Source organism: Oryza glaberrima, chromosome 8 (genome assembly GCF_000147395.1).
Source record: "Oryza glaberrima chromosome 8, OglaRS2, whole genome shotgun sequence".
In the NCBI taxonomy this organism is placed as follows: Eukaryota; Viridiplantae; Streptophyta; class Magnoliopsida; order Poales; family Poaceae; genus Oryza; species Oryza glaberrima.
Genome location: NC_068333.1, coordinates 16,067,296 through 16,190,622, shown reverse-complemented (window position 1 = coordinate 16,190,622; position 123,327 = coordinate 16,067,296). Strand labels below are relative to the sequence as shown.

At 40.9% G+C, this 123,327-nt stretch overlaps 8 protein-coding genes and 2 non-coding genes across 15 annotated transcripts; 1 reads left to right on the top strand and 9 right to left on the bottom strand.

Annotated features, from left to right (window-relative positions):
* The first annotated feature begins 2,611 nt into the window (after nucleotides 1-2,611).
* LOC127781623 (protein unc-13 homolog) lies at nucleotides 2,612-8,456 on the top strand. Its single transcript, XM_052308608.1, has 5 exons — nucleotides 2,612-3,275; nucleotides 4,638-5,504; nucleotides 5,820-6,263; nucleotides 6,737-6,926; nucleotides 7,000-8,456. Exons 1-5 carry the CDS (start codon nucleotides 2,766-2,768, stop codon nucleotides 7,914-7,916), a joined length of 2,928 nt encoding a protein of 975 aa, XP_052164568.1. The 5' UTR covers nucleotides 2,612-2,765; the 3' UTR covers nucleotides 7,917-8,456.
* A 181-nt stretch (nucleotides 8,457-8,637) lies between these two features.
* Nucleotides 8,638-15,204, bottom strand: LOC127781624 (proton pump-interactor BIP131). Of its 2 annotated transcripts, none has more exons than XM_052308609.1 (8): nucleotides 15,060-15,204; nucleotides 11,474-11,850; nucleotides 11,048-11,242; nucleotides 10,781-10,960; nucleotides 10,487-10,681; nucleotides 9,964-10,062; nucleotides 9,363-9,872; nucleotides 8,638-9,249 (listed from the first exon to the last, which is right to left on the bottom strand). In XM_052308609.1, the coding sequence occupies exons 2-8, from the start codon at nucleotides 11,828-11,830 to the stop codon at nucleotides 8,911-8,913; spliced, it is 1,875 nt and encodes a 624-aa protein (XP_052164569.1). In that variant the 5' UTR covers nucleotides 11,831-11,850; nucleotides 15,060-15,204; the 3' UTR covers nucleotides 8,638-8,910. The 2 variants fall into 2 exon arrangements, with proteins under 2 accessions (XP_052164569.1, XP_052164571.1); XM_052308611.1 differs by having other exon boundaries at nucleotides 11,474-11,839; nucleotides 15,060-15,188.
* Nucleotides 15,205-16,824: 1,620 nt separating this feature from the next.
* Nucleotides 16,825-22,281, bottom strand: LOC127782573 (sulfite exporter TauE/SafE family protein 3-like). The gene is made up of 13 exons (XM_052309833.1): nucleotides 22,046-22,281; nucleotides 21,710-21,927; nucleotides 20,664-20,823; nucleotides 19,567-19,767; nucleotides 19,415-19,479; nucleotides 19,229-19,256; nucleotides 19,079-19,155; nucleotides 18,907-18,993; nucleotides 18,694-18,744; nucleotides 17,847-18,068; nucleotides 17,592-17,685; nucleotides 17,373-17,513; nucleotides 16,825-17,281 (listed from the first exon to the last, which is right to left on the bottom strand). Exons 2-13 carry the CDS (start codon nucleotides 21,893-21,895, stop codon nucleotides 17,196-17,198), a joined length of 1,398 nt encoding a protein of 465 aa, XP_052165793.1. The 5' UTR covers nucleotides 21,896-21,927; nucleotides 22,046-22,281; the 3' UTR covers nucleotides 16,825-17,195.
* Nucleotides 22,282-51,497: 29,216 nt separating this feature from the next.
* On the bottom strand, nucleotides 51,498-61,190 carry LOC127782896 (4-hydroxybenzoate polyprenyltransferase, mitochondrial-like). The gene is made up of 8 exons (XM_052310172.1): nucleotides 60,735-61,190; nucleotides 60,291-60,426; nucleotides 53,108-53,229; nucleotides 52,680-52,749; nucleotides 52,444-52,593; nucleotides 52,211-52,346; nucleotides 52,026-52,122; nucleotides 51,498-51,929 (listed from the first exon to the last, which is right to left on the bottom strand). Exons 1-8 carry the CDS (start codon nucleotides 61,178-61,180, stop codon nucleotides 51,860-51,862), a joined length of 1,227 nt encoding a protein of 408 aa, XP_052166132.1. The 5' UTR covers nucleotides 61,181-61,190; the 3' UTR covers nucleotides 51,498-51,859.
* Nucleotides 61,191-67,737: 6,547 nt separating this feature from the next.
* On the bottom strand, nucleotides 67,738-68,793 carry LOC127782777 (4-hydroxybenzoate polyprenyltransferase, mitochondrial-like). Its single transcript, XM_052310046.1, has 5 exons — nucleotides 68,667-68,793; nucleotides 68,431-68,580; nucleotides 68,211-68,346; nucleotides 68,025-68,121; nucleotides 67,738-67,927 (listed from the first exon to the last, which is right to left on the bottom strand). Exons 1-4 carry the CDS (start codon nucleotides 68,685-68,687, stop codon nucleotides 68,111-68,113), a joined length of 318 nt encoding a protein of 105 aa, XP_052166006.1. The 5' UTR covers nucleotides 68,688-68,793; the 3' UTR covers nucleotides 67,738-67,927; nucleotides 68,025-68,110.
* Nucleotides 68,794-79,200: 10,407 nt separating this feature from the next.
* On the bottom strand, nucleotides 79,201-79,273 carry TRNAA-AGC (transfer RNA alanine (anticodon AGC)). The gene has a single exon. It is a non-coding gene; the product is annotated as a tRNA-Ala (tRNA).
* Nucleotides 79,274-80,610: 1,337 nt separating this feature from the next.
* Nucleotides 80,611-82,573, bottom strand: LOC127782778 (4-hydroxybenzoate polyprenyltransferase, mitochondrial-like). Its single transcript, XM_052310047.1, has 3 exons — nucleotides 82,014-82,573; nucleotides 81,548-81,683; nucleotides 80,611-80,930 (listed from the first exon to the last, which is right to left on the bottom strand). The coding sequence occupies exons 1-3, from the start codon at nucleotides 82,070-82,072 to the stop codon at nucleotides 80,901-80,903; spliced, it is 225 nt and encodes a 74-aa protein (XP_052166007.1). The 5' UTR covers nucleotides 82,073-82,573; the 3' UTR covers nucleotides 80,611-80,900.
* Nucleotides 82,574-83,282: 709 nt separating this feature from the next.
* Nucleotides 83,283-83,355, bottom strand: TRNAA-AGC (transfer RNA alanine (anticodon AGC)). The gene has a single exon. It is a non-coding gene; the product is annotated as a tRNA-Ala (tRNA).
* Nucleotides 83,356-86,015: 2,660 nt separating this feature from the next.
* On the bottom strand, nucleotides 86,016-89,103 carry LOC127781170 (uncharacterized). 5 transcript variants are annotated; one of them, XR_008018936.1, is made up of 5 exons: nucleotides 88,698-89,103; nucleotides 88,211-88,298; nucleotides 88,085-88,121; nucleotides 87,928-88,002; nucleotides 86,016-87,190 (listed from the first exon to the last, which is right to left on the bottom strand). XR_008018936.1 is itself a non-coding variant. In XM_052308083.1 (4 exons), the coding sequence occupies exons 1-4, from the start codon at nucleotides 88,889-88,891 to the stop codon at nucleotides 87,972-87,974; spliced, it is 330 nt and encodes a 109-aa protein (XP_052164043.1). In that variant the 5' UTR covers nucleotides 88,892-89,103; the 3' UTR covers nucleotides 86,016-87,971. The 5 variants fall into 5 exon arrangements, 1 of the variants encoding a protein (XP_052164043.1); XR_008018938.1 differs by having other exon boundaries at nucleotides 86,016-88,009; XR_008018935.1 differs by having other exon boundaries at nucleotides 86,016-88,002.
* Nucleotides 89,104-89,691: 588 nt separating this feature from the next.
* Nucleotides 89,692-96,351, bottom strand: LOC127782865 (disease resistance protein PIK6-NP-like). The gene is made up of 4 exons (XM_052310142.1): nucleotides 95,519-96,351; nucleotides 91,202-93,247; nucleotides 91,031-91,104; nucleotides 89,692-90,074 (listed from the first exon to the last, which is right to left on the bottom strand). The coding sequence occupies exons 1-3, from the start codon at nucleotides 96,322-96,324 to the stop codon at nucleotides 91,032-91,034; spliced, it is 2,925 nt and encodes a 974-aa protein (XP_052166102.1). The 5' UTR covers nucleotides 96,325-96,351; the 3' UTR covers nucleotides 89,692-90,074; nucleotide 91,031.
* Between the last annotated feature and the right edge of the window lie 26,976 nt (nucleotides 96,352-123,327).

Here is a 123,327-nt window from a genome sequence, read left to right as displayed (position 1 = left end):
CGTATATAATAAAAGCAATTTCCAAATATAAATAATTTTTTATCGTAATATAATCATGTAAGATCTTGTTGTGAAGATTTAATTGTAACAAACACAAAGGTGTAATCGGATTGTAGATCGGATAAATAATTTGAGAGAAAACTTTATTTGAAGAGAAAAATGACATGGGAGAGAAAACTGTAGCCTTTTTCTTTGTGACTCTCTCTGAAGCAGGAATTGCGTGTGCGCGTGGTTGGAGATCGGACGGCTCTGCTAGCGTCGCGCGATAGCGCTAAAACGAGAGGGCTCTCGAATTAGATTTTACGTATCGTAAAAACAGTCATAGGCCGAGCGTACGCGTCCGGGATATCCATAATGGGAAAATGTGATAAGCCGAAATTGGGAAAAAGAAAATTGGGCTTTCTCCCAGTAGACTTTTCAGAATCCGAGTAGCAGCCCACAATGCAACAGGCAAGATGAACCTCGTGGCCCAAATGAAGTGTTTTGTCTTTTTTTTATTTGAATATCTCTACGTATAGAGTGTTCTTTTTTACGAAAAAACGTATAAAGTGTTACACCATATATTCTGTGTATATAAAGTTTCTGTTTACAAAGTTTTCAAACAGCACTGAGGTAAGTAGAATGGGGGAAACAAAAATGACCTCAAGATCGATATTGCCCTTGTTGACCCACCCATCGCCGTGCCACCAGCTGGGGCCACCGTCACCACGATGACTGTGGCGGTGATGTGTGGAGGCGACGGCGCTCGGTGCTAGGCGAGCTCGACCTGGCCGGCTCTCAGTAGAGATCCCGATGTTGAGCGAGCTCTAGAGTGTCATCTTAGCACTGGATCGTTGACATCCTCCGTCGCCTGCTGGTGCCTATCCACAACCAGCCATCCTCATTCCTTCATGCCGACTAAGCTAGGTCCCACCAGTTTCTACCTTGGTGCTATTCACCACATGTCCCTCGTATTGCCATGGGAGCATGCACATCTACGATGACCAGAGCTCGACGAGGCAACCACGCTCAACAAAAGAGACAGTGGATGCATGGGGGCTCGATCAGGGAGTTGGAGTGCGTGGAGACAACGAAGATGGGGAACACAACAGAGGCACTTCGCTGCTAGTAGCCGCTCACCAGGAGAAAGAGAGACAGTACTAGGGGGAGAGGTGGTGGAAGAAGGTGAGGGTGGCCATACATGTGGGTTCTTAAAATCTAAACCAAGAGCGCTCTCGGTTTAGTACTAAGCAGCGATGGTCCAGTTGCAGTGTGAGAGAAATCTAAACTATTATGTCAACGTGCATGTTTTTTATAGTACTAATCCATTAAGTAAGTAGAGAAAATATTCTTATCATCTATGCTTCAAATAAAATTTTCTCTTAAATTAGTCATCTGATTTACAATCCGATTACATTTTTTGTGTTCGTAACAATTAAATGAATTGGTGAAATTTTTTATATTTTTATTTTTTAAAAAAGATTTAAAAAATAAATTACCGTTTGAAAGTTTTGCAGAATTACACTCCTCCTGCCCTCTATTAGGGTGATTTTTATGTGACGCGGCAGCACGAGGTTCAAAAATATTTGCATTTAGTTCTTTCTCGCGCTCTAAATGTAAATTTTTTTGCAACACATAACACGCAGCGTTTGTACTATTTGTAAAATTTTCATATGATATCGGATGAAGTTAAAGTTTACATGAAAATTGTACAGTTCGACGAGATATACAACTTTGCAGTTGATAATTTTTGCATTAAAATAATTTATGGGTCCAAATATTCTTTAAAATGTCTTAGATTTATTTTTACAAATTCTCAGATCTATATTTTAAACGACCTCAGATGGAGTCAAGCCCTATATCAAAGTTATAGAGCTCGACGAGATCTATAATTTTGTACTTGGCCACTCATTAATTTAAAACTATTTAGAGTACCAAATAATCAATATTAGTTTTCATATTAGTGAAAACACACGGGAGAGGGCTAAATACAAATATAAATATAAATATTAGGACCCATAAATTATTTTAATGGAAAAGTTTTCAACTACAAAGTTGTAAATATCGTCGAGCTCTACAACTTTCGTATAAACTTTAACTTCATCTGACATCATATGAGAATTTTACAAATTATACAAATACTACGTGTTATGTGTTGCAGAAAATTTTACATTTAGGTCATTCTCGCCCTCTATTAGGGCAATTTTCTAAAATTGCCCTAATAGAGGGTGGGAGGAGTATATTTTTGCAAAACTTTAAAACGGTAATTTATTTTTATAAATATTTTAAAAAATAAATATAAATATAAAAAAATATAGTTGGACAAATTTTATGATGTGACTTGTGTGACTAAGTCCTCAAACCAATTTCTCGAAATTCGTACTGCTTGGAGTTTGCTCTCATGCTACATTTTGTTCTCTCCTTTTTGAGAAATATTAAATTTGTTTCCAAGGCTGAGGATTAGGTGCTTGGTCAAGTGACAGGTACAGTGTCATTGTAAGCCAAGCCATCTAAAAAAATGAAGATTTGCCCCCTCTGAATATCTAATAAAAAAATTGAAGACAATTTGTTTGGTGTACAACTAATAAGTGCAGTGCAGACAGCAAAAACTCCAGCAACGCAAAAACTCCAGCAACGCAAAAACTCCTCGCTCCCTCTTCCAAGATCCCAAAACCACAAACCGATCAAAACCCACACAAAAAACCGATCAAACGGAGATCAAAAAACGAAACCAAAAAAGAGAAAAATTCCCACCGAAAAAGGAGAAAAAAAAAACCGCCGCCATCATGGCGCGCTTCTTCCGCGACTCCACCTCCTCGTCCCGCTCTAGCAGTGACCTCGCCGCCGGCGCCGACGCCTCCGCCTCCGCCGCCACCACCGCCGCCTCGTCGCGCACGCCGCCGCTCCCTTCCCCGTTTCCCGACCTCGGGGTGCCCCTCTCCGCCGCGGAACTCCGCGCCACCGCCTACGAGGTCCTCGTCGCCGCCTCCCGCGCCACCGGCGCCAAGCCCCTCACCTACATCCCGCAGTCCGCAGCCTCCGCCGCCTCCGCCGCCGCACCCGCCCCCTCATTGTCGTCCTCCATCAACCGCTCGCTGGCGTCGTCGGCGGCGGCGAGCAGCAGCAAGGTGAAGAAGGCGCTCGGGCTGAGGAGGTCCTCGGCGTCGTCGTCCTCCAAGCGGCGCGGGGCGCGGCGGCCGGCGACGGTGGCGGAGCTGGTGCGGGTGCAGCTCGGGGTGACGGAGCAGGCCGACGCGAGGATCCGCCGCGCGCTGCTGCGCATCGCCGCCGGCCAGGTGGGCATATCCGTCACCTGTTTGTTGAAATGTAGCATCGTTTATTTTACCTTTTTCTTTAGGTTGCTTGTTTCGGTGGCCATTGCAGTGTCGGTGGGGTTGCACTGTACTGGATCTCAGTTTGTGTTCGTGTTAGTTCCAGACTTTGACTGACCAGTGGGGATGGGACTTCAGTTTTCTTGGTTTACAGATTAGTTTATGGTTGATGTTGCAGTTGACATGTTGCGAACATTCATATTTTATCACGGGAGGGAGCGATTTTTTCTAAGTATGTTTGTTCTATGCTGATATCATGCGGGTTTTTTTTACAGTGCGGTTGCATGGATTAGTGTGTACTGATGTTGCCATGATTGCTGCTTGCTTAGTAGATTAGTATGTGTGTCCTTTGTACTAATTGTTTGGTACTAGATTGCACTCTGTACTTTAATGTTTACTTTATACAATTATAATGTTCTATATTGCTTTAGTATGGGTTTTTCTATGCGCCAGTTATGTGTGGAATGAAGTACTGATGAGTTTTCATATTTATATGGGGTCTCAGTCATGTATATAAGGTAAATCACTTCAATTATTGTGTCTGTCTGTTCTGGTGCATTTTCTCTAATGCAATCAATATGAACATTCTTATGTTTTTTTACCTTCTGTTGGCATGCATCCTTTTGTCCGTAGTGCTTTTGTAGGATCCTAAGGCAATACTCTAATACCTAAAATTGGGCGATGATGTTTTACTTGATATGTGCAAAACCTGTGGTGACGGCTTTAAATTTAGGCACCGAGCTTTGTTCCTGATGGTTCTTATACATTTCTTCTGTAACTTGTGTTTTTGTTCTGTTGTGAACTTCAGATCAATGTCTACCTGCCAAATGTGAAATGCTTCTTTACTTTTTAAATGATAGGAAATTTTTAGGTATGTTTTTGTCTGTTCTGAAATTGGTATGCCACAAATATTCTATATAGGGGAGTGAATTACATTTATATCGAGAACGTGCTCATAGCGCGGCGGTGTCGTCCTCTGATGTAAGGCCACCGGCCAGGGCTCGAACCCTCGCTCTCACAAAAAAAAGGCCTCTTGCTGTGTACTCCCCAAAATATGTGAGTTAGAACCAGCCTTCGGGCTACGGATCCTCATGCGGGTATGAGCTGGCTGGGCCTTTTCTCGACCTTAGCGAAACGGCTTTGGAACGTCCCTCCTTTAGGGTCGAGTTTTTTTTATTACATTTATATCAGTATTAATGTGTACAGCTATTGGTAGCCATAGCACTGCCTTGTTCATACAAAACTTTTGACAACCATCTATTTTATTTATAAATGAAAATTTCCACTTTAGGTTTAATTTGATCCTTTTTTTAATCCATGAAACAGCTTGGTAAACATGCAGAATCTTTGGTTTTGCCCTTGGAGTTCCTGCAGCAGTTTAAAGCATCAGATTTCCTTGATCCGCATGAGTACGAGGCCTGGCAGTTGAGGTACCTGAAGCTTCTAGAGGCTGGTTTACTGTTCCACCCAGTTGTTCCCTTAAAAAAATCAGACATTTCTGCACTACGACTGCGCCAAGTAATACATGGAGCTTATGATAAACCAGTTGAAACTGAGAAGAACTCCAAACTCTTGGTGGAGCTGTGCAGTGCTGCCAGGGCGCTTGCTGGCAGATCCCTTATTGAAACTTTTGATGAATTCCACTGGGCCGATGGCTTTCCTTTGAATCTCCATATCTACCAAATGCTGATAGAAGCTTGCTTTGATAGTGAGGATGGTGCTGTGGTTGATGAGATTGATGAAGTGGTGGAGATGTTGATGAAGACTTGGCCTATTCTCGGAATTAATCAAATGTTTCACAATCTCTGCTTTGCGTGGGCACTGTTTAACCATTTTGTCATGTCAGGCCAAGCAGATATCGAGTTGCTGTCTGGTGCAGGAATTCAATTGACTGAAGTTGTAAAAGATGCAAAAACTACAAAAGATCCAGATTACTGTGATGTTTTAATCTCCACTATAAACTCAATAATGGGTTGGACAGAGAAAAGATTGCTTGCTTACCATGAAACATTCAGTGCTAGTAATATTGATTCAATGCAAGGTATTGTCTCAATAGGTGTCTCAACTGCAAAGATTCTTGCCGAAGATATATCTCATGAATACCACCGGAAAAGGAAGCAAGAGACTGACGTAGTAGTACACAGCAAGATAGAAACCTATATAAGGTCCTCACTCCGTACTGCTTTTGCTCAAGTAAGTTCCAGTTAGGAATCTGTCAAGATTGGTGGTTTCCATTAAGGAGGAATGGTGCAAAGTTACTGCAGTTTTGCTTTTATTCAGTTATTGTCGCTATTTTCCCTCACACACAATGAATGTAACTTGCGTCAACATGCCAGAAACTTGCACATGAAACACTGTTAAATAATTGCCTGATTTTTTTAATGCACATGCTTAGTTGTGGTTCTTTTAAAGTTCTATGAAACACAAGATCTTAATACTGACTGTTTGCCGCTTGTACAAATGCTTATAAGAGTTATTCTTGTCTTTTGTTTGTACTTATTTGTTCAGAAAATGGAAGAGGCTGATTCAAAGCGGTCATCAAGGCACCCTGTGCCAGTTTTGTCAATCCTTGCAAAGGCAATTGGTGACCTTGCTACCAAGGAAAAAACTGTTTACAGTCCAATACTCAAGAAATGGCACCCACTTGCTACAAGTGTTGCAGTTGCAACCCTTCATTCTTGTTTTGGGAATGAGATAAAGCAATTTATAGCTGGGCTAACAGATCTGACACCAGATGCAGCTCAAGTGCTTAAGGCAGCTGACAAGTTAGAGAAGGATCTGGTTAATATTGCTGTCGAAGATTCTGTGAATATTGATGATGATGGCAAATTATTTATCAGAGAAATGCTACCATATGAAGCTGAAAATGTAATGGCAAACCTGGTGAAAGCATGGGTAAAAGAACGCGTGGACAGACTAAAAGGATGGATTGACAAAATTTTGCAGCATGAGGTGAACTTTACACATGCCCAACCTTTTAAGTGCAGCAGTAACGATTACTATAATTTAGTACTTTTTAATCCTTTTATAGTGTTATCCATTATTGAATACTATATGGTAGCCTTCCACACTGCTTCATCATCAGCCATAATGGCTACTACATTTTCCGTTGATGAAAGATATAAAATGCATTTTCCATGGTAAATATTGCATGTTTCATCATGCTGATTTGGTGTATCAATTATCACCATGACTGATAACAAAATCCAACCATGTGATTTATTTCACCCAGAAGTTTTGGTATCTTCATTTTTAGATTGAGGCACTAATATCCGAAAAGCAATTAGATTTTCACCCATTCTCAAATCTGTTAGAAAGCTGATATCAGTTAAATCCCAAGCACTCTATCACAGTATTTTGTGCAATGGTTTTGTAGTCTTACTTCAAAATAGAACATTCCACTAAGTTGGTGAACTACTGTGCAGACTTGGAATCCAAAGGCTAATGGAGAGAACTTTGCTCCTTCCTCGATGAAGATGATGCAGATAATTGATGACACATTACAGGCGTTTTTTCAGTTTCCCTTAACTATGCACTCCACTCTTCATTCTGATCTAGCAACCGGACTGGACAGAAATATTCAGTATTATGTCTCTAAATCAAAAGCTGGCTGTGGTACGTATTAAGGAGAACACATTTTTTCACGTACAATATACCAATGGTGAATTCTCGTTGTGTTGATTCACAGGAACCCAGAGTACTCTTATTCCCCAACTACCTCATTTAACAAGATGTGATGTTGGATCCAAATTATTCAAGAAAAAGGAGAAGCCACAGGTACTTATGAAGCGTGGATCACAAGTTGGATCAACCACAAATGGTGCGTCAGTTATCCCTGAACTCTGCGTTCGAATTAATACACTCTATCATGTCCAATCTGAGTTGGAGAGCTTGGAGAAGAAGATTAAAACATACTTCCGAAATGTTGAATCAATTGACCGTAGCACAGATGAGCTGAATATCCACTTTAAGCTCTCTCAGTCAGCCTGCCAAGAAGGCATCCGACAGCTCTGTGAGACATTTGCATACAAGGTGATATACAATGATTTGAGCCATGTCCTTTTGGATTCACTGTATGCTGGTGATACTGCATCAAACAGGGTGGAGCCTTTGTTGAGAGAGCTTGATCCTATCCTTAGGATGGTATCTGGCATACTGCATAATGGTGTGTGGAACCGTGTTATAACATCATTGATGAAAGGTTCCTTCGATGGATTCCTGTTGGTGCTTCTGGCTGGTGGACCTACCCGTGCTTTCACCCTTCAGGACTCTCAGATGATTGAGAATGATTTCAGAGCCCTCCGGAGCTTGTATATAGCCAATGGCCGTGGCCTGCCAGAGGAAATAGTCGACAAGGCGTCCTCAGAGGTGAAGAACATTCTGCCACTCCTACGAACAGACACAGGAACGCTTATTGAGCGGTTCAAGCAAGCAATCTCTGAATCTTGTGGATCTACAGCCAAATCTGGGTTCCCAATGCCTCCAGTACCCGCCCACTGGAGCCCAAGCAACCCGAACACAATTTTGCGAGTTTTGTGCTACCGAAATGATGAGGCGGCTACAAAGTTCCTCAAGAAAGCATACAATCTACCAAAGAAACTTTGATTTGTCAGCAGTTTGGAAGCTTTGATCCTTTCATGTATATATTTGGTGCTTGCAAAAGATATGTTGGATTGAGTAGGGTTATGATGCTTATACATTTGAAGGATACCAACAGCAACATGCTCCGGGAGAGTTGTGCCTTCAACATGTGGCAGGCTCCATGGATGCAGACAGAGGATCTCATTTTTGAAGTGTCAAGTCCACGCTGGTCTAAAGATGCAAAGGTTACGACTTGTGAGTTTTACTGCTGGATCCGATGATTCCTGTTTCGTCTGGAGAGTTGTTTGTGCACGCGTGGGCTTGTTTTTCTGTCGCTCTATTCTTTTTAGAATTGAAGGGTTTTTTTTTAAAAGTACACACTCAAATCTGTGAATAAGCTATAGATACGCTTAAATTCTACACATACACGAGTGCTTACACTTGTTTTGTACAAATTGACTATAGAAAAAAAAAAAAAGGGCACACGAGGGCCTATAACAATTTACTGATAATACTAATATATACTGCATGTGATATTTGAGATCACTGTGATTTGTGTGCTTTAAATGTAATCAATTTTTTTGTCATGTAATTTGGATTATGAACCAACCATAGTAGACCATTAAATAGGCTATCTTCTAGTAAAGAAAAGGGAGGTTTCTCATAATTTCATGTGACATGTGCAACTCGCCGCGGCAGAATCCAATCAAAGCGAGCTATGAATTCATCAGCCGAAACATACATATGTATCAACAAAAGCATTATTTGTTTATTTCATACGGCAAGCCGTCCATCCATCTACAACAGATACCCAACATACAGTATAGTAAAGCGAAAACCATTCTCCAGCCAAAATTATAACGGTATAATCCTTCTCTAGAATTCACTTAGTAAAGGAACTACAAGAACAGGAACCATGTAGGGGATCCTCATTCAGAGATCATATGCCTCTAGTCATATGCAAAAAATTGATCAGGCAGGCACTTGTATCACAGCCAGAGCACTTGTGACATGTTCATCAGTTGCTGGTGCTAGCTGGAAGGTAGTAGTACTGGTAGTAGACCAGGGCTCCAAGAAGGGCCACGAGCGCAGCTGCCAATGCTGCCATGGGTGCACCCCATGACCAGAAAGCCTGAGATTTCTTCCTCTTCAGGATCGCCTTCGGAAGAGGGGTCTTCGTTTTCGTCACCGTACTTCTGTGCCGGGCATTCTTTTTAATTGTGACAGGAGCTGCTGGCTCTTCCTCCTGGGCTTCGGGCTCCGCTGCTTCATCAGACTTGGCATCGGATTCAGCTGCCTCCTCGGACTCGGCACCTCCAGCTGTTGCACTCCTCTTCCGGGCCTTCTTCTCCTTCTCCTGAAACAGTTAATTGCATGAATGACTGACAATATAGAACTGTAACAGAGATGAGGCTAAGATTGCATATAGAGACAGGAAAATAGTCACAGATAAGCATATAACGTATCTACCTTAAGCTTCTTCTCAGCTTCTTTTTCTGCTCGAGCGGCCGCTTTCATTGCTTGTTTCTCAGCCTGCTTCTTCTTCCTTTCCAGTGCCAGCTTGTTCTTTTCTATCTCTTCCTGTCTCTTCATCTCTTTCAATTTTGCTTCATCTACTTTAGGTTTTGTCTTCTCCTTTGGGGGCTCATCATCATGGACATCTGGAGTATCATCAATATCAAGGGGTTGTTTTGCCTTTGCAGCTTTGGCAGGTGCTTTGGCACGAATCTCATCCTTTGGAGTAACATCTGCACGTGGAGCAGGAGCCTCCTTCGCCTGCTTCGCCGGCTTTTTCAGTGGAGCAGGCTCCTGTTCAGCAGGTGGTGCCACTTGTGTTTCGAGAACGATAGGCTTCTCATCAGGATTCCTCATTCGTCCATCTCGACTCAGCTGTCTGCTGTTGAGGGAAACGAGTATCCTCTTCTCATAATCCTCTCTAAAGGACTTGCTGCTGCACCATTGTGCCATGAACTTCTCAACCTATGTAAGAGAAACAATCATTTTGCCATGGAAGGTCGGGAACAGGCCAAGATTCAAAAGGAAACAAGAGTAAGTTATATTGCAGGCAAACCTCATTCTGGCAGAGCTGCTGCACCGCTTCTACTTCACCCCTTGCTGAAAGGTCTCTAACACTGTTTGAGATTGTGCGGTATTGATGGAAGGATGTATTCTGAATCAGAAAAATTCAGCAGATACTATCAACAAAAGTCCCATGCTCTTGTAATTAAAATAATAGCAAATAATTTACAAATATAGACACAGAAGATAAAATAAAGTGAAAAGCAGTTAAAATATGACTCTTATGTTTTTTCAGCAAGAATTAAGCGGATCAACTAGCAAAAGCTATATCCTGAACAATGTTCAAGAACAGTCATATTTACACCAACTAATTGCTAGAATCAGATTATATAACCCTGTCAAACAAAAAATTGGTTTTACATTACAGTTCAACGATAGTCTGATATACACGTGATGCATATTTTGAGAAATTTACTATGGACACATGCAATTTAGCACAGATGTGTTCCCACTGCATGGAGAAAAAAAATGAATTGTAGATAACAGTCCACACAATAGAGATGTCAGTTACTTACATTAAGATCACGTGTTTTTCTCAATTCATTTAGAGCTTCAAATGCTTTATCTTTTCTAGCAGTAGCTGAAGTGAGGTCATCTTGAAGTGCAGCAATCTCACCATCAACAGCGTGGATTTGATCTTCAAGAACCTTAATCTTGTCTCTTACAGCTTGCCTATCCCTTTTAACTTCATCAATGCCCACCCCAATTTGCTGACACAATAGTTAAAATCAAATGGAACCATTACTGAGCTTTCAGTTTCCAGTAGAACATGAAGCTATAAACACAAGGTTATATTTGGACATACTTACTTTGACCTGATCATGTATTGTGCCTCTCTCAACAACTGTATCTTGCATTTTAGCTCTCTTAGCAGCATTCTCAATAACCTTTGACCTGGTTCCATTAAGTTGCTTTATTTCTTTGACCAACCTCTTTTCCTCATCTAAGGATATGCTTTCATGAGAAATTCGGTCATTCAAGCTCTTGATCTACAGGGTAGTAAAGCAGAAAATGAGACAGACGAAGTCAAATACTGCAAAAGTTGTAGAATGAGGCATTCCAACTTTTAAGCTTACCAACTGATCAAGCTCTTCAATTGATGAGCATAAACCTGCGCCTTGTGCGCGCATAGCATTATTTTCACTACGAAACTTTCCTAAACTCTTTTGAAGAGGTTCTATTTCCTTCAATTTTCCACTCACAACTTCATTATATTGTTTATTCTCTGCAGCCAATGGCTTCAGCTCTGATATAATATTGGATCGTTCACTCTGCAGAAAAAGAATGAAGTTACCTAATTTAGATACCCATTCTCAAAGGAAATTTGTTTTTCAGTTTCCCCTAGCAATTTTATCAGCTATTATGAGAAATATCTTCTCAACACTGGACAATAAAATCAACAAGTTTAAACTAGATATTCAATTGTATGGCACTCCTAGTTAGAATTAAGAATGGCAAAAAGGTTTATTTTATTCTGTGACGTAAGGACTCAGAAAGCATACCCTCTTGGTCCTCAAAGCCTCAAAAATATGGGACCGAGCTTGAATCTTCTTCTGGCACTCCTTGTCAGCTTGCTCAAGTTTTGCCTTCAGGCTAGGATCCTCATATGAACGGATTCTAACAAAGAAGAACGTGTGAGTTTGCTTAGGTTCAGGCCACTCATCCACAACATCTTTTGGGGGTGCAAGATCAGCAGCACTTGTGGCTCCATTTGCAGTAACACTGTTTTCCAAACCAAAAACAGCTGCCTCCCCACGCTCCTTGGCAGTAGCCCTACTTTCCTTATCTTGGAAAAGGTTATCTTCTCCATCAACTGCTGTAACCTGTGACAATGTAGCTTCAGCACCAGTGGCCTCCATTTCTTGATCCTGAAAAATAGCTACAAGAGTGCAGTCAATAGACAATACAGTTGCATGAGCATTACCAACATTTTTACTTCAGAGAGTTGACAGAATTGAGTGCACAGAAAGTGTTGATACTCAAGGAGTACCAGATGGTAAAATGCTAAGAGTAACTACTAGCTAAAATTAGGTGGTGATAAACACAAGGTAGTTATCAAAGGCACAAACCATTAGTGAGCTCATCTGCAGACAAAGTAAGGGTACCATGCATATTTTTACTTGCATCAAATTTTTGGTTTATTGAACGTGTATCCCCCATCCAAATTAATGAACACACAACTGAGGATGGATACAAAATTAAGTTTCAAGAAATTCCAGTTTTGAAGATACCAAGGAAGCACCCAAATTGCTTTGTTCTATGCCACTGTCATATTGGCCTAAGTGTTACAATTAAGTTAAGAGTGCAATAGTGCATCAAAGCCCAAAGCAAACTGTTATATGAACCCTGAAAGGAGGAAATGTTCGTGTAGTCTGTAGACATCACCATCCAAAGCCTAGGCCCTTTGGACTGAGTCGCTGATCCATTTGGACTGAATCCCTGATCCATTTCAAATACCAAGCTACAATTGAAGAGATCCCCAAGCAAACAACAGTGCCATCTAATCACTAAATCAATTGCCAGATTAGAGCAATAATCCACCCAATATTACGGGCTTAACAATTATTTTCAAAATTGAACACTGCTAATACACAAATCATACTGATCTCGCACAGATAGCATAGATCAGGGGAAAAGGAACAATAAAAGAAGGCATAAAAAGATAATATTGGTCACCACGTAAGCGAAGATGCTGATCTAGTGGTGGCTCACCTCACCAAAACATAGAACAGAAATATATCTGCTTGGATTTGGATGAAGCATTTACAAGTGAATTACTTTTGGTAATATTGGAGAAAAATACCACATGACAGTGCAACCGAATCTTATCTTCGAGAATGGTGGCCCAGAGGCAGACCAATAATTGGTTCAGTTCATAGTTCATATACTTCAGATACCATTGGCAAGTTGGTACAGGTAAACGCAGGAGGCTTCACGTATGCAACGCGAGTAGTATCTGTGGTTAGTTTGGAATGGGAACGAGTACACAAGAAAGTATACAACACCCCTGAATTCTACTTGTGTTCAGATCTAGTTCAGGGCCAAGTTGTTGTCTTCCCTTCTTTGGCCCCTGTGTGTTTTCAGTTGTCAATGTCATCCACCTAATTGACTTTACTTTCTGGTCATATTTGGATGGCCAATCCAGAAACAAGAATAACAATGCAAAAGATAACAGCATGTTAATTAGCTGCAATAATGCAACTTCTGGGCTGTACTAATCCTTACTTGAACTACTGCTTTCTAGTTCTACATCACATCAGGCAGACCATCACTAACCAAAAATCAAAAAGTACCACATGAAAATGAGGCGGTGGAAGATGCATAATAATTAGAGGCCCCTCAAAAGATGCAAGTGAAAGAAATAATGCCATAACACACTTCTCACCAAGTTGGACATGATTGTCCAGACTACAGAAAAGCAACTAAGATTCTGTTTCAATTCATTTAACCTACCATGAGCACACAATCCTAATTCCAAGCCTAACGCTTAGCCACAGGTGCATCAACCTTAGGCCCCTAAACACTGACCTACACCTAACAACTGCATAGTTGCAATCACACAAACAATCTACCCAGATATGTAATTCACGATCCGTAAGTTCATAACACCCTTAGCATCAACCAATTAGTGTTGAACATACCTAAAATGCACACAACATGCCAAATGAATAGCAAAAATCAGGAAAAAGAAAAAAGGACACATCACCAGAGAAAACGAAGCAAGACAGCATGATCTAATACTGGTGATGCTGCACAACACTATCTCACCAGCAATATGGATGAATTCCAAATTGAATTAAATGGGACAGGTAGATGTGTATTTATGGAAGTTTTCTTCCCTTGTTATTTATTGATATCTCCTCATGGCTGCTGCTGCTGCTGCTGCTTTAATTCTTCCACCGATTTCCTTTCTCAAGGTCAGAGAGGAAGGAAAATGGTGTGCATACAACATTGCTGGCAGCCTGGCACAGACTGCAGAGTGACAGGTCGGTGTTGTGGCACGTCTCGGGAGGAGACACCGAGGCACCATACAGCTCCTTTATGCGCAGGCTGATGTGATCATACGCTCATCCTGGGTGGCATCAACTTACTGCTATGTACATGTTTCCTTTTATGGGATTGTTTGGCCATATACAATGTGCGTGTCAAAAGAGTGCCAAATTGCAGCTCTTTCTGGATGAAGCATGGACATGGTATGTTCATCGCAGTTGCATTATTACTGGTTAAGAGATACTAGGGAAACTGTAGGATTTACCACTCCAAAGATTGACAATTCAGGATTCCCCACTTGATGTCTCACTGATGCGTGGGCCTAGATCAGCGTGGCATCAAGTAACATGTCCCACGATGTGCCTCAAATTGACATTGCTAGATTTTTTTTCCTAGATTGGGTGAAAAAAATCCTAGATTTTTCCCAAAATGACATTGCCTCAAATTGGCACGCGAGGCCATCAATTGAGTGACAAAAAAACCTAGATTCTTTTTCCCGAAATGGCATTGCTAACTCTATATATACTTGACCATCCAAACCGTAGGTCCTTCAGCATATCCATTCCACCTACCAGATGTTGTGTAATTCGGAACCTGAACCTGAACCTGGGTGGAATACAATCGCAATTACCGGACAACGCAGCAGAGATTATCGAGTCAAAGCTAACCAAACTATCTAGCTGCTAAAACCCATCATCTCCAATCCCAAATCATCGCCTTTCAAGGCTCCAACCTCCACAAGCTCATCCACTAGTACAACAAAAACCATATAATAAAAAAAATAAATTATGCATCTAAATCCCCCGAGTTGTTAACTGTATAGTAAGAAAAAAAAACATGAACACGGAGAGGGATACAAAGGCAAAAATATCCCTCACAAGAATTAAGCCAAGGCGCCGCGATCCAGCGGTGGCTGAGCTGAGCCCCCAAAAATTTTCCCTTTCCCTTTTCTGTGGAAACAAAAGAACTGATGCGTGTGGCAAAGAGAGAGAAAGTTCCAGATCTAAAAGAGAAGCTAAGACTAAGTCAAAGAAACCAAGTTGTAGGTCTAGAAAGAGAGAGAGAGAGAGGTGAGAGGATGTGCGTGCGGGTGCTCACCGGCGGCGGGAGGAGGGCGGCGGCGGCGGAGATGGAGAGCGGAGGCTGCTGGTGCTGGGCGCCGGCGTCGAGCAGAGTGAGGAGGAGATGGAGATCGAGAATGGTGAAGTTCGGGAAGGGAGCAACAAGTCAGAGAGAAGCGAAGCCAGCCGATTCACGCTGGATGGGCTGGGCTGGGCTGGTGGCCCATATGTTATTGACTCCTCTATCTTGGGCCGCCGCTGAGGTCGTCGCATCTCCTCGAGCCCAACAGGCGACGGGCCCCGGCCCAGCTTGATGACTCGCCGCCTCCCTCTGTGGCCGATGGCGGCGACCTGCCAATTTTGTTTTTCATTTTTATTTTTTTAATATTTACCGAAATATTATACCGGCAAAAATATTTACAGAAATAGACCCTGTCGCCCAAGTGGAGGGCGGCGAGGTGACGTAGCACACGGCGCCATGTACGCATTTTGCGCTGAGGCCCTTGGTCGTCCTCTGCAAGGGCGGCAAGGGGGTGAAATGGAATTTTCACCACATGCGATTTTCTGTAAATGTTTTCGCCGGTATAATATTTTTGTAAATGTTAAAAAAAATTAAAAATGAAAAAAAAATCGCGACCTGCCCTGTCTCGGTTGAATAGCTCGCCTCCCCTTATGAACTTTGGCACCGATCATTGCCTCCTTCTCCGAGGGTCCCGACAAGAAGAGGCGCAATCGACAATCATTGTTGTGTGCCCGTGAGTTCGAAAGGAGAGGGGAGAAAGGAATAGAGAAGTAATAGCGTGAGATGCTAACATACGGGCTCCACATACTAACTGAACAAGTCATACCAGGTCAACAAGCCACGTCAGAGAAAACCACCGAGTGAGCCATTTTTCATCGGTTTTAATAATTAGGTCAGGATATCTAGCATCGTAGTTGAGGGATACGAATCAGATTGCACATATAGTTGAAGAGTCGACTAATTCCATGGTCACTAGGGTGTGTTCTTTTCTCCCCCTTTCCCAACTTCTAAATTCTCATTTTTCTCGCGTACGCTTCCCAAATTGCTATTGGTGTATTTTTCACAATAAATTTCTATGGGAAAGTTTTTCAAAAAAACATATTAATCCTTTTTTAAGTTTTTTAAGGTAATACTTAATTAAGCATAAGCTAATTTATTGCTCCCGTTTGCATACTAGAGGTGCAAGGGTTTCCAACCTCTTTAGAAGAACACATCCTTTAAGAGTAGCATAGATACATGGCCATACTCCCTATGTTAAGAAAAAGCCAACTTTTAGACATAAGCTATGTTCAATTCGTAATTGAAGTTGTTTTTTTTTTCTGGGACGGGAGAGTATAGACGGTGCATTATACATGTATAAATCAACTGTGATAAGCTTTTAAAAGAGTTGCTGGCTGATGACTAGAACTACTTAAACACACGAGTATGGATATGACAAAATTGAGCAGGAATATGAGATAAGAAAAGGGTGAATAAATAATAAGAGTAAACAGCAATGCGGAAGCATCATACTGTAACCATGTATGACAGGTAAAGAACCGCATCAATTTACATAATGCAGTTTAGCACTTTGATAAATCGTTCTCAAATATTGGAAAAAGGATTTTGCCATAAGCCAAAGCACTACTTTCTTAAGATTATTTTTACTCAATCTCATAATATTAAAGACCAAAGCAAGAATGCAAGACATGGATATTCACAATATAAACAACTTAAGATAGTTTTGGCTCCATGGAAACGTATAAAAATTACATTTTAAAACGTCAACAGAAATTTGGGATGATCTTCAAGCCGCAGAAGTATTTGATATTTGAACACTGGAAAAAAAAATAACAGTAACACTGAGCTCCAAATCTGTTTAGCTTTTTCTTACAACATTTAAATATAAAACGATGACAATGAAACCAGTAAAAAGAATAATAAATGATCTGCTCTTGCTATTCTCTTCAGAGAATATCGACTGCTTGTGTTCGCAGTTTGCCTCTCCAGAGTTGTCGGGCAATAATAATTACTTAAATTACAGGCAAAAAAATTGATCGGCATGCCCCTATGCTTCAATCTGTACTTGCTACAATTTGACATCTGAAAAATCCACATCACAATGTTCTATTCACTGAACTGCACATATATTTCCCTTGTGAGCCTGAAGTCTCATACATCATAATTGCAGATGTTGTCGAAACCCATGTACTCGTGTCGCGCAATCTTGCCAATCATGTTGGAGATGCCGACTCCACCTAAAGATTACAAATGGTTGCATCAGTGGTACTGTGTTAAAGTCATGGTTTCCGAACTAATTACAGTGCAGTAAGGGGGAGGAAATGGTACCTAGTGAGATTGCGCTGATGAAGATCATGAAGGACAGAATGAAGATAATGAGTGATGCCCGCCCTAACCAATTGATCAGCTTCCTTACAATGTGCTGTCCAATAATCGCCGCAAAAAAGGCCACAACGGTGAAGAAAAGAGCTGCAAAGGGTTCAAAGATTAAATGTCAAATGCACGGCAACATTTGTGTTTTAGGTGTGTGCAGGGAAGAGAGAGTACCATATGGCACAGGGAACCGGTCCAAGAGGTAGTATTCAACAACAGACATGGAAGATGAGAACATCATTGCAAAGGTGGCTGTGGCACTTGAGACCTGTGATAGTTTCAGTTATGGAGGCGAAAAACAAACGTCAACAAAATCCGACAAAATTCAACAGGTATGAAACAAGTGCATAATGTATATAAACAAAAAGCATTCATGATTCAGAAATGCATATGAACAAAAGCATTCATGATTCAGAACCCAAAAGTTACCTGTGGAGGGATTCCAAGCTCCAAGAACAGAGGCCCCATGATGAAGCCGCCACCAAGACCAAGCAGGCCGCCAACAACACCAGCCATCATTCCAAAAAAGCAGTACACCAGCAGCTGATGAAATTTTAGATTGGTTTGTTCATCTCCTTTTGATGATATGACCCTCCTCCCCTGCATCAAGCCCAATCCTTCGTACATGGTCACCCCAACTGACACCGGGATCTGCATTTCTCATGAAAAGATTCACTGTAACAGTTAACTAGCTAGGTTATATTGGATATGATCATGCCAGTATAAAAAAGTAAGATGTACAATCTAGCAGGGATGCCATATGCAGTTCTAATCAATGACCAATTTGAGACAAAACTAAGAATGGACCACTATGATGGATTACAACCTCTGCAAAATAAAAGGGTTAATTTATAGCAATTAGTGATGATGTGTCCAGGCAGTTAACAGCCTGATGGCATGAAAAGCCTCTTAAATATCAAGTGATATACTCCCTCCGTCCCATAATATAAGAGATTTTGGGTCTGTCCAGATTCATTGTAATAGGATATGTCACATCCACCTAAAATCCCTTATATTATGGGACGGAGGGAGTATATCTTCTATTCTGGGTGTGTTGAGTTCACGCCAAAATTGGAAGTTTGATTGGAACTGGAACGATGTGACGGAAAAGTTAGAAGTTTGTGTGTGTAGGAAAGTTTTAATGTGATGGAAAAGTTGGAAGTTTGAAGAAAAAGTTGTGAACTAAACCAGGCCTCTGTACAACATTTGCATAAAACTACCTAAGCTATGAATCTATTATTCAAATTCGAGGTAAGCCAGTAGCCCAGTACAATACCTGGAGAAAGTTCAAAACCCAGTACCACGTGGAGCAAGTAGGCATGTAATTCTGCAAAAAAGAAAAATAATATAAGATGGTTGACTGGATGTTACTGTCAATGTTATAGTATTTTTGTTTCTTGGAATGCAATATATCCCTTCGCATTATAGTTGCAAAATAAAAATAAATAAATATATGCTCCTGGCATTCATGTTAAGTTGAGGAGCACACCTTAGTGACCTGAAGCACAAGGAATGCTATCCAAACAAAGGCAAGAAGTCCAAACTCCTTCCAGTAAACATTTTGCCATAAGGATGCCTGCAGTATCAGGTAAGTTATATTCTTAAGTCCTGATTGCTAACCAATGCCAGGGAATATAAAGATCATAATTTTTTTTTCTTACTGCTTCATCTGATGGGGCTTTTGACTCAGCTGTGGCATTCGGCCCTGTGGGCAGCGGACTATACTCCGGTTCTTCAGCTGATACATAAAGACTATATGAGCAACAATATCTACATTTCATGAAAATTGAGTAATTTTGTTTCATACTCACCTATTTGCTCCAATCGCTTTGCTGCCTCCTAAAATGAGTGGGACCACAAGAAGATCAATATTGGCAGATTAGTAGTATATTAATGAAGGAAAGGAATATTAATGATGCTTTGATTGTCAAGCTTGAATTCTGGAATGTTGGTTGAAAGCTGATAGATGCAAGATTGCAAGGGGAAGGAAATATTACCCTTTTGAGTATTGTCTCTTTCTTCCACGTCTCAACACCCTTCAGAAAAGCTTTAGTTGAAGTGCCTACAATTTTATTGGAAATTTAAACTGAAGTCAACAGAAGGCAATAGGTTAAGCCATTTTTTGCTGTTTCAGGACACAAGGGAGCACCTAGGAAAAGGATGATCAATAGAACTGTGATGAGCCAATCAGGGAATATGACATTGAAAAGAACACCGATGCTGATCCCTAGCATGAGCATCGGCTGGATAAGCAGGGCTAGATCATAGTCAATAACAGGCATATCCAAAGTTGGGTGCTTCAGCTTGAGGTTGTAGTAGACAGTTGACACAGCTGCCCCCATTATCATACCTGTTCCAAAATTTATAATGGCTTAATCAGATCATGAACCTAACAAACGTTTCGCGCATATATCTGTCACTGTTTTCTACTTTCCCTGTGTCATTATTTTTTGAAATGTTAGATGCTAAGAGTTTCATAATTGTTATGCTCTTATAAAGTTTGCATTGGATATATCTCCTGTTGCATTACAAATTGTAAAAATGGTTTATGTGAATAAGTATAAAGTACAGTACTGAACTCACTTTACAGTACAGTTTTAGAAACAGTGCAGTAACATTGCACAACAATCTCTTGAAGTGATATTTGACTATTCTCAAACACTTAAAGTTCTAAACATCCATTTTCAGATGTAGACCAGTATTCTAAAAAATAGATCACCAGCAATTTGGTGAATATTCCAAGTTATGTACGGTTCTTTGCTTCCTTTTTTCCCCTTTTTGTGAATGTCATATGTATGGTTCAATTGATGACTGTTAGACAAGTCTCAAAACCAAATTATGTGGAAGTGGGTCAAAGAAAATTATAGAATTCACTAAAAATGAAATAGAAACATGATTCGTAATGCATGGGTCGGACAGACTAAGCTGATCTTCTGTATAGTGTAGAAACAATAATCATTATCGGTCCACCACTGTAAACAATACTAATCATTATGGGTTCATTGTAAACATGAACACAAGGTTCTCGTTTTTTCAAAGCTTCAGTTATCTTTTTTTTTTTCTTTCTGAAGCAACAGTACTTATCTTTTATTTTGAAAGGCACGGTTCAATGGTACCAATAAGGATGATATTGATTGCACTGCTGAGTGCTGACAATGACTGCAAAGGACAAACATAATAGGCTCCTTCTTTCAGATAATCCATGAAAGAACAGATGAAATGCTGTTAAACGAACTAAACCCTCACATTTTGATATCGCCGTTGATGATTTCGCGTCGAAACCAATGATCAAGGTCAGCATCGGCACGAAAATCCCACCGCCACCTACTCCTCCTACACTTCCAAACGCTGCTCCAAAGAATCCAATTAATATTCCCAAAACAATTTTCCAACCAAATTCCATCGGCTGCAAAAACAAAGTGATTCATTTAAATCAACAAATTAACGGCATATTGACACAAAAACGAGAGGTATATATATACTCCCTTTGTTTCATATTATAAGTCGTTTGATTTTTTTTCTAGTCAAACTTTGTGAAATTTGACTAAATTTATAAAAAAATTTAGCAACATCTAAAATATAAAATCAGTTTCATTAAATTTAATAATGAATATATTTTTATAATATGTTTGGTTTGTGTTTAAAAAACTGCTATGCTTTTCTATAAACTTGGTCAAATTTAAAGAAGTTTGACTATAAAAAAGTCAAATGACTTATAATATAAAACAGAGGGAGTATAAAAGATGTTCGAAATATCCTACAAAAAATCGACAGCCTATAAATATGCTGTAAAAAATCAACATGTTATAAAAAATGGAGAGCAGTATATGAACTACTATTGACAGGATCATCACGAAAGATAAGTGCAGTGTTCTTCCACAAAACAAAACTGCAGTCTTTAGCAATTAAGCCAGCAAATTTATTCCCCTGAAAAAACTCAAGGTAGGAACACTCCATTCAGTTAGACATGTTTTTGACCAAATTTTAGGATAAACCGATAATAACTGAGAATCCTATATAAAGCCAGTAGTAAAGAAAGAGAAAGGTAATTCGTAGTTTTAAACCGTGAATCAAACAAAATACTACATCAGCACCACCAGAACTCTTAAACTCTTTTTTTAGATGATTGCACCAAAAATGACAAAACTAAAAAAAAACAAGATACTTACTAAAAATATATACATAAAAAAAAACATGTTCCAACACGGGAAAAAAGGACAAAAAAAATACAGCTCCAAGATTAATTAATTGTCAGAAACAGAAGAGAGTGTGCTTTGTAGTAGTAGTATTACCGGCCACACGTGGTGATAAGAGGCCTCGCCGCTCCACAGAAAGTTGACGACTTTCCTCATGTAGCCCACCTCCTCCGGCGCCGCCACCGCGTCGGCGAACGTGAACCCCCTGTCGCCGGCGGCGACTGCGGCGGCCGCGCAGGCGGCCACGCCGACGGCGGCGAGGGCGTGCCATCTCCTCCCCATTTTATACCCTTCTTTAATTTAGCCCCTCCCCCCTGCACGCGAAATCCAATTACAGAAGGAAGATGCAATTAAATCTTTGAGCTCTTCCAGGCCTCAGAGAAATAAGGCAGCGAGTTTGCTTCTTTGATCTGTGCCTCGCAATAAACTTACAAAGATAGATAGATAGATAGCGCGAAGAGTTCTTGGAAACCAACGCTGGCGTTCGCCGCAGGGAAGGATGGGAAACTGTGGAGGCGGCGGGGGGCTTCGACGGCGGCCGGTGATCGTCGGAGGCCGGCCGGGGCGGCGAGGTTGGCAGCGAATGCGAGGAGGATGGAGGTGAGCGGCGGCGGCGGTGGGTGAGGGAGAGAAGCGGAAGCGACGATATCCTTGTGGCAACTGGCAAACTGCCAATGGAGGGAGAGGGAGATCCTAGTAGTATCAATTTAGAGACTAGAAAGGGGGGAGTTTTACACTAAAGACCCTGTAAACATAGAAAAGTTGTACTTCTTCACTTCCATTTTCTTTGTTTGGATAGGCCCTTTTTTCATATTGGGAAACAATATGCGTACTAAATTATTGAGGATGTAAACAATTTCTCGCTGACGGATGTAGTTATAAAACAATCGTTATATAATTATAATACTGTAATTTGTGTGTAAATTTTATAAATCCCTCCATAGCATGCCTTTTTCGTGAAACGAACGTCGTAGGTCCGAATCCCCTCAAATGTGTGCACACGTTGTGATTTTTTTTCCTTACTCTCTTGCATGAATCTTGAAACAAATCTAACGATTTAAAATTATGTAAAAGTTACATGCATGTTAAATTGTAGTTGTATGTAAGTTATAGAGTAATTATATTAAGATTGTAATATATTTACATTAGGAAATATTTTTTTGATAAATATATGGGAAACTTGAATTGTTTCTACAAACTTTTTTAGGAACATTGATGTGTCACATTGTGGTTGAATCTTGCCTTCATGTAACTTCCAGTCGACTCAATCAAATGGTTGAAATTCTTGTTGGTGAGAAGTTTGTAAGAAATTTTTACTACATGTAGTATTACTCTTTTATATTTGTTGGTAGGATTTGCTAAACTACATTAGAATATAAATTGATCTGCTAACAATCTCCGATGACTTAGAAGAACTCCTACCAGTTAAGCTCGATAGCAGGGGTTGCGTGAATGGCCAAGAAAAGTGAGTTCCTGGTTTAGAGGGAGACTAGGGCACCGAAGATCTAGCAGTGGGTGGTGGCGATTTGAGGGAATGGAGGAGGTTGGTAGGTGAAGATGCTGGCAAGAGTGTCAAGAAAATAATGGTTAGGCAATGGGGGCATCAAACGAGGTAAGCGATGAAGGGGAAGATAGCGACAGTGTTGGACTGGACAAAGGACATGCCAGCATTGACCCGGCTAGATGGAGTGGCAGTGGCGCCTGGGATTAAATCACTCAGTTTTAAGCTCTTTTTTTTTCTCTAAGTTCATTTCTCATACTAATATTTAATCTATCCTTGTACTCAAATAGATAATCCACGAGAATAATATGCTCAATGCAATATTTTAAACTCTATAATTAACATTTGGAATAAAAAATTATGTAAACATGAAAAATATACAGTCTTGTTTAAAATACCTTTAATGATAAAATAAAATAAAATAAAAAATTATATTTTTAATAAGTTGATTGATCAGACATATGTCAAGTGAACTGCATCTTCGTATAAATAAGACGGCCCGGAGGAGTGGTTTAGTTGATTAGGCCACGGAATTTGAAGTTACAGAATCGTGTTCGACCAGGTATGCTTGAACTGTTTTGCAACGATCTAATGCGATGAATTGACACGCTATATATCACTTTACACTCTGTTTGACATCAGTGAAAGGGAACTAATTATGATAATTACGGATCTTTTGTATTAATAAATGCAAAAGCTTCCTTTGACAGAAAATTGATGGAGGTATATATATCTTACCCATTTCCTAACAGTTGATTTTCTCTGAGATTCGTGTTGACCGTCAGATATGCGCTGATATTCGTGTGATATGGAAAAAACGAAAAATAGTGCACGCACCAGGAAATAACCTGAAGTTTCCTAGTACGTATTTCTACCGGCTAAGTTACACTAGTTTTATTTAATGTTTGTCTTACACTATATTATATGCTACTCCAGTACTCCCCTGTTTTATATTATAAATCATTTTGACTTCTTTTTGTCAAACTTTTTAAGTTTGACTAAATTTATAAAAAAATATAACAAACTTTTCAACATAAAACATACATATTATGAAAATATATTTAATCTTACATTTAATAAAACTAATTTAATGTTATATATATATATATCAAGTCTTTCAATAAACTTGGTCAAATGTAAATGTATTTGACAAAGAAAAAAGTCAAAGTATAATATAGAACGAAGGGAGTAGCTATATTTGTAATTATATGCTAGGTATATTATAATTACACTCCTACATAAACCTTAATAGGGGATGCCTCATATGTGTCGGTTCATCTAAAACCGACACATATAAGACTTTTCCAGTCCTTCTAATGCTTCGTATGAATATAGAAATTAAAAACTGGCACCTATAACTTATTATAAGTGCCAACCTTTTTTTTAAGAAAAGGAACCATTATATTTATACCTTTTATAAAAACACACACACAAATATCTAGGATATAAGTCCGATTTTAAGGCAAACGACAGTTGATGACGGAGCCGAGCCGATGGCTAGGCCTGGAGTACAAGAATGAAAAGAAATTCCTTGCTCTTATCCCGTCACACTTCTCATCATGTGTTCTTATCCTCTTGCACGCCCTTCTTTTTCCCGTCGCTCCTTCTCTCCCATCTCTACCTTCGCTCCTCTCCCTACCATGGCCGACACCTCTCCCTCTACCCTGCGTGGTGGCCGGCGCCTCTCGATCTTCCTGGCCACTGGATGTCGATGGGAGGTTGACACGATGGCGACAAGGAGGTCCAGTGAGGTCTTCCTTTCTTGGGCCAGATATGGCAGCCCCTGAGTCACGACAGCGAGGAGGATGGCGAGGTTGGATGGCTCCACAGGAGGACTACTCCTTCAATTGGGAACTCCCCTGCTACGAGGATTCGTGGGTGAAAACGGCGGTGCCCACTTTTGTGCTTGGTTTTCTTGATTTTCGGGGAAAGGGAAATATGCTGGAGTTCGTGTTCTAGGGCATATGGGTTTGTGTTGGATTGAAACATGAACTTTGATGAATGTTCTGGATTTTGTTTTTGAGTGAAATGTAATGTATGTTCTTGATCTCTTCTTTCGTGGCCTTTGATGCGAATCTCAGGAGGTGTTGAACTTAAAGCATCATCTTGATCCATCGAGCCATTCTTTTTTCTTTCCTTGTTAAGTTCATATAGGGTTCCTAAACCGGCAAAAAAAACCGTAACTCATCAGTGTTACTTGTGGGGTGACGGTTGTAGAAACAGCACTTATATAGGCTTTTGAACCAGCACCAAACTGTGTTTTAGTAGTGATTATAGCTATATTTGATTTTATGTCGAATAATAGATAAGTAGTATCTTTAACTTCATTCCAAAAATTATGCAACAATTTAAAGAGCCATGACAATTGAGCAGCATATTTTATCTAACCTAATTTGATCAAATAAAACAGACCACAACGAGAATATATTTTCATTCCCGTACGCACGAGAATTAACAACAATATAGAAAGCCGATCGAAACCGAACGAGTGATATATATATATAGAAAAACTATTCTACACCCGGGGTATAGAATAGTTATTCTATACCCCCTCCTCCCTCCAACCCACCTCCCCTCCCTCCAGGGGGCAAAACCCACCCCACAGCTCGGTCAAAGCTCCCCCACCTCGGTCAAACCCGCCCTTCACTTTCCCCACCCCCTCCACTCTTCTCAGCTCTCGTCTCAGAACGACGTAGTAACGTAATGTTCATCGTACAGTAACACCATGTCTTACTTGCAGTAACAATATTGAAATGTAGTCATAATATAGTCATGACGGATCTACTTTTGATAAGCACTTTTTTTCTAACATCATGGTGCAAACGATTTTTAAAAGTAGTACATGATGTGAGAGATATTACCCTTCAAAGATTGGTTTTTTAAAAATTTGGCTCTCCACGAGCAGTAATACCATATCATAAGTATTACTGCTGATCTTCTGTGCGTTACTGCAATCACATAATATTGTTACTACAAGATGTAGATGTAGTAACTATTATAAGTTTCATAGTAACATAGTGTTTACTGTGATTACTTGATAACGTTATTGCAAGAATACATATAGTAAAAAAAAAGGTGCAGTAACATGGAGAGAGAAAGATGAATTGGCTCGGTTTACTCATGGGGCAAGGGTAGAAGAACCTTCCAAGATTGGTCTTTTGAAATTTAACTCTCCACAAGTAGTAATACTATATCATAAGCGTTATTACTATCTATTATACGGTACTACAATCCCATCGTAACGTTATTATGAAAGTGTGGTAGATATTATAAGTTTTGCAGTAACAAAGTGTCTTACTGCAATTCTTGAATAGTGTTACTGCATAAACTTGTGGTAACGTGTATGTGCCATGTAGTAACACTTACACTTTTGTGCAGTAACATATATATGGTTAGCATGTAGACTTTTAACTTTCCTAGTTTACTACAATTTCACCACGATGTTACTATCAAAAGTGTAGTAACATCCTATATGTTTTGTAGTAACGTGACGTGTTACTATACCTATACGATAATATCACCACTAAAACATAGTAACTTGTTATGAGTTTTGTAATAACATATATATTTCTCTTCTACTTAGCTTCCTACAACTATGGAACTTTGTGTGTCCTGTAGAGTTGTAACAGTTTATGTGTTTTTACAGTAATCGAGTGTGTTCCTACCATTTCTTCTCGAAGATTGGTCGTTTGAAATTTATCTCTCCATAAGTAGTAATACTAAATCATTATTGTTACTACTTTTTATTGTGAGTTACTACCATTCCATCATGACGTTACTGTATGTGTGCAGTAACAACTATAATTTTTACAGTAACAGTGCATGTTACTGCAATTTCTTAATAGCGTTACTGCAATAACATGTGGTAACAACCAAACACAGGTACAGGACCTACCACCCACTTTGAACTAGTAAATGTAAGTGCAAGTGATATCTTTTGAATTCTCATCTTTAAACAATAATATCTCTCACATCAGATATTATATTTTTGAACCGTTTGCACCGTAATGCTTTAAAAAAAGAGCTCTACAAAACTAGATCCGTTATGACTATATTTTAACTATATTTTATTAGTGTTACTGCAAGTAAGCTACATCGTTACTGCATGGTGGTCGTCCTGTTACTGCACCGTTCGTACGAGACGAGGACAACAAATAGGTGGACGTGGGAGGAAGTTAGCACACAGGTTTGACCAACATGGCAGCGATTTGACCATCCTTTGACCACGCTTTGACTGGGGTGGGAGGTGGGTTTTGAGCCCAATAAAAGAAGGGGGAGGTGGGTTAGGCTCTTGAGGGGGGAGGGGGTATAGAATAGTTATTCTATAGGGGGGTGTAGAATAGTCTCACCCTATATATATATATATATATATATATATATATATATATATATATATATATATATATATATATATATATATATATATATATTGAATCTATTCTACACCCCCACCCTCCCATGGGTCAAACCCACCTCCCCCATATATATATATATATATATATATATATATATATATATATATATATATATATATATATATATTGAATCTATTCTACACCCCTCCCCTAGAATAACTATTCTACACCCCCACCCTCCCATGGGTCAAACCCACCTCCCCCACCCTCCCTAGGGTCCAAAACCCCCCTCCCATCTCGGTCAAAGCGTCCTCCCGCCGGTCAAACCCGCCCACCACTTTGCTGCTCTCGTCTTGCAGGAATCGGCAGTAACAGGAAGGTCATCGTGCAGTAACAAGATAACATTATCGCAGTAACAACGTCAAAAAATAGTCATGATGGATCTAGTTTCGTTAAGCGTTTTTTTATGAACTTCATGGTGCAAACGGATTGGAAATATAAGATATGATGTGAGAGATATTGCTCTCTAAAGATTAAGATTTACCTCTTTTTTAGTCCTCGTCTCACTGGAACAGCGTAGTAACACGATGGCCAATATGTAGTAACATGTCTGTTTTTCACAGTAACAACGTTAAAAAGTAGTTATGACGGTTCTAGTTTCATTAAGCACTTTTTTTTTACAAACGTCATGATGCAAATGGGTTAGAAAAATAAGACATGACGTGTATGTTAGTACTCTCTAAAGATTGAGATTTAAAATACTCTAGATCTAAAAAAACATTACTACTATAGGGCAATTGTTACTATGCATGTTCTCTGTTACTGCAAGTTTCGTCATATTGTTACTGCCAAAACTGCAGTAACAGCCTATAAAGTTTGCAGTAACAACATATACATTTTTCAGTAACATATGATGTTACTACCCTTTTAGGATAATGTTACTACCGAATCATAGTAATAAGGTATGATTGTTACATGTACATAGCTAATTTGTTCACAAATCATCATATGGTGATTTGGTTAGAAGTGTTTGCCATGAACCATGAGATCATGGGTTCAAGTCTTGAATTCACCAATTTATTTTTAGTTTTTCTAAAAAAGAGAGAAGAAGGAGGGAGAGAAAAAAAGAAGAAAAGGAGAGATTGAGGGGGGAGGGAGAGGAGGGGGAAGGGAATCGAGGGGCGCGCAGGAGGGGAGGGAGCGCAGGAGGGGAGGGAGAGGAGGGGGCGCGCGGAGAGGAGGGGGAATCGAGGGGCGCGCAGGAGGGGAGGGAGAGGAGGAGGGCGCGGAGAGGAGAGGAGAGGAGGGGGAATCGAGGGGAGCGCGGGAGAGTGGGACGGATGGGAGCTCCCCTCGGGAGAGGAGGGAGGGAGGGAGGTGGGGACGGATGGGAGGTAGGAGGGGAGGGAGAGGAGGGGGCGCGCGGAGAGGAGAGGAGGGGGAATCGAGGGGCGCGCGGGAGAGGAGGGAGGGAGGGAGGTGGAGAGGAGGGAGGGAGGGAGGTGGGGAAGGAGGGGAGAGGAGAGGAGGGGGAATCGAGGGGCGCGCGGGAGAGGAGGGAGGGAGGGAGGTGGGGACGGATGGGAGGTAGGAGGGGAGGGAGAGGAGGGGGCGCGCGGAGAGGAGAGGAGGGGGAATCGAGGGGCGCACGGGAGAGGAGGGAGGGAGGGAGGTGGGAGGGGGGGTGTAGAATAGTTATTCTAAGGGAGGGGTGTATAATAGAGCTACTATATATGTGTATATATACATATATATATATATATATATATATATATATATATGTATATATATGTGTATATATACATATGTGTGTGTGTATATGAGAAAATTCGATCCATAGCACAGGAAATAAAGCGGTACCAAAAAATAGCACAAAAAGTTTCCACTTCTGATCCATAGCATAAGGCCACCGGTTTTTCTTCGCCCCGTAGCACTTCCGTCACATTTTAAAGTAACGGCGTTAGATCGGAGTGAAGAAAATTTTCGTTGGACTCATTTGCCCTTCGTTCCTCGCCAAGTCTCCTCTTCCGCTCTCTCGTGGACGGCGGCGTGGCAGCCATCGGTGTGCCGGGCGACCGCCTCATCTCCCCGCCGCCGCTGAGTGAGCTGCTGCGCGTGCTCTTCGACGGTGTGGATGTGTAGCTCACCGTCGCCGCCGACGGAGAGGTGGACACCGACAGCTAGCGCCACACCAGCCGAGTCAAGCCTCGCGGGCCCCTCGAACAGCCGCCTCAGCGCCGCGGTCCGCAGAATGCCCAGCTCTGCCATACAGGCATACACGCGTGGATGTGGTCGTCGCTGCCGTAGAGCGCCGGGTATCGGTCGATTTCACCCGTCCTGCCGTAGAACTCGTACACCGGCTTGTCTAGCCACACGAACCCACTCATTAGCGCCGGCGACCACCATGTTCTGATGTACTCCCTCCGGCTCTTCCAGAGCTCTGACGAGGCACCAATGCCGAACACAATGTGGCCCAGCCCGATCGGCGCGGCATCATCAGATGGCATCCGTTTCGGCCGTGCCACCGGCAACAACAAGGCTTTGAGCCTGTTGCCAGCATCGCCGGCGGCCGCGAGATGTGCAACGGTACCACTGCCAATTAAGGCTCTCCTCCAGGCATGAGCTACCCGAGTAGAACGGCGACACGGCGAGGGCAACTACGTACAGGGTGAGCACCGGGAGGAGAAAGTAGATGAGGCTGCAGTGGAAGAAGAAAGCCTTGCACTTGGGCGCCATGCTAGGGGCAAATTAGTATTTTGAACTCCTTAGTCACGGCTGAACACTCCATCACAACTCCAAACCTGACGGAAGTGTTACGGGGCGAAGAAAAACTGATGGCCTGTGCTATAGATCGAAAGTGAAAACTTTTTATGCTATTTTTTGGTACCGTTGTTTTTTCTGTGCTATGATTCGAATTTTCTTTCTCTCTATATATATATACATATATATATACACACACATACATATATATATATATATATACATATATATATATATAATGTCATTCTTATATAGTGGAGATATATACTCCCCGTTTTAGATCCAATCTAAAACTGGCGGAGTATTAATTATCATCGACAAGTAAGCAGTGAAGCGAAAAAAAAAGTCGATTGATTGGGGGTGTCGTGTTCTACCTGCCTGGCTGCCAATTGATAAGAAGATAAGACGAAGCATGGATCGACTGAGAAGAGTTCATTCTTATTTTTATTAACGCTGACGGCCGGCCAGGTTCCGTAGGTGATACGCGTATACAACAATCGTGTCGATCCAATCCGGTCGAGATCGTCGGCGATAATAAGCGCAGTACTCTTTCTTTCGATCGCCGACGACAAGTTTAATTAGGACAATAGCCCGTCGCGCTTATACACGTTCCCAAGCACACTTATTACACGTCCTAATCAAAAGATGCGCCAACACATATATATTCAGATCAGATCGACTCTCTCTCACTGGGTCACTCTGCTACTATTAATTTTTTTGCAAGTGGCCACCAATCATTGTACGTATGTCTCTTGCTCTTTTCTTTTCGTCATGTATATGCATGGAAAATACGTTTATATGATGCCGAAATTTTAACAGTTTAACCGTCGATAAAAACTTATTATAACAATAGATCGTACACTAGAAGAGATACCCTCATCTCAATCGGACAGTAAGCCCCATCTCAATCGGGCACAACGTCCGTCACAAGCTAGAAGTCACTGATGTGAAGAGTTATATCAATCGGGCAAACGGCCGTCACGAATGAATATATCTCAATCGGGCCCTATTTAAATAAAGCCCGTCACCGATAGCTTTGACCTAAACGACCAATCAAACTATAGCCCGTCACAGATGACCTATCTCTATCGGGCCACAACTAGCGCCCATAGATGAGTCATCTGTGACGGGCCGTCACAGATGAGTATAATCTAAAAATAAATAAATTTTATTTTTTGGCTAGCCCTGTCCTCACTTGTGTGCACCCATGCGGGAAATTCAAACTTCCTGGTCGGTCACCCATCTTGAAATTGCTCCGGACCAAGGACCAAGCACGCTTAACATCAAAGTTCTTTGGAGATGGCTTCCGGAAAAGTAGTTGTAACTTGTTGGTATGAGTATTCTATTAATCCTATTAAGCCCTAAGCCAGGATGTTAAATTGGGGTTATTAAATGATTTCAAATGGAAAAGTCACCAAAACCAAAGTTGTAGAACTCATCGAGGTGCAAAATTTTTATTTTGGTCATTTCTCCATCTGACTCTATTTAAACAATTTGAAATTTGAAATTCAAATTTTGAAAAGTTCAAATAGAATTTTAGATCAGTGAACGACTTCAACTGAAAAAGTCATCAACAACAAAGTTGTATAACTCATCAAGATCTACAGCTTTTATTTTGGTTATTTCTTCATACGATAAAGTGATAGTAACATTGTTCATAAAATTGACATATCTCTTATCTGGTTTTATAAACTATAACACATATATATAAAATTTGTGAATAATATTACTAACATTTCGTCGGATGAAGAAATAACAAAAATAAAAGTTTTAGATCTTGATGAGTTATTCAACTTTGTTGTTGATGACTTTTTCAATTGAAATCATTTAGTATTTGAAAATGTTGTTTGAAGTTGTCATATTTTCAAATTCAAATTCAAACTGTTCAAAAAAATGTTATATAGAAAAATGACCAAACTAAAAGTTGTAAATCTTGTAAAAGTTGTAAATCTTGATAAGTTATACAACTTTGTTGTTGACATTTTTTCCATTTGAAATCATTTACTACCCGTAAAATTGTTTTGACTCATAAAATGAATTATTATACTGCACATAATTATTTTGCTATAGTCAACTTACAAATATAAACATTTCATATGAAAAATGGAAAAATAGTCATCGGTGATGGGCTTTAGTTAATGCCCGATAGAGATTAAGTATATAGCCCGTCACTAATGAGTCATCTGTGACGGGCCTAGTTGTTATCTCAAACGGTCCTCAAGTTGTGGCCCGTCACGGATGATGGTCATCCGTGACGTGTCACAACTTGAGGCCCGTTTGAGATATGGAATGTTATCTCAATCGGGTCTAAAGTTGGTGCCCATCACAGATGATGGTCATCTGTGACGGGCCGCAGCTTTAGGCCCGTTTGAGATATGGAATGTTATCTCAATCGGGCCTAAACTACGGCCCAACACTGATAGGTGTCATCCTTGACGGGCTTAAGTTTTATGCCCATCTAACATGTCTGTGCGACCATATCTCAATCGGACACTTTTCGGCCCAATTGAGATGACTTTCTTATAACGGGCCGCTATTTCTAAGCATATTAGAGCCCATCACAGATAGGAGGATTTGTACTAGTGGTACCAGGAACCTCAACAAATAATTAAACAGCACTGTGTGAGATCCTCAACGCCATTGAGCATCGCACTAAGGTCCAACACATCAGCGTCGTGTCCTTTTGATGCAAATATTTTAGCACACTCAAACTAGAAATGATGGTGAGATTTAGCCATGCTGGAAGCAACAATTTATATGTTTTTCACCGAACATATACTCTTGTTAATGATAACAGCGTGTAGCCTGACTGGTAGAGAGCTCCCAGGGGTATGCTGTTGGCCTGAGTTCGTTCCCCCTCAAACCTGGGTTTTCTCACAATTTCTTCTCTATCAATACTGGATGTTAAGTTCCTTCTTAGAGCAGCTACAATAGCGGCTGCAACACGGATTCTAAGATGTTATGTATGTATGAGAGGTGGGACCAGATATTAATGGTGTAGTATATTTTTATAGTTAACTATTGTACAAATGGGCTATTTTTTTTTTGAACGAATCGGCAAGCTGCCAATTTCATTGAATAGAGAAGGAGTAAACTTTACAAGTAAGAAAAACCAGGCCCAGGACCTTCGGTCCTACTGAGCTAAAAATAAAAAGCAAGCCAGCTACCAAGATGCCTCGCCCCCGCCCGAGACCATGTTTTGGCCTTCTCTTTAATTTTGGCCAACAGACTTCCTGTAGATAGCTCTTTGTGCTGGAAAATTCTACGATTTCTCTCGTTCCAGATTTCCCAGTTGACCAGAAGTGTTAACGTGCGGAGTGCTTTCTTTGGGACTTCCTTCAAGTTGGCGGTGGCCTCCCACCACTCTGACACCGATTGAGCTGGTTGCCATTGTCCGGGATTCAGTTGACCACACCCAGTCCAATCAGATAACGCCGCCCAAATTTTCCTGGTGTATTTGCATTCTGCGAGGAGGTGGAGAGCAGTTTCTTGGGTGTGTCTGCATAAGGGGCAGAAAGAGTTGTTCTGCCAACCCCTGGTTGCCAGTCTGTCGGAGGTCCAAACTCTATTTTGGATGATCAACCAGGCAAAGGTCTTGCACTTGCGCGGTGCCCACGGCTTCCATATTAGGATGTTGAAGTTGGTGGCAGTAGTACCTAGGAGCTGCGCTTTGTAGGCCGACATCGCCGTATATTCACCGTGGCTAGTGAGCTTCCACACTATCCTGTCCTCCTCATTCTCTGTGAAATGTACGTTGTGCACCGCACTCCAGACATTGATTAGCTGGCTGACCAGCTTCGTTGTCCAGCCTGAGGCTGGAGGAAGGTCCAGATCGAGCAGCCACTGGTCTGTGGCTGAGGCCTATTGTAGCGTGCTGTTCTTTTTCTTGGAGGCCACGTAGATCAGGGGAGCTACATCCTTTAGTCTTCTCCCTTCCAGCCAAGCTGAATCCCAAAAGCTTGTTTTCGCTCCATCCCCTATAGTTATGGTTGTTGCTGCTGCAAAAAGTAACCTATCCGTGTCATCACAGGGTGTTCCCGACCCCACCCATGCTTTTTCCGGTGATCTCCACTCGTTCCAAAGCCACCGCAGTCGTAAAGCTCTTGCAAATTCCTCCAGGTTCAGGATGCCCAATCCTCCTGAGGCTGTAGGGAGGCAGGTCCGTGTCCAATTTATTTTGCACTTGCCCCCTGTCAGAGCTTCACCGCCTGCCCATAGGAATTTCCTTCTCTGCTTGTCGATGACCTCTAGGGACTCATTTGAAGCTTCCAGGCCCGTCAGAAGAAAAACAGGTTGTGAAGTGAGCACCGATTTAACCAGCGTTGATCGCCCTGCTAGGCTAATATGTCTTCCTCGCCAGCTTGCTACTCTACTCATCGATTTGTCGTAGAGAGGTTGAAGGTCTACTTTGCGCAGACGGCCAGTGGACAGAGGCAACCCCAGATACTTCATCGCGAAGCTTGCCCTAGTTGCAGGCGTGTCATGCAGGATGTCGTCGAGGTCCAGATTATCGCATCTGACCGGCGCCACTTGCGATTTTTGCAGGTTCGTGCATAATCCTGATACCTTCCCAAAACGATTTAGCAGATCGGCGAAGGCGCTCACGTCCTCTTTGGTCGGATTAATGAAGACGGCTGCATCATCTGCATACATAGATGTGCGGAAGCGCACAGCTCTGCCTCGCAGCTTACTTAGAACTCCTATGTCGGTAGCCTTGTCTAACAGGCGCGGGAGGGGGTCTATAGCCAAGATGAAGAGGAGGGGGGATAGGGGGTCACCCTGCCGCAAACCCTTCCCGTGTCTGATTGTTTCGCTCGGGATTCCATTCAGGGTGATCTTTGAGGTGGAAGTGGACAGCAGCCCGGATATCCAGTCGCGCCATTTTTGCGGGAAACCCCTATTTTGGAGGAGCGCAAGTAGGTAGTCCCATCTGACCGAGTCAAAAGCCTTGGAGATGTCCAAATTGAAGAGGAGGATCGGGCGCCGAGTCCTGTGATATCTTCTCACCATATTCCTCACATACATGAAGTTGTCGTGTATACTTCGCCCGCGAATGAAGGCACTTTGATTTGGTGAGATCAGTGACTACATTAGTGGCCTTAGTCTAATGGCGAGCACTTTGGAGAAGAGCTTGGCGAAGCCATGAATTAAACTTATTGGCCTAAAATCATTGATTCCTTCGGCGCCATCCTTTTTGGGGATGAGAACCACGTTGGCGGAATTTAGAAGGTTAAGGTGCACACTTCTCATGTTATGAAGAGCATTGAACGCCGCAATTACGTCAACTTTGATGATGTCCCAACATGACTTGAAGAATTTGCCGGTGAAGCCATCGGGGCCTGGAGCCTTGTCCCCTGGCATTTCATTCACCGCCTTGCGTATCTCTGCCTTGGAGAAAGGCTCCTCTAGCCGTGTCAAGTCTGTCGGGGCAAGGTCTAAGGAGGGCCAGTTCAGGTCACCGGTTCTAGGTTCTGGTCGCCCCATCACTTGTCGGAAATGGTCGGCAATGACCCCTTCCTTTTCTGCGTGTGTAACGGCCCATCCATTTTGCCTCCTTAAACGGAAAATGTGGTTTCTTCTTTCCCTTGCATTTACTTTGCGATGGAAGTACTTCGTGTTGGCGTCCCCCTCTTTAATGTTGGTTATGCGCGATGCCTGCTTCTTCCTTGCCCTTTCAATGACCGCATACCCGAGCAGCCTTCTTTTTAGGCCCAGCCGTAGCTTAAACTCTGCTTGTGTGAGATATCTATTTTCCTGAGCCGCGTCTAGGCGTTGAATCACATCCAATGCCAAGTGGAACTTGAGTTTAACTTCTGAGCAGATTCCTCGCGCCCATTTCTTTAGGGCCAGGGCAGTGTGACTCAGTTTGTCTGCCAGACGGTGGAGAGGCTCATGATGCGTCGATGTTCATTCCCAAGCCAATTGAACCTCAGTCCTGAATCCCGGAAGCTTTGTCCAGAAGTTTTCAAATTTGAAGGTCCTTGGGCATCGCGGCCCTTGGGGGTTTGAGAGAAGCAGTGGGCAGTGATCCTATGTTCCCGAAGAGAGAGCATGAAGGATGTGGTGACCAAAGGCGAGGTCCCAATTCTCGTTACAGAAGAATCTGTCTAGTCTGACCATGGTTGGATGGCGTCTCTCATTGGTCCAGGTGAATTTTCTGTTTTGGAGATGGATTTCCTTCAACTCACAATGATTAATGGCTGCACGGAACCGCCTCATACGCCTTAAGTTAATATTGCTGTTGCTCTTGTCACATGCCCTGTAGATCATGTTGAAGTCATCAATTAGGAGCCAAGGTTCGTTGTTAGCCGGCTTTAAGCGTCTGATTTGTTGAAGGAAAATCTCTTTTTCTCTATGTCTCGTTGGCCCGTAGACCGCGGAAATGGTGAAGGTGTCCGCCGTATGAAGGAGGCTGACTTTTGCCGTCATCGAGTAGTGACGCAGCCTCACTTCTGTGATGTTGATCGAGTTGGAGTTCCAAAGTAGGAGGATCCCCCCTCGAGTTCCCCTCGCCGGCTTGATGGCGTAACTATCCAATTTATATCCTCCTAGGTATCTCGCCAAAACATCGTCTATTGCTCTCAGTTTAGTTTCTTGAAAACAAGCGATACTACAGGCCGTGTCCACCATTAGTTCGTGTAGCGCCGTGCATTTGGCAGGGGAATTTAGGCCGCGGACGTTCCAGCTGAGGAGTTCGATATTTTGATTAATCATGAAGGGGTGGCTTGCACTCAGATGTTGCCCGGCTTGCAACACAATGCAACATAAATCCTAGAGGCAGTGGCGCTGAAGCAGTTGCATGAAGTCTCAAGTAAAGCAAGCAGAAAAGAAGTAAAACAATGCAGTCAATAGGGCTGTAGCCTGACGCATGCATATTGCCACGTAGAGGAAGCGAAGTAGTAGTCTTAGAAGTTCCCATTCCACAGTACAGACCAAACATCAGAAGATAGTCGACTTCCACCGAAGCTTGCCAACGGTTCTGGTTCATCCAGTGCATCACACGGCACCGCAAAAGAAGAGCAACAACGCAGTTCAACATACATGAAAACATAAGCAGAAGGCGACGACGGCCAATGACGCAGTTCAACTTAAAAGACGACATAAGCAGAAGACGACGACGACGACGATACATGCAAGCAATGCTTGCTCAGACCCTAGCCAGCAGTTAGGCCGCAGCTTCCTCGACCTCATCGGCGAGGTCCACAACGCCTTCTCCTACCACCGCGAGCAGGGCTTCCTCCGGTGGCTGCTCTTGATCTCCATCATCATCGATGTCGAGGTCGAAGATGGAGGTGAGAGCCGCAATGGTCTGTGGCGGCAACAGACCATCAAACATTGCAACGTACTCCGCGAGCACCTCGTCCAGGGAGGTGTCCGTGCGCAATAGTCCGAGCCGCTTCATCAACACACGGCTGCACTTCTGCATCGTCGGCATGGCCGGTTTCCCTGCAAGTCTGGAGCTACGACGAGGATTAGTGAGACTGAACTCACTCTCCTTGGTTTTGCGAGTCTTGCGGCCGAACTTGGATAGCGAGAGATGACACCTCACTTGCAGCAGGGACGTTGGGCGCGTCGGGGGCGTCGGCAAAGCCGGACGGGTCAGGAGCGGCGGCGTGACCTCCGTGAAGAGTGCATCCAGCTTGTTCGGTGTCAGCCGCGGTGGCAGCGGCGGCGTGACCTCCGTGAAGAGTGCATCCAGCTTGTTCGGTGTTGGCCGCGGTGGCAGCGGCGGTGGCGTTGGTGGCGACCGAGCCGCGACCTGCAGTAGTGATGGCGAATGCTCTGGCGCCGGCGATGAAGGCGGCAGCTCCAGCGCCGGCAACGAGGGCAACGTAGACAGGAGCGCCCTGCCTGATGGCGATGACACGACTGGCAGTGTTGGCGACGTCCCGCCGTCCTGGCCCGAGAGGATCGAGGCCCCCGATAGGCCGCCCGGGGCGGCTTCGCTTGCCAGGCCGGACACGAGCTCGCCAGGTCCTGGCTGGATCGCCACGGCCTGCGATCCAACCTGAAGCGGGTTCTTGTGGCCCGTCATGAAGTCCAGCTGGAGCTCGGATGGCGTGGTGTTGGCCAGCGGGGAGAGCGGAGATGGCAGCTCCGGCCAACGCTCGAGGGAGGTCGTCGCGGCCGCGAGCTCCAGCTTCTTGAACGCCTTGTCGATCTCGTCGACGACACTTGCCGGCGCGGTGACTTGTGTCTCTTGACGGATACGGTCGAATACCTAGTGGATTGGGACGACCTCGCCGCGCCTTGACGCGTCGACGAGCCGTTCCTTGCCACGGCGCCTCATCTCCTCCACGGACCAGGCTTCCATCCCTGTGCCGGCAGCGCTTGCTGCGAGGAGCACCGAAGGATGGTTGATCTGCAACACGTTGTCGAGGACATGCGCCTTGGACAGGAAGGTGGCGTCCAGCACCGGCAGCAGCTTGTCTTGAACAATCGGCATCGACTGTAGCCCATACATGTACTAGAGATTTTGGGCATCTGCCTGCACGCTCGAGCCATTTAAATCAACAAACAACTTTAAGTTAGCTACCTGTGGCGATGGTGATGTGAACGGCCGGAGAGGATGCAAACTCGAGGCCGGCGCCGCCGGGTCCTCGCGCCGGTCGTGGTTGTACGCGCCATGGCGCCGCCCAGTGCGGCTGCCTCCTTCTCCCCAGTCGCGCCGCCTTGGGGAGCGGTCGCGTTCTCGCTGGCCATTTAGGCCAGTTCTTTTGGCCGCGTTACGCTCGCGCCCGGAATCCCGGCCGCGACCGGCTCTGTCGTCACGCTCGTCGTCGTCGTTGTCTCGGCGACGCCAGCCGAGTCCCCGATCGAAGTCGGGGTGGTCGTCATTGTAATGACGCCGGCTATCCTTGTCGCGGCCGTCCCTCTCGCGGCCGAACCTGTCGCGTGTGTCGTCATCACGACCACGACGGTCGACGTCGCGCCGGTCGATGTTACGCCGATCTTCCCTGTTGCAGCTGCCACGGTCCTCCTCCATCTTGCCGCCCTCATCGCGACCAGCTCCGGGGCGGAAGAGGCCTTGTGGCGGCGGCGGGTGGTGAGGGAACTGCGGGAACACACGCTCCGGTGCCGGTTCACCATCGGCCACCCCAAGGTGCCACGGTGGAAGACGACGCTTCGCTGGGGTGACAGCCGCGTTCTCATCAAGAGTCACCATGGCCGAAGTGTAGTCGTGGATATTAGATTGGCTATTTATGTTTTGGAGTCAATAGTTGGCTATACTATTGACCTTGCTCTTATTAGTATCCCAACAATTTGATATACTCTTGTTACTGAATTGCTGCACCCTCCTTAATTCCCAATCCCCTTTCACCTAACCCTAACCTCAAAACCTAAGTGCATGATTGCTTGAAGTCACCAGAGTTTATGGCAAATGTTAGATATGAAAGATATGCCATCGCACGAATCACGGAGCTAATCGGAAGGTCAATAATTTGTAAGATCTAGCCACAAATTTCTTTCCAAGTTGTGTAGAAAATGGGTATAAAATATGATGATTGATGTCTTGCTATGGGTACAAGTGGATGGACCCGCGGATACCATGCATGGACCGACGCAATTAATTTGTTTATATAATTCTACTCAATATAATTAGCTAGCATGTGGAAAAGTTTGCACTTCTAGATGAATATATATATGTTGTAGGTGAATAGTTGGACACCCATAAGTGAGAAAATCTTGTATTTCTAGTTGCAAGAATATATAATAAAAATGGTTTATTGCATGTGATCTCTTTCGTTGGGCACAAAGTCACTGACGGTCAATCGAGTATATATATGATATATCACTTTGATAAATTTAAACTCAATTTGTGGGAGAAGCTATCAACGATTGGACGATATTGAGTAATAATTAATGCAATAAATTAATATCCATATCATATATGGCCCTCTAATTATAACTAGGTAGATAAAGTGACGTGAACATATATGAGCAACAAATATAATTGCAGGGTTTGTATCATTGTGTTAATTTGTGTGGATCATCAGCACTCTGGCTCTTGGACGTCCATTTGGCCGGCTATCTTTGGCCTGTGCCATTAATTAATTCTGCACCTCTCACAATTAATCTATCTGCACATGCATGCAAATGCATTTATGCATGTGTCCCACGCGAGCATTTCTACGTTGTCTGTGTCATTAATTAATAATCAGGGATAGGGATATCCAGCTGGTTTCGCTCTATTTGAATACTCTCTTCCTCAAAAAAAAAAAAAACTTAACCTATAAAAAAATGTGACCTCTCATAAAACAACGAATCTGGATAAATGGTAGTCCAAATTCATTGTACTAGAAGAGGTCACATTCTATTCTAGGTTGAGTTTTTTTTTAACAGAGGGAGTACATGTTAAGAGATACATTCGTGGGTTGTGTGTGACTGCGTCTGCTAGGTAATTAATTGAGAAGAAAAAAAAAAGAATGGACCGATCGAAGATGGATGTAAACGGTGATGCATATCTCTGCCCTGTCAGCACGGCTCCACGAGGTTTGAAAAACGCTGTGCAGCGACCGGGACCAGAGACAACGATACGGAGCGGTCGTAACTAAGATCATGGCATCAAATTTTGATCTGCAGATCAGATCGATCGATATATCGGTCGTGCTATATATACACACACATGTATAATACTATACATATTATTCTCAGCGACCAACCGATATGGATGGATACATAGATAGATGGTCGAACATGGCGGGCTAGCTAGTTGCTGTCTCATTTCGTACACAGCCAGCTCGGTTTGATGATGACTCTTGCATATATGTTCCCCTATGTTCTATAAAATACTTAATCATAGCTACGTATGAATCTGAATATATGCGTGTTAGATTTGTAGCTAGAATATTTTTTTAAGACAGAACAGTGTGTGTGTGTGTATATATATATATATATACATATATTTATATGTATGTATGTATGTATGTATGTATGTATGCAGTAGTGTGTGTACATTGGCACCATACATATACACATGCACGGTCTCCTACTGGTCCCTTGATCTGAGATCTGCAGCTGTGTACGATTGGACACTATTAATAAGTTGATGGAAACCATGTGTATGCTCGATTTATTTATATAATCGTTTCTTATTTGGTGGCAGATGTTTTTTTTATGTCTGAAAATGGATTTCCCATGTGGTTTTTGAGACCGGGGACCCCCCCGATGTATTTGCACCGGTGGCAATTTTTCTCACCTGTAAAAGTAAATATGTGTTGTCAAAAATGGTTTTTAAGGATCTACAACTTCTAAATCTAGCTTCAGGAGTTGGATTTATAGTGGAGTTGTGGAGCATCGTAAACCTAGCTTCACCTCTTTAGTTCATTTTGTGAGAGCGCGCTCCACCTAGCTCCGCTTCTATTTTAGGTGGAACTGGAACTTTTTTGTTGGACTCCAGCTCTAGTAAAAGTGGAGCTGGAGCTGTGCCAATAAGCAGTGTATGTTAAGCTTTTAGATGAACGGACACACGTGATCAATCAATAAATAAAACTGGTTTGTTTGCAAATCAAGGTATCCATAGAACAAAGCATTTTTGGAGGAATTTAGTCCTATGAAAAAAAATTCTTAGTTGATCATTTGGATCAAATTATAGTAATTTCAGAGGAATTTTAATAGGAGCTTCAATTTCCTAAAAAAAATATTCTGTCTCTTCATATGTTTCTTCTGTGTTCCATCCAAACAATTTAATCCCTGACATTTGAGGTGCGAGGACACTTTAATTCTGCATTTTCCTTTTTTCTTTTTTTTTGCGTTTTCCTTTTTTCTTTTTGAAAGCACAAAGACTAGTCTACTTCCAATTAATAAATAAAAACCAGGAAATAAAACCTTTCATGCAGCATGTAGCCTTTGAGCCTATCTAGAGAGATTGATGCCCGGGACCTCGATGTAAACACCTATACATGCCCCTCATCTCAAGATTGGAGTATATTATTGTTTGGTTGTCCATTTGCAATCATGCAGAACGAGTAGCCAAAATACCCTGGGTTTTCAATTCGGCCACGGGCCAACCGACAGCTACACACCGATGTGACAAAAAATTAAGCCATATCATTGAAATGTAGTTGGATATCAATCGCCGAACGACCACTGTGTTGGCCTAGTAGAAACCTATGAAATGGGATTCTCATTTCGCTGCAAGAATCCAATGGGATACAGTACTGATGAGTTATATTTCTTGTTATTGTCATACAAAAGCTATTTGTTTTAATTAGGACGTGGCGTTTTAATACTTTTAGGTTTTGCAGCGCTCGGCACGACTATATGTTTACACTTATAAGAGAGGCTAAACTATGATAGACACATTTAGCATTCATATACTGATATGCAGTTTAATTATAGTACTCCCTCTATCCCAAAATATTTGATACCGTTGACTTTTTTTAAAATGTTTGACCATTCGTCTTATTCTAAAAATTTAAATATTTATTAATTCTTTTCCTACCATTTGATTTAATGTTAAATATACTTTTATGTATACATATAGTTTTACACATTTTACAAAAGTTTTTGAATAAGACGAACAGTCAAATATGTTTAAAAAAATCAACGGCGTCAAACATTTAGGGAAGGAGGGAGTAGAATTTTTAATTAACTACACCATGGATTGCGTTCTCCTGTGTGTGTGTGTGTGTGAAGTATGGTAGTGTTTATATATACGTATATCTGGCTTCCATGTTTTATAAGAAGCAACTGCTGTGTGATCAGTAGCTGCTCAAATCAAAACCCACACAGTTGCTATATATGCGCGTATATAAGGCATTTTATTTATTGGATCTATAGTCTCCAATGCGCAATTCTTTAACCTTTGTATAAGGGTTCACTCCGATTAATACAGTGTCTCAATTATCACATAAGTACGAATAACCCCTTAATTATTTATCAGATATTTTACGCACCTCAACTTCTTAAACTAAACAAATTACCCCCAACCCAGTCAAGATACGAGTAGATCTAGCGTGGGTGTTTGAGGGACTCGACTCCCACCTACCCTAATGGATCACCATTGATAGAAGGAGATAAGGAAGGGAGAAGAAGAGAGAGAGAGGAGGAAGAGTAGGGGTCTCAAGGAGGAAAAAAGAGATAAGTCCCCCCTTGCCATCTCAAATCTTATTCTGGATCCATCCTTGGTCAAGACTCAAGAATGGTTGCCCTACATGACGCGCACGTGACAATATAGTCAGAAAAAAAGACCGGCAGATTCCTGTTCGATGTCGGTTTTGGGTTGTCTTGTCGGTTTTAGATATTTCATTTGGTGGTTTGACTTCTAGATGGTTTCTATGCGTATGGATACTGTTTGTTATGCTAATGTGAGTCAAGTTGGGATGAACTTGTGGTCGGAATATGGTTTATTGGTTGTTGCATGTGCAGGTGTTGCTTGAGGCCTTGGGATAGTGTTGCCAGTGATAGATCGGAATCGACTTGGGAGAAGTAGACGTCCAGGGATCAAGAGATCATGTTGGATACTAAAAGGTTACTCCCTCCGGTTCCATAATGATTGACGTTTTGGACAAGGTTGAGGTCAAACTTTTATAACTTTGACCATTAATAACTTTAAAAATATTGAGTTTAAAGAAACTAGAACAATATATATAGATTTGTCTTTCAAAGCAAAAGTAACACATGCATTTATTCATTGTATATATTATAATAAAAAAATAAGGTCAAAAATATATTTTGCAATCCGTGTCATTGTCCAAAACGTCAATTAAAATGAAACCAGAGGGAGTACAGAACAATTGTCGTGGTGATGAAGAATCCATATGGTATACCAGAGGGATTATGTACGTATGGAAAGAGGAGTCGAATATGGAAGGGAGTCCGAATTCGAGAAGATTGATAGAGATAAGGAAAAGGATAAGTTTTATATTTGCAAGAGAGGGTTTCCCACGTGGTTGGGAGTCCTAAGTTGCATTAGATTCGTGGGCTCTGCACAGCTTCTCATATATAAATAGAGAGGGAGGATGTGGCCTCCTGGTATCGATTTTAGAGAGACTAGAGTTGAGAGAAAGTTAGGGTTTCGCGTTTAGTTCGAGATTTTGGTGAGGAGTGCTGTTAGTGCACTTTGTAAACACTAGTTGATGCAATAAAGTCGAGATTCAATCTACATCTTCGAGTTTGTCATCTACCAGTATTTTTTTGGGCCCCGATGATCTAACCGCATGTAAGGCGGTGATATGACCGGTGGGAGTGCGGCGGTCTAATCGTAGGTGTGCAAGCGGCTTGACCGGCGGAGCAACGGCGGTCTGACTGGTGGTAGGTGGACGATTCGACCGACGGCGATAGAGCTTCGTCATCTATTTCGTTCAATGTAAATCTTTTATTCCACAGAAGATTTTGGATTTTTAGTTTTCCCCTGTAGTAGGTTTGTTTGATCTCGTTCGATCCTACGGCGTACCTCTCTCTCCATTCTTTCTTCCCAGGCATCCTCGATGAATTCTCCACAAACCCTTTCCATGCAAAGAAAAACAAGAACTGGATACTTGTAACGGACAATGAAGTAATAGCCACCGCTGCTGCCTCCTACATGAGCTTCATGTCCGCCTTGAACTTGGGACTATGGCTACAATCAGGAGTAGGCACAGGAGCGGCGGTAGATGACTCAATAAAGAAAGCCACACCCGACAGGTGGCTAGCTGGTCATGGGAGCTATAGCTGTGAGGTGTAAAATGTCTAATATAAAATGACTTGATGATGATAATCTGTACTTTTACGATTGGTTGAGAGGTGAATCGTACTTAACCCTTTCTATAATAATGATATCATCTTTGGAAAACTGGTATGGACTCTTAATTTTGGTGTTCGCAGGAATTTCATTTTTGCTGGCTATTACGGTTTTTCTTAATTTGGTTATAAAGACCAAATTAATGCATGAAATAAAATGCACCCAGATAATAATTCGCATGCAGTCGCCATCACGCCAGCTTGGGTACGTTTAGCTAGGTTTTGCAACACAAAGCTAGTCAAACCTTTAAATTGACCTCACATGCATGCGTATAGGTCAAGCGCAAGCTCAAATTAACGGATAGGCATGTGCTCCTATCTCTTTCTAGGTAGAGAGACGTGCTACGACACATCGAGGAGATCGAACATATCAATCAATTAATTAATTAATTAATCAATTGAGAAAGAAATCCTGATTAACAATTAGAGCAATATGGGTAATTATTAAGGCTATCTAAAAATGAGTCATTCTGGTCATTGTAACTTAAGAAAGACCCTAATTTTTTTTCAGCAGTCTCTTTAGTCTTCACCAAAAAATAATATTTTACACACGGAACTAATAATAAGAAACCACATGTCCTACCATATCTCATCATCTATGGAAGAGTAAATATGTTGATATATATGACAGGATATGATGGGCCCACTTGCATATGCTTCACAATGCCACGTGGATCATCTCGCTGATTGAAAACCATTGTGTGCTCCTCTGCCACACGGCCCACACCAAAGCATGTTGTAATGTGAGCGGATTTTAGCCTTGTAAAAGGGTTTTATTGAAAGATTGCTAAACTTAAACCTAACAAACTAAGCATAGCTTTAGTTTGTACTTAGGTTTAAAAAGGGTTAGACTCGAATTGGATCATCCACTCCATTCATTTAATCCGATCGATATAGATTTTAGAGAGAAGAGAGATGTGGGTGTACGGGTCAACAAGCCTAGCTATCTGAGCAAGTGAATATAGGAGCACTTGGCGCACGTGGCTGACTGTATCCTGTGGAAGAAGGTTGCCAGATTGGATTGCTAACAATGGATGTGTTTAGTTTCTTTCCAACTTTTAACTTTTCCGTCACATCAAATGTTTAGATACATGCATGGAGCATTAAATGTGGACGAAAAAAATAATTGCACAGTTTACATGTAAATTGCGAGACGAATCTTTTGAGCCTAATTATTACGCCATGATTTGATAATGTTGTGCTACAATAAACATTTTCTAATGACAGATTAATTAGGCTTAATAGATTCCCCTCACAGTTTACAGGTGGAATATGTAATTTATTTTGTTATTAGTATACGTTTAATACTTCAAATATGTATCCGTATATTTAAAAATAAATGAAAAGTAACTAAACACGGCCAATGTATACATTGATTGGTTGGCGTAGCTGACTGGCTTTGCTTCTGCTACTGTGGAAGATGAGGTAGCTGGAACAGAGAGGCACGCAGGCGGTAGTATAGCTAGCTAAGCTTGATTAATTGGTAAGACACAATTAAGGAGTTAGATCACTGCTTAATTGATTTCTTGCTGTGCTTGCCGAGTGGTGATGAACATTCACTGTCAATTGTTGTCACCCCTTCCAATTTCGTGTACCATATTCAAATTGGAAATTGCAGGACTACTCCAAGTCCAACTCTCTCTTTAAAATGGCATGCCGTACGCATGCAGTTGCAACTAGCTAGCTTGCTGAAGTAATCCCAGCTAGCTACTGGGAGTCTGGGACATATACTCCTACATTGCGTGCATTGCTTGATGACCTGGAAGAGATGGCGACCCATGCGACGATCGATCGATCGACCACAGCAAGCTTATTAATTTCTCGGCTTATCTCTGTGGATCAATGATCATGTATTCCTGTAGGAACGTGAGTCATCTTTTTGGTGAAACAGTGCTAGCTACTAGCTAGAAACTCATGAAGCCATCATGGACATGTTAATTAGAATAGTAGTATTATAGTAGTAGGGTACACCACAAGTTAATCCACCAATTAATTATACCACCATTATTGATTGCTTGAGAGCTATATTATATGGCAAAAATATATATACGATAACAAAAGCAATAAGAGAGGATCTCCAGAATGCTCCCTATTGGTCGTGCATTTACACAGAAAAATCGGATACCCCTTTTCTACCCACCCACGGTGGTTCCATATCACTCGTTCATCTTCTACCACTCACCGAACCACCCCGGCTAGGAGTGTTCAACTCCACCAATAAAAAAATATTGATCGTCTCCAACTTCAATTAACCTCCTGAGTATGTTAAAATTAGTTTACTAGAAAGTTCAGGCCACCCATCTAAAGTGTACGACACAGCCATCAACCCGATCATCATGTCTGGTCGTCTCCTTTTTGATTGCATCCCATCGAATAGTTCCGACCGCCACCTAAAGTGTCTGACTACACCAATCAAATTCCATTGATTGCTTTGCATCCATGCCCTCCAGAGATATTATGTATAGTAATCGCGGTGTGGGAAACCTTCATTGTACCTTTATCCATGGATCTCCCATAGACAACCAGCCCAAAATCAACATAAGCAACTGAATACGGAAGAATACCATAGAAGATGCAAACTGATGACAACACTGAGACACGATATTTATTAACGAGGTTCAGTCGAAATCTATATCCCTCGAGCATTGATTATGGGCCTTCTCCCCAATCCAACATATTACAGCGTATTAGGGTATCCAGAGCCATTGACTGGCTAGGCTACGGTAAGTCATCCCTCACCTATGCTACCACACCACCATATGGTTAATAGGGCGTGTCTTTCTAATAGAGAGCTTAGGATAGATGGCAACTTTAATTTTGTCCTAATACCTATTACAACTCTAAGTTGTATGCTGTAACCGGCTTTATATACAAATTTCATACAAATTTAAACATTTAGGTCCAACACATCAATAAAGAAAAATTGAGAATGTTGCAACCTAACGATCCAGAGAGATGTGCAAGTTCATTTGTTGTTGCCAGTATCCTATGGACTTTAAAAAATATATCCTGTGGACTAAATAATCATTATATGTGCCAATGTGGCATCTTAATCTGTATAATCAGTAAATAAAACATGGTGTACCGTTTTGATAGTGTTTAAAATGCACATTTGTGTTAACGACCAAATTTGGTAATATCAGCATTGGAGATGGAGATTAGATCGAAGAGGAATCGAAGATGAGGATTGTCGCAGAAACAGAGTAAGAATCGGCTGGAGTCTGGATCGGCTACGACTAGGATCAGCTAAGTTCGAGTCAGACTGGGTTGAGTGATACAGTCGATTCCGACAATACGACTTGTATACGACATCGGGTTGAGTTGATGTGCTTCAAGATGATTGCCGCGCATGGATAGAGTCCTGAGAAGGCAATTGTATCTATTAATTAGGATATTTTATATAAATTCCTTAGAGATAAATGTGGGCAAAAGTCTGCCGCAAAGACTTATGGTATCTTTAGAGTTTGTTAGAGATAAGAGTCGTGTCTGATATGGACATATCTTGTAATTCTCGGGTATAAATAGATCCCGAGCCCTATGTAATTATTAACACACATGTTCAATACAATTTCGGCGCATCGCCATCCTTTTTACTTTCGTTTTGTTTCGACGAGTTCTTACTTTCGGGTTGAGCTGCATCGATTTCGATCTTCAACAAGAGGTAAAACTTGTTATAGTGGCTTGCGTTCTCGGGATTGGTGCTTCCATCTTTATGATACTCTAATCTCGTCTATGTAATTCGTCGAGTTATCATATATCTTATGTAATTTCCGACAATAGCATCATCTAACCTATAATTGGCTAACATCTGCCAACAGAGGGCAGCCGATTAGGTTAAATAACAATGTTGGCTTAGATTATATAGGATATCTATCACTCTGTGACACATCCAACGGCTTGATTGTCTAGATATTGTTCTTTTTTTCATACTTAATGCTGCATCAGTTGAGTTTGATCTATTAAGTCGTGCTTAGAATTTCAATCTCTAGCCTGTTTTCTGGTTTCCGATTAGGGTAGTATCGGAGTTTTAGCCGATCTTACTTAATTTAACTACTTTTATCTTATATGCTTGATTGACATGTTAAATCTACCCTTTATATTAAGATCTTGTTGCGTTTAATTATATTAGGCTTCTGTTTGATATATTCTACTTTCTTTGATATCTTAATATAGAGTAGTATCGAAGTATTAGCCGATACATGCTAGATCTATCTGATCGGCTATGCTATGAACATAGATAATCTTGTTGTTAATATATATTTCGATCTAAGTGATTTATACTGTCTTGGCATGGTGACCGATCTATCCCAATTACTTGATTCAAGTATATATCGACATAAAGATTATATATCGTTAATATCTACAGCCGATCAAGTAGATTTAGTTTCCTTTAATTCATTTATGACTGCCGATCAATGTATATATGACATCGGCCCAAAGGTAAATGATATGTCATCGGCACCTAGCCGATCGACTATCATTTATGGATTTAACCACGATTTCTTTGTCTTTACTTCTTGTTGATTGCAGGATCAAATCAACTGGCACGCTCATACATCTGAATGCGAGTTTTGGACCTACACTGGAGTTAAGTAGATCTCCCAGGCCTCGTGTTTTCCATCAACAATTTGAAACCGAAATCGTGTGATGCAATCTACTCCAAAAGGTCCAAAAGGCCTTGTAATAGTATGCTTTGTTGGCATAATTGGGCCGGGCCATCCAGCCTTGTCTGCATAAGCCCAAACCCCAACAATCCGTTCCTCTAAAGTCTGCACCAAATCCACGAATATATCCAGGGCTTGGTTGAATCTCCAAACCTTAATGCTGTGAGACTTGACTCCTGCTTTGAGGTCATCTTCTTTATCCTATCGAATATTTGGATAAGAAATTACCACATCCACAAATATGACATTGGAGCAGGGTCGTCTTGGGCCGAGTTGAGTTGGGCCCAATTTGAAACAGCATCACTCCCACCGGGCCCACCTTCCGCTGTAGTCGTGGACTTCTGCTATAGCTATGGTAGGCCCAAAGCCCTGACTTGCCGCCATTGTGAGCTCAGTCGTGGCCGCTCGTATCAAGTTTTGTACCATACCGCTCGATTATGTTGCTTTTGACGACTTTATAACCTACTCCTCCGCGCGCTACTAAACAGTGAGCAATGAAGAGAAGCACTAGCGCTGGCGGGTCTGGCGCAATCTTTCCGATTATTATGAAAGTAAAGAAATGCGGCATGCCGAGCTCTCTGTCTTAATTTTCAATCCCTTTTTATGCCAACCTCTATGTTTTATTTTTTAATCCCTTTTTATCCCCCTTTTTTACGGGATTAAATTATTCCCCTAATTTACTCCAAGTATTTTTATCCCCTTTTTACCCCTAATTTACTGCAAGTATTTTTATCCCTTTTTACGGGTTTAAATTATTCCCCTAGTTTACTCCAAGTATAATTAGTATAATTATTTTTTAATCCCTTTTTATCCCTTTTTTACGGGTTTAAATTATTCCCCTAATTTACTCCAAGTATAAATAGTATAATTAAGTTGATCAGCTATCAAGTGAGTGAGGTGACATAACTTTCATGTCAAGGAGTCGCGCTTAATTACTAAATATCCATCATTCTTTTTCAAAAAAAAATACTTTCGAGGTGATAAAGAGATAGAGTATGGATGTCTTTATAGGGGTGAGTGTGCGCGTATGTGTTTGTACTTTGTTTCTAAAAAATATTTATGTGAAATAATTTTAATGAGTATAGTGTTCGTATGTAATAAATGCATTTATAAATTTTTTAAATCGAATTATGTCGATCTAGTTTTTTTTAAAGTTACTCACAGGATTCACAAGTAGGGTGTGCGGCTATAAGTATTTGCGCATTGCATTATAACTTTTCTAAAATCAAATTATGTCACTCTAGTATTTCGAAGTCCACAAACGGTTAGGTTGTGCGGCTATGCGTTAATAGGAATTAATATACGCGCATTGTGAGCGTCTACGTTCATTCTATATTTCTATAAAAAAGGACTTATTTTTTTAGATAATAGAATAACCAGCCTCGATCTACATCCAGAAACGGATGTACACAGAAAAAAAAAAAGCTTCTTATAGATCAAACTAATCTCCGTTGAAATATGTTCTGCCGGTTCTCTAATCTCAAACTCACCATGGTATTCACATTTTTCTCCTGATTAATTTTTGGGCAATAAGTACATGCACACGTCGGTAGGATTCAACATTTGTACTATATTTGGTTGAATTTCGTTGCTAAATTTTCAGAGCTTCCCCAAACACATTTGGTTTCTATCGAATTTATTTTAAGATTCATCATTTTTGTGAGATTTCACAAGGCATTTCATAATTTGCACTTGCTGTGAGGAAAAATATTTTTGCATGCGGTCAATAACCCAATTTATATGGACATTTAGTGAACCACCTTTGACTGGAAGATTCTACAACACGTACTCTTAAGGAACAACGTGTGAATATCATTTTTTTTTCTTCAAGGCAAAAGAACTAGAAAAATAATATTTCACATTTCATGAGGCGTAAGAAATCACGTGATTTATTAGATAATGAAAAAACCACAGTATCATGAGCACGGGCGTGGTCTCAGTGTACACATGGCCACAACTAGAGCGCATAGCGGCACAGTGTACGACCAGTGCGCAGCGTGGCCAACATGCATGTGTGTAAGTGCTATGTAGGAAAAAGACCACCTTATATTGATTTAGAAGGGTAATTCGCTTAGTTTGAAAAGTCCATGGTAAAAATGTTTGGTCTTCTAATTAGGGAGGTAAATCTAACGAGTCTTGATATGGTAATTCAGAAGTCACAAGGTCGTCTCCGTGCTATCAAAATTTTCAATGCTCCATAGGAAACAACACTGAAAAATCATGCATCCATGCGTGATATCTATCATGATACAAGTCGTCCACATAAAATTCCGCCAAATATCAAAGCTCCAAACCACTTATTGGACACAAATCTGCAGAGAACCATTTCAGCTAAGAAGGTTAATAATCTCATAGATAACAAGATAAACACATTTCTTTTGTTTCATGTAAATTAAGGAAAAACTTACCTCCTGTTGCAATCTAGGGGGTCAGATAAATCAACAGTTGAAATTTGCCATGCTAAGTGCGCAGATGCAGCTGCCAGAAAAGGATAGTAAGGCCATGCTGTCCAATGTGAGCAAAGTCCGCAGTCAATATCAGGCATAGCAACAAATATTTCATTAAACAAGATATTCTGATAATGTTCACTAACCAAGGTCAGCATTATAGCCACTGAGTGCTAAATTGGCAATGCATGCAGCACCAAATCCACTGATCCAGGGTTTGGTTGAATCTCCAAACCTTATTGCTGTGGACTTGACTCCTATTTTGAGGTCATCTTCTTTATCCTATCAAATAGTTGGAAAAGAAATTAGCACACATCCACAAAGATGACATCACTAAGATAAAATATGAAAAAAAAATTACATTAATTTGTAAGTCAACCTGATGTGCATATATGGTATCAATCACCAGTATCCAGCATGTACCAGCTGTGTACATTGGAAGGATGATGGCTGGATCTATGGTTCCTTTCATGGCAGCCCATCCTATCAAAGCTCCCCAGTTGGCTACCAAGCCAAGATATGCCTGAGCCTGTAACAAATGCATTGAAATTGTTGGATCACCCTCGGTAAATAAGTTCACATTATTAAGACACCACATGTTTAATTAGTGCATACCCAATATGTGAATCTCTTCATCAGGGGATAAGAGAAGACCAAAGGAAGTGAAAATACCACAAGTATTTGGCTGCACAAACAAATATCATCAAAGATAGAGGTGAGTAGTAATGTAAGGAACCTCTGAGTTTTGTGAATTGTTTTTTTTTCCCGAACAACACATGCATGAGAGCCGCGTCGAGCCGGGTGCCATTTTATTGAGGAGAAAACACAGCACAAAAGCTCAACAGCTTTGTGGAGTGAATGTGAAATTGACTTAAACATATTCAATTTTTGCATTCCAAACTTAAAAGGGAAAGAACTCTAGAATTCTACCAAAAAAACCGAATATCTCATTGTTCTTTTATGCACAAAACAGTGCAATGCTATATACATTTAAAACATGCAAATTAACTGCATCAATTTCAGTCACACAAGGCCAAATGTACCTTAAGTTATTTAGTTGGTGAAGAAATGGTAATCCCAGTAAAAGCTGGAATCCGAGGAAGCCCACTCCTTGCGTAGGTGTTAGAATACCTGAGGCTAGAGGCCTGCTTTTGGTACGCTCAATCTACAAGAAAAGAACAATACAAAAATGACCCTTATATCAAAGATCCAGGTGTTAAAATCCTATCAATGGGTAAATTTATTTTACGTTGCTGGTTGACCACTCCCCTACATTGTTCTTCAAGCAACTGGCGATATCATGATGGCATTTGATTGATCCGAGAAGGTTTCAGCCTCTCTGAGTACTCCAAATCAGAGGAGCAGATTTCCAGACTTGCAGTAGTGCCACTACTAGTAATGCAGTTTTGCTCGGAAAAATGGTCATGAAAATTCCCGACCGATCTATGCTTCTTTTTGTATTTTTACCATTCAAACAATATAAAAATGATTAACAAGAAATGAAAATAAAAATGGTAAAAAAAATGAAAATATATGTCAATATTTATGGTCCATCAACTCCTCAACCAACTCACTAACTTGAACACAAGGATAAAATGAAGATAATTTATAATTATTTATTTCATCAAATTATATAGTTAAGCAAAGTTAAATGTGATATTTATTAGTTAAATGTTTCTGACGTTTATTAGTACCAATTTCTGATCACCAACATTTTTCTGCCCGTATAGTTCTATTTTCGGTTTTCCAATATTTTTTATACTGTTTTCATTTCTAACTTTACTATTTACTATTCTATTTTGATACGTTTTCCCGACCGTTTTCATCCCTGCAGGCAGTGTAGTAGTAGAGAGGAGAATAAGTTATTTCAAAAAAAAAAAGAGAGGAGAATAAGTTCATTTGAGGTCCCTTAACTTTACACCGAATTCAATTTTTGTCCCTAAACCCAAAAATCAGATATAATCGGTCCTTGAACTGTCAAAACCGGTGCAAACGAGATCCCTCAATGGTTTGGAAGGCGGTTTTGGCTGACATGGCGCTTACGTGGCTGGTTTGACTAGGTCTTCGTCCCACATGGCATGGACATGACGCTTACATGGCAATTCGATCTGAAAAAATAATAAAAAATTACTTATGGGTCCCATGTTTTAATTATTATTTTTGGATCCAATTGCCACATAAGCGTCATGTCAATGGCACGTGGGATGAGGATCTAGTCAAAGGAACGACATAGGCGTCACGTCATCCAAAGCCGGACACGATACTACGAAGGGACCTCGTCTGTACAGTTTTGTAAGTTGGGGATATGCTGTATCTGGTTTTTTTGTACTGAGGATGAAAATCAGACTAGGCAACAAATTGAGACCTAAAGTGAACTTATTCCTAGGGAGGAGTAGTACCAGAAGCAGAGTTGGGCTCGTCGTGGGCCTATGGGTGGGCGTCGTCTTGGGCAGAGTTAGGTTCGATTTGAACCAGCGACGCAGCCACCAGGCCCCGTTGCGTTTGTAGTTATGGAGTACGGTAACGCTATGGTAGGCCCGATCCAGTCAATGGGCATAGACGCACAGTGGCCTCTCCTCTCAAGTTTTGTACCATACCGCTTGATTATATTGCTACAGACGTGTTTATATAGTTCCGTACGAGCTTGCGTCATCAGGAGGCGATGACGAGAAGCACCTGCGGTGGAGGGTCCTGCGCATTCTCTCCGATCATTACCATGAAAATATGGTGCTATGCTGAGCCAATACGAATAAATTATATATAGATTCCATTTTTTATACCAGTCACCCAAACGATGAGATGGGAAATAGTGAAAGGATGGTGTGGCGCAACAAGGAGTTCACAAGCAGTGCTCCCGTCTGCTCCCCGAAAGCCAAGGGTAGTGCTTGGATCAAGAATCTGGAAATCCAAAATCGCTGTCTCCAAAAAAATTCTTGCTCAAAATGCACGAGGATGGTTCTGCGCTTCATGGATTTACTTTTTCCACAGCCACTATAGTTGGACTGGCATGCGCGACCTAGGTGACCCCTCGAGGCTCGATTCAATTATCCGTACGGACATCGTGGCGGGGCTTGTGAACTTCTGCCTTATCTCGAAGTCAACGGTCGGAAATGGCTAGTCCACCTCCTGGCGTGACAACTGGATCGGCGGGGACTCCCTTGCCCACCTATTCCCTGACCTTTTTCCCCACGCAACACGCCTAAACATCTCGGTCACAGACTCTCTCACTACTCCCGAGCTGATCCTCCACCTTCGGCCTCGCCTGTCCTTGACGGCCACCAGTGAGCTGGACACTGTCCATGCTCTTCTCTCCACCCTTGCACTGGACAATGAGATGGCGGATCGACACACCTTGTCAACAAACCGCCCTTTCACTGCCAATGCAGTCTATGACCTAAACTTTTCCGAGTTATCGGATGACCCATTTGCTGGACCCGTCTAGGACAATCATGCTCAAACCAAATGCAAAATCTTGCTTTGGACGTCGCACAAGCGACGTATCTTCACCAACGACAGACAGGTGTGGCGTAGACTAGCGACCTCTGCATGGTGCCCCTTTTGCCCCCTCGACGATGATGTAGAACATCTCTTCCTTCGCAGCTCCGATGTGGCAGATATTTGGCACTCCTTTGGACTCGATGAACAGCAAGTCGTCTCCTTAACACAATTTGAAGACTTGTGCGGACAGTCCACCCATGACAATGCTCTCACTCCTCGGATCTGGTGCACTATCTTACTCGTTGCCATATGCAATCGGACCTGGTGCACTATCTTACTATCTGGAAACGCCGCAACAACAAGGTCTTCAACTCCATCGACGACACCAACATGCTAGTTCTCCGTCGTTGCGCTAACGACTTCGACTTGTGGTCACACCGATGTAACAATGCCGTAGGCAAACATCAGCTCCACTCTTGGGCACTAAATCTCTCTGTAATTAACCCCTAAGTTTAGTTTCTTCTCCCCATCCCTTTGTACATCCCCTCCTGTAAAGGTTTCACCATATGAATAAAGTTCAGGCTGGTGGTAACACCCGCCGTAGTTTCCGTAAAAAAAAGAGTTCACAAGCAGTATCTCTTTTTTATGGTAACGGTTGCTTTATCTAAAATTGCAAAGACGATGCGTGTGGGATTCGTGAAAGGAAAAGAAGAGGATGCATTGGACCATAAACCCCACACTTGTTTTAAAAGTATGTTGGACTAGCTATATAACTTTCGATAGCTTTTTCTAAGAAAACTTATGTACCTATAGTATAATTGTGGGGTAATTGTAACATTATAACTATAATATAACTGATATATAATCTACATTTAACTAACAAATAAGTAACATGTGATAGCGTAATGGGTAGCTATGCTCGAGCGCAACATGAGCATTGAGGTTCAATCCTCTGCAAAGCGTGGGACTATTTTTATCTCTTTCCCGTGCACGAATCTTACAGACCACCTAGCGTCCCAAAATTCAAAATTTGTTATACCAATTTTCTGTCGCAAGATATTTAGCAAACCCAAAATAGTGAAGATGCATTACATCTCTACTACTTAAAAAAGTGCAACATGTTTCCTTCGTCCGTAATAAAAAAAAAGCGAAAAAATCCAATTCCGATTAAAAAAACACCGCCCCTAAGAAAACGGCAAGAAAAAATTAAAAAAAAAAAGCCGTCTAAAAAAGGCATATGTAAAAAAGGCTCGCAAAAATATATAAAAAAACAAAACACCGTCAGCAAGAAAAAGGCAAAAAAAAAATCCGATTCCGATTTAGAAAAAAAAAACCGTCCCTAAGAAAGCGGCGAAGAAAAGGTTAAAAAACACCAACAGTAGAAAACCCAGCAAAAAAAAAAAAGAAAAAAAACCAAAGAAAAGACCAAAACACCGTCAGCAAGAAAAATGGTGGAAAAAACAAAAAAAAAACAAAATGAGATGTTTTTTTTTTTGAAATTTTCGAGGGGACGATATGCATGGTATTCTGAAAATGAAAGGGGAAGAGGCTTACGATAGATGGACCATGAATGACCACGGCACCACTAATTTTGTTTTATAATCAAGACAACAGATTACAAGCAAGTAAGGGCATGTACAATGGTGGCCACAGGCACATGTGGTCTCAAGTTGCCACATAAGATAACGCCACACAAAAACCATGATGTCTACAATGGAGACCACTGCTAAGTATATTTTGTGTTTCAGCCCCTATCTATTTATTTGTTAGTCCCTATAATATTTGTTATTGTAAAATTATCTATTTTAGACCTTCTAATAACAAAAAGAAATAGATAGATACCCCTAATCTCTATATGGACCCACTGTCAGCCCCTCCAATCCTCTCTCTCATTTATTTTCTCTATCTTATCCTCTTCCTCTCCAGCCGTTCGCATTCCTCAGTCTCGTCGCCTCCGCTTCCTCTCAAAAGCCGCCGCTCCTCCTCCCCTCACGCAGCCTCCACCTCCGGCCTCTCCCCCGCGGCGGAGCCCCATGGTGGCGGCGCTGGATTTGGCCGCCGGCTTCTTCCCTCCACCCCCCGCCCCGTCTTCTCGCGCGGCCGACGGACCACCTGCGGCGGCGGATGCCCTCCCATCCCCATGTCGCGACGGTGAGGGGCCACCGGCGGTGGGGAGGAGGAGTTCTCGATGGTGAGCCCGATGGCGGCTGCAGGGAGGAGGAGTTCTCGACGGCGGCGGGGAGGAAGAGTTTTTGACGGCGCGGGCTCGCCGGATCTGGGCACGGGCTCGCCGGATCCGGGCGCCGGCTCGCCGGATCTAGCGGCGGGAGCCACAACGGTGGCGGTTCCTCTCCTCCTCCCTTCTTCGCGAGCGTCGGCGGCGGGGAGCAGCGGTGGTGGCAGATCTGGCGATCGGACGAGGCGACGCACGGGGCTCCGGCTCCGTCAACGCGTGGCCTCGGACCGTGGCTTCGCCCTTCCCGAGCCCAGGCGCGGCGCTTCGGGCCGTTCTTCTGCAAGCGCGGAATCGGCCTGCGGAGCCACGGTCTCCACTACCACGGGTGCGCACGTCCGACGTGGAGGTTTGAGACCACAAGCCAGGGTCACGCATTGTACATAGCCTAAAAAGGCCAAACTAAATGGTTCTACACCGAGCTTTCTAGTTCCAATTTTTCCCCCTTTACACGCGCTAGTAAAAAGAGCAAAAGGAAACCAAAGATGAAGATGGCAAACGCGAAGTGTTGCTACATCGAGCTTTCTGGTTCATTTTTTTTACCTTTTTTGCACCAGTAAAAAAGAATGAAGAAAACTTTTCCCCTTTAGACGCGCAAGATAAAAGAGCAAAAATGGAAACCAAAGATCGATGGAGATGGCAAACGAAGTGTTGCGACAACCGAGCTTTCTGTTTCAGTTTTTACCTTCTATGCGCTAGTTAATTTTTTTTTCCTTCTATACGCTCTAGTTTAAAGAAATGAAATAGTTAAAATTTTTACCTTCTACGCACTAGTTTAAAGAAATGAAAAAAAAAAGGTTGGAGATGCACGCACTAGTTTAAAGAAATGAAAAAAACACGCACTAGTTTATCGATCCCCGTACCTCTCGCATGCTAAGCGAGCGCTCTACCATCTGAGCTACATCCCCAGCACGAGGCTTTAGCGGAAAGTTCCTCATGAACATTGACAGAGATCTGCACCAGATGTGCAGCAGTGCATATAGTCAAGGAGTTTGGCCAAAATTTATATAAAAGCAAGTTTGCAATTTCTTATCTTGTTAATGCAGTATATATGGGATACCCATACTTGTACACTCACCAGGAATATCTCACGCCCAAAACTATGAATACCCTGATATGGATAACTATACTGGTAAGTAAAAGATCTCATCCCAATAAGAACTTGCTCGATTATTTCTTATTGAAAAGGGAATAGAAGGGATTGGGGATTTGTGGGGGATAGGTGTGGAATTATTCCCCTCCAAATACTCTTTAATCCTCTTCGAGGTACGATTAATCAAACAAGACCTAAGGAAAAACTCCTTAGAGCAAGTTTAATAACGGCGCCGACTGATGGCTCAGAAAACTTGCCAACTCATTCAATAGATAAATAATCTACCTGACATACAATAGCAGGCTATTAGCTTTCAATTTTTTAATCGTGTTATTCTCTTGTTCCAATGCTGCATGTTGCTCTCCTATTTTTCTACTGGTTGCTGTGACATGCATAGGCCCCACGACATACAGATTTACATATTCGCGCTTGCTCAGCCGGCGACTATTTAGTCACATGTGCTAAAATCCTACGTAAACGGGCTATTAGCTCTCTGCCACATGTGCTAAAATCCTACGTAAACGGGCTATTAGCTCACTATTGTACCTGCTCTTAGGCTGTGTTCATTGCAAAGTGTTCCCAACCCTTCTCCCTCGTGTTTTGCGCGTACGCTTTTCAAACTGCAAAACGGTGTTTTTTAGCAAAATGTTTGTATACGAAAGTTGCTTTAAAAAATTATATTAATCTATTTTTTTAAAAATAAATAGTAAATATTTAATTAATCATAAGAAAATGCGTCGCTTCCTAAGTTCAATTTGGATAAAAAAAATCATAATTCGATACAAACACAATTTCTCCCATCGGAGGAGGACATCTCATCATTATCGGTGATAGTATCACTATCGGCCAGGGTTGCCGAAATTTTTGTAAATTTATTGAATTTCGGTGGTTTGTAAACCGAAATTATTTGAAATTTTAACATATCCTAGAATAAAATACCCGTGCGTTGTAACGGATGAAGGCTAATTTAATCTTATTATTGTTATATGGTTTAGTTAATGTGAAATTCACTGTGGGATTCATTTTGATATATATTTTTTATGAAAATTATGAGTTGTAGTTAGGAGTCCGATCGTCTCAAGTTAGTATGTAAGTTTTTTAAAAAAAGTGAACGAACTTAAAAACTGACTCAAATACGGATTTGCATTTCCAAAGCGAACAAAATTAAAAACCGATTCATACACGGATGACGTATCAAAGTACTGCCAAAAACATCTTCAAGTTTTATATAGGTTGATTGAATTTCAACAAAATTTGACTAAATTCACAAAAAAATGAAAATATTCTAAAAATTTTGGGGGAGATTTGTGCTTGTTGGTAGGGTCCGAAATTTCAAACCATGCTGTCGGCACATGTTTGGCATTTCAGCTTCACTCTTTGCAAGAACTTGAAAACCTTTTTTTCCTTCTTGAAAGACAGTGGAACAAAATCTAATGAACAGAGATCACCACAGATTAATCACCTTTCTATCAATATCTCGATCAAGAAGATCGTTGATTGTGCATCCGACGCCTCTGATGAGGACGGATCCATAGGCGAAGAGCGCCAGCATCCTCATGTCCGGCAGCTCCCCTGGCATCGCTGCCATCGTGATTGACCTACCAAGGAAACAGTTGCAGCCTCGCTTCAAATCCGATTCAAACTAGCGTACAATGCGATGGTGCCTAGCTGGTAGGAGTAGCAATAGTAGTACAGTTCATTCGATTTCATATTATAAGTCGTTTAAATTTCTTTTCAAAACTAAATTATTTTAAGTTTGACTAAATTTTCTAAAAAAACATAGCAACATTTTCATCAGAAAAACAAACATTACATAGAAATAAATACAATGGTATATTTAGTTAGACTAATTTACTGTACTTATCAAAATTTAGTCAAACGACTTAAGGAAGTATAGCAACAGTACCAGAAGCAGGGCCACGCGAGGAGCCAGGTGCCGTAGGGCTTGTCGATGCGGGCGAGCATGACATACGGACGCGCCGCCAGTGGGACCCACCTGTCCACCCACGACGTAGGAGGTGGCTTCGCCGGCGGCGACTGTTGCGGAGGAGGCGTGGAATCCCCATCGGCCGAGCCAGCGCCGGAGGGGTGCGAGTAAAGTCGGACCCCAGTACCGTCGACGGAAGAAGAGGAGGAGACGGGAATTAGCGGACGCGGCCACCGGCGCAGCGGGGCGGCGAAGAGGTCGCCGTGTCGTGTGATGGGGCGGGGAGTACTCGGATCGTCAGGGCAGGAGGACTCCGTGCTAAGTGGCGGTGGCAGCGAGCGAGCGGGGTGGAGGATCAGACTAGCAAGCGGGACGTGGCGGTGGCGGCGGAGGAGGTCGGCGGCGGCAGCGCGGAGGAGAGCCATGGCTGCAGGGTGGTGATCGACGATCGGTGTGGCTGTACCCGTACGTCCTGTGGGGCGCATTTATAACAGTGTGGGGCGATGACGACATGCACCAGTGCTGGAGGGTTCGGCGCGTACTTCCAATCTTAAGTGCTTCACCGAGCTCTCTGCTTTCTTTTCTTTTTTTTTCCCCTTTTACCGGCAAAAGCAAAAATTAAAATAAAAAGAGATGGAGATGCGGGCTATCGATCCCCGTACATGCTAAGCAAGCGCAACAATAATAGCTATCTTAATTAAAACATCATAACAGACAAATAAGTTTGTCCCAGCATTGACCAAGACATGAAGGGCTGGTTTGATACCAACTTATTACCCTATCAAATTCTTAGTAATTTCAACAGTAACAAATGCGTATTTGGTTTCCTACCAAATTTTTACCGTAAAGTTCAAATTCAATACTACTCAATTTGGTAGTGCAAGTTTTGGCACTACCAAAATATATTTTGGTAGGGTAAAAATTGGCTTCAAATCAATCAAGCCTTACATATGCAGTACCAAGTCAAGTCAAGGAGCTTGGCTAGGTTTTTGGTACTGAAGTACTGAACCAACTTGTTATGACAGTTTGTCGGCACAGTCAAGTGCCAATTATTCGTTGCAATTTACGTGATGGTTGCTTTCTAATCAAGGCAATAGTTCAAGTGCACATGGCATTTTTCAGCTTGAGGAACCAATATAAGATTCGCAAATAAGTTTAGCATACGTTAGTATATGCCCATTGATAGACCAGGCCAATATAATATCAGAGGTTCTAATATAGAATCTGTGTTCTAAATCAATATAAGATTTGCAAATAACTTTAGAATACGTTAGTATATGCCACCAGGCCAATATAATATCAGAGGTTCTAATATATAATATTAATGTTCTAGAATCAAATGTTCTTCGCGGTTTCATATGGTTCACGCAAGGTGGTTCTGGTGATTGGCTTAGCGATCTGACAGAGGAAAAGACTGACCCAAAGTTATCTGAAGTATTGATGAGGCTCCTCTTGCGGAAGTCACAGGATGTGTATCTCTGCCTTATCAAACCATCAGGGTGGGCCTCATAGAAGAGTTGCTTCCCTGAGGTACACATCATAATAAGGGGTTCTATTATTTCTATATTTTGTTTTACATATTTTTATCAGGAAGGACCAATGGAAACGAAAATTCAGAAATTTTGGAAATTTGAACAGATTATGGTTAAATTTTAATAAAAAAATTTAATTAAAAAATTGAATATTTCAGCCAACATGATATCCTATCAGTGACTGCTAGGCCTGCAATTTTGGAAGAGTAAACTGTATGGTTGGTCCCTAAACTTATCCACATGTGTTATCCATCTTCCGAAACTCTTAAAATGCATATCTAGGTTTCTGAACTTGTTAAATTGTGTCATTTCAGTTCTAGATTGTCACGACCCTTTTAGGATCCTACGTGACGCTGACGCAACATGTCTCATGGATGTTGAATTGTCTTCACCGATCCTACATCAACTAAAAGTAGATGTCGAAACTAGAATTCGGCAATATAAAGGGGTAGCGCACAGGACCTAAAAGTGGATGGATGCAGAGAGAAGGATTTAGACAGGTTCAGACCCTCTGGATGAGAGGTAATACCATACTCATGTTTGGAGATTTGAATCTGTCGGGTATAGTATTAATCTGACGAGATCTGATTGTGAATCTCTGTGCTCATCCCCGCAAAAGAAAAGAATCTCAGTGCTCATGCCCCTTAGAGGAGGCTCCCTGCTCACCTTATATAGGTTCGGAGGCAGGGTTATAAAGGAGAAACCTAGCCGAACATGGCATCAATTTCCTAATCTATTACATGGTAATACCTGGTCAGGGCTCTATACCCTGCTTTAAGATAAAAGGCAACATAACAACTGAGTCCTACTCTATTATATAATATATGTATCTAGCCCACCTCCTATCTCTAGTCGAATATGAAGGCCGTGTGGGTACCCAATACCCATATTCTCCACAGTAGCCCCTGAGATCTTCACAGTCGAAAAGATAATATTCTTCCGAGCTAAATCTTCAAAAGCCGAGTGCTTCAATCATCTTTGCCATGGTCTCCCGAATACTCTCACCAAATCATGAGGCTGTGAAGGGCTGAAAAATTTTAAGAATATATATACTTAGGTGCATCAACTAGATGCACCTAATTAGGTGTAGCCTCCGACTATGTGGTTAGTTGAACGAACTAAGTATATAGTCAAGGAATTAATAAATAAACCAGCCGAGTGGTTTTAAGCCACCTAAGTAGCATAATAATAGCATATGCGATATGAACTCCCGAGTAAACAAGACTCAAGTAATAAAACCGACTGCTTGTAAAATATGATGCGTGCAACCAAAAGTTGACTACATCTTTGAAAATTCACATAGCAAAACAAGCTTTTATGCTGTGAATAAAGAAATTTTCAAAGTGTCGGGCACACACCACGTGCACACTACTTTAACAAATATACTCAAGTCCCTAAAAGACACATGGTTTCACCACACCTGGAAATATATGGCATATGTGGTGTAAAATCTGAGTAAATAAACTCATAAAGGATTTACCAACCGTCTGGAAAATGACCAAAATATATAATCAGCCTAAGCCATAATATTGGTCCACAAAAATGCACACTTACGTGGTAAAGAGGTAACGATATTATATCCAATCAATTGATTTATAAACCCAAACAGTGCCTTGACTTATATTAAAAAAAAAGTGAGCGAGACAACTATGTAAAGCTTCACCGTTTGTCACCTTTTATAATGCACACCAACTCCGAAAAAGTTGAGTAAGAGCGGTATAAAAGGATTTTAAGGTATTGGGCACTTGATCATGCGCACTTTGGCCTAAGCAAAAAAATGCACAAGTCCCTAAAAGAATGTGACTAGCCACACATGAAAATATGGGCTACAGGGTGAAAACGTTCATGGAAATTCCCGATCGACCGAGCGGCGTTTCCGTATAAGGGGTACCGTTTCTGACCGTACCGTTTTTGGCTATTTTTAAATTTTGTTTTTTCTAATTTCTTTCTGCATCATATTAATGTTGACACTGAGTAGTTTAAATGATAAATATGGTCAATTATTGGCCATTCGGGCATCATTTTCGAAGAGATGCTATCGATTCCGATCGTTTCCAACTGTTTCCCTATAGACATATTAGGCCTAGGCCCAAAATATGCCCACCGATACCCTTATAATATGACGTGTATAACACGCCTATTAATATGCTCCCGAGTGACAAATCTCCCGGGTGATGTAGACCGAGTACATCTCATCTGAGCGGCTTCTCATCCGAGTGGATATACCTCATAGGGTGTACCAAAGTAGATGTAAAAATTGAATTCTGACTGGCGCAAGTAATGAGTCGATGGTCCTCGTAGGAAGTAATGATTGATCCAGTCCTTGAGCGTAGAAAATAGACCCATGACTATGAATTCATGTTGCTTGTTTCTAGAACAAGTCCAGATTGAAGGTATGATCCTTGTGCTCGAGCTGGTAAGCCCCTAAGCATATTGTTGTCCTTTTGTTGTAGTCGAAATTGTTCATTGACAGTAGTAGATGCGGTCGGCATGGAGGCAAGATGACCAACATGGAGACGTTATCGCCCATCCGAGGTGATGAAGATGTCAGTGGTGGAGACGAAGTTGCCATCAACGGTGATGGCGAACTCCACCAACTATGCAGATGAAGAAACCAGCTGGCGATAGTAGATGACCAGTGATAATGACGACTAGCGGTAGCAGAGATGGTCAACTATGCAGACGAAGTTGCCCATCAACGGCAGTAGAGTAGGCTAGGCAAAAGAGGCATGACAGGATGTTGATGAACATGACGATGTCAGTGATCCAGTCAGATTTTAGTGTTGACGAAGCCCAGCCTCCTGAAGTAAAGACCCTGGTTGACGGTAGTTGATCGAAGATGAAGATAATGCCGATGATGAAGGTGTCGATGGTGACGCCAATGGTAATAATCCATCAAACTGTTGATAAGATGTCAAAGCTTGAGTAGTTTCGTTGACACCATTGTGTGCATAACTAAAATTGATGCAACGTCTCTTGATTAATGACGATGGCTGTAGAACTTGGTGTTGGAGCTGTTGGCCAACTCGTTGAATCTGAGTTGATTGGTCGATAACTCCAAACTCTCAGACATGTAGATTAAATCTTGAACTTGATACTTGAGAAAAGAAAAGAAGATTATGGCAGCATCTAGAAGCCAAAATTGTCGGTGAAATAATTGGAGTTGCTAAACTAGAACACCTTCTCTAAAGTGAAGACGAAGATAATGACTCCCGGAGTTGACTCATTGGATGATTAATTGATTGATTCATATTGGCATAAGCTTGTCGAATTTTGAGCCTTGTACTTGTGTAGCCCCCGACTCTTTAGTTAGTTGGGAAACAAATGAACATAGAGTCAAGAACTGTAACTTCTTGTCATCGAGTAGTTATTGCTTGAGTGAAGATATATATTGAGGACGTCCGAGTAGAAATCTTGAAGACTGGAGCACCACTTGTTGTAGTAGAATACATAACACACGCGCATGATTTTTTTTGTGATATTTTTTAAACTAAATCTATCACCTTCAATATCAGTTGAGAGTTTAAATTTGAGTTGAAAGTTTCTTAAATTTAAGTTGAATGTTTTGAATTTTGAGATGGAAGTTTTTAAATTTAAGTCAAATATTTTGAATTTTGAGGTGAAAGTTTTTAAATTTGAGTTAAGTTTTCAAACTTGAGTTACGTTTTCAAATCTTGACTTGAATTTTTTTAAATTTGAGATGAAAGTTTCAAATTTTCAGTTAAAAATTTTCGAATCCAAGTTGAAAGTTTTCAAGTCTGAATTGAAAGTTTTCAAATCCGATTCGAAAGTTTTTAAATCCGAGTTGAAAGTTTTCAAGTTGGAATTGAAAATTTTCAAGTCTGAATTGAAAGTTTTCAAATTCGAGTTGAAATTTTTTAAATCCAAGTTGAAAGTTTTCAAGTCTGAATTGAAAGTTTTCAAATCCAAGTTGAAAGTTTTTAAATCTTGACTTGAAAGTTTTCAAATCTGAGTTGAAAATTTCAGAAAATCTCGAGTAAAGTTTCAAATCTTGACTCCTAGCCCTACAAGCGTGCAGTAGTCAACAGCGAAAAGAAAAAAAGAAAAAAAAAGAAATGTGACAGTTGCGCCAAAAAATAGAAAAAAAAAGCGCGCACACACGCCCTTTGGCGGTGTTTGCGCTGCCGGCGCGTATGCGCTAATTAGCTTTTTGCAACAAGTGATTTACAATTTGGTCCCTTGTGTCAATCACAAGTTACATACTCCAAGTATAATTAAGTTGATCAGCTGTCAAGCGAGTAAGGTGACATAACTTTCATGTCAAGGAGTCATGCTTAATTAGTAAACATCCATCATTCATTTTTCAAAAAATACTTTCGAGATGATCAAAGAGATTGAGTATGTGTGTGTCTTTTTAGGGGTGAGTGTGTGCGTCTGCGTTTGTACTGTGTTTCTAAAAAATATTTGTGTGAAATAATTTTAATATCAGTATAGCATTCGTACGTAATAAATGCATTTATAATTTTTTAAAATCAAATTATGTTGGTCTAGTTTTTCGAAGGTACTCACAAGATTCACACGATAGGTTGTGCGGCTTTAAGTATATGAGCATTGCATTTATAACTTTTTTTTAAAAATCAAATTATATCACTCTAGTATTTCGAGGTACTCATATGGATTGGTTATGCGGCTATGCGTTAATAGGGATCAATATACGCGCATTGTGAGCGTCTACGTTTATACTATGTTTCTTTAAAAAGAACTTCTTATAGATCAAACTAATCTTTGTTGAAATATTTTCTTCCGGTTCTCTAATCTCAAACTCACCATGGTATTCACATTATGCTCATGGTTAATTTTTGGGCAATAAGTACATGCACACGTTGGTAGGATTCAACATTTATACTATATTTGGTTGAATTTCGTTGCTTAATTTTTAGAGCTTCCCCAACACATTTGGTTTCTATTGAATTTATTTTAAGATTCATTATTTTTGTGAGATTTCACAAGGCATTGCATAATTTGCACTTGCGATCAGGAAAAATATTTTTACATGCAGTCAATAACCCAATTTATGTGGACATTTAGCGAACCACCTTTGACCTAATGCCCATAGAAATCAATGATTCGTACTAGCGGATTCTACAACACGGACTCTTAATGAACAACGTGTGAATACGATTCTTTTGTTCTTTTCTATGCAAAAGAACTAGAAAATAATATTTCATATTTCATGAGGCATAAGAAGTCACATGATTTATTAGATAAATGAAAAAACCACAGTGGCATGAGCATAGGCGTGGTCTCGGTGCACGCATGGCCACAACTAGAGTGCATTGCGGCACGGCTTATGGCCAGTGCGCAGTTGTGTGTGAGTGCTACGTAGGACAAAGACCACCCTTCTATTGATTTAGAAGGGTAATTCGCTTAGTTTGAAAAGTTCATAGTAAAAATGTTTCGTATTCTAATTGGGGGGGGGGGGGGTAAATCGAACGAGTCTTGATATTGGTAATTCAGAAGTCACGAGTTAATCTGTGTTATCAAAATTTTCAATGCTCCATAGGAAACAACACTCTGAAAAATCATGCATCGTCCATGCCTGGTATCTATCATGATACAAGTCGTCCACATAAAATTCCACCAAATATCAAAGCTCCAAACCACTTATTGGACACAAATCTGCAGAGAACCATTTCAGCTAAGAAAGTTAATAATCTCATAGATAAACAAGATTAACACATTTCTTTTGTTTCATGTAAATTAAGGAACAACTTACTTCCTGTTGCAATCTAGGCGGTCAGATAAATCAACAGTTGAAACTTGCCAAGCTAAGTGCGCAGATGCAGCTGCCAGAAAAGGATATTAAGGCCATGCTGTCCAATGTGAGCAAAGTCCGCAGTCAATATCATGCATACCAACAAAATATTTCATTAAACAAGATATTCTGATAATGTTCACTAACCAATCTCAGCATTATAGCCACTGAGTGCTAAATTGGCAATGCATGCAGCACCAAATCCACTGATCCAGGGCTTGGTTGAATCTCCAAACCTTAATGCTGTGGACTTGACTCCTACTTTGAGGTTATCTTCTTTATCCTGTGAAGTAATTGGATAAGAAATTAGCACAAAGATGACATCACTAAGATAAAATATGAAAAAATAATGGCATTAATAAGTCACCTGATGTGCATATATGGTATCATACACCAGTGTCCAGCATATACCTGCTGTATACAGTGGAAGGATGATGGCTGGATTAATGGTTCCTTTCATGGCAGCCCATCCTATCAAAGCTCCCCAGTTGAATACCAAGCCAAGATATGCCTGAGGCTGTAACAAATGCATTGAAATTATTGGATCACCCTCGGTAAATAAGTTCACATTATTAAGCCTCCACATGTTTAATTAGTGCATACCCAATATGTGAATCTCTTCATCAGGGGATAAGAGAAGACCAAAAGAAGTGAAAATACCCCAAGTATTTGGCTGCACAAACAAATATCATAAAAGATAGAGGTGAATAGTAATGTAACGACCCTTTGAGTTTTGTAAAGTGTTTTTTTCCCCAAACAACGCATGAGAGCTGTCGAGCCGAGTGTCATTTTATTAAGAAGGAGAAAACACAGCACAAAAGCTCAACAGCTTCGTGAAGTGAATGTGTAATTGACTTAAACATATTCAATTTTTGCATTCCAAACTTAAAAGGCAAAGAATTCTACCAAAATAACATAATATCTTATTGTTCTTTTCTGCACAAAACAGTGCAATGCTATATACATTTAAAACATGCAAATTAACTGCATCAATTTCAGTCAAACAAGGCCAAATGTACCTTAAGTCACTACTAGAGAAAAGGTCTTTGGAGGGTCGGCCGATTTCCACAATAGTCCTGGTTCCAAAACGAACTGGGACTAAAGTGGCTTATTAGTCCCGATTTATTACTTCAACGGGACGAAGGGATCTTTAGTCCCGGTTGGTAACACCAACCGGGACTAAAGATCATCTTTAGTCCCGGTTCATCTCCTGACAGGGCATGTCAGACCTCTGTCGGGGGGCTTGGGATCTTTAGTCCCGGTTCGTGTTATCAACCGGGACTAAAGTGATTTGAGATCTTTAGTCCCAGTTGGTGTTACCAACCGGGACTAAAGTTGCATAGCTTTATATACCCCTTCTTCCTCCTCCAGCCCAAGCCATTGCTTCAAAATTAAGCTTTGAGGGAGGGTGGTGCTGTCAAAATTTTAAGCAAATTTTTTTGGTGGTAATATACAAATTTGAGGTCTTCAAAAGGTTAGTAACTTCATCCTACTCTTCGTTTTGCTTAGCATCTACATTTGGAGCTATTTTTTTACATATTTTTCCCTCTAGAAAATGTGATGGAAGATGATGAGACAGAAAGTGTGTGTAGGGAATAAAGAAGATTATAAATACTTGTTTGAATAATTACATATAATTTTGTATGAAATTATAAAACTAAGCTAATTTAATATTAAAATAAGAAAAACATATTAAATATTTGTTTATAATGTAATTAAAACATGAAAAATATGTACAATGAATTTAATAATAATGATTAATTGTATGAATAATTATATTCAATTATTGTATTATTATGTAATTACCTTGTAAATCTTGGATTTTGTATAATTACGATTTATATGTATTTCATATAGATTGATCGGCAATGGATGTACGCGAATCGGCGGTCGAAAGAGTTTATTGACGGCGTGCATTATTTTTTGGGTGTGGCCAATGATAACAAGCGTAACGGTTTTATAAGCTGTCCATGCGACAAGTGCAAAAACCAGAAGGAGTATTCTACCACACGAACTATTCATGCCCACCTGTTTCAATGGGGGTTCATGCGTAGCTACAATTGTTGGACCTCGCACGGAGAGGTTGGGGTTGCAATGGAAGAAGATGAAGTAGAAGATGAGAACATTCCGGACTGGGCTCAGTATGGCGGATTTGAAGAAAACACAATGGGCGAGGCGGAGCTGGATGTTGAAGGGAATGACGGTGCTGATGAACTTAGTCAAATATTGCGGGACTTACAGGAGGACTGCGAAAGTGAAAAGGAGGTACAGAAACTGGAGCGCATGTTAGCGGACCACAGAACAGCATTGTACCCAGGTTGCGAGAAGGGCTACAAAAAGTTGAGTACCATCCTAGAATTCTTGCAATGGAAGGCTAAAAATGGTGTGAGTGACAAGGCATTCGGCGAGTTATTGAAACTCGTAAAGAACATTCTTCCGGAGGGGAACGAATTGCCCGAAAGTACATACGAAGCTAAGAAGACAGTCTGCCCTCTAGGTCTGGAAGTACAGAAGATTCACGCGTGTCTGAATGACTGTATCCTGTATCGCGGTGAGTACGAAAACCTGAAAGCATGCCCTGTTTGCAAAGCACTACGATACAAGATAAGACGAGATGATTCAGATGAAGTTGACGGACAGCCTTTGAAGAAGAGAATTCCTGCTAAGGTGATGTGGTATTTCCCTATAATACCAAGGCTGAAGCGGTTTTTCAGGAACAAATCACATGCTAGAATGATGCGGTGGCACGCAGAAGAACGTAAACAGGATGGGATGCTGAGACACCCCGCTGACGGGTCACAGTGGCGAAATATCGACAGAACATTTAAAGACTTCGGCGAGGATTCACAAAACATGAGGTTCAGTTTAAGCACGGATGGAATGAATCCGTTTGGAGAGATGAGCAGTGGCCATAGCACCTGGCCAGTCACCATGTGCATCTACAATCTTCCCCCTGGCTATGCATGAAGCGGAAGTACATCATGATGCCGATTATTATTCAAGGCCCGAAGCAACCTGGTAACGACATTGATGTGTACCTAAGACCATTGGTTGAAGATCTGAAAGTGCTGTGGAGGAAAGAGGGCGTCCCCGTGTGGGATGAGGAGCAATTTAACCTATGAGCGTTGCTATTCATTACAATTAACGATTGGCCTGCACTTAGTAACCTATCCGGACAATCAAACAAGGGGTACAATGCTTGCACTCACTGTTTGGATGAAACTGAAAGTACTTATCTGAAGCATTGCAGGAAGGTTGTGTACATGGGCCATCGTCGATTCCTTGCTGCAAACCACCCTGTACGAAAAAAAGGCAAGCACTTCGAACAGAAGGCAGACCATCGTACTAAGCCTAAACATCGGAACGGGAAAGCAGTGTTCGAAATGGTGAAGGATCTGAAAGTAGTATTTGGAAAGGGACCTGGCAGCCAACCTATAGAGAGCGAAGATGGTCACGCGGCGATGTGGAAGAAAAACTCTATTTTTTGGGAGCTACCCTATTGGGAGGTCTTGGACGTTCGCCACGCAATCGACATGATGCACCTCACTAAGAATCTTTGCGTAAACCTGCTGGGCTTCTTAGGTGTATATGAGAAGTTCAAAGATACACTCGAAGCACGCAATGATCTCAAGCATATGGAACAATGCGAGGGCCTTCATCCGGAACCGAACGAGAAAGGAAGCCATTAGTTAAGTCCAGCGAGCTACACCCTAAGCAAGGAAGAGAAGGAGAGTATGTTTCAATGCCTAGAGAGCATCAAGGTACCGTCCGGATACTCCTCGAATGTAAAGAGAATAATAAGCACGAAGGATAAGAAGTTCACAAACCTAAAGTCTCATGACTGTCACGTGCTTATGACACAGCTGCTTCCTGTTATAATTTGTGGTATCCTTCCTAATAATGTGCGGGCAACAATAACAAAGCTTTGTGCTTTCATGAATGCAATTTCACAGAAAGTCATCGATCCAGAAAGTTTAGCCGCCCTTCAGCATGACGTGGTGCAATGCCTTGTTAGCTTTGAGTTGATCTTTCCACCGTCATTCTTCAATATAATGACGCATCTTCTGTGCCACCTTGTAAAAGAGATCGGTATTCTCGGTCCTGTGTACCTACACAACATGTTTCCTTTCGAGAGGTACATGGGCGTTCTAAAGAAGTACATTCGTAACCGTTCTCATCCGGAAGCAAGCATCGCGAATGGGTATGGAACAGAGGAGGTCATTGAGTTCTGCGTAGATTTTATTGAAGACGTCGAGCCAATCGGGGTACCCGAATCAATCCATGAGGGGAGACTACGGGGAAAGGGCACACTTGGAAGGAGAGCAATTATGACTGTAGACAACGATTTATTCCGTAAAGCACATTTCACGGTTTTGCAACAATCTTCGTTGGTTGCTCCTTACATCGATGAGCACCTTGCGATTGTTCGCTCAGAAAACAGTGGCAAGTCCGATGCCTGGATTACACGCCATCATATTGATACTTTCCCCGCTTGGCTGCGAGAACACCTCCTGGGTAACGAGACGATTGACCGACAACTAGCCTTCTTGGTTAGGGGACCCTCTGACTCGGTAACTACATTCCAAGGTTATGAAATCAATGGATACACTTTTTACACGAGAGCCCAAGACAAAAAGAGTACGAACCAGAACAGTGGAGTTCGTATCGATGCCATAGGACACGATGGTCCAACTAGCACGTATTACGGTGTCATCGATAACATTTGGGAACTAGAGTATGGACCCCTGAAGATCCCTCTGTTTCGGTGCCAATGGGTTAGAGAGAGACTGGTGGAGGCGTAACGATTGATGACAGCGGGATGACAACGGTTGACCTAAACAAGGTTGGATACTCAGATGAACCATTCGTTCTAACCAATGATGTAACGCAAGTTTTTTACGTGAAGGACATGTATAGCAAACCAAAGAAGGGGAAAGGGCTTGATGAGCCAAGACGCCATGTTGTTCTCCCAGGCAAGAGGAAAATCGTTGGAGTCGAGGATAAGACTGACGAAAATTACGATCTGTTTGAGGGGCAATCTCCGTTTGCAGTGACGGTTGACCTGAGCATCATACTATCAAAGGAGGACACGCCGTACTCACGCAACGATCATAGCGAAGGAACAATAGTGAGGAGAAAGTACGTGAGGAAGACAGTGACCTAGGTTGTTTGATGGAAGATGTAAATTATTTGTATTGTATTGAAGGTCGAACAATTTGGATCAATATATTATTCTCAACTGCTTAATTTGTAATGTATTACTATTTTTGAACCATTTAAATAGGTCATATGATATTTATAAATGATTACTTCTATTTATTTACACTTTGAATACAACTAATTTGGCAATATGTTATTTATAAATGATTTTGGTATTTATTTACACTTTGAAAACAATTAAGTAGGCCATATATTAATTATAAATGATAATTTCTATTTATTTACAATTTGAATAGAATTAAATTGGCCTTATGTTAATTATAAAGGATTATTTCTATTTATTTATACCTTGAGACCATTTAAATAGGTCTTATGTTAATTACATATGTTTATTTCAATTTATTAAAATTTTGAAAACATTTAATTCGGCCATATGTTAATTACATACGATTTTTGGTATTTATTTGGACTTTGAAACCATTTAAATCGGCCATATGGTAATTACATTGGATTTATTGGTATTTATTTGGACTTGTAAACAATTTAAATAGGCCATAACTTGATTTTGTGTAGACATCTTTAGTCCCGGTTATTAACAGTAGCCGGGACCAATATAAATTTTGGATTAGCGGGAAAATATCTTTAGTCCTGGTTCGTGGCTCCAACCGGGACTAAAGATATCTTTAGTCCCGGTTGGAGCCACGAACCGAGACTAAAGATGGCCCGCTATAAATAGCCACTGCATCGGCTTCCCCGCACCACACTTAGCCACTTCTCCACGATCTTCTTCCTCGCGCGCCATCACCGCCGAGACGACACCTTCACTACCACCATCGTCGACGTCGTGCTCGCCGCGCTCAGCCGCCGTCGCCAACGCCACCGCCAGCGTCGCCTCCCTCAAGGTGAGGGGCGCAAATCTTGCGCCTCCGATCTCGCATTCTCTCTCTCTCTCTCGATCTTGTACACGCCAAGCTCGGCCGGACCTCGCCGCCATCGCCGTCGTCGGCACCGTCGTCCTTGGCCATCACCGTCGCCGCCACCTCCGCCGCCGCCTCGCACCGCCGACTCCACCGCCACCACCTCGCGCCGACTCCACCGCCGCTGCCGCCACCGCCGCCACTTCCACCGTCGACGCCGGCCTGCACAGCCCCCGCCGCGCGCCTTCGACACCGACAACACCGCCGCCGCCCGAACACACCGCCGCCGACACCGACGCCGCCCACTGCCGCCGCCGACACAGCTTGAGCGAAAACATTAACGGCCAAACGTTTGAATGAGAATGTTTTAGCGAACGAGAACGAGAACGTTTTAGCGAACGAGAACGTTTTAACGAGAACAACGACTTAACAAGATGGATGGATGACTTAGCGACTTAGCGACTTAACGAGATGGATGGATGACTTAGCGACTTTGACGAACGACGACTTAGTGACTTAGCGACTTAACGAGATGGACGACTTAGCGACTTAGCGACTTAGCGAGAACGACGACTTAACGAGAACAACGACTTAGCGACTTAGTGACTTAGCGACTTAACGAGAACGACGACTTAACGAGAACAACGACTTAGCGACTTAGCGAGAACAACGACTTAGCAACTTAGCGACTTAACGAGAACAGCGACTTAGCGACTTAGCGACTTTCATGAACGATGACTTAGCGACTTAGCGACTCAACCGAGACTAAAGATGGCTTTGCCGGCCACGTGGCTCAGCCATCTTTAGTCCCGGTTGGTGTATGAAGATTTACTCCTGGGTATTTGAACTGGGACTAAAGACCGCCATCTTTAGTCCCGGATTCTCCCTCCCGGTTCGCTACCCGGGAGTAAAGGGGGTTGCGAACCGGGAGAGATGAGCACTTCTCCAGTAGTGAGTTATTTAGTTGGAGAAGAATTGGAAATCCCAGGAAAAGCTGGAATCCAAGGAAGCCCACTCCTTGCGTAGGTGTTAGAACACCTGATGCAAGAGGCCTGCTTTTGGTACGCTCAACCTCCAAGAAAAAAACAATACAAGAAAGAGTCATATCAAAGATCCAGACGTTAAAATCTCATCAATCGGTAAATTTGTTTTACGTTGCTGGTTTACCACTACACTCTTATTCAAGCAACTGGTGATATCATGATGGCATTTCATCGATCCGAGCAGGTTTCAGGCTCTCTGAACTCCAAATCAGAGGGGCAGATTTGCGTACTTGCAGTAGTGCCACTACTAGTAATACAGTTTTGCTCAGATGAAAATGGTTATGGAAATTCCCGACCAATCGATGCTCGTTTTCAATTTTTACCACCCAACCAATATGAAAATGGTTAAAAAAAAAGGAAAATGAATATAGTATAGAATATGAAAATAGAATCAGAAACGATTATACTGACCATTTCCGAATATTACCATATTCTTATGGTAATTACGGTATTTCTAAATATGCCAATATTTATGGTCCAATTCTATATTTCATCCATAGTTTAGAGACCCATCAACTCCTCAACCAAATCACTAACTTGAACACAAGGTTAAAATGAAGATAATATGTAATTATTTATTTCATCATATTATATAGTTAAGCAAAGTTAAATGTGATATTTATTAGTTAAATTTTTCTGACATTTATAACTAATTTCTGATCACCAACATTCTTCCGTCCGTACAGTTCTATTTCTGGTTTTCCCATTTTTTTATACTATTTTTATTTCTGACTTTACTATTTTCAACTCTATTTCTAAGAAAAACATGATTATGAAATTGGTTGAGACGTTTTCCCGACCTTTTCATCCCTGCCAGCACTGTAGTAGTAGTAGGGAGGAGTAGTACCAGAAGCAGAGCTGGGCGTCGTCTGAATTTTTTTTCATTTTTAAATTTTTCTTTTTTAATATTTACAGAAATAATCTATCGGCGGAAAAATTTACAAAAATAGACCCTGCCGCCTTAGGGAAGGGCGGCAAGCCGACGTGGCACACGGCGGCTCGATGGGGCCGTGTGCGTAAGGGCGGCAAGGACCTAAGCGCAAAATGCGCCCAACGAAAGAAGCGTTTGGCTGGTTGTTTTGCATCTAAGCCCTTTGCCAAGGCCTAAATGCAAAACAACCGGCCAATCTCTTTTTTTTTTAATCAGAGTGGAGGTGAGGAAAAAGAGGAGATCTCTCTTTTTTTTAATCAGAGTGGAGGTGAGGAAAAAGAGGAGATCTCTCTTTTTTTTAATCAGAGTGGAGGTGAGGAAAAAGAGGATGGAGTGAAGGGCGGCACGCCTGCCGCCCTAGCAGAGGGCGGCAAGGGACCGCCTGCAAAATAGCAGTCACAGGCTGGCTTTTTTGCAGGGAGGCCCCTTGCCGCCCTGGTAGTAGGCGGCAAGGGTCTAAAGTGCAAAAAATCCAATTTTTTGAATCAGCCGTCACCGGCCGTCGAGCCGCCGTCTGCCATCTCAGCTTGCCGCCCTCCACTAGGGCGGCAGGGTCTATTTTTGTAAATTTTTTCGACGATGGATTATTTCTGTAAATATTTTTTAAAAAAAATTAAAAATGAAAAAAATTCGGCGTCGTCTTGGGCAGAGTTGGGCTCGATTTGAACTAGCGACGCAGCCACCAGGCCCCCATTGCGTTTGTAGTTACAGGACTGGGACTAGCTATCCATCACGCGACAGATTTTTGAGTCCAAATCATACAGATTTTAGATTAGTTGGATTAGGCTCATTTGATCACTTGATTAGAAGAGTCTATACATGTATCAACATATATTAATTATATATATTGCATATATTTTATTTGTTAAATCTTTACATTGAAAAATTATATCACCAACCCATCTACTAAAAGTTACAGTGTAACTATAGTGTAATTACAGTGCACTTGCATATCATATCAACTAAACTTACAAATATAATTATAGTTATATAGGATTGCAATTTTATATTTTAAAGGAAATAATAAGTACATATTTACTTACACAATATTTTTACCAAAATTACAGTGCACTTACATATCATATCAACTGAATTTACAAATGTAATTTTAGTTATATAATATCAACTGAATTTACGAATGTAATTTTAGTTATATAGAACTATAACTTTATATTTTATTTCTTCAATCTCTTCACTAGCCGCAACGACATGCAATGTGTGTACCCATCAATTATGTGCCAAGCTAGATGTTGCTGGCCTCATGCGTGCGTGGGAAGGAAACGCATCACAGCCGCTAATTAAATCATGTAGAGACTAATCCAAGGAAAGCAAATCCGAGTGATTGCGGGCCAAAAATTTATCGCCAGATGTTTAGCAAAATCGTACAGGACTAAGATAACGCTATGGTAGGCCCAATCCAGTCAATGGGGAGCTGGGCACAGACGCACAGTAGTCTCTCCTCTCAAGTTTTGTACCATACCGCTTGATTATATTGCTACAGACGTGTTTATATAGTCCTGTACGAGCTTGCATCTTCGGGAGGCGATGACGAGACGCACCTGCGCTGGAGGGTCCAGCGCAACTTTTCGGATTGATGATAGGATGAAAACATGGTGCCATACTGAGCCAATTTATATATTTTATTTTTCCTTTTTACTACCAGCGTCCATTTTTTAACAATCACTTCGTTAGTTATGGGGAAAAAGATAAAATCATTGTTCTAGTAATATAAAAAGTGTCTATGACATGCTATTAAACTCACATAAAGTACATGGGTGAGTCTTATAGTAGCATTCAGGGACAACAATTCGAAAGTCAATTTACTTGTCTTTGGCCCCACAAGAAAAAAAATTGACTTTATAGTAAATTAGTATTAGGCAAGAGAAATTTGGTTAATAATATCATTAGAGTACCTTTGTAAGTTTCTCGTTTTCTTTAATGAAAGGCAGGAGGGGTGTGGCCTCTCTTTATCAAAAAAAAAACAATATATCATTAGAGCAAAAGAAAAATTCCTTGAATATAGTCATTGCAAACGACGAGATGGGAAACATGGAAAAGTTCGCAAGCCGTATCTTTTTTCTGGTAGCAATTGTTTTATCTAAAACTGCGAAGATGATGCACGTGGAATTTGTGAAAGGAAAAGATGAGGGGGCATCAGACCATAAACTCCGCACATGTTTTAAAAGTTAGTGGGACTAGCTAGCTATATGACTTCCGATAGCTTTTCTTTTTATAAAATTTACAAAAGAAAGAGGGGGCCGCACTTGTTTTAAATGTAACTAGGACTAGATATATAACTTTCGATAGGTTTTTTTAGAAGATTTACAAAAGAAAGAGGGGGCATCAAACCATAAACCATGCACTTGTTTTAAAAGCAAGCGGGACTAGTTATATAACTTTCGATAACTTTTTTTAAGAAATCATATGTACCTATAATTGTGGGGTAATTACGATGTAACTTTGTAACTATAATATAACTGATATATAATCTACTTGTAACTAACAAATAACATGTGCTAGCATTGTGGGTAGCTCTGCTCGAGCGCAACATGAGCATTGAGGGTTCAATCCTCCACCAAGTCCGGGCCTAGTTTTCTCTCTCTTTCCTGTGCACAAATCTTAGAGACCACCTAGCGTTCTAAAATTCAAAAATTGCTATACCGATTTTCAATTGCAAGATATTTAGCAAACCCGAAGTAGCGAAGATGCATTACACATAAGAAAAAGGGAAAATGAGATGTTTTTTTGTTAATTTTTTGAGAGGACTATACGCATGGTATTCTGAGAATGAAAGGGGAAGAAGCTTACGAGAGATGGACCATCAACCATCACATTTTTTTTATAATCAAGACGACAGATTACAAGCAAGTAAACGGGCAAACGAAATGGTTCTACACCGAGCTTTCTAGTTCCAATTTTTTTTCCCCTTTACACGCACTAGTAAAAAGAGCAACAGGAAACAAAAGATGGAGATGGCAATCGAAGTGTTGCTACACGCCTACAACGAGCTTTCTGGTTTCATTATTTACCTTTTACGCAACAGTAAAAAAGAATGATGTAAAATTTTCCCCTTTACACGCGCAAAATGGAGATGCGGGGTGTCGATCCCCGTACCTCTCGCATGCTAAGCGAGCGCTCTACCATCTGAGCTACATCCCCAGGACGAGGTTCGAACGAAAAGTTATTGATGAACATTGGCAGAAACATGAACTTAGATGTGCAGCAGTACAAAGTCAAGGAGTTTGGCCAAAATTTATATAACAGGGTTGCAATTTCTTACATCCTCCGTTTCACAATGTAAAACTTTCTAACATTGCCCACATTCATTTAGATGTATGTAAGACTTTCTAATAAGATATATGTATGTGTTTAGATTTATTAACATCTATATATATGTGCAATGCTAGAAAGTTTTACATTGTGAAACAGAGGGAGTATCTTATTAATGTAGTATATATGGGATACCCCATACTAGGGGTAGACAGAAAGCTCGTGGCTCGTTAGCTCGCTTGGCTCGTGACAAGCTCGGCTCGGCTCGGCTCATTTGAATTTCCTAACGAGCCGAGCTGGTATTTTAACTCGTTAGAGATAACGAGCCAGCTCGAGCTGGCTCGTGAGCCTTAACGAGCCAGGACTCCATCAGACAACCCAAAAGCCCAATACAACAAAAAGGCCCAATACAAGTAGACACTGTGCAAACCCTAGTCCTCTCGTGAGTCTCGTCTCCTCACTCCTCAATTCCCCACCTGAGACCCGACGCCGCTCTGCCTCTCCCCCAGCGCCCGTCGCCACTGCCGACGAGCTCGTCTCCTCCTCGTGGTCCAACCGTGAACCGTCCAAGTGCCGGTGGAGATCGAGTTCATCCTCTCCACCGTCGAGCTCCTCCCCATGGTCGCCGGCGAGCTTGAGCTCGTTTCCTCCGCTATCAAGCTCCTCCCCTGGTTGCATAGTTGAAGTGTCGCGCGAGGTTGAGCTGCTTCCTGTGCTCGCCGGCTACATCTCTTGCCCCCTAGCTCGCGAGCTTAACGAGCTAGCTCGAGCTTGTTGACGAGCCGAGCCAAGCTAGGTTTCTAGCTCGTTAGGACAACGTGCCTAGCCGAGCCAGCTCATTATCCTAACGAGCCAGACCGAGCCGAGCCGAGCCAGCTCGACATCCACCCCTACCCCCATACTTACACACTCACCACGAATATCTCACACCCAAAACTATGAATACCCTGGTATGGATAATTATACTGGCAAGTAAGAGATCTCATCCCAATAAGACCTTGCTCAATTATTCCTTATGAAAAAGGGATTAGAGGGGATTGAGGATTTGAGGGTGGATTGATTCCACAACCTAAATAGGTGTGGAATTATTCCACTCTAAATACTCCTTAATCCACTTCTGGGTACGATTAATCGAACAAGATCTAAGGAAAAATTCCTTAATCAGACTAAAGGATAATAAGAGCATGCCGGCCTATTTTGTTTTGGACTTCCTAAATTCTATTTGGACAAGGAAATCATACTTCGATTTAAATACAATGTCTCCCATTGCAGGAGGACATTTCATCATAAGTTGTACAAGCCAACACCACATTGAGCATGCGCCAATGGAAGAACCTATTACTAGCATATTCCGTTAAGATTAGTTTAGTAAGATAGATGTAACTTACTTGATCAACATATTCTAGCCGGTGTGATGCACCCTCATCAATACATATAAACATGAGTAGAACTATCACCCATGACAGAGTTAGAATATGTATAGGATACCATGCGCATCTTTCGTACTAGCCGAACCCTATATCCTCAATACCATAGTTGAGATCACCTGCATATATATATTGTTTAATATACTCAGCTCTGTCCCATAAATTTTTTAAAAAATTACGTAACTTTACTATGACTACTCATAGTTTTTCTTTATGATGAGAGGTTCCTCATTGTCCAAGGTTGGGGAGAGCACTACAACATTTGGCAGGAGGGTTTATAGATCGGTACCGTTTCCATGCAATAGGCTATATAGATCGGTTTTTTACGGTCGGACGTCGAACACACAACGGTAATATTTTTACTGATGATTGTCCATAATAAGCCGGTGATAATATCACTGTATGTTATTATTGTAAACCGCAGTTATTTCTTGGTATCATTGTCGGCCAGGGTTGACAATTTTTTTGTAAATTTCTTGAACTTTGGTGGCTTTTTAACCGAAATTATTTGAAATTTTAACATATTTTGATTGAATTTGAACAAATTTTGACTAAATTCACAAAAATTTGAAAAAAAATCTGAAAAATCTGGGGGAGATTTGTGCTAGTCGGTAGGGTCCGAAATTTCAAACATGCTGTCGGCACATGTTTAGTCTTTCAGCTTCACTATTTGCAAGAACTTGAAAGTCAAAGTGGAATAAAGATTCATGAACAGTGATCACCACAAATTAATTACCTTTCTATCAATATCTCGATCAAGAAGATCGTTGATTGTGCATCCGGCGCCTCTGATGAGCACGGATCCACACGCGAACAGCGCCAGCATCCTCATGTCCGGCAACTCCCCTGGCATCGCTGCCATCGCGGTTGACCTACCAAGGAAACAGTGTGCAGCCTCGCTTCAAATCGGAATCAAACTAGCGTACAATTCGATGGTGCTGTAGTAATTTTATGTTTTCTAAACTACTCCATTTCGTACTGTAAGTTGTTTAATTTTTTTCTAAATTAAATCATTTTATGTTTGACTAAATTTATAAACAAACATAGCAACATTTTCATAAAAAAAACATTACATGAAAACATATTCAGTGTGTTATATTTAGTTAGACTAATTTGCTATACTTTTTAAATTTATTTAAATCTAAAGAAATTTAATTTATAAAAAAATAAAAACGACTTAAGGAAGTAGAGTAGTATAGTACCAGAAGCTGGGCCACGCGAGGAGCCAGGTGCCGACAGGCTTGTCGATGCGGGCGAGCATGGCATACGGCCGCGCCGCCAGTGGGACCCACCTGTCCACCCACGACGGAGGACGTGGCGGCGCCGGCGGCGACTGGTGCGGAGGTGTGGAATCCCCACCGCCCCAGCTGCCGCCGGAGAGGTGCGAGTACAACGACACGGTGACAGGAAGCTGGACCCCACTGCCAACGTTGGAAGAAGAGGAGACGGGAATCAGCGGACGCGGCCACCGGCGGCGGCATAGCGTGGCGGCCAAGAGGTCGCCGTGTCGGGCGACGGGGCCGGGAGTACTCGGATCGTCGGGGCAGGAGGACTCCGTGCTCGGTGGCGGCGGTGAGAGGGTGGGGTGGAGGAGACTAGCAAGCGGGACGCGGCGATGGCGGCAGAGGAGGTCGGCGGCGGCGGCGGCGCGGAGGAGAGCAGGGTGGCGACGATCGGTGTGTGCCGCGCGTCGTGTTGGGCGCTCTCGATTTAATTTGAAGCGAAAATTCGACAATGAATTACACCGCAAAATTCTCACTCCATCATAATTCGTGTTGCCATCTTATAATTTCTTTGGGAGAGCACCAACAACTTGCGTCGAGCACCAACGTACTCGCCATGAGCGCGCTGTTCAAACCTGACTTTGGCTCTCGCGCCGTCGCGGTCCATCACCACATCACAGAACAGTAAGCAAGCAAGCAATCAAGAGTTTCAAGACGATGAGCAGCAGCCGCCATGGAAAGAGGAGATGAACTTTCGCGCCAATTAAATTGCACGTACGTGGTGCCGCAGCTGATCAGCTACGTACACCGATCGACATCATCCACCCATTGACTTCGCAGTTCGTAGTTCGTACACGGTACACGCAAGGGGTTGCTGAGGTCGGCGACCGTGTAAATAGGATGGATGGAGTTGTTGGCGCCGGCGGCAGGGAGAGAGACGACGGAGGACAAGGAGAGGGGCAATGGATCAAGTTTTGTGCCATACCGCTCGATTACGTTGCTTTTGACTTGCTTATATAGTTCCGTAGGTGCCTCCCACAGCGTGGGCGATGAAGAGGCATGCACCAGCGCTGGATGGGTCCGGCGCATGATTCCGATCGTGAGGAAGAAAATGGTACTACACCGAGCTCTCTGATCTTTTTTTTTCCTTTTACGCGCAACAATGGCAAAAGAAGACCAAGATTAATTATTTACCAGCAAATTATTCCCTTTTACCAGCAAAAGAAAACAAAAATTAATTGAACAGATTGGAGATGCGGGGTATCGATCCCCGTACCTCTCGCATGCTAAGCGAGCGCTCTACCATCTGAGCTACATCCCCGGGATGTGTCATTTGTTAAACGTTCTCTAGTCATATAGATCAATACAAGATCGGAACAGAACAGAGTGACCAGCTTGATCATTATGCGATCTATGATACGGACGAGCATTGACAGAGACATGAACGGGTTCACATCGTCCGCCTTTGAGCCTGACGGCAAACCTTGCCGTTCCATTTACTTGTGCCCCACATTCTCCTATCAGCAATTGCATGGAGTGGTCCCATCATTGTGATTAATTAGGGGCCTAGTAATCAGTGGAATTAGTAATTTTTCTTTCGAAAAAAGTCAGCAAATAGAATAAAAGCGGCGTCAAAGTTCGCGGGAAGAGGATAGATTGGAGAACAGTACTATAAAGGAAGTTCACCAGGACTTTGAATTTTTGGGTAGCTATACCCATCTACTAAAAGTATAATTCACATTGACTTTTCCTTTTTAAGATTTCATATGTTCCTTTTTTTTTTAACTTATACCAGTTTATATATTTGCAAGGTGATTCAGATGGTTGAGAATTGTATTCCAAAGGATTTCTAGCTTCATTTCACTGCCATTTTCTTCATGACTACTCTATTTGGGACCTAGTAGTAGTGCCAAATGAATACTAAAAGTTTTGTATAAGATATATACTATTGTTCAAGTATTTAGGTACTGCTGTTTGTTTGGGGTCTCATAGTATAACAGAGGCTTGCGTGTTCTATTTGCTGATTTTTTTTTTGAGAGAAACAACTAATTCTACCGATTAGCAGGTCTCTAATTAATCTCTGTGGTAGGGCCGCTTCATACAGCCGTTGATGGAACAACGTGCGGTACAGATGCATGCAACCGTAATGTTTGCCGTCAGCCCCAAAGACAGACGATGTGATCCCGACATCGACATGAACTACATGTGCAGCACTACAGTAAAGGACATTGGCTAAAATTTATTGGAAAAAGTACGAATTACCCTCCTCCAAACCAGTGGCGGAGCCAGGATTTTAAAGTTGGGTATTCCTGTCTAAGCGTTGAGCCGCTGGCTGCCCCTGCCCCTTGCGGCCGCCGGCCACCCAACCGGCCTGACCACCTGAGCTTGGCGGAGTGTCGGGCGTTGGCCGCCGCCCGCCGCGGCAATGGCCTCCCCCTCCGTGGTAGCACGGTCCAGCTCCCGCCGCCGGTTGCCGCCTCGCCTCGCCGCGGCGCCGCCTAGAGTTTGTAAATGGGGAGCGACACGAGGGAGCCGAGCTAGGGAGGGATGGGTCACGGAAGAGCGAGAGGGGGCCGTCTGGAAGAGTGGTAGCTAAGTGGGTCAACTGATATCTGATGGGTCATGACGGAGTTGGTCGGGTTGGTGAGGCATCACAAGAGGTCGGTTGGGCTGTGTTTAGATCAAAGACTTGAGGATTTAGGTGCACTAATATGTGTACATGTGTATATATTAGAAGTATACTTGTTTTTTTGATAAAAAAAGTTGGGTATTCCCGGGAATACCCAGGAACCATGGTAGCTCCGCCCCTACCCCGAACTATCATGGTCGACCAAATTACCTCCTTGAACCTGAAAACCAGACATCACTCACCCTGAACTTTCAGTACCGGACGAATTACTCCCGTCGACCCAATTCAAAGTGGTTTTGTCCTATGTGGCGTACGCGTTGCAACCCAGTCAACAATTTCTTTTTTTAAAACATGGTGGGTCCCACCTGTCATACTCTCACGTCTCCTTTTTCTTCCTCTTCCCCCCTCTCTCTGGCGTTGTCACGCGAGGGCAGGCGGGGGCGGGCGGTCGGCGGGCGAGCGCAGGCGGGGGGCGGCACGCGCGAGCGGTCGGTGCGCGAGGGCTGGCGACGGGTGGCGGCACGGGCCATCGGCTGGTGAGGGCCGGCGACGGGCACAGGCGGCGTCGCGGGCGGTCGGCACGAGGGCCGGCGACGGGCGGTGTCGCGGGTGGTCGGAGCGCAAGGGCAGGCGGGCGGTGGCGGCGCGGGCGGTCGGCGCGCGAGGGCCGGCGACAGGCAGCATCGAGTTGCTCGGCGACAACCTCCTCCGCGAGATCCTCCTCCGCCTCCCTTCCCCCGCCTCGCTGGTGCACGCCCGTGCGGTCCGCGACGCCGGCTTCCTCCGCCTCTTCAGCGCTCGCCACCACACATCGCCCCTGCGCCTCCTCGGCTTCCTCTTCGTTGTCCCGGGCCGCACGCCGCCCGCCAAATCCGCTGGGATGGTGCCACGTAATTTTGCCTCCGCCGCCACTGCGTCCACTGCCGGAGGTGGATCTGGAGCCGCTGCTCCAAGCCCTCCTCAACCGCCTTCTCAGCTTCTCCTGCCATATGTGCGGACTAGAGAGAGATAGGGCAACGGGAAGGAGCGATGGCTTGACAGGAAAGATGACACGTGGACCCATGAATTTTTTTTCTATTTTCCTTGCTGACTGGATTGCCATGTTGGTGCCACATGTGCAAGCTTGGATCAAAACCACCTAAAATAGTGCCGAGGGGGCTTAATTGTCCGGTTTGAATGATTCAGGGTGTAAAATGTCTGGTATTTAAGTTTAGAGGGGTAATTCGATCGACCGCAATAGTTAGGTGGTTAATTCGTATTTTTTCCAAATTTATATAACAAGAAGGTTGTAATTTCCTATCTTATTAGTGTAGTACATATTGGATATACCCCCATACTTATGCACTTATAATCACGGGGAATATCTCACACCCAAAACAATACAGAAGATTATACCCTGATATGGATAACTATGTAGGCAAGTAAGGAATCTCATCCCAAGGAAGAACACCGTAGGATGATAAGACCTTGCTGGCCCATGTATGTTATCGGACTTCCTCTTAGTTATATTTGGACAAGAAAATCATACTTCGATACAAATAGAAGGCCTCCTCACATCATAAGCCATATATACGAATACAAGCCAGCATCTTGGCAGTATCTTCCAGTCACGTTCCACCATCGTCGGTTTGATCACGAGCGAGGTTGTCGCCTCCGCAACATCCCTGTTGTGGCCATCGATCTCATCGCCACAACCGATGATCTGCTGTCGATGCGCTATCCACCTCGTGTTTCCTCCTCCACATGTCTTCTTGATACATTGTTGAAACCTTCCGCTTTGATACCACTAGTTATAAAAGTTAGTTGATACAGCGGAACGACGGCTAACATTCTCGATCGCTTTAATCATTGATTACCTAAGACATGTCAGATGATATCCCAAGAACACACGATATTTGTTAACAAGGTTCAGTTGAAGCCTACATCCCCGAGACTCTGATTACACTACACCATGCCCCAAGTTTCCTTACTACATATCTGTCAGCAAAGACCCTATCTATACGTGTCAGCAATTTTTTTCCTCAACAGAGATGGTCTGTCAGGACAAGTGCTGTCGGCAAATGTCTTTCCCGACAGATAAATCTGTGCTGACAGATAGGTTGGCAATGTTTTTTGGCTCTTTGCCGACAGATAATTTTTCCTGGGAGACGGACCTTTTCCAACATATGGATCTTTGCTGACAAATAGTGTGACATGACTCATACTTTTCCCGGCAGATAATATGACACCAAGAATCTATCAGGCCAAAAAAAATAACAATAAATGGAGCTCATCACAACAAGCTACACATGACAAATTAAGTGTACTTTTCATTAATTTCACTAATAGATTACTGAATCCAACATACAAGTAAAAAAATCACATAGCTCAGCTAGGAATTGTGGGGATAGTGCATACATACAAATTTGAAATGACACCAAAGATTGAACATACAATGGTCTATAAGAAAAGGGGATGCTAAAATAACTACATTATCTGTACTTGGCCAGATTTATAGATTGTATACATCTTGTTGCTGGCAAATATCCTGAAAAGCATCGAATTGGAAGGTACAGGCTCACTTCATCCATATCAAAAGTTCACATGTATATTTTGATATATTGATGCACATGTAATGTAAAAGTGTATTGCTCAGATATCAGGTATAACCAAGATAAGAAATGCATCAGCAACTAAGCATCAAAAGCTTCTATGTTATGGGGAGATTTCACTTATAGAATTAAAGCTGCAGTTACAAGGCAAAAGAGTTTGACAATTGATAATCAACCGAAATGTCAGATCAGAACCCACTATTACGACAGGTAATTAAGAAATCAATGAATGATAGAGCAAAATATAACTGAAATAGTTTACATGGGATCCATTTAATCAAATATATGACAAAATTTAAAATGATGTCTAGCAGTCGAAACAGAAACAAATCATCTAGTTGTACTGAATCCAACGTTTTGCTCCAACTAACAGCACTATTGGCATTATACTGTAAATAGCATTTTCATAATGTGAATTAGAAACTGAAGTCTCAAGGCTGTTTATCATTTATAATGACTGCTTGTTGTAAGAATAGACAACCACCTAATTTCAACTGAAGGAAACTGCAAAGTTCAAGTACACACTTATATTCATCCTTCCGGCAAGCAGTTGTAGAGACCGTTCATATATCAGAAGGCAGTTCAAGTAAACACTTATATTCATTCATCTATGAACAACAAAATTAACATACATTTGGCGGACAAACAAGATTGACAAGTGAAGAACACCAACCATTCCCGAGAGCGCAGAGATCCCATGTTATGCCCCTCACCTTCCTACTCTTGCTTATTTCGGTCCTCCTGTTCCCTGCACACTTACCAAATTAAAAGCATGTCACACCAATCCAGCTATCAGAATCTACATACACTACAAGGACACCAAAGTCCACCTGCAGAGTGGCAGTGACGTTGTACTTGGGCCGCTTCCTGTAGGCACAAAATAAAAACAACGAAATACTTGAGCAACTCTCAGACATATCATCAAACAGAAGGCTTGCCCAGCTGGGATGACTAACACATTATTCACCACAGCAACCTCGCTTGACGTCATCCAGAGAAAGCTTGGCTGGCCTATCTATCAGAGTGCCAATGGTCACATAGTAGCTGCAAATCCAACATCAGTTCATCAAATTAGAGCAGCTCACAAGCAACAAGACCAAACCACACCTCGCAAAGATGAGGATGGGAGTGAAGAACTTGCCTAGCACAAGTTTTACCCATCTGAAGTGCTCTTGCAATCTTAAGATGAGATTTAGGACCTTGGGCATGAAACGATGCAAACAGCTTAATTGGAGCGTTTGATGCTGAATTGCAGGTACAAGAGCAAATTAATAGCCACAACTAAATGGAATCAGTCATCACAGAAGGCGTCAAACTAAACCAGCAAAGCTAGCATGCTTGGCGCGTCAAAAGCAGAGCTGTATAGAACAATCAATTAACCATGTCGTCTACTATCAACAAAAGTAACAGGGAAGAGGGGAGGAGGGGGGTTTGCTCTGCTACCTTCTCACCACTAAGGTGGTGGTGGTGGCGCTGATGAGGCCGAAGCCCGAAGATGAGGATCCCCCACGACATGGATGGCCGTCGCTCCTGCTCCCCCGGTGCTCGCGCAGGCCCGCCCGCCGCCGGACTACCTTATCTCTCGATTCGAGCTCGAAGCCTTCGCGCGTGGGAGGCCCACTACATCGGAATGCCATGGCTGCAGACTGCGGCAGGAGGGAGGAATCGAGCAAGTGCGGGAAGGGAAGGAGCTCGCCGTGGGGTTTCCGGTTCGATGCCGCCACTTCGTGCTTCGAACTCCCCGTCGCCGCCCATATCTGATTCACACGGTGGATGGGGAGCGAGGAGGTGGCGGCGCGATGGGAAACGATGAGGGGAGGGCTAGGGTTAGGCGGTGTTTTTTTTTCATCCTCCGATGGATCTCGATGGCTGTGGCTGGTGGTGCTTTCCCCTCTTAATTTACCTCCATCTATTTTAGACCGTTGGATCTTGATCCAACGCACCAAGCATTGCTGACAGATAGCTGGTCACTAAGTTTTGTTCACACATAATTGGTTTGTACTATTACTATTGCCGGCAGATATATACATTTAGAATTACTGACATATAATATGTCTCACTATGCAGTTTTCCCGACACATAGTACATCAAAATCTTTTACTATCAAAATCCAATGTCATGGTGTAGTATTATAAGCGCTCCTCCCAACCAACACTGCATCTAGCCACTACGAGTCCATGGCCTTATTGTCATCATCTCCCTGCGTGTTTACGCTATATTGTAATAGTCGCTATGATTTGTTGTGCCCCCCCTAAGAGAGGGTCTATTATAAAGTCCAACTCTAACTACATCTTATTACTATTCCAACTCATAGTAGGACTAATATATTCGACATCTATTCTAACAGAAATAAATAGTTGTATTTGAACTACAATGTCATATATTTATTATCACAAATTCAAAGAAGTACATTCTCCAATTTTTTTTTTTGCGAGGATGAGGAGATACATTCTCCAATTGAAAAGCAAATCACACCAAAAGAGTATCTGTGTACTGGTATTTCTGGCACAGACCGTGCCTACTCATGACATGAACATATAATATCCTTCTGATTATAATCGGTCTGATACTCTGATGAAAATGCTCAGTCTGCATCCATTTGCAAGGACATCTATGCACTGAAGGCTTATCTTCATTTAGTTCACTTGAGTTCTGAATTCTAATGCTTCGTGAATTCCTCCTTGATCTTGAGTGTACAGGTCAAAAAATGTATCATTGACAAATCGATATATAAACGGAGCCCATCGATACAAGATTACAACATCTTTTTCCTCTGTATTTGATGGTCTTTTCAGACTCAGAACACTCATAAGAATGAACCTGCCACAATAGCAATTAGCACGTCATTTGTGGCACACATATCCATTGGAAACTGAAAGAGCATTTGTAACAATTAAAGTGTTCAATCTTTGTTCTTTCTTAATAGAATATGGACAAGGAATTAGGCAATCAAAGTGCTTATTACAGATGGGACCTGAAATATAGTGAAACAACATACAAAATTTTCCAGTAACAACGGCGGCTGCTCAGCACTATAAAATGATGGCACTAGCATGGCAAAAATATTTTTTTAAAAATAATAATACACGGTTAATTCTCATTTTACATAAAATTGCTGTGTCAGATTTTTTTTTTTGCCACAAGAAACATGTTAACATAGTGCCAGTTAATCATTTTGTCCTACCATGGCACCAAGTATTATTTTGTTTATGATATTTAGTTCTAGCGACCAAATTGGTGTTGAAGCAACAGTTATACCCATATAAGGACTTGGACAATAATAGGTGAAATAGGTAACAGAACCTAAGTTATTGGCTGACAAAAAAGTGCCTTATTAATCATCATCTCCTTTAGTTATCACCTTATTATTGGAAGACAACATAGAAGAAAACATCCAGTGAATTTCAGAAGAAAACATATAATTTGGCATTATCACAAAACTATAGATTCAGCAACAAATTTATTAAAAAACCTTCATATGCTATCACAAAACTGCAGGTTTAGTTGACTTTACAACTAAACTACATATTTTAAAAGTTTCATCAATTCAAAGTGCTAGGGTTGAAACCTTCAAAACTATGGTTTTGTGATGTAATTGGTGCCAAATCTATAGTTTTTTGATACTATGTCTTACATCTATAGTTTCATGATAAATTCATTGGTATGTAGGTAGTTTGTATAATTTTGTTGAAGAATTTGTGAAATGTACTATGCATGAAAAAGATTTAGAAACATCCAGCTCTTAGTCACATAGATAATACAAAGTAGAGGATTACCCTAAGTTGATGCGGATGGTGCAGTGGTTCTATTTCTCCTAGTCCTATTCCTGCTTCTCCGATCTGCCCTCACCCTGTTTCAAACAAATGCCAATGAGAAGAACATATATATAATTAAAGAACTGAAATAAATTCATGGAAACATGTTTTCTTGGGTTAACAAAATGACACCTGAAGGCAACTCTGACTGGATTTGCTCTTCTATTCGTGGATCTCCTTGGCACATCCGTATTATCATCATGAGCTTCTTCCTCTATCATGCATGCTTCGCACCATCTTTGGATTTCAAGAATGAGTTTGGTTCTATGCCTATCTGCTGCTTTCCTGATGGATTCCTCCACAGCCTCAACCTCCTCCCTAGTTGAACCACTACAATCAACGTCAATACAGAGTCTTTCGAGGTGCGAAAGATTCTCGATACCACTGCCATCAACACCAGAATAATTGGCTATTGTTTCCTGAGTTCTGAAGTAAAGATGCAATGTTTGGAGCTTTGGCATGGCACCTTCTAGAAACACTAGTCCCATCCCATCATTCTTCCATATGTATTGCGACTCTCTTAAGCATCGGAATCCCTTGCAGCCAACAGTGAGCATTTTACTGGAGCCATCTGTCATTTCCAGCTGAAGATATAGCAGGCAGTGCAAGCGTTCAAGAGATTGGAGATCTTCCTCTTGCACAACATCAACTTTCAGTTCCAGGTGGACTAGATTGCGCATAGATGGGTTGATCCATTTTGGGATCGTAGAAATGTATCCAATGACAAGTTTTTTGAGACAGCCAAAAGTGAGGTACACTCCCATTAGTGAGTCCAGGGAACAACCTTCTTCAGGATCAATCTTTAGAGATTCAAGGTTGACTAACTCGTTGAGTGATGAGACCAAAGAATCTGTGTACTTCCTTACTTCATCAACCATGTCAACAGGTTTAGAGAAAGTTATGTTGAGTACCCTCATTTGGATCAGCTTGCCGAGCTCTTCCACAAATTTGATGGGGTTACAGGACATTGAGACAGACAACAACAACTGTAAGGCTTTCATGCGTCCAATCTTATCAGGAAATTTTACACTTGTGTTAACAAGTAGGCGTTGCAAGTTTTGTATTCCAACAATAGTGGCTGGCAATTCTTCTATGTCACACCCTCGAAGATCTAGTGTTTCCAAATACCTAAGATTCTTTATCTGCCTCGGAAGCTCACTGATGCTTGTACGGCTGAGATCCAAATACTTGAGTTGGTACAACCACCCTAGATTCTCAATGTGGTTGTTTTCAATAGATCTACAAGATCCTAAGTCCAGCACCCGCAATGCCTGGAAATAACCAAGATGAGGTATTTCCTTGACAGAACCAAAGGGGGTGAAAGAGCGAACATGAGACAAGTCATCCCTGCTCATCTGTTTCACTAATTTCTCAACACGGTCGGACTGGACGGACAACCGGCGAATCTTGGTCTTGTAATCTATAAATCTCATTTCATCTTGATGTAGTACCGAAATAAAGTTAACCTTGGTTGATATTGATACAATAAGCTCAAGTATCATGTCATGAACTCGGCAAGTTTGCACAGTACCATCATATTGAATATCCACGGGTTGGATCATGCTTCTATTGACTAGCTCATTAAAATATGCATTTCCTAATTCCAATTCACTTTTGCAGAGAATTTCCGATTCACTCGGAATGATGAAACCTTCAGCTATCCATCTCCATACTAACTGCTCTGTCTCAATTACATAATCTTCCGGAAATATGCTTAAATACAATAAGCATGTCTTCAAATGATGAGGGAGGTCATGGAAACTCAAAGATAAAATTTGATTCATACTCTCCACTGAATCATGTCCCGAACTAGACCTAAGCACTTCCTTCCATTCTTCCGCTAACATGGGTTTGTTGGCTAGAGAACTAGATAAAGTAAGTATAGCCAATGGCAAACCTCCGCACCTTTTCAATATGTCCATGGAAATCTTTTTAAGATGAGTCGAACAACCATCATCTGAGCCGAATATTCTTTGAAAAAATAGCTTTTGGGAGTCTAAATCACTCAGAGGATCCATTTTGTAGATATGATCCTCGGTGCGACGGCAACATGATTCAGCAACAGAGAGGATACGTGTTGTTGTTATTATTCTACTGCCTAAGTGATTGGTAGGCAGAGAATGTCTCAATAACTCCCAAACCCGTACATCCCAGACGTCATCAATAACAATAAGGTACCTGCACACAATTTATGACACAGTGGGATTACGCCTAATAAAATTGTCATGTATAGCAAACATTTTGTATGATCAAAACTAGTATTTTAGTAATCTTGTGTCTGTAAAATACTTACCATCCCAACCTCAGGTCCCACTTATGTATTAGAATTTGTATTATGAATTCTAAGTTAGAAACATAAATACTATAATATCTACTACCTCCGTTTCAGGTTATAAGACTTTCTAGCATTGCCCACATTCATATAGATGTTAATGAATCTACGCACACATATATGTCTAGATTCATTAACATGTATATGAATATGAGCAATGCTATAAAGTCTTATAATATGAAACGGAGGAAGTATCTTTTTTTGTTGAGAGAAATTCATCCATCTATCTATACCAATCATAATTTAGCACTTTCTACAAGGTTTCACGTCAATCAGTGTGAAATCATTGTCATGATTAATATTTATGATGAACAATTGGCTTTGTAAATGATTTAATCAATGAATTGGTTTGAAAAGATGTGTTGATGTTGGTGTTAGTGCGTGTGACTAATGTGGGTCGGGTTGTGATATCTGTGTCCAGAAACGGTTGTTTCATCTGATTGTGTACAGGTGACTTGAGGTCAGCCTTAGTCAGTGGTGAGGACTAGGACTATACTCAGAGAGAAGCAGAGGTCCAGTACGGTCGGGATACCATGTGAGAAGGTGACTAGAGTCATGATTCTTAGAGGACAACTACGGTCAACAGTGGGGATCGGGATTAGACTCAGGGAGGAGTTGAGGTCCAGACGATCAAGGATATCGGGTGATGAAGTTGGATACGAGATGGTACATGGTGGATGGACACCGTGTGGGAGAAATTTTCGCAACGGGTTTCACGAGGTGTGCGTATAAGCGTCGGCGTTCGCTAAGGGGATCGGAGTAAGAAATTGAGAAAAGAGTATATGGTGCTACAGTACATGTGGTACTGTAGCATGCATGTGTGTGGTATTGATCGATGCATTCAAGTGTACTGTAGTGGTTGGCAGTACATGGATGCATGTATGCATATACGTATGTGTTGGCTCGGTGAGTCCAAGGCAGGAGCGGCGTCATGGCAGGAGACCGAGGCCGACCGGGACTTCGTATGAGACGGACATGTGTCCATGTCGGGTTGGCTAGGACACGGATTGACTGTAGCCGGTTGTGAGGCTGCAGGCTTTAGCGGATTGTAATTTGGAGAGTCCAGTGGGACTAGAAATTATACTCCTACTTTAAGTAGGAGGTTTTCGATATAAATGAAGAGGAAGGCTAATGCCTCGAGGGTAAGCTAAGTTTGAAAGATTAGATATGGTTTCATGAGAAACTTGTGAGAGGTGCTGTGGCTGCACCTTGTGAGTAATGTACTTGAGCAATAAAGACCATATTCAATCATCAAGGCCCTAAAAACTCGAAAAGGCTAAGGGTCGAGCGATCGCCCCTAGCGATCAGCCAATCACCAGCCCCCCTCCCTCCACGTGGTTTCCTTTTTTGTCACCGTATTACTTTCCTATTTTAATAAATTTATGTACCTGAAGTTTGTATATCTCAAGTTTACGCATCTAAAGTTTAGAGACCCAAAGTTTATAAGTCAAAAGTTTACATACCTGTTTTAAATTTGAATTTAAATTCAAATAATAGTTTATAGACCTAAAGTTTATAAGTCAAAAGTTTACATACCTGTTTCAAATTTGAATTTGAATTCAAATATTAGTTTATAGACCCAAAGTTTATAAGTCAAAAGTTTACATACCGTTTCAAATTTGAATTTGAATTCAAATATTAGTTTATAGACCCAAAGTTTATAAGTCAAAAATTTACATACCCGTTTCAAATTTGAATTTGAATTCAAATATTTTTTATATATAGTATTTCTATACATAATTTTTTCAACTTTGTTTTTTTTTTAAATTTATTGTGTAGTAGGAAGAGAAGAAGAGAAGGAGGAAGGGGGAGAGGAGTGTAAGGGGGGATGGGGATCGACGATCGATCGTCCATTAGCCACCCCCCTAAAAACTAACACATTGGTAAAAGAAAGATTAAAACCGAAGTCAAGAAAGAAGAAATAGGAGAGATGACTTACAAGTGACTGAAATCAAGCCGAAAATAGGGCACAACTGTTCTTTTAGCAAATTGTTGTTTAAGTAGCATTACATGCATTTTTCTATAAGTAAAGATCAGAGAAACAGGCGCGCGCTTCAACAATATCAAGATTTGCAGTATCAAAAAGTTATACTATGGTAAGGCGATTATATTCGTACCTCTTTTTCTGGAGGAATTCTTGGACTTCGTTGATGAGCTGTCTTTCGTCCCACAACATCATATTTGAGTAAATTGACGTTCGCTGAAGATCAATGAGAATATCCCTGAGAACTTTTTTCATGTCAGGATTCTGACCGACGGGAACAAAAGCCATGCAATCGAAACCCGATTTAAGCTTATCATAAACTGTTTTGGCTAAAGTGGTCTTGCCAAGTCCTCCAAATCCAAAGATGGAGATGACCTTTGTTTGATCATCACCCCCAATGGCCAACATCCTGATGAGCTCTTCCATTGGCCCGTCAATTCCTACAAGCTCCGATGAATTCCTGTACAAGCTCAGGACCCGAGGATCGATGGTTGTCTGGACTGCAGGCTTGGCGATGATGTTGCCACGCCTTGCAACTAACTCTTGGAGCTTCTTGTCGATGTCCTGGATGACTGCGTCGATATTGTGGCGAGCTTTGGTCTTCGCGAACAATTTACTGACCTTCTCCCTCAGGCGCCGCAGCGGTTGTGTGTCAGAAGCGGCGATTTGCAGGCAATCGAGTTGCACAAGGAAGGTGTCGACGATGTCCTCCAGGTCGTAGGATGCCTCCCTGAGGTCGCCTGCCCAGAGCTTGACAGGCTCGTCGAGCTGCTCCCATGGCATCTCACCAATCTTGCGGAGGGCGGCGTGGACACTCTCGAGCTCCCTCGAGAGAGACTCGATCTTCTTCCTCACGCCAGCTTGCAGGTTGTACTCATCCTTGAGCAGCTGACCCAGCTTGGGGAGCAGGGTTCCCATCGTCCCCGTCACTAGCTCCATGCTTGCACACACACTCTGTTAGGTCCCTTACATTTCTGTCGCGTTTGTATGCTAGGCAGGAGCAACTAGGTACATATGTGCTCTCTACGACCAAAAATATAGAGAATATCCCCTACATACCACTTAAAAGTTTCACAATCTTCTCTATACTCCTGAATTTTACCTCATCCCCTATATGCTTTCGTGTTTTTATTTTGATATATTCTATCCCTATTTTCTTTAGTTAACTGTTAGATTTTTCTAAAATAACCATATCGCCCATTCTCATATTTACATGCTATCTACTTCATAATTCACAATGTGGGAAATTGTAATTCAAGATAAAACCAAATGGGGCTTAATTATTTACTGTAAGATTTGAAAATGAAAATTTAAATTGTTGAAAAAAAACTTTTTTTTTACAAAATCCATATAAGAGTTTTAGCTAGAAATAATGAACCAAAATTATTTATTTATTGGATTCAAATTCGGATGAAAACAGTGTACGAATTTCATAAAAGCTAATTGAAAAATTTTACATTTATTTTTAAAATTTGTAGTCAAAAAATTATATTCCTTCTGCTTTTTATAAATAGATTTTTTTCATATAAGAATTATGTTTTTATCACTAAACTAGCATATAAGTACGAGAGATGGGTAATATAGTCGACTTCGAAAATATGTAACAGCCAACTCATGATAAATTGATGGAATGGGCATAGAGGAGATCAAAATGAAAACTTAGGGGTATATAAGGGATGAGGCAGAATTCAAGGGTACACAAGGGATTGAACGAATTCCCAGGGAAACATAGGGGATTTGCTCCAAAATATAACAACTTATAAATTTCAAAATTTATTCTAAAATATAAATTCTTCACCGACGGTAATACCTTACCGTACAGTGTTTATAATAAAAAATCTTTCACCATTCAAATTTTTCACCTAGTTTCTTTTCTCAACCAATTATAAATTTCTTTTATCTAATTTTATCTATTTATTGTAAAACTATTTATATCTTTGGATGGAGAGAGTATATGTTTGTAGTCAATTAATAAAAGTCAGAGTTAGATCCGTTCGATACATCAAGCTAGCTGGAGATGGACTGCATTCATATGCCGTGTTCTGTCACTATTTCAACTCCGGCAGCAAATTACATTTAAATTTAAATGATTAAACTATGATGAATGAGATCTGTATGTTTATATCTAAGGCACCACGTACTTTTTAACAATATAATATCTTGATAGTATTTTTAAATATTTTAAGAAATAAATGGTCAAGGTTTGAAAATAAGAAGCGTACTATAGTCAGCTAGACAAGCTGTGTTTGCAATCCCTTGGTACCAACCCCTCCCTGTCGTTTTCCACACGCACGTTTTTCAAACTACTAAACGATGTGTTTTTTAAAACGTTCTATACGAAAGTTGCTTAAAAAATCAAATTAATCCATTTTTTTAAAAAAATTAGCTAATACTTAATTAATCACGTGCTAATGGACCGCTCCGCTTTCGTGCGGAGGGAAAAGTTTTCATCTGGGACATGCGAACACAGCCTGAGTATACTACTCCCTCTATCCACAAAAGTTGCACATATTGCACATTTGAGTTTTTTCAAATAAGTTGTTTCTATTTGTAGTCTTAAATGAAGAGATAAAAATATTTTATTAGAACCCAAGGAGCTATCTAAATACTCATTGGTTACATGCTTGCATTTACTCCTTGATTTTGTATCATCTAAGATGATTTAATTTCTCTTTGGTCTTGGTGATAAAAGTAATAGGTGTAACTTTTGTGGATAGAGGGAGTACTTAGCATACAATATGTTTGTAGTCCTAGTACTGTATACTAAGTACTCCCTCTATTTTAAAATACAAGGTACAACCACCCTTAACCTAAAGACCAAGAAATAGTTATTATCATCTTGTAGTTTGGATTATCCTAATAAATGTAATGCATACATCTAATAGAGTTAGAGAATATGAGAGTGAAGGATTTAAAAAAGTAGTAATTTAATGGAGAATATGATATAGTTAATGGCATGCATGTATGCATACCTTAGAGCAAGTTTAATAGTATTGTCACTACTAGCTCCAATTCATCTATAGCCAATCTAATAGTCAATTCATACAATAATTGCTTACTATACTATTAGTATATGGTCCCACCTGTCATACACACATTGCGTCTTGGAGTCCGTGCTGCAGTTGGCTACAGATTTATAGCCCGTTGCTCTTTTCTCTTATCTTTTATCCTATTAAAATATGTTTGTAGCTGGCTAATAGACTGTTATTGTACATGTTCTTATATTATAGAATATTTTTAAAAAAATGTGGTTGTGCTTTATATTAATGAATGGAGTATACTATATATATTGCTGTCAGCAAATGACGACAGTGCGGGAGTAAATGTTGAGTTATGATCATATATAGGCGGCGCCCCTGGGACTACCGAAAGGTCATTAGCTACTGGTACTCCCGCCGTTCTAAATCATGGAGTAATAATTTTTTAGATAGTTTAGTAAAAAGCTAAAGGTTTGGTTAAAAGATTCATTTTCCAAACGGAACTAAATTACAGTTTAAGTTCTCTTTTATTGTTAAAGTTTGATTTTAATCACTTTTAAACTAATCTTTTCACTTTGGATCGGGTAACTTTACCAATTTTTTTTAATTTGGATCATCCCAGACAACTTCTTCATCATCCATCAACAAGCTTAAGCAAATCAGTTTCGGTACACAGGTGAACATTCCTGTCTGTAAGCAGGGCTAGATCTTCAATGGAGAATGGAGGGTAGATTGGAATAGTAAAAAGAATTGGGTGATCCCAACAAAAAAGGGTAAAGTTATTCGGCCTAAAGTAAAAAAAAAATACTAGTTTTAAGGTTGAACCAAAGTGAAACTTTAGCAATAAAAAGTAGTCTAAATTGTAATATACTCTTTAGTCAATTTAATTGTAAACTTTTTAAATTTTCAATTGATTAGATTTTTTTTTCTAAGCGTCTGATTTGCTCTAGAACCATTGAAATCAGTATATAAATCTGGTGTTAAATGTGTAATTTATTATACACCGAGTTAAATATATAGTTTTGTGATAATATCTGGAGTTTCGTGAAATTTACTCTTTTTATTTTGATATTTCTATCCCTATTCTTTCAGTTGACTGTTAAATTTTTCTAAAATAACCATATCGCCCATTTCTCATACTTACGTACTATCTACTTCATAATTCACAATGTGGAAAATTGTAATTCATGATAAATCAAATGTGGCTCAATTATTTACTGTAAGATTCGAATATGAACATTTAAATTGTTGAAATAAATTATTTTTTGGACAAAATCCATATAAGACCAGCTCCAGTGTATGTATAAATCGAACCATGGGCAAAGAAAACCAAATAGAGCACACTGTGGCTATCGATTGTTACGTGTCAGAGATTAAATCGACATCTACTTTAGAGTCGAACTCTACTGTTTAAAAAACTATTTGTTGCCCACGAGAGAGGAATGGACCATGTAGATTTCATCAGAAACTCACGCAAGGGAGGATGAACGGTACTGATTGAATAGATATTTATTTATGTGGGTCCCACCGATCGACTTTACCACTGCAACTATCGAATCTTTGATTTGTTCATCTCCCGTGGCAGGCATGAGTCGAACAGACACTGTGGATGCCCTAAGAGTTTTAGCTAGAAATAAGGAACCAAAATTATTTATTTATTAGGTTCAAATTCAGATGAAAACGGTGTACGAATTTCATAAAAGCTAATTTAAAAATTTTAGATTTATTTTTAAAGTCTGTAGTCAAAAAATTATATTCCTTCTGTTTTTATAAAAGATCTTTTCTTATATAAGAATTGTGTTTTTATCACTAAACTAGCACATAAGTATAAGCGAGGGGTAATATAGTCAACTTCAAAAACGTGTAACAGTCAACTCACGATCAACTAACAGAATAGGCATAGAGGTGAGAAAAATAAAAACTCAGGGTTATATAAGAGATGAGGCTAAATTTAGGGATATAAAAGGGATTGAACGAATTCTCAAGGATACACGGGGGATTTGCTCCAAAATATAACAACTTCTAAATTTCAAAATTTATTCTAAAATATAAATTCTTCACCTACAATAATACCTTATCGTACCATGTTTATAATAAAAGAAATCTTTTATCATTTAAATTTTTCACTTAGTTTCTTTTTTCAATCAAATATAAATTTCTTCTATCTAATTTTATCTATTTATTGTAAAACTATTTATATCTTTGGATGGAGAGGGTATATGTTTGTAGTCAATTAATAAAAGTTAGAGTTAGATCCGTTCGATACATCAAGCTAGCTGGAGATGGACTGCATTCATTGATTCATATGCCGTGTTCTATGTCACTATTTCAACTCCGGCAACTAATTACATTTAAATTTAAATGATTAAACTATGATGAATGAGATCTGTATGTTTATATTTAAGGGGCCACTTACTTTTTAACAATATACTGTAATATCTTGGTAGTATTTTTAAATATTTTAAGAAACAAATGGTCAAGGTTTGAAAATAAGAAGCGTACTTAGTCAGCTAGACAGAGGGAGTATACTACTATATTTCTGTCAGCAAATGACAGTATTGGAGTAAATGTTGAGTTATGATCCATCGATGGGCGGCGCCCCCTGGGACTAACGAAAGGTCATTAGCTACTGGTATTCCCGCCGTTCTAAAGTATAGTAATTTTTAGATAGTTTAGTAAAAAGCTAAAGGTTTGGTTAAAAGATTCATTTTCCACACGAAACTAAATTACAGTTTAAATTACAGTTTAAGTTATCTTTTTTCACAGAGGGTAACTTTGCCATTTTTTTCGATTTAGATCATCCCAGACAACTTCTTCAACATCCTTCAACAAGCTTAAGCAAATCAGTTTCGGTAGAAAGGTGAACATTCCCGTCTATAAGCAGGGCCAGATCTTCAACGGAATGGAGAGTAGGGCCGTGTTTAGTTGCAATTTTTTTCTTCAAACTTTCAACTTTTCCATCGCATCAAAACTTTTCTACACACATAAACTTCCAATTTTTCATCACATCATTCCAATTTCAACCAAACTTTCAATTTTATTGTGAACTAAACACACCCTAGATTGGAATAGTAAAAAGAACTAAGTGATCCAAACAAAAAGGATAAAGTTATTCAGTCTAAAGTGAAAAACATTAGTTTTAAAGGTGAATCAAAGTGAAACTTTAACAATAAAAAGTAGTCCAAATTAATGTAATATACTCTTTACTTAATTTAATTGTAAAGTTTTTAAATTTTGAATGGATTAGATTCTTTCTAAGCATCTGATTTGCTCTAGAACCATTGGAATCAGTACATAAAAACATATGTTGTAGTATAAGATTTGAATTATACAAATCCATATATTTTGAACGGAGAGACTAGCTCTGCAGTGCAGCCCGCTGACTAACCAAAGGTCACTACTAGCTGTACTGTTGCGTGTTCGCACGAGAAAATTGGTTGCTAAACATAAGGACCCATCGTTTCAAATAAGCGAATCGGCATATTTGTAAACGAATAGTAATTTATGAATAAAATTTTTATATACATGTTCTTAGCGATCTAAAAACAAAGGCTGAAAAATAAAATTCGATAAAAAAAACCTCAAAACAAGCTTTAAATTTAATGTTGAAAATTTAAATTTTGTTTGATAAGCATAAACATAAGCGAAAAGATGAGACCAATCGTTTGTCAGCATCCTGGCTGCTACCTAGAGAAATGGGGCTCCCACATGATATGAGATATAGTCAATGAAGTCAACACATCATACAAGATGCGCTTCGAACAAAGCATGGCAAAGGTGTAAATACACATGACTGATGAGCGATAAGTTAGTTGACTTGCACTCTGTTTACAAATTCAGATGCGTCCATGCATATGCATGATTGCATAAATAGGAAATACTTTATACAAACGGCAAGCAACGTATGCTCCACGCGCATAGGTAGTCTTTCATATATTGCAGATAATTTATCTATCATCAACCCCATCAGAGGTGCATCAAACTATCTGCAAAGATAGACCACGCTCATCAAACTAGCTCCTAAGGCAGAGGTTGCTCACATCCCAACATATTCGATCATGTGCTTATCTGTATAGTGTATTTGTGAGTAAATAGTGTATAGTTTAATTATTAACAAATAATTAAACAAATATTTGTGAGTAAAATATTTATATAAATATTTTTAGCAACTCAAAAACAAATGTTGTAAAATAAACTACGATGGAAAAATATCAAATTCAAAATTAAGTTCTAAAATTTTAATTTTGGCTTATAAGTATATAAGTATCTATCTATCTATTATATACTAAAAGACCATTAAACTTTCTATAAACGCTCTCAAACCACTATGTGGCACTTCTACAAACGCTCCTAGGTCACCACGTGCCTCTCTCAAATCTCACCATCGATTTCCACTTAGATTGGTGGACCTGATATTTTAGACCATTAGATTAGATTTTCATTTAAATAGGTGGACGCAATATTTTAGGCTATTAGATTAGATGTATTTTATTTTAAAGAATCTAATTCCTTACGCGCTATGCGTTGATGGGAGATACGTAAGTATAACTGAAGAAAGCAATGCAGGTTATCTACTGTTCGCGTCATAAGACATGAAAAAAACGTACAGAACTACTATAAATCTAAAATCAATAAGAAAAAAACACATATGTACTTAGTACCATTGGAAAAAAATGATGATATTTAAAAAAAGGTTTTCTATTATTTAAAGATAAAACATATTACTCTATAATTTACGTAAATACCACCGTCGATTTTCATTTTAATTGAAGACCCAATCGATGTTTTAGATCATCATATTAGATGTATCCATTATATATTAAAAGTTCATTAAACTTTGTGAAAATGCTCCTAATCCACCAGATGACATGCTACAAACGATTCTAAGTTACCATGTGACGCTCTAATAAATTAGTAAAATTCTTAATAATTCTAAAATAACATATTTCATTAAATTTGGTGGACCCACTATTTACAACCATTAGATTAATTTTCAAGAAAAAAGTCATCTTCTAAACCTGGGCCCACCTAAACCTATATGTATATGTTACTTTTTCAGAAAAAACAAACATACATATGTACGCCCTCTTCTTTCAATTCATTTCTCTACTTTTCACCCATTCCTTCTCCTATTTTCATGTTTTTTTAGTTAGATAAGCAATAATTTTGTGTTAAACAATTAAACTTCTAAATCATACAATTAATTTCTCATCTGCGCAAATCTTTAGATTATTTATAACTATATTTACAGTTGAAGACCATATTTCACTATAATTTAGCTTTAAAAAAATATATCATTTTGGTTTATAAATATAAAATTATAATAATATAGATTTTATCATCATACATAACTTCATAATAATTAAATTAGGTCTACAATCATAAAAGTAAAATGAATATACTATGAGTAATGTTTCCAAAATATGTTAGTTAGAAAGCAAATATTTGATCAACTTATGTTTTTAGATTATTTTAGATTTAAAGACCCATATCCACTGTAATCTAAACTTTGAGAAGAAATATATCACTTTGGGGCTATATTTTATAATTTTTGCGTGCCATTCGCACAACTATAAAATTATAGAAAGATAATGACATAGATTTTAATGTTTTAAAAAATTACTTCCTCATTCAACATTATTAGATTGTAGTGTTTGTATTTTTAAAATCTACTGTGAATATATTGGAATAGGAAAGTAAAAGGATAGATTTTAATCAACCAATAAATCATTTTCAATTTTTAGTTAAAAAAGTTATAGCAACTAAAACAATACAACCCAGTAAAAAGAATTATTACAAATTTATGCACGTGTAATCATTTCCCTTCAACTCTCTCTTCCTCTCCTCTCTCATTTAATTCCTTTATCTCCTAATATTTAACTAAGTAAAAAAAGATCAATAATTAGAAAGCTAAATGACTATAATTCTTAAGTTAAATCATAGTGTTAATTTATTTGAATTTTTGTTTTATTGATAATTAAATAAATAATTTAAGATCTATGTTACACATATTTCACTCTATGAAAATGAAAATACATCATTTAAACATAGACACCATAAATCATAATAAGTATTATAAAAACAGAACATAATATAAAATCGAAATAAGTATTATATTACTGTAAATCATTTTACATACTCTGAGGCTCTGAGTGCACTTAAGGCGTCACGTGTTATGCCTTAAATAAAAAAAACTTTACAAGTTGGAAGAAAAAATGACGATCAATTTCCACTTAAATAGGTAGGTTCATTATTTTCAACCAATGGATATACTTTTATGAAAATCATAAGCCGCCATGTGTTACGTCTTAAAAATTAGAAAAAATAACAGAAAATGTGAGAAAAAATGGATCATCGGTTTCACGTAAATCATTTAGATAAAATAGAAAATACCACCCCTCCACTTCGCCCTCCCCCACACATACGCACAACACGACACTAATCGTCCCATCCCTTCTCGGCTTGAGCTCTCCACTCTACCATTTCATGTTTATATAGCGAGAAATAATAAAAATATATTAAAACATGCATAAATTTCAATCTACACATCTGATTTCTAATCTAAATATTGTTGTATTTATAATTAAACCAATGATTTAAAGATCCATAAACCCAACTGGTATAACATATAAAATAAAGCAAGTAAAAGAAAATTTCAATAGGGACTAAATTGAACTATTTAGGGAAAACTTAATTAGTTTTAAAAAAATTGGTTCTTACATTTCACTAAAATTGACCAACCATTGCATGTTCCATTTTTTAACAATTTTAAAATGCTCAGACATTAATGGCCTTACATCTATCCTATATCATAGCATTATGAGTTTCTCCACATATTATTACACATATAAAACACACTAAGGTTCACAGTATATAGTTCATTGAAAAGTTATATTTGTTACTATTAAATTTAAAATTTTAGATTCGTGTTAACTAGGTATTTTCTTTTGAAAAAAGATAGTATAAATCACACAAATGACAAGGAAGCGAGGTATATGGCATGTCTTTATTAGTTTATATATAAGCATGTAACAACTTGCATAAACTTAAACCAACTAGAAGGAGAACTACTTAATGGTACAAATAAAACATATTTATTAACAATTATAGTTCTTTAGAATTTGTTAGAAAAAAGCAACTAAACATTCTATTAAAAAAGACAAAAACGCCTTTCTTCTAATTTACACTTGATTTGCTAAACATGTTTTCCAGACAAACTAAATCGAACTTCTTTCTATATAATAAAAGAATCATAGATAATTATTTATACGGATTAAATATTATATACTTTAGAACCTAACTAATATCTTGGAAAAATTATCAAAGCAAAATGCCAATGAACAACGGAGGACTCGTCTGATGTGTCTTATTGAAAAAAATAGTACTTTTAAACATGGCAGGTGTCAGCCGGTTGATTTTCTGTTAATATATATTTTTCAAATGCAATGTACAATACATGCCCACGCATTCGCGCCGGCTACCTTCCTAGTTATATACTAAAAGTCCATTAAACTTCCTACTAACACTCTTAAGCTGCCACGTGGCACTCCTACAAATGCTCCTAAGTCGCCACATGGCACTATCTAATCTCACCGTTGATTTTCACTTAAATTGGTAGACCCGTTATTTTACACCATTAGATTAGATCTATTATTAAAAAAATAATAACTTCCTCATGTACGTATGAGTTTGTACGTTACAAATGCCACTGCTTTCTTTTCATACATACAAACGTTGTACGTGATTGAAAACAAAACTTTCCTAATCTTCGTTGGAAGAAAAAGAAACATATGCATGTACATAAAAAAAGACAGAAAAAACATACATTCATAAAAATCAACGGTATTTAAAATATGATTTTCTACAATATAAAGATAAAACATATAACTTCACAAATATAAATATATTTAGTTAAATTAAGATCTATAATAAATATCCAATCAATGTTCTTTTTAGAACATCTTCTAAATCTATCTATTATATACTAAAAGTAAATTAAACTTTCTCTCAAACAAATTAGAGAAACCCTAGAAATCTATTATATACTACTTCCTCCGTTTCATATTATAAGACTTTCTAGTATTGCTCACATTCATATATATGTTAATGAATCTAGACATATATATGTGCCTAGATTCATTAACATCTATATGAATATGAACAATGCTAGAAAGTCTTATAACCTGAAACGGAGTTAGTAAAAGTCTATTAAATGTCCTGTAAACACTCCTACATTGTCGCGTGACGCTCTAATAAAATTAGAGAAATCCTAGAAATTTCGATAAAAAAAGCAAACCATCCAACCCTCAATTTTCAATTAAATTAGTGCACCCGCTATTTTAAACATTGGATTAGAGCTCTTAAAATTCCCATGCTACTAATCTCTATCAAAAAAAAAACATAACATGCTTACGTCGTACGATTGTCTCCTTCCCAGGAAAAAAACAAAACTTAAATACCTACACCATATACGATCGAAAAAAGATAAAGCCAAAAAAATAAAAAGAAAACATGCACACATACACAGTAGTATCGGAAAGAAATACTAATCTTGAAAAACCATCAACGTCAGCACTGATTTGTTGTCAACAACCTTTAATCTATAATTTTATTATAAATAATACTACACAAATATGCATAACTAAACTTAATCGTAAACTTATTGGAGTGATAAATATATCATAACAAATGACGCCAACATGTAATAGTTAATGTGATAATAATGTTTCAAATAATTTCATATCGTATTTTATGGTGTCAAATATCACCTGACAAATACACAACGTTAATTTGAATCTACATATGTAAAAATTAAAATAACAAAATCAAGCGTTGTTTTTTGAGTACATCTATTTAGGTTTATTTAATTTTGGAAGAGATTGAGATTCTCAAAGTATTTGGAATTTTTCAAAACTTTTCTTATTTGAGGTGTGAGAAGCACAATTAATAAGATTGATGAGAAAAATTAAATTCAATTTCAGCCAGTGGTAATAAAACAATAGAATTTAGATTTGGTTTTTAAGTGGATCTTTTTAGGTTTATTTTGGGTGATATTGAGATTCTAAAAGTATCTGAAATTTTTCAAAACTTTTTGATTGTTATTTGAGGAGTGAGAAGCATACATGATTGATAGATGTGAAAAAAAATAAATAAGATTTTAGACAATTATTTTGCTAGAATACAACTCTTAATTCATCACGACAATTATGCATTTTCTTTGCCAAGTAGTATTGGCAAAACATGAATAATCCAATAAAATACGCATAAAACTACTTATGTCATATTTTTTTATAGTTGATAGAAATTCTAATATACCGGGTATATAATTGGCGAATGCTATGCACTATAGAACCCAACTGTAAGTGCAAATAAGTTTGTACATTCTTAGAATTAGTAAATGAGTCTCATATAATTATAAACAACATATGGTGGAAACAAATTTGGCGCTAAAGTATAAATCTTTATCAAAATATAAATAATGATATGGTGTTTTTGAGATTTTCATGGTGGTACGTCTCTTTAGCTATATTTTTTTTAAGTAGTGTCGAGTGATTAACCCCACTCATTTGAAAAACATGAAATTGTATGTATTCCATTAAAATTTAAGAAGTACTTATTCCATTAAATTTAGACATAGATGTAAAAATAAGTGATGAACACCAAGTTACGTAGTATTGTAGTGTAGATGAATTTTTAGTGTATTAATAATGTATCATTTGTTTTAGTGGTACTAATACAGCTTCATTTATTAAAAGTGCACCTAACTCATAAAACAATGATACTACGTAGTGATGACAAACAACCAGTTCATATATGACCAAGATAATAGGATTTTTATTTAAATCTAAGAGACATTTTTATCACATTAGTAGTATATTAAAATCCACCATATGTTTTATGGTAAATATATCTTTCTTTTTTATCGTAGGATGATCTAAATTCTCTTGCACTATATATATATATATATATATTATATATATATATATATATATATATATATATATATATATATATATATATATATATATATATATATATATATATATATAGACACACACATATAGAGCTACTAAATAGCACCTTAGCACCTTAAGGTGCTACGAATTAGATGGTGCGTGATACACCAGCATCAGCACCCTGTCCCACCTTCCCCCACCCACCACCACCTATTTAAGTTAAAATTTAACTCACGACAATCCACACCTGTGCCCCCTCCCCAATGCCCATAAGCCGAGTTAAATTTTAACTTGACGTTACCCAACTTTTAGCATATATATACAAGTGTTGTTCCTCCACCCCGTAACCAACCATATATCCCGATCCTATTTTTCCGGAGATGAGACAGAGGCGATCTCCACTGCGTAACCAACCACATATCCCGATCCTATTTTTCCGGAGATGAGACAGAGGCGATTGAGGCGTGACGTAGGCGGGTGGGAGGTGCGGTGGCTCCACCTCCACCGCCGAGCAGCGGCGGGCGCGGCGTCAGCGGATCCGGCACGACACGGCTGCGGACGCGGACACGGTGGTGACGGGCGACGGCATGCAGGAGGTGAGAAGGCGGCGCATCCGGCCGCCGCTACGCCCCACGCACGTGGATCCGGCCACAGTACGGCGTATCTGGCGCTAATCCTGCACGGGGAGGCACGGCGTTGGGCGCGGCGTCGGCGGATCCGACACGGCATAACTGCGAGCGAGGTGGCGATGGGCGACGGTGTGCGTGAGGCGAGGAGGCGGCGCATCTGGCTGCCAATCCGCACCCCACGTACACATATCCAGCTGCGGTGGTGCGTTTCAGGCGTGGATACGGGCGGCTCGACGGCGGATCCTGTGATGGGCGACTGCGGGCGAGAGCCAATGCGGCGGCAGATCTAGTCGCCGCTCCGCCCCTACGCACACGGCGGCGACCTCCGCGGCGGCGAGCTCGGACTCCGAATGACATGGAGGAGCAGCGGTGGACACCTCCACAATGCACCGCCGTTGATGTCCGGAGCAAGCGCCAGCAAAAATTTAACTTACGCTTACAGATTGTGATGATGTATATGTTGAGTTAAAATTTTGTTGTACACAAGTTAAAATTTAACTCATACCAACTGAATTAAATCTACAACGATGTCCTGCCGCTGTGTGTCGCGAGTTAATTTTTAACTCAGCAGCGATCAGACTTAATCATCGTTCATAACAAGTAATTTTTTAACTCCAAAAACATGTCATCACATGCCACCATCCAACTGTATATAAGTTAAACTTTAACTCATACCAACTGAATCCATGCATAATATTAACTCCTCAATGTTGTCATCACACTCAACCACCCAACTGTATCTAAGTTAAATTTTAACTCCGCGGGTTTACCCCACTACCCAAGTGTATCTAAGTTAAACTTTAACTCAGACCAACTGAATCATCGCATAATATTAACTCCTCAACGATGTCACCGTACCAACACCACCACCAACTATATCTAAGTTAAATTTTAACTCCGCGGACGGGTTGGTTGTCTCAGTGGTGGGATTTTGTCGTTGTGTGTCGCGTCACGTTGATTCCTAGCGCCCAGCCCTTGTGTGTCGTGCCATGTAGCGCTACCGTGTGTGTATATATATATATTTATTTTGATGTATGATTCCTGTTAGCATTCTTTTTTTAATAACAAATAAGATGCATGTGTATCTGCGTGGAATTTCTTTCCGATTTATATTCCGAAAATGTTCTTCGGTTTATATTCCATCGTTATAGTGTTGGAAACATAAACTATAATACATACCCACGCATTCGCGCGGGCTACCTTTCTAGCTAGTAAAACAATGAGACACTCTTGGATTCTGCCATGTTATAGGTGAGAACGCTAATCAGCGATCAATCGCGCGCCACATCCCCGCGCGACTAGACACGTGTTACGCGCGGAGAGGGGGCGTGGGCATCACCGTTTTCTTTTTTTTTTCGCACGTTTTTTTTTCAGTTTTTTACTTTCCGTAACTTTTCGGTCGGTTTCTTTTTTTCTGTTTTTTTTACGCATGATTTTTTTTCTTTCTATCTTCTCAGGTTTTTCAATTTTTTAATGCGTACATACACGTATACAAACTTTTTATACAAAGTTTATGTATATACAAAAGTTTATATACATGTATATAAAGTTGTCTACGTGTATTTTTATACGTACATCTTCTTCAGTTTTTTCGTTTTTAATACGTGCACAAACTTTATATATGTATATGTATGTATACAAAGTAAATATATTTTGTATAGGTGCGTATACAAACTTTTGTATACATTAAAACTGTGTGTATATGTGTGTGTATATATATATATATATATATATATATAATACGTATGTATATATTATATACATATATATAAACTTTATATACACATATACAAAATTTATACTTATGTAGGAGTATATTGTATATACATACGTATATACATCTATAGGAGAGTAACTATAGGGGGGCAGCTGATCTCTCGTGCGCGCGGCCGCGCGGCTAGCTACAGATCAGCGCCCCCCCTGTTATAGGTTGGCCTTGAATGCAAGTTGGACAATGGCTTCCTTCTTTTTCTCCGATAAGAGTTGCATGAAGATTAAAATTTTGGTGGCACGCTTTTCGTTTTCAAACTGCTCGAACGGTGTGTTTCGTGTGAAAACTTTCTATATGAAAGTTGCTCTAAAATATCATATTAATATATTTTTCAAGTTTATAATAATTAAAACTTAATCAATCATACGTTAATACTACCTCGCTTTGCGTAAAAAAATTAATCTTCATCTTCAGGAGAAAAGAACACCACCATTGGTATTGGTGGGATTCAAAATTATGTCAACCCCCGCACCTTGTAGGTTAAACGCTCTGTCGAACATCACTGTCCAGTGTGGCTATGTTATGTGGATGACATTGGATTATGTTGGTACAATCCAGTCAATAAAGAAATCAGCGAGTACATAGGATTACATGGTTATCCGTGGCGCAAAATTTGTTATCGGAAAGATCGGATCTGTCACGGTGATTGTGACTTTAACCCATCGCTCATGGTCCTTTATAGGTTAAGGTGGTCGCGAAGATCATTGTTGTTGATGCTTCGGTCTCCATGATGTCCTCAATGTTTAGGGGCGTCGCCGTGTCACCTGGTGGTGGGCTATATCATGTAGTCTTTGGTAGTGAACAACACCATTTTCTCCGTCGTCTTGACTCCGGGACTTGTTTGTCACCCATCGACCTCTAGCTAGACTTTAGTAAACCGTTTGGAGAAGGGTTACCGCTACCCACGGTTTGGCTGTTACCGTGGTAACCGCAAAAACCACAGGATTACTGCAAGATATATTGTGGTTTTAAAAGCTAAGAAAGTAACCGCTCGTGATAACCGCGATAACCACGGTTTTGTATACCCTACCTCTAGCTGAACAACCTTTGGTTGGTTGTTGGTGAGCGGTATTCCGATTGGTGATTCGGGTTCTCATATCCATGAACTGGGCAGTGGTATCTATTAGAATAAATTTGTGCTTGTCTCGTGTCTATTTGTTTTTCCTTCTATATCTTTTTCTCTCTTTAATTTTATCTATTTCTTTATATTTTGAGAGGGAGGGAGTAGATCTATGTAATCGATTATGACATGTCAGAGTTAGATCCGTTCGATGCATCAAGCTAGCTGGAGATGGACTGCATTCATATGCCATCATGTCCACTATCGCTGTTTCAACTCCGGCAGCTAATTAAATTTAAATTTAAATGATTAAACTATGATGAATGAGATCTGTATGTTTATATTTAAGGCGCCATGTACTTTTTAATAATAAAATATCTTGTTAATATTTATAAATATTTTAAGAAACAAATGGTCAAGGTTTGAAATTAAGAAGCGTACTATAGTCAGCTAGACAGTGGGAGTAGTACTATATAGTACTAGTATATTTAGTCATCTAGAGTATACTATTATTCCCATCGATTGCCAATATTCTCTAATAAACTAAAACGGCTTATTAGGAAATAAAGATAATTTGGATGTAAAAATTTTATATATTTATTCGTAGCGACTTAAAAGCAAATGCTAATAAATACGCTAAAAATATTTTATAAAATCTTCTTCAAAATCAAGTTTAAAAATTCAAATTTTGGCTTTTGCTTTGGTTTCTTAAACTAATGCTCATATTCCCTAATAAGCTAAAACGGCTTATTAGGGAATGAAAATTAATTTATATATAAAACTTTATATATTTGTTTGTAGCTGCTTAAAAGCCAATGCTAAAAAAATATTACATTAAAAATATTTTAAAATCAACTTTTGTTGACGTGAAATTTTGTCGTGACACACGTAACCCTAGGAGATTTGCTTAGCTCTATTGATGGTCCTAAAATATCGAATTCGGGCGTGCTGATTTGTTTGATCCTGTAACTGACAAGAGAGAGAAATTGATGATTAAAGAACTGATCACCCAATAAGCCGATGTAGCGACACTAGCTGATGTCGATAGGGTTTTGAAAAATCGGCTAATATCCTATGTAGATTCTAACAGTTAGTTAAATAACTAAGACAATGAAATAACTTTAACAAACAATCCAATCAACCAATGATAATACGATGAAGTAGATGTCCAATGGACCAATCGGTCAATATTGATACATAAATATTAAATGCAGGCTCGATGGTTAAAATATATATCGCTAGAAGTCCGTTGTAAAGATGACTTATCGGCTAACACTCCGATAAAACATAGTAAAAATCTATAAACTTAGCAAGATTTACATTATCAGCAGTAATATAGAAGATCGGACCCAACCGAGACAGTTCTAGATTACGTCTAATCAAATAAGCTAGATAAGCCGATAGATCTATGCTAAGGTTATGGATATAACAAATCTATCTAAATAACATTGTGATTATAGAGTATTGGCTAAGACCGAAGATTGGACCTAATCGAGATAGTCCCAACTAAACGATGCATCCCTAAACACGATAGAATTGAAATATTGGGTAGGCAAATATACCAACGGAACCGGAGCAATCCAAGATATCAAAGCAATGCAGCTTTGAACAATGATAATATAGCCGATACAATTGCTAGGGCCAGCAAAATTGTTGATGGAAAAACACATACTGGCATGAGATATTTGTTTCACTCTAGTGCAGGTCCAAATCTTGCCTACGGGTTTAGGGCGTGCCAATTGGGTTGATTCTACAATCAACAAGGAAAAGAGAAAACAATTAAATTAGCAAACGATAGCCGATCAGCTAAATAGCTGATGACGTATTGTCTATAACCTAGCCGATGCAATTAAGCAGAATCGGCTGGCAGGTGTAAATCAATCAAGAATAAACAAACCCTAAAATTGCCTGATCGGTTATAGATGCAATCAGTCATGTAATCTCCAATTCAATCTTCTCTACACTATATGCAAACGGTATAGAATAAATGTGTTTATACCATAGCCGATAAAACAATATTTGAATTATGATGGATAATGTAATACTTTGATACAACCTTATATAAAAATATCAATCTATGTAAATATATTTATTATAAACTAAATATATTTAAACAGAGTGATATATGTGTATAAGGGATGAATATAACATGTAAGGCATGATTAAATTAATTGAGAGAATCCCTTATATGCCACTTCAAATTGGCTCTTCCCTTCTATGCCACCGGTTCAAGTTTGTCCTCCCTTGTATACCATTGTCGTAACTCGACCACCAATTGGCCGTTAACTTCATAGTAAAAAGACATATTTTCCCTTGAGAGTTGGTACACAACCATTGATAGGTATTTTCCATTTGATAGAAATGATGTGCGCGTATACACACACACATTTTAGTACTAATATAGCTACTGGATACAACATATGAAAATTATTTTTTTTTGCATCACGTGCAATTTTAGCCATCACCATCACAAATGAATTTTCAATATAAGCATGAAACATGTAGCTTTCCAACAATATTTTTAATACAAAGAGCATTTTTAACTGGTTCTGACAAAATTTTGTTCACTCAAAAAGGATTTAAAATAAATTAGTTATGAATTTTTTAAATTTACACATTTTTTAGCTAAGAAGGCATATTGGTCATTTACGAAAAAAAACTAACATTTGACTAACAGTCAACAAACGCTATAGTGCTGGGAGTGGTATAAAAGGGTGGAAAAACTTGATCCAGTGGCATAAAAAGGGAGAAGCCAATTTTGAGTGGCATATAAGGAACTAGCCAATTTCGAGTGGCGTATAAGGGATTCTCTCAAATTAATTCAAGGGTTAATTGAATCCATGCCACTGCAACTTTGCCAAATTAAAATTGCCACTACTATTCATCATATCGGCTACATGCCACTAAAAATTTCTCAAATTAGAACCATGCCACTCCCGTCAGTTTTTCTATCCACCTGTCTCACGCCGTCCTCATCCCGTCCTCATCCCCCTTCCTCCTTCGTTCAATCGTCCATCCATCCATGGCCGCTGGAGGTCGACGCGAGGGAGGTTGCGAGGAGGTCGGCACGATGGTGGTGGTGGAGGAGGAGGTCAGCAAACGGTGGCGGCGGTGGAGGAGGAGGCGCCCACCTTGAACCGGCGCCATCCTTCCTCGGCGCGTCGCGGCCAACGCCGCCGACGACGCGGGGAGGTTCGTGCTCCTCTACGAGCCCCGCCGACGAGCCTGACGACGGCGACCATAGGGTCTATGACGCGTGCGGCGACGACCACGACCTCGACTTCCACCCCTATTGCGCGCACCTCCCGGGCCGTGTCGCTCTTGATGGGGCCGCGTTCGAGCTTTCCTCCGCCGCTGCCGGCTGCTCGGCTCCCCGGCGACCTACAACTCCGACGACCACGACGGTGAGGTCATGCACCTGCAACGTCGAGGACGGCAGCGTCACCAAGTGCGACAACGGCGCCGCCACGCTGCGCCGGCCGAGCATGTGGTAGCTGCGGCACAACGGGGGTGGGGGAATGTCGGTGAACAGGAAGTCACCGTCCTCGTCATCATCGCGGATCTCCAGGGGGAGGAAATCCTCCTTGCCGCCGTCGTCATCGTCTCCGGCGAGCTCGAAGGTGTCTTATGGCCGGCGTTGGCCGTCGGCCCACAACTTCCACTCCCCGACGCTCTCCTGCTGTGGTGGAGCATGAGGAGTGAGCCCGAGGAGAGGTGGCACCCGCCGGCGTCGGCCTCCTCGCTGAAGAAGAGGAACGAATGGTCGGCCCGACAGATGTGGAGGCCGTCGAAGCCGCCGCGCGCTCCCGCACCTCCGCAACCTCCTCTGCTCCCTCCTCCACTGCCCTGTGGGCATTGCCATGGCTGCTGAGCTTGCAGGAAGAAAGAAGAGGGAGATGGCGTGAGATGACGCCACATCTGACGGGGGAAACGAGACAGCGTGAGATAGGAGATGGAAAAAGGGACGGCAATGGCATGTAGCCGATATGTTGAATAGTAGTGGCATTTTTTTAATTTGGCAAGTTGCAGTGGCATGGATCCAATTAACCCTTAATTCAACATGATAAAACATTTGTATTAGGAAAGATCGGCTGAAACTTTGATTCTATCCTTATTGGCTCAGCTGATAGACCCGGTCATATAGCTCTCGTTCCCGGTCATGAGCCACCTTGGCCTCTTTTTGCCGCTGAAACTCGACACGCTGCACAGCACGCCGAATTTGTTCAATCTCCTTCACATTGTCAAAGATAATCTTCAGGGCCTCGCTCTTAGATTCCGAGTGGTCGACTTTTTTTTGCAACAAAAGCACATATTTTTCTCAGTCAACTCCATCCTACAGCACTGGCGATCACCCTAGCATGGAGTCGTGGGGGCTACTCGGTTTCAACCTAACCCAAAAGACAAACTCTACCAGGTGCCCTAAGAATGCACTTCTAAAAATAACAATGACAATGAGTACTTTCTCCTGTCCTGAAGTCGGGGGCTAGAATACATATCTACTAACCTGCATTTTGTCTAGCATAGAGAGGCATCGTCTACACCCTGGGTCGAGAGGACCTTACTCGGGTCCTCCTGTGTTGATACCCTGCAAAGATCCACACAGCGTCAGCCAACATCAAGTCACACCAATGTCCACCACGCAGGCAAATGACAAAAATCACAACTCGAACTTACCTAGCAGATGGTGGATCATGCGGACTCCAATCCTCGATAATCGAGTCGAACCGGGAGAAGCGGCCTTGGCAGCTGCATCCCCTGCCACAGTGGCCCTAGAGGCAGCAGTCGCCGCCCTTGTCGTCGCACCAGAAGTCCCAGGTGATCCTGCTGTGCTTCCTGGTTTCTTCTTCTGGGACTTGGATCAGGGTTCAGCAACACGCCCTTCCCCTTGACGGAGATCTCGGTGGCCTACGGGGTTGTGTGGCGGTCGTTGACCTTAGGCCTGCCAGATGGCTTCTTGGCTAAGCCGGCCCTAGGCTCCTCAGTGGCAGTGCGTTTGCCTGGGCGGCTACTCGACGGGGGGTCGTTGGCACGCCTTTTCTTCCAGGCACCGGGCAGCAGAGGGTTGGAGATGAACACTTCGACTCCCTGTAGAGGAGACAACATCAAGAGTCACTTCATGTTACCATCACGGGCTAAAAACAAGGATCAAGACAGTGTATACCTTTGGGCGCGCCATGCCCTGCTTGAGGGGATGAGGGCAACCTTCCGTGGTAATTGGAGTGCCGGCTTCGAAAAAGGCATCAGTCAGTTGGCAGCTTCACTCTTGCTGATGATTTCCAACCTCTCCCTGGTCTCGTCAGCTTTCGCAGTGTACTCCCATGCTGGGTGGGCGCGGCTCTTCAGTGGCTGGATCCACCGGGTGACAAAGTTGCACACTATGGCAACCCCGGTCAAGCCATTGTTGATCATATACATGATCCCCTTTAGTAGCCCCCGGACTTGGTCCATCTTGTCACGGTCGGGGAGAGAGAGTACCAGCTGTTCTTCACCACAGGAGCATGACTAGTGAATGGGGGCAAGCCGGGAAGCAGATTCGAGCAATAGAACACTGGTGGAGAAACCATCTTTGGTCGGTCGGCCGAAATCCAGAATAGTCCCAGTTCCACGAAAAACCGGGACTAAAGATGATCTATAGTCCTGATTGGTGGCTACAGCGGGCATAGATGATCTTTAGTCCCGGTTCTAAAGATGTCAGGCCTTGTCAGGCCCCCTGGGATACCAACCGGGACTAAAGATCGCGGTGATCTTTAGTCCCGGTTGATAACACCAACCGGGACTAAGGATCCCCCCTTTATATATGTCTTCTTCCTCCTCCAGCCTAAGCAAGCTTCAAAATTTCTCCCAAAAAGAGGGGAGGTCATGCTAAAATTTCTTGTGAATTTTTTTGGTGATTATATAGATTATATACAAATCGGAGGTGTCTAAAAGGTTAGGAACTTCATCCTCTAATGTTTTTTGTTGTTATATTACTTTTGGAGCTATGTTTCATACATTTTTTTGTCTCCAAAACTTTGTTGTAAGTTGATGAGAGAGAAAATTTGTGTGGGGAAGAAGAATATATAGAAATTTTGTTTGTTTACTTAAAAAAGTTTTATTCTCATAGTTTAAAATGTAATGAAAATTAATTTTAAAAAATCGAAAACAAACTAAATTGAAAATTAAAAGAAGTACAACATTAATATTAGTTTCAAACTTAAAAAATAATAAATATGAATTGTTTGTTGGATTATTTTATAATTATTGTATGAATAATGATATGTCATTATTGTATGACTGTTGAAAGAGTTTTTAATTATTTTATCATTATTGTATGACTGTCATTATTGTACAAAAATTTATTTATGCACGATTTTTATTCATTTCATGTAGATGGATCGGCAATGGATGTACGCTAACCGGCGATCCAAAGAGTTTATCGATGGCGTGCATTATGTTTTGAGAGTGGCCGAAGCTAACAAGCATAAGGGTTTTATTTGTTGTCCATGCAATAAGTGTAAGAACCAGAAGGAGTATTCTGCATCCAGGACTATTCATTTCCACTTGTTTGAGTCGGGGTTCATGCCAAGCTATAATTGTTGGACATCCCACGGTGAGCAAGGGGTTGAAATGGAAGAAGATGAAGTGGAAGACGAGAACATTCCGGACTGGGCTCAGAACGCTGGATTTGAAGGAAATCAAATGGGCGAGGTGGACAGGGATGCTGACGATAACGACGCTGCGGATGATCTTGGTCAGATGTTGCAGGACACCAAGGAGGACTGCGAAAGTGAAAAGGAGGCCCATAAATTGGAGCGTATGTTAGAGGACCACAGAACATCGTTGTACCCAGGTTGCGAGCAGGGGCACAGAAAGTTGGATACCACTCTGGAGTTCTTGCAATGAAAGGCAAAAAATGGTGTTAGTGACAAGGCATTTGGCGATTTATTGAAATTCGTCAAGAACATTCTTCCGGAGGGAAACAAATTGCCCGAGACAATATACGAGGCTAAGAAGATAGTCTGCCCTCTAGGACTGGAAGTTCAGAAGATTCACGCATGTCCGAATGATTGTATCCTATATCGCGGTGAGGAGTACGAGAACCTAGAAGCATGCCCTGTTTGTAAAGCACTACGATACAAGATTAGACGAGATGATCCGGTGAAGTTGACGGGCAGCCAACGAAGAAGAGAATTCCTGCTAAGGTGATGTGGTATTTCCCTATAATACCACGGCTAAGGCGTTTGTTCGGGAACAAGGGGAATGCTAGAATGATGCATTGGCACGCTGAGGAACGTCAATAGGACGGGATGCTGAGACACCCCGCCGATGGTTTGTAGTGGCGAAACATCGACAGAACATTTAAAGACTTTGGAAAGGACGCACGAAACATTCGGTTTGGTTTAAGTACGGATGGCATGAATCCTTTTGGAGAGATGAGCAGCGACCATAGTACTTGGCCCGTTACGATGTGTATATACAACCTCCCCCCTAGCTATGCATGAAGAGGAAGTACATAATGATGCCGATTATAATTCAAGGCCCCAAGCAACCTGGTAACAACATCGATGTGTACCTAAGACCACTAGTCGAAGATCTGATACTGTTGTGGAAGAAAGAAGGTGTCCTCGTGTGGGACTAGGACAAACAAGAGGAGTTTATCCTACGAGCGCTGCTGTTCGTAACCATCAACGATTGGCCTGCACTTAGCAACCTATCCGGGCAGTCTAACAAGGGGTACAAGGCTTGCACTCACTGTATGGATGAAACTGAAAGTACGTATCTTAATCATTGTAGGAAGGTTGTGTACATGGGTCATCGTCGATTTCTTGCTGCAAACCACCCTGTACGGAAGAAAGGCAAGCACTTTGAACATAAGGCGAACCACCGTACGAAGCCTAAACATCGCAGCGGGAAAACAGTGTTTGCTATGGTGAAAGATCTTAAAGTAGTGTTTGGAAAGGGACCTGGTAGGCAGCCTATAGAGAGCGAAGATGGTCATGCGACAATGTGGAAAAAGAACTCTATTTTTTGGGAGTTACCCTATTGGGAATTCTTGGACGTCCGCCATGCAATCGACGTGATGCACCTCACTAAGAACCTTTGCGCAAACCTACTTGGCTTCCTAGGTGTATATGGAAAGTCGAAAAATACACTTGAAGCACGTAATGATCTGAAGCATATGGAACAACGCGGCGACCTTCACCCGGAACCAAAGAAGAAAGGAAGCCATTACTTGAGTCCAGCCAGCTACACTCTTAGCAAGGTAGAGAAGGAAAGTATGTTTAAATGCTTGGAGAGCATCAAGGTACCGTCTGGATACTCGACGAACATAAAGCAAATAATAAGCACGAAGGAGAAGAAGTTCGCAAACCTAAAGTCTCATGACTGTCACGTGTTGATGTCACAGCTGCTACCAATTATTATTCGGGGTATCCTTCCAGCCAATGTCCGGGCAACAATAACAAAGCTATGTGCTTTCATGAACGCAATTTCGCAGAAGGTCATCGATCCGGATAGATTAGAAGCCCTTCAAAATGATGTGGTGCAATGTCTTGTCAGCCTTTAGTTGATATTTCCACCTTCATTTTTCAGTATAATGACGCATCTGCTTTGTCACCTTGTCAAAGAGATCGGTATTCTCGGGCCTGTGTACCTACACAACATGTTTCCTTTCGAGAGGTACATGGGCGTTCTGAAGAAGTATGTTCGTAACCGTGCTCGTCCAGAGGCAAGCATCGCCAAGGGGTATGGAACAGAGGAGGTCATTGAATTCTGCGTAGAATTTATCGAAGACCTTCGCCCAATCAGGGTACCTAAATCACACCATGAAGGGAGACTATAGGAAAAGGGGACTCTCGGAAGGAAAACAATAATGATGGTAGACAACAATTTATTCCGTAAAGCCCATTTCACGGTTCTGCAACAATCTTCATTGGTGGCTCCTTACATCGAGGAGCACTTGGCTCTAGTTCGCGCCCGAAACATCGGTAAGTCCGATGCATGGATTACACGGCATCATATTGATACTTTCCCCGCGTGGCTGCGACAACATCTCATGGGTAACGAGACGATTAACCAACAATTGGCCTTCCTGGCGAGGGGATCATCTGGCTCGATCGCGACATTCGAGGGATATGAAATCAATGGGTAGACATTTTACACGAGAGCCCAAGACATGAAGATCACGAACCAGAACAGTGCTATTCGTATCGATGCCATGGGACACGATGGTACAACTAGCACGTATTACGGTGCCATCGAGGACATATGGGAACTTGACTATGGACCTCTCAAGGTCCCTCTGTTTCGGTGCCAATGGGTTAGGTTAACTGGTGGAGGCGTAACGATTGATGACAATGGGATGACAACGATTGACCTTAACAAGGTTGGATACTCGGATGAACCTTTTGTCCTTGCCAATGATGTAACGCAAGTTTTTTACGTGAAGGACATGTCTAGCAAAGGAAAGAAGGGAAAGGGCCTAACGAGCCGAAGCGCCACGTGGTTCTCCCAGGCAAAAGAAAAATCGTCGGAGTAGAGGACAAGACTGACGAGGATTACAATCAGTTTGATGGGCAACCACCTTTCACGGTGACGATTGACCCTAGCATCCTCCTATCAAATGAAGACACCCCTTACTCATGTAGCGATCACAAGAAAGGAACACTAGTGAGGAGAAAGTACGTGCGGTCAACCGTCACCGCCGATGTATTGCCGTAATTGTTGTGTAAACGATTTAAACTATTTTGGATGTATTGAATATCCATGTAAATCAATTGTTGTATGGCATATGTTAATTATGTATGATTATTTGAATTTTTAACATATTTAAATCATGCATATGCTAGTTATATATGATAAGTAGAATTTTTAAAAGTTTTAAATCATGCATATGCTTATTATATATGATTATTATAATTTTTAACAATTTTAAATTATGCATATGCTAGTTATATATGATTATTAGAATTTTTAATAATTTTAAACCATGCATGTGGTATTTACATATGATAATTATAATTTTTAACAATTTTAAATCATGCATATGCTAATTATATATGATTATTAGAATTTTTAATAATTTTAAACCATGCATGTGGTATTTACATATGATAATTAGAATTTTTAATAATTTTAAATCATTCATGTGCTTATTATATATTATCCACTTAATGTACTATAGACAACAATATATTTTGAAGGTTTTGTCATTAATTTTGTGACTTTAAATCATTTTAATGCATTATTTAATATTTTAGAAACCCATATCTAATGAAATTTAATATGCAGTGCTATTATCTTTAGTCCCGGTTCTTAACCCTAACCGGGTTAAAAAAGAATTTGGAAACAGCGGGAAAAGATCTTTAGTCCCGGTTGGTGAGAACAACCGGGACTAAAGATCCCGAGGTATATATAAGCCCGAGGTGCACTCGTCTTCTCCACCAACACTTAGAAGTTTTTCTCCGATCTCGGCTTCTCCTTCGCCGCCACTGCCTAAGGCATCTCGCGCGCCGACGCCGCCGTCTGTCTCGCCGTCGTCTCGCTGTCGGCGTCGCCGCCGCTGCCACCACCGCCAACTCCGCCGCCTCATCTCTGGGGTGAGAGCCGTCGCCACCTGCTCGAACTCTCTCTCTCTCTATCGATCTCTCCCTCGATCTCTCTCTCGATCTCTCCAAACTACCGCCGCCTCGTAGCCGTCGTCGTTGCGATGCCTGCCGATGCCGCCGCGCCACGCCGACGCCGACCCTGACTCCGCCTCCTGCCGATGCCGACCCCTACGTCGACGTGGCCACCAATGCCGACGATGTATATGTACGCCGACCCCGTTGACGCCGACCCCGCGAGGCGGCCGCCACTGCCGACGACGTCGACACCACTGCCACGCCTGTCGACGTTTGATGTCGCGATTCCAGTATTTGCATAGTATGGGGATCGTTGGTACTAGGATATACGCGAGATTGTAATAAAAGAGATGGGGACGAGGATTTTTATACAGGTTCGGACCCCTGAGTTGTCAAGTAATAACCCTACTCCTGTTGGCCGAAGCCGGTCGTTGCTCTTTATTCACCACAATCACACCAGTATAACATGTGGGGTAGCCTATCTAACCATTGTCGACTTGGCGGTCTGAAGTGTTGACTCTTAGTCGACAACAGGGTAGTCTTCCTCCTCGAATCCGTGCCCGGCGAGACCAAAAGACAGCGCTATGTCTCTCCTGACAGTATCTGTAGACACCGTAGGGGACTAGCCATGCTATCTCTGAAGTTGATATCCAGTGTCTTGTCTTGGCGTATATTGGCTTGTATGTTGTGGTTTCTGTTGTGTGTCCCCCCTCTCCTCCTAGGGGGTCTTGTATTTATACCTATAGGTGTCCCCTTGTCCAAGTAGAACTAGGGAGTCCAATATGGATACAATCCGAGTAGTCCTTGTCGTTTCCATGTAGAACTCTTCGTGTCCTTCTTTATCCAGAACACCTTCTATATATGAGGTATGATTCCGTATAAGACATGGTATGTGGTGGGTCCTGCTGAGATTTAGTCAATTACTATTAGGTATGTGGTATCCATAA

What these genes read in the sequence shown, in the direction of transcription:
- LOC127781623 (XM_052308608.1), top strand. Translation starts at nt 2,766, where the DNA reads ATGGCGCGCTTCTTCCGCGACTCCACCTCCTCGTCCCGCTCTAGCAGT. An exon ending in TCCGTACTGCTTTTGCTCAA is followed by an intron (nt 5,505 to 5,819) that starts GTAAGTTCCAGT and finishes TTATTTGTTCAG; the next exon opens with AAAATGGAAGAGGCTGATTC. An exon ending in ACAAAATTTTGCAGCATGAG is followed by an intron (nt 6,264 to 6,736) that starts GTGAACTTTACA and finishes ACTACTGTGCAG; the next exon opens with ACTTGGAATCCAAAGGCTAA.
- LOC127781624 (XM_052308609.1), bottom strand. Translation starts at nt 11,830, where the DNA reads ATGGAGGCCACTGGTGCTGAAGCTACATTGTCACAGGTTACAGCAGTT. An exon ending in TTGAAGAGCTTGATCAGTTG is followed by an intron (nt 10,961 to 11,047) that starts GTAAGCTTAAAA and finishes ACTACCCTGTAG; the next exon opens with ATCAAGAGCTTGAATGACCG. An exon ending in AGCAGCTCTGCCAGAATGAG is followed by an intron (nt 9,873 to 9,963) that starts GTTTGCCTGCAA and finishes TCTCTTACATAG; the next exon opens with GTTGAGAAGTTCATGGCACA.
- LOC127782573 (XM_052309833.1), bottom strand. Translation starts at nt 21,895, where the DNA reads ATGGGGAGGAGATGGCACGCCCTCGCCGCCGTCGGCGTGGCCGCCTGC. An exon ending in AAGAGACAATACTCAAAAGG is followed by an intron (nt 19,257 to 19,414) that starts GTAATATTTCCT and finishes CACTCATTTTAG; the next exon opens with GAGGCAGCAAAGCGATTGGA. An exon ending in AAAGCGATTGGAGCAAATAG is followed by an intron (nt 19,156 to 19,228) that starts GTGAGTATGAAA and finishes TTTATGTATCAG; the next exon opens with CTGAAGAACCGGAGTATAGT.
- LOC127782896 (XM_052310172.1), bottom strand. Translation starts at nt 61,180, where the DNA reads ATGGCTCTCCTCCGCGCTGCCGCCGCCGACCTCCTCCGCCGCCACCGC. An exon ending in ATCGAGATATTGATAGAAAG is followed by an intron (nt 53,230 to 60,290) that starts GTGATTAATCTG and finishes CTTTTCTTGTAG; the next exon opens with ATTGAGCGTACCAAAAGCAG. An exon ending in TGGCTATAATGCTGACCTTG is followed by an intron (nt 52,123 to 52,210) that starts GTTAGTGAACAT and finishes CACATTGGACAG; the next exon opens with CATGGCCTTACTATCCTTTT.
- LOC127782777 (XM_052310046.1), bottom strand. Translation starts at nt 68,687, where the DNA reads ATGAAGAGATTCACATATTGG. An exon ending in TGAAGAGATTCACATATTGG is followed by an intron (nt 68,581 to 68,666) that starts GTATGCACTAAT and finishes CATTTGTTACAG; the next exon opens with CCTCAGGCATATCTTGGCTT. An exon ending in ATACCATATATGCACATCAG is followed by an intron (nt 68,347 to 68,430) that starts GTGACTTATTAA and finishes ATTACTTCACAG; the next exon opens with GATAAAGAAGATAACCTCAA.
- LOC127782778 (XM_052310047.1), bottom strand. Translation starts at nt 82,072, where the DNA reads ATGCTCGCCCGCATCGACAAGCCTGTCGGCACCTGGCTCCTCGCGTGG. An exon ending in CTCGCGTGGCCCAGCTTCTG is followed by an intron (nt 81,684 to 82,013) that starts GTACTATACTAC and finishes TTTCCTTGGTAG; the next exon opens with GTCAACCGCGATGGCAGCGA. An exon ending in ATCGAGATATTGATAGAAAG is followed by an intron (nt 80,931 to 81,547) that starts GTAATTAATTTG and finishes ATATATATGCAG; the next exon opens with GTGATCTCAACTATGGTATT.
- LOC127781170 (XM_052308083.1), bottom strand. Translation starts at nt 88,891, where the DNA reads ATGGCATTCCGATGTAGTGGGCCTCCCACGCGCGAAGGCTTCGAGCTC. An exon ending in ACCACCTTAGTGGTGAGAAG is followed by an intron (nt 88,299 to 88,697) that starts GTAGCAGAGCAA and finishes TTGGATTTGCAG; the next exon opens with CTACTATGTGACCATTGGCA. An exon ending in ACGTCACTGCCACTCTGCAG is followed by an intron (nt 88,003 to 88,084) that starts GTGGACTTTGGT and finishes GTAAGTGTGCAG; the next exon opens with GGAACAGGAGGACCGAAATA.
- LOC127782865 (XM_052310142.1), bottom strand. Translation starts at nt 96,324, where the DNA reads ATGGAGCTAGTGACGGGGACGATGGGAACCCTGCTCCCCAAGCTGGGT. An exon ending in GAATTCCTCCAGAAAAAGAG is followed by an intron (nt 93,248 to 95,518) that starts GTACGAATATAA and finishes AATTGTGTGCAG; the next exon opens with GTACCTTATTGTTATTGATG. An exon ending in CCAGTCAGAGTTGCCTTCAG is followed by an intron (nt 91,105 to 91,201) that starts GTGTCATTTTGT and finishes TGTTTGAAACAG; the next exon opens with GGTGAGGGCAGATCGGAGAA.